The 144,179-nt window shown below is 36.1% G+C and overlaps 1 protein-coding gene across 4 annotated transcripts; it reads right to left on the bottom strand.

Moving 5' to 3' along the window:
* Positions 1-60,501: 60,501 nt before the first annotated feature.
* LOC105222018 (myb-like protein P) lies at positions 60,502-118,635 on the bottom strand. 4 transcript variants are annotated; one of them, XM_049456013.1, is made up of 8 exons: positions 118,510-118,635; positions 115,937-116,269; positions 85,615-85,745; positions 79,924-81,022; positions 79,486-79,606; positions 70,537-70,798; positions 61,194-61,317; positions 60,503-61,029 (listed from the first exon to the last, which is right to left on the bottom strand). In XM_049456013.1, exons 2-8 carry the CDS (start codon positions 116,225-116,227, stop codon positions 60,841-60,843), a joined length of 2,217 nt encoding a protein of 738 aa, XP_049311970.1. In that variant the 5' UTR covers positions 116,228-116,269; positions 118,510-118,635; the 3' UTR covers positions 60,503-60,840. The 4 variants fall into 4 exon arrangements, with proteins under 4 accessions (XP_049311971.1, XP_049311970.1, XP_049311969.1 ...); XM_049456012.1 differs by having other exon boundaries at positions 115,937-116,638; positions 118,369-118,626; XM_049456011.1 differs by having other exon boundaries at positions 118,369-118,626.
* Between the last annotated feature and the right edge of the window lie 25,544 nt (positions 118,636-144,179).

The raw sequence follows: 144,179 nt of genomic DNA, 5'->3' as shown, positions 1-144,179 counted from the left end.
TATCACGGTCATCGCCAGCACGCTTGTAAGCTCAAAATTGTACCAGCTCGCATTAAGTCAGCTCGAACTCATTTCGTCAATCAAAGAAAACTCTGAAGGATCGCCTTTTAAAACCTTCTCATTGGTATGGCGGTTATAGCTTTACTTCTGAAAAAAGGTAGGCAGCTCACGATGTTTCCCCGCCGTACCTTGCGGGGATCGCTAGGCCATAGACCTTACAAGTAGGTAATAATTCCTTGCAGTTAATTAACTTGTCGACACTCCTGAATTCTCTTTTTTGCCAAGCTATACTTGGCGACATACGGTGTGATTGGTTTCGGCTGATTTTTTGCCAGGTTGGTTTAACGTTTTGAAAGTTCGTTTAGGTTTTATCTTTCAGCAGAACCTTAAGATGTTTGAAGGATCTAATCCGCCCTTGCACCTAGACCAAGGTTCTCCTCATGTTATGTTTGATGATAAAATGAAGAAGATAAATCACCAAAGACTTTGGCATGCTTAGTCCGACAGTAATATTGATAAAGGTCCAATATTTTACTGGGTGCTAGCGGGAAGAGGGGGTTTGATGTAGATCGGTCACTATTTGGAAACATGGATCTTCAGGGCATTTTGATCTGCGTCTGCAGAACTGCAAGTCAAATTAGCAAGTGTTCTGGTATTTCAGTCTCCCTGTCGCGGACCGGGAATTTAAGTAAGAAGCTAGGTTATCCCATGTTGTGTAAGGTGTGCTTTTCAGCTTGCAGTGGTCAGTGTCCCCTCCAATAATTCGACTCAGTTATCTGAGTTTATCCCTAGGGAGATTGGTTGCATCTTTAAACCTTGCTGTGGTTATAGCCGCCGCTCTTTTCCAAAAGTAACTTGTTATGCCGCATTACCATATAGTTGTTGTGCCAATACCTCTCTCTCGGCCTACTTTCATTCTTCTTGCGTGCAGCAGCTCGTATATGGGCATGAGGACCCATCCGACTACATTTTAAGCGGGTTCTGAGGTAGGAGCCTGGGCGAGCTCATCCGCAGGGCAGTGTTCGTTTTCGGGCCGTATACCTTTGCACCGCGAAACCCAGATGAGAGCCACTTGGTCCAGTAGGACTATGTGTAGCCGTTCTCTACACCCTATTTGCATGTCATGTTTTGCGGCTGGGATTTTATCGACTTCTTGGTACTCTCTTGAAACAAACCGCCGGTTTTTGTTCAGGAGATTCCCGACGTAACTTCTTGTGTTGTTTTAATTGGTTGCTTCACATTTTAGGACGGGTCAGCTACTGTTTGGGAAAAATATAGGTCCTTGCGACATAGTTTTCGGGGGGGCACGGCACATCTAAAACAACTGCAGTAACGGCTGGTCGACTCATTATAGATGGACGCAGAGTACCAAGTTTGTTTCAGGCTCGGCTATTTAGACAGCCTCCTCAAGCCAAGTTCTTATCTTCTAGTCACGGGGTTGCAGGCATGTACTTGGTACCAGCCCTTTTTGTTTGCACCATTCTAGAAAGACTGTTTACGATTTACAAATCTGCTCGTAGTTGGCCCACTTAATATACCTCTTTAGGGTTATAGTAAAGCACGAAAATCTCGGGGGCATCGAAAGCTCCAATAAATAAAAAATAGCATCTTGGTCACATCGTCCTATATACCGTCGGGTATGTATATAAATAGTGTAAAGTGCACAGTTGCCTCGCTTGTGCGCAGAGACAAAGCTCGTTCGGATTACAACGCATTTATAAGTTTGGCATTTTCTCTCCCCCAGCTCCACGCCAAAGTCTGGAATGAGCACATGGGCCACTTGCAAGTAAATGTCACAAGGCATACTTTTTGTTGTCCCGTCCATTTGTATTTGTAGCACATGCTGCAATCACTTAATCCATTCGCATTTTTTTTCCCCCCCCCCCCCCCCCCGAAACAACACACTTGCCATATATATGGCACACGCCAGGTGCATGCCCTCACAGCATTCGCCGTGCCAACCATCCAACAACAAGTTCTCCAACCATTGTTTGCAACTATCTGCCGTGCTCATTGTTGTATTTGTTATTATTGCTGTTGCATTTGGTTTGCATTGCGTTGATTTTTCACTACACACGTTGCGCATTTGTCCCACCGACGGCCGAGCACTTGCACATAACGGTTCATTCATTCGGTTATCTATCACTCAGCGCGCTTGCTTGCTTTGGTGGCAATAATGGTTGCGGCGGTCGCCAGTGCGCTGCTAAATGGCTGGTCAGTTGGTTGGTTGGTCATTTGGTTCTTTGCTTCGTTTGTTGTATTCAAATTGTTTTAATTTAAACTGATGCCAACTGAATTACGCAACGAGAGTCCTTGCACGCACACCACAAACATTCAATTTTATGATGCGCAGGAAAAAACATACGCGTCGATCATTTTTGTCAGTCTAGCCCTGCATCGCCACATCGGACGTATCACTCACCCCGTTATATAGCATTGCTGTCATTCAGATGAGTTAGTACTGTGTGAAGATCGCTGGCTTTTTGTGGCTACTCGCCCACACTGCAACGAGTATATGAGTATATCAGTGCTCAATAAACATTTTTGTTGCCATGTTTGCTTGTCGCTATGTTGCATTTATTGTTGTTTTTGAGTAGCTGTTGTGTTGCTGGTTAGACATTCCATTGCATTTCGTTTGGTGTTCGCATATTTGAGCTGCAGCAGTGGCATGTTATCACAATAAAACACCGATTTGCAGCAAAACAATATTGCCACATTGCGTGTCCGTGCCAAACAAAACATAGACATTGATATACATATATGAATACATAAATTAGGGTGTCGTACCGGCAATTATGTCGCAAGTTAAGCTAGGCCCCACTATTTTTGTGCAGGACGGAGTTCTGAAAGCCATAATAAACATTATCCAAGGGAGGTTGTGTGACTATCTTCAAACCGCTTATTTGAGGCTTATGCGCCCAAGTAAGTCAACCAATTTTGCAATACAAGTGATATTTCGAATACATAACTTTCAGTTTTTCAAATAAAAGGTCTTGATATTTTCTCAATAAAACCCATTCCCTAGTGACGTTATACGCAGTCAAAGACTACATCAAATAATTGGAGCATTCCTACAAAAGTACCTCATAAAGCCTACGTTGCTTCGGAACAGACATGTTCGTGTACTGCATGCATATGAGCAGTACATTTGCATTTAGCTTTAACTGCGGTAATTTTGAGAAAGGAAATGTGATTACGGAAAACAATCAATCCGACGGTTAATTTACTTTGGAGATAAATAATTTAATTGGCTGTCTTGAGTGTCCAGAGAATTCATATTTATCTTCGTATTATCAGGCTGCCGGAAAAGTACCCCAAGCTATGGATTACGTTTTAAATCCGGCTGGACATCTTTATGCCAATTTTTTGTACACTCAGGGCAATCGAATATTAAAACATCAATGGGTCTGAAGAAAAGGGTATCAACATGGGAAATAACGCTCATTCTAATAATATATGCATATGTATACATATTAATTTACATACATATGTAGGAGAGCGCGTATAAGCATAAAATTATTTATTTACCTCCAGTTCAGTTGAGATAAAATATCGCGAATTACTAGGACTATAGATAGTTTCTATTTTTTTTTAAAGTCGAAAAAATCACATATTGAAACATGCATTGAAAAGGTTTATATTTTCAATATGCTGCAATACCTTAAAAACCAGAGCTATCATACAAGGTGCTTTGCCCAAGTATAGCTAGGACACGCATTACAAAAAAACACCTCTCAGAACAAATGGATTTCTTTCGGCAAAAAAAACAGATTTATTTGTTTATTCAAAAATGTCTCTTCTGCTTCAATACTAGCTGTTTGATTTTCACGGTACCAAAAGCATAATGAGCGAGTGTTTGTCGTTGGCGTGGTTGTGCCGCCGGTATGCCGGTGCAAGTTTTTTGATGGAATCTACGTCTGCATTAACATTTTAATTGCATGGGCAAATGCATTTTTGGTCGAAAAAGAAAGAAGTCGCACGGTGCAATCAGGTGGAATTACGGGTAAATGGCTTGTCAATGGTTTAAAATGTGATTTTGCTTCGTTCAAATAATCGTCCTTCGAATTTGTTCAGTCGTCAATTGGGCGAGAACACACACATTGTACATATTTTTTATTCTCGCAATCCGATAGAGTCGCATCAAAATGCGATTATAGCATTGATGTTTTCGGAGAGTTAAATTCATTTCAATGGTGGATGATTTCGGCTGATTTTTGATGAATTCACTGCACAGTTTTCGATGGAAATTTCCCGGTGATCAGGATTATTTTTGATTGGCCACATGCTTTTGTCGTCATTATGTCCTCACGGACCACTTTGAAAACGTTGAAAGACCACTCTGCATTTCGGGTTTAGGCAATTTGAGCTGCAGCCATAAACTTGTTTCATCAATTGAAAACGTTTCCGGGGGGGTTTAAAAGTTTTATTGGCCAATTGAAAACACATATGTACAATTTAGATGTTGGACTCGTTTGTTTGAAAAAGTTCAATATTGCATCCATAACGCACGGAGAATATAATGACACTTTAAAAAAGCAATAACTTCAATCCTTAATCAATGAAATGTCATGTTGAAAATTCTCACCGGACGCTATATTCAAAAAGTCTGTTTACTTTGGAAAGCACATGGTAAAAGATTTTCTGTTAATATACTATAATTCTAAAAAATAATAATACATTCAATTTAAAAGAAAATCGCTAAAAGTTTACAATCGATTATTGAATTCTAAATTTTGAAAAATATTCTATATTGTCATACGACATGTTTTGTACGTCCATGAATGCTCAGTTTTTTTTTGAATATAAAAAATTATATTTAAGCTAATTCCTTTAATCGTTCCGGAACCACATGACTTTTTATGTAGCGTTGCAGTTATCCGTGCTTTATTAGATTACAGTATTACAAGTATTCAAAATGAATGGTAAGGAAAAAGTATTAACATTTCATATGTAGTGGGTGAATATATCAAGAAGGCTTTTCGCGTATATGATTAGTGTATCGAAGAAAAGGGTCCTGAATAAAAATCGGACTTGGGCTAATATAATTTTCGCTCATCCTACAGCGACCATTTTGATCCCCATTCGAATTCATAGGAGGGCATACCATTTATACGTCTTAATTCCGGTTCCAGTTAACCCTAACCCTCATTTACTCTAATTAAAGCATAATCGATCAGCCCTTAACGTGTAAGATTTTTTTGTCTCATATTATAAATATACGAACTTCGTTTTTGTTTCGGGAATAAATAGCATTATCACTCCGGTTTTATGAATACAGGATTATGAGAAATTGGTTGCAGTGTAACAATTGAAGGACCACACACCAACCTTTTCATTAAGCTCATAGGATGTCTTTCCGGAGCTTTTTTCAAGCAGAGGTTTTTGCTATAAGTGGCTGTGCAGGAAATTAATCTCCGACGCACCAGCATGCCCATGCGTATCCTCATGCTGGTCAACAGATAGTACTCGTAGGAGGCTCTGAAAGTCATAATTTCTATAATATTCAAACCAACTTTAGTGAGCCGAGGAAGGCTGACAGGCTGAGCAGTCATCTACACCCTTGATCTCGGTGGAATTATCACTGTCTACCGGCAAAAAACAACTAACCACAGTTTCAATGGGCTGCCCAAGCCAACGAACTGCTGGCGAATTAGCAGCTCTGCTGAGGGGTTGGTTGAACATCCTATCCGTCATGTAGATGGTACCAGAACGCTGTATTGACTGGGGTTCCACATCAAAAGCTGCCCAACGTGCTTCGCAATCTGTATGACTTCTAGAAAATGGGTGGGCAGAGAAACCCAGTTACTGCCAGTGATAAGCGATAGGTATCTGCGCCATGTAAAGCATCTGTTAGGAGATTATAACTTAGCAAAAATTTTAACGGACATTACTAAGACCTCAGGGAGACAAATTCCGTCTACTAGTACGTACAGTGGCACTCTGTACTGGGCTTATAAAAACATCTGTCCAACGATCGGCTATATTGTGTACTTTGCAAACTGCCGTTTGAAACATGGAGCCGGAAATTCCAGAGCTTCCTGATGTCTAGACTGCACAGCGATTTGTAAATGCAGGGTCAAGGGCTTTGGATCCAGCGAGACTGATCATAGGGATCTCATCACTTCAATAAACGCTCTAGCTAAGTTCTGCGAATCATCAGCAGAATGAGTGCTGGGTCTTGTGAATGTAGGAGTATATCATTGAGTGTGGAGAGGGTACAATGCAGACCCTTAGGTTGCGGTGCAAACCTCAAATTAAATTCCTATTATATCCTACCGTATTCATGCTATGATACATCATTCATGACAAAACTTTTATTTGAAAAAAAAGTTGTGTTGCACCAGAAAATTTTTTAAAGTTTCACGGGACTAGTTGTCGGTTGAAAAACATTAGCAATTTGGCAAATTCCTATAAGGACATATGCTTCATAGAAAGTTAAGCTTTGCATATATGAAAAGTAAATGATAATTTTTATACCTGCCCCCTCTTAAACTACCGATTCTACATATAAAAATATATTTTCAGGTTGTTTTTTATATCATATTATCTCAATTATATAATTATATACTCAGATCTTAGTAAGGATCTAGTACTTTAAAAATAAAATAGCATGAAATTGTATAACAATCTTAACTTAATAATAAAAATAAAAATAAGAGTGCATTTAGTGTGCTTTAACTATAGGGTACCACTATTTCCCACAAACTGACATGGTGGATATACCATACAATACTATATTATGTACGTATACATACATATATCAAATATATGTATTGTAGTTTCATATCGACATTTTGTCACTTCCAACAAATTTGTATTGCACACTTCATTTCATTTGTGTCCTCCGCAAATTGAGCAATCAAACGTGACAATTTGCTTATCAAAGTGTGTACACATACACACACATAAATAAATAACGGCTTAACCATTTGAAATGAGCGCACAATCGAATAAACATATCGCCACACTACAGTGGCTCGAATAAATACCGACACAATGGCAGAGGATATATGAAAGAAACTGAGTACACTGACGCTTATGCCTGTACAAATATACATACATACATACATATATACGTACAGTGTTATAAATGTGTGCTAAAATAAATATGTGTACAACTTGACATTGTGACATGCGGCATTGTGTCATTTGTTGACTTGACAAATGTGTGTTTTGAGCTCGTTTTGCAGCCGCATTGTTTGATTTGTCGACGCCGTTATTGTTACTGTTGTTTGTGCATTATTTGCATGGCACAAATATACACATATATGAATATATAAGTGTGTTCACACAACAACAATTACCTTTCTGCATTTATAAGTGAAATTATGAAGTGAAATTTAGCGCCTTTGGGGCATTTATTTGAGCAATAAACCGAAAGTAACTTGACTTATTTGACAGACACATAATAAGTGTCAAAATATTTGTATGCATACCATACATAAATCAACTAATCACCGCTTGTGTATATAAATATTTGTGTTAAGTCAAGTAGTTGCTTGCTTACTTCTATCTCTCTTTGTTGGTCTATGCCATACACTCAATCACAACCGTTTCGGAAAGTGATTAGGCTATAAATTTCTTGGTGCTTATGTGAAATGGCCTATTAGACATAATGAGAGACATTAAGACATATATTTTCAATAGAACTAATAAACACGTGTTCATCATACTCTAAGATTTAGTGTGGGAAAGTTTGAATATCTTCGATTAAAACATATGGTTAACTTATATTGATCCTCACATATTGATTTAATTGAGTTGAAGAAGAAGAATATTCTTTGGCATTTATATTTTGAAGATTATCTCTTTCAAATGTTTGCCGTGGCGTTGTCTCAGATGGTCCATTCGTAAGGTTGACTTTCATTGAGCCTTTCGACTGATAAGTGGAGTATGATTGGGCTTGTACGCATAGACCGTAGAATTTACATACCCCACAGGAAAAAGTCAAACGGTGTGATATCTTGGTGGCTAATCGACCGGCCCAAAACGAGAAATTATCTGCTCATCGAAGTCTTCTCTCAATAAATTCATGCATTGATGCGATATGTAGGAAGTGGTGTCGTTTTGTTTAAAACAAATGTCATTGATCAAATAGTCGGTTGTGATGGCGCGATATTGGCATAATTTTTTAAAAAATAAATATGGAGCGATGATTCCACCGGCCCACAAATCCCACCAAACCGTATTTTTTCCTGAATGAAATGGCAGCTCTTGAATCTCTTTAGGTTGACCTTCGTCCCAAATGTGGCAATTTTGTTTGTTTACATACCCATTGACCCAGAAATGGGCCTCATCGCTGAACAAAGAGCGAATCGGGTTTATTTTGTACGCTTTCAATTTAAGATCTCGACGTAAAATGCGCCAAGTCGTTCCATACATCAGTCCAAGTTGCTGCGAAAGGCTTCGAATCGACTCTCCACTGTCTTCGTGTACACTCTTAGCTACGGCTGCTATATTTTCTTCACTGAACGTGTTCTTTTCTGTCGGCTATTATCCAATAATGAATGCTTAGTCTCAAGATGGGTGCTGGGTGCGAACAGTATGCTCATAAGCCGATTATGTTGACCAAAAGTTGAGCGAAGCACGCGAAATACATTCTTTACAGAACATGAATTTTCATAATAAACTTGAACGATTCGTAAGTCTTTCCATGATGAAATCCAAACAAAAATAACATGACAGTTCACGAATCACGTGTGATCTATCAAAATAAGCCTATTGAAAAAAAAGTACTTTTATTATATTTGTATCACACTTCAATCTTTAATTAGATTGTGTGGGATGTTTCATGAGTACGCAATAAATCTAAAAATAAATAGACTTACATATATTAGAGAATTTAGACACTTTGTAAATTCTTCAAAATAATTTTATCTTTATTTTCTTAAAAGGTCATATTTTAATATAATTTAATTCTGTCTGGTATTCATATACATATTTATAGCTAAACTAAATTAGCTTCTGTGGCTTTGATTCGATGAAAATGTCTATATTTTTCACAGTAAACCACATTTTAACCAGTAGTTCTCCCAATCGTGAAAAAAAAATATTATAAAACTTACTCGTTAACTATTGGCACTAACCTATTTAACACTTCCGCTGGACTAAACAAAAAGGGAGAAAACTTTACAACACACTAAAACTAAATTTTTTGACTTCATGGCATACAACACCCACACTTCTACCCGCCGTTCAAACAAGAACGGACCAAAAAGTCACAATAGGCTAAATTAATAAAATGAACTGCGACGGGGAATATTTCGGACACCCACGAAAACTAAATAAACTTTCAAGGGTTGTGGAAAAGCAAGAGGTGGGAGCCGCGTTCGGCAGTCAATGTCAAATTTGTACGTACAGTCAGGACAATGTTTGCGGGCGCACAGGCTCATAAGGCGCACTGCTGCCATAGCAGGCTTCATAAATTTCTTATAAACTTCGTAATCGATTTTGACTTATTGAAACATCATTGATTGAAAGACATTTATGAGTGCTTGGGCGAACACGCGTGTGCGAGTCCCGCGGGAAATTGGCTGCCAAAGGGCGGCGGCGCAACAGTGTGTGGGAAAAATGTGAAACACGAGCAATGAGCAGAGTTGGTTATTGCATGTCTGGCTTGCTTTCGTGCGGAGGTGGGCTGCATATGCGATGAGGCAAGTTGGCGAATATATGCAATGAACGTATCAATATTTTGGCGAAAAGCGCATTCAGCAGTTATTCACTTCAGTTGCTCAACGCTCTTAGCACTGGCTGATGAAGTGAAGCTGAAGAAAATGAGTGCCAGATACAATGTAGCGGTAAGACGTCATATCGAATTGTACATTACTCTCAATGTGGTATCAAGGTTGTAGTTGGAAGTGTGGCAAATGGGTTTTTAATATTTTAAGACTGCCAAAATTCGATTCCAGGCGTCGAAACGGCAAATAAATATGTATATAATATATTAAATATGTATATATGACTGACTGACTACATATTTCTACTCAAAAGGTACCGATATGTGGGTAGTTGAAAGCCAATATCGAAAAAGAAATCTTCAAAATATAAAAGCAAGTCGGTTACAACACCATAGAACAGCATAAGATGGAAGGTCAAGGAAATGTGCCAAGCAAAAGGATGTGGGCAAGGACTGTGCGTGTGTGGTTGTTTGAGTGGCAAACCCTCAATACGCACGCAAGAAATCATTTGGGGATCAAATTGTCGATGTAAACACGCAGATAATGTGTTCATACGTTTTTATTTGCCATGACTAAACAAACACCCAGCCACAGACACACAAACATCTCTATAGAGACATATTTCTTACCCGAATTGCTCCTTCTGGGTGCCTGGCTTGGCGCTTGAAGGACTTTCGCTGCTTAACCTTTTTATTTCCAATACAATTTTTTATCGTTTTGGGTTGTTATGTGTTTTAGATCGCATTTGCTGATTTGTTTTTGTGTGTGTGTGTTTGTTTGTTTGTGTTTATTGACAATGTCGGCGTGTCTACGCACATGTCGGTTATGTTTGCTGCGCCGTCAGTGCTTTTGTAATGTGGGTTGCTGAAGTGCGCTTTAAATATGATGAAGTTGTTATTATTGTGTCGATTTTGTTTTCTTTTCCTGTTTTTTTATTTATTTTTTTTTATTTATTGCTTTCGAAAATGTACGAAATTGACACTTTTATTGGCTGTCAATTGATTTGACATGTGACTTCGTGGTGCGAAAAGGGCGTTGAATGTGGTTGCAGTTGGGGACTTATGTTTAGGAAGATTAGAAAATTGGTTTACATGGTTTCTAATATTTATCAATAACAACTGTGTTGTTCAGACGAACATACAGATTGATGAAAATCTTGAGGTAGTATTTTTTAAACAGAGTTCCCTATAGCTTACGCAGTTATACCGAGGCTGTTGTTTACTTTTCATTGGAGGCGTTTTTTACGTGGCGGGTTCCAACCCTCGGCAGCGATGGTTCGTCTTCTCTCTTTAGCTCGCCTTCAAACGGACGTTGTTTGGCTACCCAGAGGATAATTGGCCCAAGACCACTTCCGAGTGAATGCCGCTCAGAGAACTTTTTCACTTGCGTGAACTTCTACTTATAACTCCATCCTCCATTTTCTTAAACTACGAGTAAATAAAAGAAAACTATTAGTTTCAGTGCCTTGAAACCGAAATGCTCCATTCTTCTAATATCAAATATAAAGAAAAATTGTGAAAATTATTTTTACTAATGGGTAGTTGGAGTTTTTATGAACTCACATATCTGCCAGCAGACGTACTTCGTTCTCTTCTGTATGTTCAAATTATTCATATTCGATTCCAATTGATTAAGTATTACTTAAAGAGCTTAGTTTTGGTAATCCAATGATTATCAAATGATATTTGCTTGGCCTATTTGCTTATGTTATCGTAAACAAGAGAGCACCTTGACCGCCAGAGTCATATTCAGATTTAATATTTAAACCATCTTTCTCGATTGCAAACAATTGTGTTTAGTAGATAAAAATGCTGTTCGAGCATTTGCAGTAATTTACCAACATTGGTATCACTTTCTGGTTAGGAGAAAATGATTAGCTGCGACCCCTTCTCAATATACATATGTATATATATTTCTAAATGATACGAGGTTTGACAAATAAGTAATGAGACTGATTTTATTGCCGCGTTTGTGATAAAGCCTTTCTCTTTTTCGGCATCCCTCCCCTCTCCATTGATATATTATATGTACCATCGATCTAGCTTATTTAGTGTTCTTAGTCGTGCCCAGGTGTTTCGATGGCACAAAGAGTTTAAGAAGGGGCGTGAAAGGGTGGAAGATGAGGCGCGGAGTGATACCAGTCGAGGTGCGGTTTGATAGCTGTGGCATCGTCTAAAGAATTCGTTCCACCGGGGAAAAGTGTGAATCAAGTCTACTATTGCCAAGTACTCGAAAGATTGCGAAAATGAGTCAACAGGGTGCGCCCGGACAGCGCTCGTAACTGGATCCTTCATCACGACAACGCGCCGTGCCACACCGCCCTCAGCGTGTCCCAGTATATGGCCCCTAAAGGGATCGCCGTGTTGCAACAGCCGCCTTATTCACCTTGTTTCCTAAAACAAAATCGGTGGTCAAAGGAACCCATTTTGAGTCGATTACGGACATCCAGGCGGCCGTGACGAGGGTACTCGCAGACATCCCAGTCGAAGGATTCCAGAAATGTTACGACACATGGAAACGCGCTGGAATCGCTGTATAGCTGCCCAAGCGACTACTTGTAAAGGGATGGCAAATATACGGTTTTTATGGAATCAGTCTCATTACTTAATTGTCATACCTCGTATTTCAGACTGTAAAGAGAACAATTTCAAGAGCAACAGGTATTTAGCAGATTTAGAATGATCCGACTTATGTCAAAAATGCATCTTTTAGTTCGAAAACTCTTCGAAATCCTCCTCTATATTTGCAAAACCTGGGGCAATGGATTCATACAAGTTCTCTTGGGGAGATTTTTTCACCATCAAAATAAAGTAATCGTCTGGTGTCAGATCCGGAGTATAAGGTGAATGTATAAGAACATTCCAAGCAACCATCCGAATATTCTAATGAGTCATTATCGATGTGTGCAGCCTAATGTAACACTATTCCATTTCCTTCGGTCAAATCTGGACGCTTCTGGGCATTTTCTTCCTCCGGACTTGATTGTGGTGCATCTGAAATACCTTCCTGATCTTGAATCCTGGCTTGGCCATCATTTGCGCCGGCTCACAGCGATTCAACTAGTACCATTTTCGTTTAAAGTTATCATAACTAAAATATTTTCCATCACCAGTAACTATTGGCTTCAAAAATTAATCGGTTAAGTACGATTCAACGACTAGCAGATCCGGCCAATAAGATTTTATTAAACTCATGAAGAATCCAACCATCGAGGTTTTGCATTGATCAAAATGGGTACAAACTTTTTTTGTGTACTGTTTAGCACCTGTAAAATTGAAACATGATGGCCGGATCCGACGTGTGTATTATTCTATCAATATTTTCGAAGTAACCCGATTCAACATGTGCAGGGCGAGGTAGAGATTACTAAGGATTGGACCTAATATCTATGATATTAATAATATCAGTTGCTGTAATTGAATGCATTTAAGACGGTAGCTGAAAATTGAAAGGAAGGTAAATATGAGTCTTAACATCACTTTTAGAGCTTTGAACTTATGGCACTTGACATACGGTTAGACTGGGACGACTTATGAAGACTTTTCAGCGTTGTTAGCGCAGCATCTTCCGTCACTAACATACTTGTATAGATGGCGCCACCAGGGACGCTGGATTCAAAAACGCACCCTGTAGTTTCTGATAAACAGCTTTAATATGTACCACTGTTAATTGAGGCGAAGAAAATTTTTTTTAGATCTTTCCCAGCTTTTCTTTTGAAATTCAAATTCATAATCGTTGATCTAAATGTGAAATAAATACAAGATCAAATTTTTCTCACAATAAGTTATCGCAAAAGACAACTTATTAAAGCTTACCAAATATAACGATGCCAGCTTTGCGGTTATGACATATTTAATTTTGGAATTTTTTTTCGGAGAATATCATCGTCTGAAGATATAGGTTGTGAAACTAAAATTAGACGACCGACGGATTTCCTAGACTTCTTAAGGATGGTTATGTATGAAAAAGCTTAGTAAAAAGGTTGATAAATATTTTTATTTCTGAAAGTGCTCTGTGCTCTTCAGTTGACATTTCAACTCGAAATTTTTGGTATTAATGTACAGATTATTTGGATCAATATTATCTTCATGGCTACTCAGATTTCAATCGCCCGCGATAGATCGACCCCAATACCCATTCTGTTACTACATGTGTGTATGTTAGGCTCTCCTATGTTATTTTATTATATTTGAACTGTAGCCGAGTTTACTCCACTCTCAAGAGTTGCTCTCAACACTTTTAACTTAAACTCGAATTTATATGCAGAAATTCGGTTCAAAATAAAAATATTTATTCATATGAGGGCTTAAAGCGCTTAACAGTGTGAACTTGAACAACACCGGCGGCACACTATGATAATTGAAAGTGACTTGGATTGTATGTACTATATGTATGAGAGTTCGTTAATATATGCTGACTAACTGACTTTTACATTTGGCGCTTAACATTTGATTAAAGCTCCCATTGCCATTTGTACTTGTTTCCTTTTTGCATGTGATTATTTTTACTCCGTTCTGCTATTGAGCTAAGGGCACATAGATATTTGTTAGCACCTGAAAGCAAACAACGCTTTCTTAATCAAAATCACACAGCGCAGCGAGTTTCACACGTGGTCGCTAATGCCAACTGTGGCGGCAGGTTTAAGCGCATATTTTACAGTGACGCGCGTAAGTGTGTGTATATAAATGTATTTGTATATGTAAATAGGTACACCTTAAAGCCACTGTAGCTGCTGGTGTTCTTCACGCTCAGGAAGTTCGTTCATTGCGTTGTTTATTCGCACATTCTTTGCCCGCTCACTCGGCGCTTTTTCACATTTCGCTGCTTTTCCGGTTGCGCTGTTGTCTTTCTCCTTTTAATTTTCATTTTCGCCATTGCCACTGCCGCAACGGAAAACAAATTAAGAATAAAGCAAATAAAATTGGGACACACAGCGGTGTTACGTTGAAGAAATGAATCTAAATGCTTCTAGCCAAGCGTCAAGGTAGTCGAAATATTTAGTACCTTCGCTATGTTGGCTCCTTTTCATTTCGTATTTTTGTTCGTACTTATTGTTGTAATTTGGGCAAAAGCCTTGCAACTGCTGCTGGTTCAAAAAAATATGAGTTGGAAACAAATAAGGTGGTGTTAAGTGCGGGTGGAAACTCTTAGTAGGTACGCTATCAAATTGGATAGTTAGTCCCATAAGCTTAACTTATCTGTCATGCATTATATTAGAATAATTCCAGTTGCAGTAACCAGAGAGTCGGTTATTTTGTATGGAAATTAAATAGGGACTGTGTCAGTAGAAATATTTTAAAGCGCCACTAGGAGGGCGTCATAATAATTTTATTTGAAAAAGCGCCATGAAACCATTTTTTATTGCCCTTCGGACTGCGTAAGCCTTATCTACAAATTTTGCGATCTCGGAGTCATTCTTTAGAGAGTTATCGTTCTTTTAGTGGTTAGGTTCAAAGGTCGATCAGGTAGCAGCGTCTAACAGCTTAGAATGCCAGTGCTTTGTAACATCTAAACCGTCTATATATTGATCAAAAAGATCCTCATAAATCGGATAATCGCTTTGAGGCTATCGTAACTTTGCTGAGGCGGTTAATATCATTTTCAGCGATACTTGTTGGTTCGCCCAAGGTTTGACAAGCTCAGTCTGGCCAAAGTTGGCGAACGGATGAGAAAGAGCCTCGATAACAAGATCGAAACGCACCTTTTTGATATGATTTTTAGCCTTGTCGCACGAATGCCATACTGTCTAATGTCCAGTAAAAACTCCTACGATTGCTGCAAATGAACTTTGCTAGAGTCGTGTAGTTCAATAGATTTTCTGTATTCTACTTTAGGTCAAAAGGATCTTGCCGTCGTCCATGAGATGGACCATTGCTCCAGTGATTGAATGTAAAGGGACAACGGAGATCCCACTTAATCCAATTCCAATGTGAGTGGAGCTAAGGTGCCTATTCTGGCAAGCTCATCGGCCTTGCAGTTACTAGTGATTCTACTATGAAAAGGCACCCAAACGTGTCTGATAATGAAGCCGCTTGATGCTATTGATAGTGTGGACAGATACTACTGGATTAACTTACATAATTAGTTAATGCATCGTCATATCCTATGTTGCCAATTTTCACCCGTTTAATGGTGAAGTGAACAAATTTGTGATTACTATCGTGGGTCGATTTCTCATTAGTTGCAAAAGGGCGAGCCCAATTAACTTTTCCAAAAACTTGCTTTCAAATAGCAATCTTTCCAGAATCTCAAGAAACATTTATACAAAGTCATATTAAATTATGTAAGTGCTTAACAAACAGACATCAATATAATTAACCCTTCTATTTCTTTCGATGAAAAAGTGGATTATACTCCCTGCAACATATTGCTGGTGTATCAAAATTATGAATAGTATAAGTAATTCACCGGTGCGCTTCTGAGCATCACCTGCTGTTTGTGTAAACGAAAGAGAAAGGGAGAGAGAAATTAAGCGCCTATTACTAAGTGCTTGGCGCTGCCAACGAAGTAGCATGCGTTGACACTGAACTGGCAGCAGGTGACGATATCAGCGGCATTACGGCCGCTGTTGTGCATTAATTTCACAGTCATCACCAACCCAAGTCACTTCACTCGCTACCAACCAGCAGTATGGGCCACGCCACCTACGATGCCTTAAGTCACAATCGCAACTGAAATGAATTGTCGTCGGCGCAATGCAACCGTCAGCAACTCCTTTGCGTTACTGCAGCGGCTGGGCCGAAAAGAGTGCACAAAGTCAACAAAAATAGCCATGGGATATTTTATAATGATATCCTGCGTGTTGTTGCGCCGCGCTTGCTGAGCGCTGCAGCCGCGCGCGTTTCGTTTTAAATAATAAACTTTTATTAGCAACGCGCGTATGGCGCCAGCGCGGCGAACAATGCTCTGACTGTTACCTTTTCGCGCGCACCTTTTCCATACAACACTACACTTTAGCCATGCAAATAAATATGCCCTTTAATATAAAGCCACATTATGGGCGCCACACATCCTTCAACAGCACACTCAGCGCCTTCAACGCCGCACTCCTTTGCGTTCCTTACATTTAATGCTTTGCGTTAATGAGCGTCGGATTTTGGTTTATTAATGAATGGCAAGCGCGAAAGCGTAAACAAAACGTACGCCGCACAACAAAATCTCTGAGTAATAATCATAAAAATAATAACTATAATGCCTTCTGCAGGCCCCTCAGTGGCAACAAATATTCGCAGTCAGCACAACAGTTGCTGTGAGCGCGCATAAAGGCGGCGAAGAATAATTGCAAAATCTGAGTGGCAATATGGATTAAGGATTGCAGATTGCGGGTGTAATAAGAAAGTTGTCGGTGTCCTTGAGAAATAAATTAGAAATATATTCATACTGACGCAGTCACAATACTTTTCGGTGTCCTCATTTCACGGCACAGCCGGTGGCGGGGTAATGAATTAATGATAAGCTTAAGGGATTCTCTCAAGGCTGCTCAGGTGTGTGAGTTGTTTGGAAATTGGGTTAATCATTCATTCTGTGGAAATTATATCAAATTTTGTTTATTAATAGAGATAATTAAGCAAATTTTGCTTTTAATTAATTGGGTTAAGTTTTGTCTATTTATTGATGTAATATTTTTGAAGAAAATCATGAAATACATATGTCTGTATTGGAGTTTTTTAAACTTCGAAAGGTGTTGAGATTGCACTTTGGTAGTGAATGGTTAATCTTCCGTGCAATGGATTGTAAGCTAAGCCTGTCATTAAAAGTCGCAAGTTAGGTTAGGTCGAAGTGGCTGTCCCGAAAGTGTGGTTATAACGAATTATATAATCAAAAATAATATAGATTTAGATATCAGTGGCTGATTGCTTAGAAAACTTCGGATATCCATAAAGATGTATGCATATGGTTCAGTTAAAAGAACCCCGCCATTTTTGCATTAAATTGATGGTTTTATTCAACATAGTCGGAATGATTTAAATCAGATTAAATATGTACTATTTTGTTCGATAAGCTGTTGTCGTTTTGAAGGCAATTTCACAATGCTCCTCTTATATAAACTCTTGACTTTATTGACAAACTCGGGCAGTCGATTTTCACAAGCTTCTCTTGAGGCAAATTTTTAACAGGCAAAAACATTTGCCATAGACAGGAATAGGTAGTAATTGCTCTATATCTAGATTATAAAATTGATTCGTAATAACTTCCTGACGAAGCAATATCGATATGTGCGGCCTGGCGTTGTCCTGATGAAACACAATTGCTCTCCTATTGTCGAAGGCTGGACGCTTTTGAATTTTTACCTCCTCCAGACGGCTCAGTTGTTGACCGTAAAGGTCCGAATAAAGATTTTGGCCACAGGGAAGAAACTCATAACAAATGATTCCTTCCCAATCCCACCAAACATCAGGCAAGACTCACAACAATTCACTCGATTTGGCCTCGAAACTTACCGGAACGTAGTCGACCAAACTGAAATAGCGCGTGATTTGACTTGAGTTTTCTCTCGTAATGAAAAAAAACGGTAAAATATGGCGATTTTCCTTTTTTCCAATGTCCATTCTTGATACAGGCTCAAACAATACTGTGTCCAGCAACCAGAAACCTATCTGTAAAGTTTTTTTAGTACGAAAGCTTATCTCTTTAACGCCATATAGCGTAGCTCACGGAATTTTGGAGGACCATTGTTTCATTTCCGGTGGGGTTCTTGCTTCCGTTGTCTTCCGATGTGTCTCGAACCGAAGAAGCTTTTCGCTCGTGTATCATATTTCATAGAACTCATACAATTCGTTTTTCAATCTTCTTCGATATTAATCGCTTACGCGGTTGGCTCCAAAAACCTTTAGATAATGGAATGATGATAGAGTTACAAGTATAGAACGTAATTTTTGAGAACCTGCTTTTCGTTTATCTGCCGATCCCAATGTACTTAGCACCAGTTGCCAAGAATCATTCGGCGCTTGATCCCTAGGCTTAGATTGTTGGTTGAATTTATGTTAGTTCAGAGATGAACAAAGTCCTTCTTTTTTTCGAATTTATTGCTGCCAACATTGACGTAGATCCCAAGATTCGAGAAGTCTTTATGTGACAGGTACTTTTCCTTGTCGTCGTTCACCACAAGACTAACCTCTTTCTCTTTTTTTTCTATACTAAAAAGGTTGCATTAGGCAAGGTTTGTACTTTTAGAGACAGTACCACTGTGGTTCAGATTAGGGACACATGTCACCTTTTCCAACATTATATTGAATAAGTCGCACGAGACAGACCTAAAACCAATCTGTTGTGAATGAAAACATTCCATCTATAAGATATTAGACGAAGTACCCGCCGAGGGAAACAGATGACCTCTAATCCGTGGAAACTTCAATTGGCGCCAAACAGCGAAAAGGAAGAACAACTTGTGCGCTGTGGTAAGCTCGGCTATTACCGTAAGCGGTGTCTACGCTAATAAGGAAGAAGTAATCGAGAGGTGGTTCCGATCTCTTGTGAAAATTTGGTCAATGATGGATTTTACAGGTCTAAAGCCACACTGATAAGGTCCAATCAGTTTATTTACAATGGGCTTAAGTTTTTCACACACTGTCGAAAGAACCGTATATGCAATAAGGCTGTGGATAGGGCAGATGACACCCATATATTCTTGATCTGCGATCTTATATGTTCTTAAAGTATTTTCGCCCACATTTATAATTTTTCTTACAAAAGATTAATACCTCTCTAAATGAACCTTGTTATTTTTCTGAAACCAAACCGACTTCACTGATACAATGTAAAAGCGGTAAATTTCGAGCGTAGAATAGTAATTAATTTGACGAAAATGTTGCGACACACCCAAAGACACTTCCGCAGCAAGCTTTTAACGCCTTCCCACATCGTTTCGCTGCAACTTGATTAAGTTAAGCGGCGATGACAATCAATGTGCGAGTGGCAAAACCATAACTCACCAAATAGAATTTAATTAAAAAAGCTTAAACAAACAAAGTAGAGCGAAGCGGAGCTAAATGGCAGCTAAATTACTTGGCGCAGTCAACGCCCCGCGCGCACACTTCAAATGCGACTAGTAGCAGATATTTAATAGCACTTGTAGTTGTTGGAGTTGTTGGCGCAGAAGTAGTGTTGGTGGGGAAATTGCTAAATATCAGTAGCAAAGTAATTAAAACCACGACAACGACTAGGACAACGCGCAGAGACACGCTTGATAATGGCAGCGCGGATTATGCTGCTGACGGAGGGATGGGAGGAGGGGCAATTGAAAAAGAACCACGAGCTGTTAGCGTTAAGCAAATGTCAGCTGTTATCTTGGGTAAGTAAGAAATCAGAAGCGGCGTGGGTGTGGATTGAAGCAGAGAGAAGGAGCATGCCAACTGCTACCGCTGCAAAGCACAACAACAAATAAGCGTGTCAAAAGTGCCGCCCACTTAACTCAAATTAAACGGCGCTTAGTGTGCTTGTAGGCGTTCAGCAGCTTACGACATACATAGTTGATGCTGAGAGTGTGTGTGTCTGTGTTTGTGAAGTGAGAGGAGTCAGCAGTTGTGACAGCGGCAGCCATCTCAGCTGTCAATGCAGTAATTTCAGCGTGTCATGTCAATTCTAATAACGCGAAATTATACGATTCATTAGTGCGAAGCAGCACCAACAAGCGAATCGCTAAAGTGAGGCAAGGCAGCGGGAAAATATGCAAAAAAAGGATTAGCACTACTATTGATGGCAAAAGCAAGAGTTGAGGATGAGAGTATCAGTACTTAAGCGGAAATTTATCTACTACCCGGAATTCCAATGGAAGTATGCAAACTCCTGCGCGCCACAACAACAACAAACACAGCGTAGTTGGAGTGTAGAAAAATCCTTTTCTTTTAATTTCCGCGCGAGTTTTTTCCCTTCCTTTCTGTTCTTTTTATACCCTCCCGCTTAATGAGCCTTTTAAAAATATTTTCTGCTTTGCATGCTTACGAAAATCGCTTAGAAGAAAGCAAACGTCTGCGCTCCAGTCGCGCTGTGTATTTGTGTGTATGTGCCGGCGCATATCACGCTTTTAATTAATCGTCCTGTGTCATTTAATCGACGCGTAATTAAAGTGCTATCAAGCAAAAACAAAAACAACTGATAATTGCAAGCAGCAAAAGTATGCCAAGTCAAAGGAAGTTAGCGGCATAACTTGATTTGACTCTTCTGCTTCATCTCTTCTCTTCACTTATGTAGTTCTATGTATACTTACGTCTGTTGTCTGTCCTATCACTTTCTCAATTCCATAAGCTGTAATGACAGCCAGCTCCAAATTGTTGACGTAGACACGAAGATGGACAGCTTAGACAGCTGTAGAATTTTTTAAAGTTTAAATGAACATTGAAGTGCGCAAATTGAGTGAGGTTTCAAATAAGAGCGCAATGTATTTACGCACTTATCCAAATGTCGAAATTTTGGAGCAATATTCAAATGGCATTAGAATTATGTGTTTGTTAGAAACCTCAAATTTAAATTGATACTTATATTGTTTTATTGGTTAGAGTAGCCATTTTAGACTTGGCTCAAACGTGAACTTTTTTCAATCAATTTGGGAAAATATAAATTTTAATCTCTTTTTGAATTCTTGTGTGAGCTGAGAATAATATAATTCTCTTTCTTATAAGAAATCTAAACAATGCTAAGAGCGAAGAATTGATAATAATAATTACTCCATAAATTTGTGCGAAGACGTCACAAGTCTGCTTAGGCGTTTTATTTCTATTCACACTCGCCCAACAAAATGTCTGAACGTGCGGCAAAATTTTCGTTTGATGCTTCTTTTGCTATGAAATATGCTGATATACAGATAAATACTACATATACATATGTATGTAAAAAATAGTTCATAATTAAAAAAAAATTTAATTTACGTACAACTGTTAGGTAAACAAAACTATTATATTCTGTAATAACATTTTGCAAGAGTATAAAAACAGAGCAGTCACTCTTTATTAGCATTGCTGTTAACAAACTATTTGTAAATGCTGTTATAATCACAAAACAATGTAATTTGTTCGTGATTCCCTGTAATTTTGTTACAGCATGCACAACAGTAACAGTAGGAAGGTTACGCAGTTGTTGTCGTCGTCACGAAGCATGGGAGCAGCACTGCAGAAAATTATAAGTGCAACTGAATGACCGAATGTTAATACAATTTCATTCATGTTTGTTAACATTCTCTGTTGATAGTCGTGTGTCGGTAAGTGCGCGTCAGTACGCGATCGCGTTTAAAGTCTGTGAAAAATAAATAAATTAATAATTTAGTGGAGTTTTTTTTAGTATTATTTAAAAATTATTTGAATTTGGGATTGTATAGTGATAAGTGTGTGTTAATTAATTGAAGTGAAAGTGTGCAAAAGTAATTTAACAAAGCAGTGCAAAACGTGTTGGTTCGGTAAACATGTTGCAGCATGCTCGTGCTTTTACTAGAAGTTTCCCAACTGCGCTTTATGAACGCACCAAAAATAGTAGTAAATCTACATAAGTATGTAAGTTTAGTGATGAAGTGATAGTGAAATATATCAATATTGGTGATATTAAATTGTTTTTTTCGTTCGATCGTAGCGTTTAAAATATCCGTTTAATCGAAAGAAATTAAATAAGTGCATGCAATAAAAAGTGAAAATGAGCATGTAGTATGTAAGTATGTACATCCATTTTATATTAAAACTATTTATAGTATATACATATGTTTACATAAATACATATTTATGTTTGTATAATTGTATGAACAAATGCATATAATTAACAATTAAAAAAGGGCTAAGTTCGGGTGCAACCGAACATTTTATACTCTTGCATCTTGCAGGAATTAAAGCCAGTGGAACACCTCAAGGTGTAAAATGTCAACCAGTGGATCAGAATACAGCAATTTATGTATACGTAAACTATACATATATAAACGTATATAGCTCATACACTAACCGTCATGTTCGGTGTTCGGGGTTTATTAGAAAAACGAAAATCTTTATAGAATAGCAAGTCCGTTCTTTTTGGATGTATCTTTATTAATTAACACCAATTTCCAAATCCTTACATCTAGGAAGTTAACATAATGTATACAAACTTAAAACTAATGAGTACAAATGCTTATTATTGTTGTTATTCTTATTTAAGAGGAAGAGAGAATTTAGTATAAGGAAAGATTAAAGGAAAGATCCATTAGCAAGTATGAAAATTATGAAACGAGAAAAAAAGATAAGAGAGGATAAGACAGATAAAGAAAGAATGAATATAGAAGTTTATGTTGTTGGTAGTGGGATTATTTATATATGAGCATACATATGAAGTATATGGAAGTTGGCGAAGTACCGACCCGATTCTATCTATTATGATGCCACATATAAAAAAAATGTTCTCTGGGTTTCATTAAAGTACCTTACATACGATCCCCAATGATATGCAGTAAAGTCAGCCGGATGTTCGAAAATCTTGATATTAGTTGTTTGAGGGATATGTATATTAGATACTTTGTTAAACTCTGTAATTTTCTTTGAGATATCAAAGACCGAACATCCGGCCCGAAATAAATACAGCGAGTTTACGTAAAATTGAGAAAGATAATCCAACAGTGTAAAATCGCACGATCTTAAAGCCCATGCCACAGGCCCAGGACGTGAGATCAGCAGTTTCTTTCAATAAACGTGGTACAAAAACCGATCCATGGTTACTCAAATTACGATTTACACGATTTCCAAACATTGTTGCAAAATAAGCATTTTTCATATCGAACGGCAAATGAAAAAAGCAAGGATTTTTCGCACTTTAATTATGGCAGCTTGGCTTAGGGGTCTAGAGCAGACAGGGTCTAAGTCAGCGATTTAACCTGGGCATACGAAGAAAACGACATGTATTTAGGTATAGAAAAAAATATTTATAGTGAAATTTGAATACAAAAAAATGATTCGTGGGAAGGTAGCTACTGGCGGCGTTAGTTTTAGGAATTCATGCCATCTGAAACGGAGTAGATTTTTAGAATTTTCAATATTAAAAAAAAAAGTTGAACAGAATAATTAATAGATAAAATTAACAGTAAATTGTTTATAAAATTAAAGCACTAATAATAACAATAAATCGTAAATACTTGTAGTTATGTTACTGTGAAGATACGGTTCAATTGCAAGTGTTCGTTCGGCAGTCTTCGACCGTTTTCGCCCCGCTTGAAAAATGCAGTTACTGAATCAAAACTATGTATGTACATGTAATATTAAATTTATAAACTTTTTCGTAAGCACTTTCTAACTTTCCAATTTTTTCCGTGAAAAATCCCATAATTCCCAAAGACCGAAGGCGAAGTTTTGACTTTACACCTCTTCAGCATTACTTAACACTCTCTAATATGCATAACTTGCCGCAAGCAATATTTCTTCAACCCTACATAAATACGTACTTATATGGAAGCAGAGCCAGCTGACCTGTGGGATTAAAACTTAGCAACTTGAGCAACAATAACAAGAGCGTTACAAGCCACACGAACAAAAAAAGAGTAGCATAACACAGAGAATAGTAGAAAAACAACAAACAAACTCATCGCCTCAACGTATTTGGGAAAAAGTGCTGACGCGCACAATTCGCATAGATCGACGAGGCGATAGACGATACGGTACTGCTGTTGCTGCTGCAAGCGGAAGTAATGCTGAATGCCACAAAAAAGGCCAACATGCACGCACGTAGTCCAACTTCCACCCTTGCAGAGTGAGGTACATGAACAGCGCTTCTGCCGCAAAGTGAAAAAAGGATAAATCGCCATCAACTTATAAATTGCCTCGCGGCTGACGAACGTATGAACTGACGTACGATAGTGACGCTTATTCACTTGCTGCGCAATAAATTTGCTCAACATGCATGTCCGGCGTATTTTATTACAACACCGTTGACTATGCAACGCGCCGTACTTGCAACAACATTCTAAACATGTTGCCTTTTCTAACCGACTGCAGCAGTGTATTTGTTTTTGCTTTAGCCACTGTTTTTAGATTATTTACGTATTTATGGCGCAAACATTGCTGCGTAGGCGAGTGTAGGGGGGCGCTTTGCTGTGGCAGCTCAAACGCGCCACTTCCGATTTCTTGTTATTGTCTATTTCCAGTTTTACGAAAAATTACCCGCCATTTTTTTACCGACATTCCCGGTAGCTAGTCGAAATGCGATCCTTGCCGCCGATAACAACCGACAATTGGACAGCTTTACACGCTGGTATGCAAATATGCTTTCGTGGGGAGTACGTACATATTTGCAGATGTTCCATTGTAAAAGGGGGGTTGCGGTGGTTTGAGATACCTATACAAGTTTTTTTTTTTCAATTTTAGTTTAATTTCAATTTTTGGTATTTATTTGGTCCAAAGTTTTTAAAAGAGACACAAATAACTTTTTATAATATATATTTCATGTCCCAGTTTTTTGATCTATGTACTTGTTAAAACACAAGAGGCCTCAATTATTCGAGCTAATGGGAAAAAGAGGAAACAAATTTCGAAAAATAGGAAAAATTTTGAAAAATAAAAATATTTTCGAACACTTAGCATACTTTTAATATGATTTCATGTAAATACCATCATGTAGTATGATTGAATGAGAAGATTTAATGCTATCAAACTACCGATTAAAAGCAGCGCTCTTTAAACTATCGAAATTCAATTAAATCTGTTTTATTTCCTACTCACGAAAACCCTCTTAAAAGAAATAATATCTACAACCATGCTCTTAACCCATACATGTATGTATGTGTACTTGAGTATTTGGAATTGTCGTTTCTATAAGCCTGTGAACTCCTGGGGTTGTTTTTCGTAATTATGGGCACGTTTAATGTTTAATAAGTTAATAAATCTAACACCAACAACAGGAAGTAGCGGTCAGTTTGAAGTAGCAGGTGAAATTTTCACAATTGTTTTTTATTCTTTATGTAAAGGGAGGTGAACAGCTACATATTAATAAGTAAAGGTATTTGCACATTTGATCACAGTAAAAAAAATATATTAAAACAAAATTGGAATATTTTGTAATTTTTAAAAAGTTTTGACTAAGACCCAAGACGAGTTCATATAAGTAGACAGAAGTAAAACGTCTTCTTTGTTCTTGTGTGAAATTTTGGTTAAATGCTGTGGTATTATTAAGGCCGCTTTCGGTATTTTTGATATTTTTGTTTTTAATGAATAATGTTTATATTTCAAAAAATGTGCAACACATTACCTTAATGAATATAATAATATTCAAAAAATTCTTCCGATTATCTGCAGTTTCTTATAACAATAATCTCTTGCGATATCAAAAAAACAAGAAAAACTTTTCTACCACTTAAGCCTTCTTTGCCTCGAGTATAATAAATTCTGCTGAGCTTTGTTTTCGATAAGAGAATTAAAATGCATAAACAAGTTTTTGATGTTGCAAATAAGTTAGTGCAACTTAACAGGTAAGTTGCACGTTTATCATTCTGATTTTACCACACTGCTGAAGTTTGTGAAAAAGTTAAAGTTATGCATTTCTAGCACTCTCAGCTGAACAAGCGTTAAACGCCCAAAACTCAAAACAAAAATATCACAAAGTTAAAAGCGCAATAAACACTGTGGTCTTTTCTTAACTGATTCACTGAAGTCACTCTTCTCTACAACACATAAGCGTGTGTATATAAAGGGTGGTTCATAAATAGTTTTTAAATTATAGGAATCTGTGATTATACCTTAATCTTGAGTTCTACTTCTGTATCATGGAAATCTTTATAAATAACTTGGCAAATGATGCATTATGGTTTCTAGGATCCAATATTTTTAACTATTGCTTATGGCTAACTATTTTCTTTTAAGTATATTAACTTTATAATACAACCTAGAGTCATTTAAATGATATGTTAAATAAAAATTATATTTTTGTATCTAATTCAATCGTGTCGAAATGCTCGGGCACCATTTTTCTAAAACAGTCTCTTCGTCGTAATCGTCATGTATATCTTCTTTATGTACCAAAGTATCTGGTTGTGGTTCTGAGGGCATTCTTGTGACTTCCGGTGGAAGATTTCACCTATAAGGTCGGTTGACTCTCATTTTTAAATTGATACTAGAAATTGCGTGATCTGAGGTGTCCATAGCTCTAAAAAACGTCTTACAGATTATTTTTTCGCCTGCTTTTCCTAGCGTGAAATTGTCAGCCATATTTATATAGTTTCGATCTTACTTTAGATCCTTCTTCCCTAAAATATCCCACGGGAAATATGGTATCTTCTATTATTTGACTGCCATGTACTGGAACTTTGTGAACAGTCGCTGGCAATGGATACTGGAAATATTTTAACATTTAAAGCACGGCGGTAGTATGGCAATACTTTTCAAAAAATTTTTTTTGCATCTAGACAAATTAGAATGATTTTTAATTTTTGAATTAGGCTTTTATCTACATTAGTTATTTTGGAGAAGAGTGCGGTAGAGCTTCTACGCACTAATTTCATCCAACTTCCATATAGTGCATAATTGCTTCTCCTTGTAAAAACACAATTCTTTTCGTAATGTGTTCAAGAAGATTCGCAAAAGGAACCGCTGCTGCAATATCAGTAATCTTTTCACCAAGGAGTCGACATTTAGATTTACATTTCCACACTTCGTTATAGTTTGAATACATATTAGGATTTTTTAAAAGACCCCATGTCGTATATTTAAATACTGCTGTTTACTGAACTTAGCTTCTTTAGGCGTATACTTTAATGTGGCTTCCTTCGGATGTAAAAGCAACTTTCTTACTATAGTTGGTTGAGTTGGACTTTTGCTTATTTCTTTCAACACGACTGCCAAAGCATGCTTTCCTTGTTGCCGTGCAGCCATGCTTGAAATATTAACGACGTTTCATGCTGTTTTTCGTGGGACCGTTGCGAAGCTTATTTTCTTTATGACCGAGTTGTTTTTTCATTAAAGGGAAAGAGTAATGTAGATGGCAAAGGTATATTAACCTCGATAACAAAAAATTTGTTCAAGCAATCGAAAGTTTTTTGGTATCAGTAGCATAATAGGTGATGTAAAGATGCATCACGATCTGGAAGATCAAATTTCGAAAATATTTATAAAATGAAGGAAGTCGCTGAATCTAACTATTATGTAAACATTCTTTTAATTGATTGCCCAGGAGTTAAGCACTGCACAAAATATCATTTGGAGCCGTTTAAATAAGACTGAATTCCCTACAAAATCGATCCATTTTTGAAGCAATAGTAACTGGTTGTGAAAAGTGGTTCACTTTTGGCAATGTTCAGCGAAAACGTTCCACCAAAAAGATTTTATTGTCTGTTTGGAGGGATTAGTCCACTATGAGTTATTCTCTCAATAATATAAAAATTTTATCGCATTGGGACAACGTCAGGCCATGTATATCAATAATGACTCGCCAGGTGCTCCGAGAGTTTGATTGGGAAATTCTTATGCGTTCTTCTTATAGTCCGGACGTCGCACAAACGATTAATACCTGTTCTTGTCTACAACGAATGAGTCTACTGGTAAAAAAAATCGATTCAAGAGGAACTTATGAAAATCAAGGGTTTCTATGCGACTTAGTATAATAAAAATTACTTTCTAGAAAAGAGTACTCTAAAAATATTCTTCCTACTTTGCTCATACCTTGAGTTCAGTAAAAAAATTCTTTTGAGATTTCAAGAAACAAATATCTTATTTTAAACATCTAAAAAACAACCACTCTACAGACCACCCTGTGTATCCCCCTAGAAGTACAACATCCCGTCATTGCTCACTTTTAAATGTTGCAATTGCTGTGCGCTGCCTTTTGACGCTTCCGGTGTGTGGCACCTTTTTGGTTATTTTTATTTTTTGCAGTCCTTAAATACTTTTTGCTGTTGTTGTTGCTAACTTTAGCTGAGCGCTGCATTGGTGGCGTGCGTGTTAACAAGCAATTAAATGCGAATTACACTTCTTACTTCCTATCTTCCTTAATTTGTGTGAATGCTAACTAAGTTCTGTGCTTTCAGCGCGAGTGTATGTGTGTCGTTTGCAATATGTTTGATTGTGTGTGTGTGTGGGGGTGTTCAGTGTGGCAAAGTTTTCAACGCTACTTGCTTTGGCTTGCTTTATGCCAGTTCCACCAAATTTTTGTTATCATTGAATTAAACTTTGTTACATTTTTTCTTGTAGTTGTTGCAATTGCAGGTGTACTTTATGGCTAATGCTTCCGCCCAGCTGCCCCCTCCTTCTTCACAAGCCGTCCTTACAGCGTTTAGTGTGCGTGGCAAATTATTTCAGTATTTAACTCATTCGAATTCGTGAAAAGGTTTCATCTCCCTTCAACTTTTTTTGTTTGCTTTCCTTCCCTCTTAGTATACTCTGGCAAGCCCCATTAGCACTTTGCGTCCGCGTCTAAAGTTGCTTGGCTAAGTGAATGCGCATGTGGTAATTAGCGATAATTTTTAATTGCTGCCGAATGAAGATTTATGCGCTTCCTTTACTGCCTTCGCTAGCGTAATGCCATAGATCGGTGCTAAGTGATAAGCACAGCAGTTGACGTGGGAAGGCAAGCCAAACGGGAATAAAGCTAAAATAGTTACATTTTGATGACCCCAAGTGAATTCAGTGAATTGAATGAAATTATTGCACGGCGGATTAAATGTTAAAGGCGAAGGGAGGGGTAAACGATTATTACCTGATTACTCAATGATTACACTGTTAATTGAATGAAATATGTTGACATTTCGTGCCGGAATTCGATGAAGCGATTTAGTTACTATCCTTGGAGACAATGTTGAGTGGATATTAGGAAGTTTGTCCTTTGACGAAAGGGAAGTAAGTAGGACTAAAATAATTTAAACGTTAATAGCCAATGCTTTCTTCTTGTTTACGGTCGAATTAAAAGTAGTGTCTAATACATTACTATCAAATATGGAAGGAGATCAACAAACGTAAAATTCGCTATATTAAAAAGGTGTGACATTGCATTGAATATGCCTATCTGGACGTATACATTATTGCCTTAGAAGTCTCCCGACGTACGTTTAGTTCAGAAGTCTCCTTGATGAAAACATCCGATAAAGTCAAAAGCGATAGATTTTTTATAATATGGTGTGCAGAAAGATACAATATATCCGGCATATGACTGGTTAGATCATATAAGGTCGTAGAGTTGATCTCTGCGCCAAAGATTGCGAAAAAGGCATTTGACAAAATATTATAATATAATGTAATAAAATTCCAGTCAGAAGACGCACAACTTCAGCGAGATTGACATTACCATGAGCAAGTAGGACAGCGAGGTTGTTTTTTTCTTTCACTGGGGGTGTTTTTTATGTGTTGAGTCCCAAACACCACACATAACTCTGGGAAGACATGTTTCGCCTTCTCACTTCAGCTGGTCTTCAAACTGTGGTTTTTTGGCTACCTAGAGAATGCTTCGTTCAATACTGGAACTTATAGCTGTTTGAGCTATATATAAAGGAATTGTTTCTAACCATTCCCAAATGAATGGTACTCATCACATGACCCCATCCTCCCATAAAGAAGAAGTGGGACTACGTACATTGCTTCCAATTGGATGAAATTGGGTTAAGGGTGCCCCCTCTAACACACTCATCGGCTTTACAATAAGTTTAATATGAAAGAAGCTTAATTCTATTGCTAACGAGTGCATCCATTGCCACCTTAACGGCACCTACATTTGCTTGAAAAACACTAAAGGTCTGATAGTCTGAAGCTAGAGTTACTTTCACCGACTTCCATCCCTCTTATTTTGTTATATCTGTAAAAATCTTAAAAACGATTAGCTTTTACTTCGACCGGAAAGATTTATGCGAAAGTAAGGAAACATTAGAAATTTTAGTCTATTTGTAAAAATCTCGAAATCTTTAAAATAAACTTCTTATATGTAGGTCACTTCATTTAAGCGATTCAAGTGTTATCAAGAGAGAGTTAGGCAACCATTCTGACTTTCCGATAGCCAACTGGGGTCGAGGAAATTATTGATTCGTCTAAAAAGCATATTAACATATTCAGTTAAATTTTGTGTCGTAACATTTAATAAGCCACTTCAAAGTATAACGGTTTGCATTTCAAATTGAAAGCTTACACGAGCCAAACAAAATATTTTTTTGTATAATATTAAGATTATTTGGCATAATGAAGTCTGCTTATAATCAACATTGGCTACATACTTAATGACTTTCCTTTCACAAACTCATTTCCACATCTCTAATTTCACATAAACTCTTAATTTGCCGCTGCTGTGGACAGAAAGTTAAGTCAGTACACAAACAACTAATGGGAAAAGGCAAATTGTATATTCGCTATATGAAATCCTTTGTGGTTTGCATTGACCATAGCGCACATCTGGACGTATATATTATTACCTTAGAAGTCTCCCGACGTACGTTTAGTTCAGAAGTCTCCTTGATGAAAACATCCGATAAAGTCAAAAGCGATAGATTTTTTATAATATGGTGTGCAGAAAGATACAATATATCCGGCATATGACTGGTTAGATCATATAAGGTCGTAGAGTTGATCTCTGCGCCAAAGATTGCGAAAAAGGCATTTGACAAAATATTATAATATAATGTAATAAAATTCCAGTCAGAAGACGCACAACTTCAGCGAGATTGACATTACCATGAGCAAGTAGGACAGCGAGGTTGTTTTTTTCTTTCACTGGGGGTGTTTTTTATGTGTTGAGTCCCAAACACCACACATAACTCTGGGAAGACATGTTTCGCCTTCTCACTTCAGCTGGTCTTCAAACTGTGGTTTTTTGGCTACCTAGAGAATGCTTCGTTCAATACTGGAACTTATAGCTGTTTGAGCTATATATAAAGGAATTGTTTCTAACCATTCCCAAATGAATGGTACTCATCACATGACCCCATCCTCCCATAAAGAAGAAGTGGGACTACGTACATTGCTTCCAATTGGATGAAATTGGGTTAAGGGTGCCCCCTCTAACACACTCATCGGCTTTACAATAAGTTTAATATGAAAGAAGCTTAATTCTATTGCTAACGAGTGCATCCATTGCCACCTTAACGGCACCTACATTTGCTTGAAAAACACTAAAGGTCTGATAGTCTGAAGCTAGAGTAAAAGTTAGAGATAGAATACTTTCACCGACTTCCATCCCTCTTATTTTGTTATATCTGTAAAAATCTTAAAAACGATTAGCTTTTACTTCGACCGGAAAGATTTATGCGAAAGTAAGGAAACATTAGAAATTTTAGTCTATTTGTAAAAATCTCGAAATCTTTAAAATAAACTTCTTATATGTAGGTCACTTCATTTAAGCTATTAAAGTGTTATCAAGAGAGAGTTAGGCAACCATTCTGACTTTCTGATGCCCAACTGGGGTCGAGGAAATTATTGATTCGTCTAAAAAAGCATATTAACATATTCAGTTAAATTTTGTGTCGTAACATTTAATGAGCCACTTCAAAGTATAACGGTTTGCATTTCAAATTGAAAGCTTACACGAGCCAAACAAAATATTTTTTTGTATAATATTAAGATTATTTGGCATAATGAAGTCTGCTTATAATCAACATTGGCTACATACTTAATGACTTTCCTTTCACAAACTCATTTCCACATCTCTAATTTCACATAAACTCTTAATTTGCCGCTGCTGTGACAGAAAGTTAAGTCAGTACACAAACAACTAATGGGAAAAGGCAAATTGCAGATTAACGCAAATGAAATCCTTTGTGGTTTCCACTTACCATAGCGCACAACTACTTCATATGTACGACGGCAGCCTTTTGTTTACTTTCAATAAACCGCAAAAAGTTGCAAACAATTGAATATTTGGTTAAAGCGGAAATGAACCTACAATGAGGGTACAAAAAACGAAACAACAACAATGGTTTAGCAGTGTTAATAGTTTGTGGAGTCAAAAAGGGTAAAGAAATATATGAGTAGGCATATGTAAAGTGCTATGACGGTTCACAATAACTTTTAACCAACAAGTCCCATTTGAAAGGCATCATCAGTCGTAAAATGAAAAACATTTTTCGGGTTCTTTCTTGCTCGTCAGAAGTATTTTCGGGTAAATGGGTAGCAACAACTTGAGCAATCAGTGCCCGGAAAAGTTTATAAGACATGGGATAAGGTACTTTTTTGACAAAAATGAAGATTTTTTAGATTTCTGCATATGGAAATATAAATAATTATATCGGATATTCATCATAGACCACATCATAGACTATAATTGGAGTTCCACATCCGAATAGGTGGTTTGTCAATTTGATTGAGTAGATTCGAGTTTTTTCTCTTCGTAAAATATATTCTAAATAAAATCTGCCACTTCAAGGGGTGCTAAAGACTTGATTGATTACTTGCCGAAAGTAAGAGTAAACCTTGTGTTATAGTCCTCATATGGGACCTTATTTAAATAAATATACAAATATAAATATTTGTACTTACAAAGGTGGCTCAACAAATATTTATTCTCGCCACTAGATGGCGGTTCTCTTAATTAAGTAGAATGTTGATGTAGTAGCGATCACAAAAAACCGCATGAGTTATATCCTACACGAAATATTGTGCAGAAGAAAGCTGTCGGGGCGATGGATGCCGAGTTTGATCAGTCCGGATAACAATTGTGGTCGTGAGTGAAGTGGTCTCAGCAGTGTTTGCTGCTGTTAAGGCGTAATATCGTAAGCGTTGTCAAGACCGGATCTGTTGGTGTATCGAAAGTATCGAAACAGTAGACTTTTCCGTCGGAAATGTTCCTAAGAAAGGGATGACCGTTTTGTTAGTCCCCTTTATTTGGGTGTGTCACAAGGTGTGATCTATATCGACTACCTCGAGAAAAAAAACAATCCAACCACGTGCCATTTCTTTTTGTTTTCAAATAAAGAAAAATAATTCGACCGATCCAATTTTTTTTTTTAATTTCTCCAGAAAATATATTTTATATATATTTATATAATAAAGTATATCGAGTTAAATGAATACATGTTGAAAAATAAATCATAATTTCCCCAAACTCTTCTTTTTTTATTGTTTAGGCAAAATGTTTATCGTACCGTCCTCGTATGAAATGAAGAGTAGAGGCTTAGTCAAAGTTATGCCTTTTGTTTGCAATACTTTTCGCTTTTCTGTTATATTTTTTCCGTCAGTTTTTCTGTGCAGTCTTTGAAAAGGCACAACTTTTACTGTAAGCCACATACTGACACTTACATGATGGTGCTAAGTGTGTAGGCGGTTATCGCTAGATGGAGTTTGGTAGCATGCAGCAGAATTTTTAACAATGCGCTGCTCTGCAAATAACCAAAAACATGTGGAAAAGAATGAAGGTGGTGGATCACACTGTATATTAATAAAAGTAAATAAATTAAATGAATCAATTACTATTTGATTTTTAACAGAAAGACATTTCATACATTTTTTTGACCGTTGTAGTATATAGACATATTATTGTTCCTTTTCTAATATTTCTGGATATTTTTTATTCAATTCCTATTTTTTAAGCTAATCGACGCGCTTTAGTTACATATTTTTAAAGAGCGTGATAATGCATAGATACAAAAATGTGATTTTCAAGGTACCATATTGAATGACTAATGTCACTTTCCAGTTAGACTACTCTCATTAATCTCAGTATTTTTTTAAATATGATTATTAATGATTCTTCTATACCTAATCTTAGCTTGTTCGTTTTCGCTTTGAAATTTGCAAATTTTTTTGACAAAAATATGCTTCATATACCGGCTTTATGGAAAAATCTACGCAGAATCTTTAAATAAGGTCATGCAGGCATTATTACAACCAAAGTTTCGGAGCTGCTGTCTAGTAACTAGCGATGTGTGTACTCGTATTCTGGCGTTCTCTTGATAGAACACAATTTCCTTACTATTGGCCAACGCTGGTCACTTCTGAACCTTCAGGCAGTTAAATTGTCACATCTGGACGATTGCTTGCTTTAAATGGTTCAATTGTTGATAGCGAAGGCTCGAATTAACAGTTTAGCCGCAGGCGAGCAGCGCTCAGTAGTTGATTTCTCATTAATGTCACAAAAATTTTCTGATCGTGAATGGTTGTTCGGCCACTGTTTGCTCCGGCTATTTCCGATTCTACACTGTGACAGGTTTCGTTGGATGTTGCGATAAGTGATCATCACCAATAACCATTTGTTTCAGAAATGCATCAAGTGTTTGGGCTTTTTAAACGATTCGCTGATGAGAATTTGTTTATTGAGGTATTATTTTTGTGTTATCTCGTAAGGCATGCAAAGATCGAGTAGCTTTTGTATCTAGCCTTATTTGAATGGTTTCAGATGGTATTTTTTGTAATGTTGTGTTTCTGAGAATTATAATGTTTCTGACGATTATAATGTCAATACTTGACAATCGGATTTTCAAAAAACTGTGCAACTTTGACATCAACTTTACCAGAACGGAATCGAATTCTCTTAACTGGATGTTACAGTATCAGAGCCATAAGAAGTGTTCACATGTTCAGCCACCTGACTTGCGTTTTCGCCTTTATCGTAGTAGTACTGTGAAATATGGCGTATTTTTTCTTTGGTACCATCTTTTTCGAGTCTTCGAAAGTCTTTTATTTATAACGTAATAAATTGTAATCCGATTGCATATAGATAACACGAACTACAGATTACTAAAACCTTCTTTTATTATGACTTTGTTACACTCAGAAGTAAACGTCGAATATCCTACAAAATTTATATATAAATGAACAGCATTATGAGCTACATCGATTTTGTCATGTCCGTCTGATGTATACAGTGCCTCAGTTTTTGAGATATCGATCTAATCTCCCTTTTTTCTCAAACAAGCTGCTCATTTGTTCCGCCGATGACGGAACACTATAACATATAGCTGCCATATAAACCGAACGATCGGAATAAAGTCCTTGTGAGGAATTTTTTGAGTGTGTTCGGAACAGCCGAAGTTAACTTTTTTACATGCTATAAGAAACTTACCTGTAAAGGGCATTATAGTTACGATGCATCTGAAGTTAAAATGTATATTTATTTGTTACGTATACGCCATGTTATTTATGTAGTACTAACCATACAGGATAGCTGTGCTTCAGCTAATCACGCATTTCTCCTTTAAAATATAATATTTTATTTACTATAATAAGTTATTTCACCACTTACGAAGCGCACAACATTATTTGTTGAAAAAAATATCAGCAATGTCATTTTCAAATTCTGTGGCCGAAGGATGGCTACATTGGTAATTGTGCCTAATTAGCGACATTTTACGAAACACATTTTTCCACCAAAAAAAAAAAACCTAAAAAGCAAACAAAACCAAACTAAGGCTAGTTTATAATAGTTAGTAACTTAGTGCCTACTTTGCTTGATGCTAATAAGCAAAAAAGATACCACACCGCAGAGTAAAGTTGGCCATGAGCTCGTTTTCGGTGTGAACTATCAAGGTATGTAAATTGTGTGCTAGTTTTTCCGCTCTAGTTTTAGCGCTTTCCAGGGGCACCGTGAAGCGTTCTCCTCATGTATAGTTCACAGCCTTTTCCGCTTCATTGGCGTTCTCCGGTTGCCTGCTTGTAATTTGATATGCTTTCGGTGGCATTAATTAAAATTTACGCGCTTGCAGCTCATTGCCGCGCCGCCACTGCATACGTATATGCGTGTGTGGCTCACTGCCATTGCGTATCAGTTAATTATTGGTAACATAAAGTTGTAAGTAAGCAACTAAGTGCTGTCACATACACGCTCACATACGATGCTTGTGTGGCAGGCAACATTTAATCAGCTTAAATGCAAAATAAACAATTTTGCTGCAATATTCAGCTGGGCGCGTTTATGCTCGAAATGGCTGCTAGACTCGCCGACAGCCAGGCAGCTGTAGTTCTCGTTTGTTTTGTGTCCTTTTCGCTATTATCATTTTAGTTTCAGTTAAGTTGAATTATTTTTGCTCGATGGCGCGCAAAAGTTGGTATTGTGGCATGCCACAAGCGTTGTCCGATGAAAATGGTATCGCAATACACACTCGCTGCTAGTTATATTTGAGGTTGGTGAAGCAAAATAAAACTTTCGTCCGTATTCTATGAACGCTTTGCTTCTCCTTCGCTTTCTTGCTGACCCAAAATGGTCACATTTATCAGTTCATATGAGCAATTTGCCAATGTGACTGGACATTGCTCAGTATGCGTTTCATTGAATTTATTTCAATAACACATTACACACACACCCACGTTTTCACTTACCCATTCGTAACATATTTTGTGGGCGATTGCTATCTTTCAATCTCATTACTGCCACCCGCTCACCGCAAACACACAAAAGCTCGTAATCAGCTAATAAAATTGGTGTTTTGCTTACGTCTAAAGACACTCCCCAATTGCTTCTTGAATGGACGTATAGACGAGACGTATCAATGTGCAACAGCGACAATTCTATTAAAATACTGTTGCCATAATGTTAACCATATTCGCCGTATGATTTTATCAAAGGCACATTGGAAGGGACCAAATTGCTTTTTAGTAACTGGCGGACTGGCTGGTGTTTGGGGTCACTCCAAGGTTCTTGCTTGCAATTTAGTTAAGACATAACAATGAATGGTCTACCGTTTATCGTTACAAGTGTGTTAACTAGGCTATACATACAAGTCCAAGTAAACATATTAACCTAAGACGTATATATGTATGAATAATATAGATATGTGTATATAAAAGTACTATATAATGAGATTTATCAACTTAATATAGGGTTTCATTGCACCATGAATATAATATTATTGTCAGTGATGTTTTAATTAGATTTTAAATGGTGGAAGAGTTATCCACACCATAGTTATTGTTTTATATATGTATATTTTGTACAGAATCGATTGTTTTGAGCATGATACAATAATTTTTATACTACAGTCAGGTTAGGTTAGGTAGATTAGAAGCCTGATCAAAGATCGCACCTGGACTATTATATGTAGTCCTTTGTGAGACTATAGAAAAGAAGAATTTCTGTGTTCGAAATAACAAATTAGCAGAACGCTTAGTAGCCAACACAAATTTTCATAGGCGTTTATGTCCATTCCCGCCAGTTTGGTGGGATGTCTTAAGGTGTGTGCTCACAAGTTCTTCAGTCTTGACCCCTCAACCGGGGTGCTGTTAAGAAGGTAGTCTTGAGTTGTTTCTACCATATCTTTTAAAATAAAGGTCTTACATTGCTGCTCTTCTAAATAAATTCTTTAATAGAATATGCTGTCCGTAAAATATGACCTAAGATCGTAAAATAAAAAAATTAAAGTAATGGCATCGTTTTGTTTTTTTTTAAAGTTGAGCTTTAGGCGAGGCGAGATAATTTTTATACCCTTAAAACCAGTTACTACAGAGTATTATAGTTTTGTTCACCTAACGGTTGTAAGTATCAACTAAAACAAAGCGAGATAGATATACGATTATATACATATGTATATATAAATGATCAGAGTGACGAAAAAAGTTAAAACCTGGTTGACTGTCTGTCTGTCCGCCCGTTGATAAAATATTTGGATGATGACTGAAAAATTTTCTTTTATTTATAAATTCCCGATACTTACTTGACAGGGTGTATATTAACTGAAATTAATAGGATAGTCTTTCTCTTGCTATGGTATGTCTGTATGTCAAAAACGTGCTGAATCGGACCAATGTTTCCCTGAGCACCCATATACCTAATATAAAGATTTTCGAACTTCCATGTGACTTTATACTGTATATATTATCCAATATATGAGTTATCTCAATCAAATGGGCTGGCGTGTTTAACACATAACTGTGTATCTTTGTGCCTAAAATAGATAAATTTGCGCGAAAACTTTGTCAAACTCCTTTATAACTATTATCAGGACTTACGAAAATACGGCTGGCTTTACTCCATATGATTGATTTTACACCTTACAGTATTTCCCCGGCTTTGGTTCTTGCAAGTTGCAATAGCATGAAATCTTCGGTTACACCCGAACTTAGCCCGTCCTTCCTAGTTTTATCTAGTATGGTCCAAAATTCTCCACCCTTACCATGTGTCCTTGACTTTTGTTTGGTTTGACATTTAGGCTTTAAAAATTATTAATTTTTTCCCTTGAGCCGAAATCCATATCGTAAAATTTACAAAGCTTCGATTTTATTCATTACCAAGCCAAATATGATTAGTTTTTTAAGCAATTTCGTTGAAGCTAATTTTAACTGATAATTTGCTTTCTATGCTTTCAAATTCCTTTTTATATGTAACTAGAAGATAACTTAATTTGACTTACCACTTCATATTATATATACTTCAATATTATTTATATTCAATTCCGTACACGACCGCTTCATAGGCAACTGGGTGTGTGAACCGCGCAGCACCTTAATTCATGACATTGATTCCCCACTCATGGCTCAATGACTCCGGGCGGGACGAAACTACTTTTTTTTTACTGTTTTCAAATCTTAAATTTTTAAATTCGAGATATCTCTCGATTACAATGACCGCATCGAATAATTCAAAAAGCTGCATATATTGTGACAAAAGGGTAACCGGAAATTGTAAATAAAACGAAAAATATTTAAATATTCTCAATATTTATTTCGGCGCCAACGATTTTCCCCTATTCATAAGCACTTTTTGGTATGGCCATCAGCTCATTTTTATTTTATTTCTGCGATCGAGTGAAAACGGGTCCCACAGATTGTTAATTCCAGCTCGGGGAACAAGAAAAAAACACACGGAGCCGAATCTGGTAAATACAGTGGCTCTTTTCAAAAAAAATTCAGCTTTATCGAGACGGGTCGAGAAAGAATGCGTTTCATACTCAAACTATCCACCAAATCATTCGAACAGACTAGCGAGGATGTCGAGCTCTTTTGCCATCTCTTTAGCACTTGTGTGACGATTTACAAGCACAATATTCTTCACTTTTTTAATACAATTTCCGGCTATTTTTTCCGAGTAAAAAAATAATTAATTTTGCTAAAGATTAATACTGAGGTGAAAATAAGGAGCTTTCGCAATAGTAACTAAACATTCAGACATACAAGTATGCTGCCGATAAATTTTTCTATAGATAATTAGTATGTTCTCTAAATTTGTAGGTCATTTTGTCTTATAATAAAATACGATTGAGCGCAGCCCACAAACATTTCCTAGAAAATTGCTTACATAGTTTTTGAGTAATTTTTTGAAAATATAATACAGCCTATCTTCACCGGAGATACTAAGTGTACCTTCCCTATGGTGAACGAATTTTTCAAATCCGTCAAGTCGTTCCAGAGCTTACTCAATTCAAACAAACAAACAATCATTTTTCTCCCCTTTATAATATTAAAGGGGAATTCAATTCGAGGTTTCCTACTTTTTTTTTTAAGAAAAAACACAGAAATTTCAAATTTAAGGGGGAATTTTTATTATCATTCGAAAGAAAATTTGTTCGCAATTATTTTTTGCAGATTATTTCTTTCAAATGTTCCATCCGTTGCTCTTGAATCTCTTCAGGTTGCTCTTCTTCCTAAATGCGGCAATTTTTCTTGTTTACACACCCATTGAGCCAGAAATGGGCCTTATCGCTCAACAAAATTTAGCTCGAAAACGTCTGATCTTCTTGGAAGTTTTTAAAACCTCATACAGCGAAGCGAAGTCACTTGGGAAGGTCGAGCGGCTTAAATTCTTACACACGCTGTATTTTGTATGGTGTCAAATTAATATCTCAAGGTAAAATGCACTAGTCGTTCCATACGTTTCTGTGAACGGCGCCGAATCGACTCTCCATGGTACGCTCTCAGCTATGGCTGCTATATTTTTTTTATATGTTAATTTTCGTATTAAAGTTGAACGATTTTAAGCGGAAGTCTTTCAAACAATCTGAACAAAAATAACATCACAGTTGGACACGACTCACTGGTGATCTGTCAAGAAAAGGCTATTGAAAAAGTACTTCTTCTTGAATCACCCGCATAACTTACGAACCAAATATACAATAGCTGAGAAAATTATAGATGTTCTTTTTGAAGAACATACAGCAATTTATTCCATATATTTAGTATCATAGTTGAGTATTTTTCCGTGCAACGATAACTATAACTAAAATTGGCATATAACGGGTGATTTTTTTGAGGTTAGGATTTTCATGCATTAGTATTTGACAGATCACGTGGGATTTCAGACATGGTGTCAAAGAGAAAGATGCTCAGTATGCTTTGACATTTCATCATGAATAGACTTACTAACGAGCAACGCTTGCAAATCATTGAATTTTATTACCAAAATCAGTGTTCGGTTTTTTTTTTTTTTTGGACAAATTTTGTTCAGCGATGAGGCTCATTTCTGGTTGAATGGCTACGTAAATAAGCAAAATTGCCGCATTTGGGGTGAAGAGCAACCAGAAGCCGTTCAAGAACTGCCCATGCATCCCGAAAAATGCACTGTTTGGTGTGGTTTGTACGCTGGTGGAATCATTGGACCGTATTTTTTCAAAGATGCTGTTGGACGCAACGTTACGGTGAATGGCGATCGCTATCGTTCGATGCTAACAAACTTTTTGTTGCCAAAAATGAAAGAACTGAACTTGGTTGACATGTGGTTTCACAAGATGGCGCTACATGCCACACAGCTCGCGATTCTATGGCCATTTTGAGGGAAAACTTCGGACAACAATTCATCTCAAGAAATGGACCCGTAAGTTGGCCACCAAGATCATGCGATTTAACGCCTTTAGGCTATTTTTTGTGGGGCTACGTCAAGTCTAAAGTCTACAGAAATAAGCCAGCAACTATTCCAGCTTTGGAAGACAACATTTCCGAAGAAATTCGGGCTATTCCGGCCGAAATGCTCGAAAAAGTTGCCCAAAATTGGACTTTCCGAATGGACCACCTAAGACGCAGCCGCGGTCAACATTTAAATGAAATTATCTTCAAAAAGTAAATGTCATGAACCAATCTAACGTTTCAAATAAAGAACCGATGAGATTTAATTTTAAAAATTTTATGCGTTTTTTTTTAAAAAAAAAGTTATCAAGCTCTTAAAAAATCACCTTTTATATTTTACATTCAGATAAGACTTGATTGTATATAGTAAACAAGTTTTTAAGTATTTCATTTTTGCATGATTCCTTTTGACTTTAGCGCATTAAAGAGTCAAATTTGCTTCATAAATGAATTCCCTGAATTAGCATAACACTAAATAAGTCAGTCAACTTTTGCTGGGGCTGTTGTCACTTTCATATATTTTATACTGCAAAATGGAACATTTCTAAATTGTGTTATATATGTATAAGCGTATAGAAGTGCATAATTCTTATTTAACAGTTTACATGGATCCAGCAGTTAAGGCGACATATGAATATTTACATACTCGCTGACATATGAATGTTAGTTGACGATAAACGACGTTTGTCGCGCACTTCACCTTCACCTTCTCGACATGCAGTTAGCAAGATGGCAGTATGTGACAGAAACCAAGCCGTCAACCGTTTTGCGGCAAGTGCCAGTGCCACACTTAGGACCTTCGTCGGCGTTCAAGGACTTGCAACACATACGTAAATTACCGATAGAGTGCAAAGTCCGGGGCGCCAAGTAGTCACCGAGTATCCTTGTACCTAACCGACTGTCTACGAGTGTGAAGCAACAGCAACTGCACGTGTGTGTAGTGACAGTTGTGCATAATTTTAAAGTGAGTTATTTAAGCCAACTTGACTTTTAAGTGGGCAATTAAGCATGCAGTATCATTCAGCGCAAGAATAGCAGCAACAATGTTGCTAAACAATATACATATGAATGTGTACCTAGGTATATGATTGTAGGTTTACCTAAGCACTTGCTTTGCGCGCAATCAGGCGTTGCAATTCAGTTAGTCACTGCGTCAGTGAGCTCCTGCGAGCGAAAGTGCAATATTTGGTTGAATGGGTGATGAGTTTTTGCTTCACGGTGAACGTGTGCAAATTCCAACAGTTGCAAGTAACACTTTACAAAAACAATTTATGCACTTATGCGGCAAAACGCCACGTGAAAAAATGTAGAAAGAGACATAGTTACATATGAACCTTTACATTTCACAGTTTAGTAGCAGAGTAGCATAGAAAAAATCACTGAAGGTCGAAAAGGCAAATACGAAAAGAAATTGTGGAGATCTTTTGCATGAACATCGGAATTGCCGGAAGTTACAAAGCCGCTTAGAGTCACTACAGGTCTCTTTGCATTGTTGCTAGATTGAGGAATGTTTGTTCAAGTGAAATGCCCTTGGTTGGTAGTTGGGATCTTTATTGGCTCTCCATAGCTCGTACCAGTATTAATTTGGTTTCTTCAAAATGAATTATGTTCAAAATGATCACAGCTGGTATTGACTTAAGTAGTTCATCCATCTCGTAGTTTTTTCAATAATTGTATCCTTATAATTGATCATTATTCATGCTACTGTGGAGCTTACATATTCAATTTATCTCTCATTGTATAAGGAGTAACATGGTTTACGGGTTATAAAATATCGTTTTTTATCTTTTAAATTCTGCAATACCTCTAGAATATTGGCTCGAATTTCAAGTTGATCCCATTTTTTGGTTAAATTTTCGCATTTATTTGTTAAAAAAAATAAGTTGTAATGAATAAAAAAAAAATTCATTTGTTCAATAACTTGATATTTGTGTTATTTTGAAATTTGTACACAATTCGAACTTAATCGGTTTATAACTTTTTTTCCACCGCCTTAAAAAAACATAGTTTCGAGAAAAACGTGTTTAAAGATGGCGCACTTAGCATAGCTAGCCTCGAACGCAGAAGTCTCAAAACTGCATCTCCGAGACTATTACTCGGATCAACTTGAAAATTTAGGACATAATTCAAGAGGTGTTGTCGAATTTTAAAAATGACAAACTAAGAAAAAATGATTTTTTGGAAGTTTCAAAATCCACCTTTGAGTTACAATTCTTAAAGCCTTGGACGCAGGATATTTTTTTTCGATTACAACTATTTGAAAAAAAATATCGCAAAATTTTCATTGAATTTTCATTTTGTTTTGTAAAAATGTCCAATTTTCATTTTTTTTCACTTTATTTGATCCTGTAAGGAGTTATTCTGCCAACGCGGGCGTGTTTTTTCCAAAATTTTTACAATGTCTTTGTTAATAGCGCATGTTAGTAACAATAAAAAAATTCGAATAAAATTTCATTTTTTGTGTGAGAAAAAAGTTGTAGAAAAAAGGCTGTTTTTTTACCCGAGGAAATACATGGACTTAAGGGGTGGTCGATTGTATTTTCTTCAATAGAGGGAACAAAAATGATCATCATACATGCCGCTGTGGGCTTTTTGAATTTATATTTCATCTCTCGTTGTATAAGTGCGATTAGATTTCGTTCCAAGAAGGCTTCTCAAAGACAATTTGTGATTGCTTAGCAAAGAGAAAATATGGTATATTTTAAAAATTTGTTTCGATAAAGCCGAAAACGCAAATCAGTTGCTGAAAAAGTGGTAGTGGTCTAGCTGTCATTTGTTACACTCAAATTTTGGGCTCCTCGTTTCCTTCTTGGTGGTTTTGATATCAAAGATACACCACGTTCTGGGAGGCACTCGTAGAAAACATCGATAAAATAATAGAAATCTCAGTGTAGGACTGTCATGTAAATACTGTTTCGATTGACAAGGAACCAAACAAACAAAAAAGCTTGCCACCTATACTTGCCACATTGGTTAACGTAAGCCAAAGCCGTACGCAACGAGTTTTCTTTTGTGAAGCCAGGTTCACAATCAGGGAGGTGGATTCTATACCTTTGGGGAGGAAATCTTAATTCGTGTGCCGTTGCCAAAATTGGATGGTCTGAAAGAAGCAATCCCACAGAAGCGACGTGCTTTGGACTAACAGAAGAGGGATTCTGACGACACATTAGGGCAAAGCCTAGAGGATTACTATCTGTTCCCAGATATGAAATTAATGAATTTGCTGGTGAAAAATATGCCTCGAGAATAGCTTGTTTAAATCGACCATCTCAGGTTTTTGCCAATAGCAAAGAGATTTTTTACGATTTTTTTTATGTAATTACCGTGAAAGTAACAAGTTATGGAGTAGAGCGATGCATATCTGACTAAAATAATATGATTCTAACTATGCTAAATATAATACATTCAGAATAATGCAAAATTTATGGATTTATTTTTTCTAGATCTTACCTAATGGGTGTGTAAATACAAAGATGTGGGAAGTTTCTTCATATTGGTGTCGTATATACTTTCTTATACTGCAATGTTATTAGAAGAAGTTTGGTTAAGAATTTTTTTTTTTGTTTTGATCTGCACCCCAAGGTCTGTAAAAAAGTTTGTAACATATGTATTTATGACTAAACATTTGTATATAAAGTTATCTGCTGATATTTTAACCGCGATGAAGTAACCACGAGCTCATTGCAGATATTTCTTGCAGGGACCCGGTCTACAGAATTTTTACGCACGGGTTATGCCTACCGTATCTTATTGCTTTTATACCTCAAAAGATGAACTAACGGGTGATTTTTTTGAGGTTAGGGATTTTCATGCATTAGTATTTGACAGATCACGTGGGATTTCAGACATGGTTGTGTCAAAGAGAAAGATGCTCAGTATGCCTTTGACATTTCATCATGAATAGACTTACTAACGAGCAACGCTTGCAAATCATTGAATTTTATTACCAAAATCAGGTTCGGTTCGAAATGTTTTTTATCGACAAATTTTGTTCAGCGATGAGGCTCATTTCTGGTTGAATGGCTACGTAAATAAGCAAAAATTGCCGCATTTGGGGTGAAGAGCAACCAGAAGGCCGTTCAAGAACTGCCCATGCATCCCCGAAAAATGCACTGTTTGGTGTGGTTTGTACGCTGGGTGCATCATTGGACCGATCGTTTTTCAAAGATGCTGTTGGACGCAACGTTACGGTGAATGGCGATCGCTATCGTTCGATGCTAACAAACTTTTGTTGCCAAAAATGGAAGAACTGAACTTGGTTGACATGTGGTTTCAACAAGATGGCGCTACATGCCACAACAGCTCGCGATTCTATGGCCATTTTGAGGGAAAACTTCGGACAACATTCATCTCAAGAAATGGACCCGTAAGTTGGCCCACCAAGATCATGCGATTTTAAACGCCTTTAGACTATTTTTTGTGGGGGCTACGTCAAGTCTAAAGTCTACAGAAATAAGCCAGCAACTATTCCAGCTTTGGAAGACAACATTTCGAAAGAAATTCGGGCTATTCCGGCCGAAATGCTCGAAAAAGTTGCCAAAAATTGGACTTTCGAAATGGACCACCTAAGACGCAGCCGCGGTCAACATTTAAATGAAATTATCTTCAAAAAGTAAATGTCATGAACCAATCTAACGTTGCAAATAAAGAACCGATGAGGATTTTGCAAATTTTTATGCGTTTTTTTTTTTAAAGTTATCAAGCTCTTAAAAAAATCACCCTTTATAATAAAAGGTAGTTCTGAATTTGACTTTTATGTATATAGTAGAAAAATTCTGCTCAATAAAAATACACAAAAATGTTACATTTCGTCACCTGAAATGTAAACATACGTATCATTAACAAAAAATCGGAAATTGAGTTTTTTATTGCATATGTTTTATTACATCATATTACATATAAATTTTAACCTCCTGCTGTCACACGATATAACCCATTTTATAACCAAAACTCAAATTTGGTTCCATTCGAGTAGTTTTCTATTATACCTGAGACAGACATGTAGTAACAATACCGTAAATGGTACAAATACCATATGTGTGTCACCAAATAGTAGCCAAATACCATATGAGCAATCTAGTATTTTGCTGGTATAATACTAAGATGTTTCTATGTGGTATTTGTATATAAACACAGCTAAAAAACAGGTAACAAAACTATGCGTAAAGCTTTCACACAAAAAGCTCTTCGGAAATATTCTGTCAAAATGACTTAAAAAATTAATTATTGAAATGCAAACAAAAATATTTTTCATATATTTTTCTTCTGGAAAAACAAGAAAATGCCTCATTTATGTGAGGATTGTAAAGAGACTTTAACCAATAACACATTGCAATAAAAATAGATTAACTTTACAGAATTTGAAATAATTGTCCTTATTTCTCCATAACACACATCTACATATTTATTGCTTACATTTTTGAGAAAATTTAATGCCTATGAAACAAAGGTAGTATTTGAGTTTACTACATTCCGTGTGTGTCAGCAACGTAGTAAACAGAATACCATGATACCTTACTATGGTATTGTTACTACATGTCTGTCTCAGGTATTATATCGTTTTTTCTGCGCCTATCAAAACTTATGAAAGTGATGTTACGTTATTTTGCATTTTATTTGACGATATAAATAAATTACTAAAAGTACCGATCATCTGATTAGTACTCATTCTTAAAACAGATATTTTAATCAAAATAGACTGTAAATGTTTAAAATAAACAATTTTAAATCGCAGTCATTTTGCTCTTACAAACTCTGAAATAATGTTTCCTACATCCTTTCAGTACGGATATATTGGTCTTGGTAACGTTTCTGTTGGACGCGTTCTCCTTGTGGTTGAATATGCTACCATATTCAATCTTTTAGTTTATCTTAATTGAAATGTTTAGAGACATTCTTACATCTCATGATGGAAAAAATTTACACCACTTCAGTGATTTTCCTATTATAAAAGTCAGCCATGGTTTTCTACGGAAACCCTTCACTACAGCTATACACAACTATTTCAGGTTTTTTTCTATAATCAAATTCAGGAAAATGTCGCCAATGTAGTTTTTTTTTTAGTTTAGGCTTACAAAGATTATAGTTCGATAATGTATAGGAAAAACTTTAGAAAAAAGTCTACAAATATTGAAAGCTTTGGACTCATATTAAGAGCCTTTACAAATTATTTAATCCCATTTTATATTTGTATTTTCCAACTCTGTAATCGGTACGTAACGGCCATTGTTGGGTTTGGGCAATGAGTAATATTATTCCTATTATCCCACAGGCAAATGTAAAAGGGTATATAGTATACCCACCTTGCATTCCAGACAAAAATATACTCTTAATTTTTCCAATAACTTCCCATTTGTTTTCACATTAAAATATGTGGCATTGATATCATTTTAATACTGTTCTTCTTTATTTTAGATATACGGAATTAAAAAATAAAGTAAATGTTACATTTTTGTAGTATAGTTGTGTAGTATAACAACTGTTAGACTTTTTGTTGAGCTATCAATGAAAAGACGCCATTCAGTTGTATGACAAGGAATACCAATTTTTTTTTAAATAAACTTTCACATCATGACAAAAACAGAGTCCATCTTTCTGACTAAAGAAACAAGAAAATTTTTGATGTCGTTTTCTTTGATGAAATAAGCACATCAGAATTCAGTAAATTACACTGTTTAACCGCGATGCCAATAATTTAGCTTTATTTTTCTGTAGATTTAAGTCTCTACTAAATCACTGAAATCTTCAGAGTTAATGAGACGTGGTATTTTGGGTTAAGATTCTAGAATCTGAAATTGTTGAATTGCTTAAAAGCAAATATTTTCATTTGAAATGTCCTTTTCATTTATAAATACGTTTATAATCAGAATATATTAAGTGAAACCGGTGTGCAAAAAAAGCTTTTTATCTGCACCTGTGTAATATTTGTACAGCCTTTAATACTATTTTCAATATTTATTTTCAGTTTATTTAGTAACTTGTCTTTAAGCTTCATCTCCTTTAAGATTTTAAATATTGTAGATTTTGTTTGAATTAACTAATTTGTAGAACAATTCTCAATAACAAAGTATCCATTAAAGATATTTCTCTAGGGTTTCCATGTCGCCTCGTTGTACCTTGTCACAAGCGCATTCTCTTCAGCTATTTCCATATGACACCTATGTGTGCGCTTCTATTGACGGTAGATTTAATTATTCAAATCTCAATTTCCAAGGATTATGCCACTTAATTTAATACAAACACACACAGACGTGCATACCAATACAGCTATGCATAAAACAGGAGGATATCTACATATTTATGTGGTGCATATGACATTCAACAAAGGGTTGCCCTAAGCCAAGCAAAGTACATGAACTGCCACTGTATTCCTACAGCTAGGATATTTTGCCTTTTCATTGTCTTTGCCTTAATTTCACTTCATTACCCGCAATTACTAAAAATTTATATGCATTAGCTCATAAAAAATAGTTGCGAGTAAAAGTGAAAACCTTCAATTTGCCAACTACAGCTCACATCAGTGTCTTGTTATTGTTGTTAGTTACATGTGTTGCTGTTGTTATTATTGTCAAATGCCTCGCAGGCACCTAGAACACTTTCACTCGATTTCACTTGATGGATAAACAGCCCTACCGCTCAAGCGCTCGAGCGCTGCTTTAGTAAAGTTGGGTAATTAGAAAATTTTATGACAACCTGAACATTTCCTTGTTAAACACACATAATGACAACAACAACAACAATAATAACAGATGTGGAAGTGCAGAAATGTGGAGGATATAGCTAGCTATATTTCTCGGCAAGCTCCAATATGTGCGCCTTCGTACACCTCCGCTGAGCGCACACACACATATGTTAGTCTATATGTATGTGAATCTATATGCCCCACAACAAAAGCTCCAATGATATGAAATAAAGCACAAAAGTGTCCTTTTAGAATATTAATAGAATGTTGCATATTTTAAGGCCACATAAGAAAAACAAAAGCAACGGTATGCTTAGCAAAGGAACGGAAAGGACCTCAACGCATATGGTTGACGCTGTTAACTGTAGTTATAAAGGGTTCACTATTAAAAAGCAAACGAGCAGTAAAGCACAAAAGGGAAACAGGAAAACACTTCACTCGTGTGTGAGGTTACACATACATATATAACATATGTGAATATGTAAATATGTGGGTATATGTTCCGTGAAGGGATGTATGCAGTGAAATGACAGACGACGTTTAAACACGCCCTGGTATGAATATGAATACCTTAACGGTATTAGTTATGTATTGGCCATATATGAGTAACTCGAAATTCACTCACACATTCATAGTTCTATGAAAAATACTTACACCCTTTATATGTATAAATATCCGGTGTATAATTGAGGGTGACGGACGCATCAAAGCGTTCCTTGAAAAGAGGAACTGCACACAAATTCGCGTAAGGGATTAATCGGTATATCCTACAGTTTTCAGACCAAGCGACTTTAAATAATGACTAATAGTAAAAAATATGTGATTTCATTCACTTATTTTGATTTAAATGAAAATTCGAGCACTATGTTCAATAACAACTGCTTATTACTCGTTATTTGTTGATAAGAATAAGTGTGGCTAGAAAAATTAGGTAAATCAATTAGTAAAAACTCTTAGAAAAGCTTCATCAATTGAAGTAGTGTGCTTAATGTAGAGATGTATATTAATTTAAGAGATCGTCTCAATGTGGTCTTCTGAAAAATCACTGATTTTTTACTGATTTTTCTTATGTTAAAATTAAATACTCAGTCGGAATACAAAATGATTTTTATAACCTAAACAGGGTATATTCTTCACAAAAGTTGGCACAGGTTATTTTCTAAGATAATAATATAATCTCCGAAAGAATTGTTCAGATCGGATTGCTATAGCATATAACTTCCATATACACTGAACACAGAGTTACTAAAAGAAAAAATGTTCTCTCCAAATCGGAACCAGCTATCTGGTTCCTTTCCTTTCCTTTCAGAATGGAAACCATTCTGAAAAAAAAAACGTGTTTAAAGATTAGAATCGCTATGTATCCCACTCTGTCGCCTTTCTACAAGAAATGCTTTAGTGACCGCAATAATTTGAATTTTGAAAAATAGGATTTTCGAAAATTTCACACCGAGACGATCTCTTATATGAAAGTTAGAGATATGGTAAAATTGTATTTTATTTTTAATTTTATATATTTAAATTAAAAAACAAATTTATATATGTATTAAGACTTCAAAAAAAAAGTATAAGTTTTAAAATTTAGGTATTATTGAATTTCTAAGGGACCACATTTTAACATAATTCCGACTACTTTTCCGTGGACATTTGGGTTTTTTAAGAGTTTCGCCCTTTGAAGCTAAATGGCGTAGGATTAAAACGTCAACAATATTCCTGACGAGTTTAAATTGATTCGCTTTCGTAGCAACATAAGGGAACTTCTTCAAACCTTTGTCTTACTGAGCCTATTTTATAATGACTTGGAATTAAAGATCTGATGTAAAAGCTCTACATATATGTATTCGAATCCCTACTTGATGAAATCCTTTCCTGATTGCGTAAATGTATTCATTTGTTTGTTTTTTTTTTCCTGATACTTTCAACCAAAACTCTCTTATCAATGAAGGTGATATTTCGGGTATGTTTTGAAAAATCTTCTGCAAGTTTATAGAACTGTGTTCATGTTTTGATAGCAGGCTCTAACTAAAGGCTGATCCATTTCGAGGCTCTCTAGGCAAGAAAAACCCAGAAAATTGAAACTTAATGAGGAATGTTTATAATCATTCGAAAGAACTTTCTTTGGCATTTATGTTTTGAGTTTTGATGTTGGCCTAAATCGGAACGGAATTGTCCGTATTTACTTTACATATCCCACAAGAAAAAGTTTATCGGCATGAAATTATACGATCTTGGTGGCTAATCGACTGGCCCAAAACGTGAAATTATCTGCTCACCGAAGTGTTCTCTCAATAAGTCTTTTGATTCATGCAATGTGTGGGAAGTGGCACCGTCTTGCTGAAACCAAACGTCGCCGAGATCACGAGGTTCAATTTGAGGTAATAAATAGTCGGATATCTGGCGCTGGCAATTAATGGTTATCTTCTCACCGGCATCATTTTGATGCTGTTGTTGTTTTTCTGGATTAAACGGCAGCTCTTGAATCGCTTCAGGTTTCTCTACGTTCCAAAAGCGGCAATTTTCCTTTTTTTTACTTACCCATTTATCCACAAATGGGCTTTAACGCTGAACAAAATTTGACTCGAAAGCTTCGGATTTTTTTTGGAACTTTTCAAGAGCCTATAGAGCGAAGCGATGTCGTTTGAGAAGGTCGAGCGGCTTCAGTTCTTACACAAACTTCATTTTGTACGCATTCAATTTAAGATCTCGACGAAAAATGCGCCAAGTCGTTCTATATGTTAATCCGATTTGCTGCGAACAGCGCCCAATCGACTCTCCACGGTCTTCATGTAAGCTGAGGCTCAAAATGGCCATCAGCCTTCAGCTTGCGAATTGTACGGTCAGTAAGCCAATTATGTTGACCATAAGTTGAGCCGGGGGCTTCGCTATTCCTTACAGAACAGAAGTTTCGTAATTAATTTGAACAACATGTAAACGTTCGAACTTTTCCAATTATCGATTGATAAAAGGCACAATCGGTCACCAGCTTTAGAACAGATATAATCGATTAAAAAGGGTTGTTGACCAATGTTAGCGGAAACCCTTCTATTTTCAATTATACGTTCATGAACTTAGTATGAAGTCTTTATTTGTGATTCCGAGTGATTACATCTAAAGTTGCTTCCATATTGGAACTAACATCACCAGGGAAAACTAGTAAAATCAAGCTGAAGAGTGAACGAGAGAGTAATCCCTGTTTGCATAAGCCTTTGAAAATAAGGAAGCATTGAGTGGATGGGTCGATAAAATGGATGAATAAATTTCGCATAGGATTCTGCTGTAATTATTTCTAATTAATTTTCCAATACATATGTACATAATTAAATATGTATGAGCCAATAATGCTGGAGATAGAACATTTTTGTGCTGGTATTTTTGTCTAAAACTAATCCGTGGTACAATTTTTGGTTATGATATTTAAGCAAACAATAACACAACCCAAAAAAGTAATAGTTTTTTAGTATTTAGAAAACTAACAGAAAAGCATTCAAACAATAGTCAGACAACAGCACAACCTCCTCGAAAACCGCATGCGGAGCAACTGGATTTCAACTAAATTGAATTTAAGCAGCATTGCAGACGTTGAATAATAGAAAGCTTTCTGCAATATTTCAATGCTTCCAACAACACCAACTAGGGCACACACCTAAGTCATGCTCTTCGTATACATTTCAACTGCTGCAAGTAGCGCCAACTGGCAGTCAGCAAGCGCTCAAAGTGGCATCAACTGGCTGGCTACTCAATTTATGGCTGAAATTTCACTCACTTCACCAAACGTTTGTCTGTCTGTGTGTCGAGACTTTGCCAAACACCATATACGCACAAAAAGTTAGGAATGGCTTTGCTTGAGTGTTGCGTGTTGGTTGTGGTGGTTTGCTGGTCTAGACGTCGACAACTCGGTTTAACCCCCTAACAGCTGGTATTGGTTGCTCTTTAAGTGCAAGCAAGTTGTCAGCGTATTGTTGTAATTGTTGCTTGTCTTCGGCAGACAGCCACTCAAAATCGTTTTCGTCAACACCCACCCAACGCTCCTATCAATAGTGGGTTGGCGCCCCAGCCCGCCTGGCAAGTGGTTATCTCTAGAATATTGAATGCTCGGGGCCAGCCACGCATACGCACACTAATACTGTTTTAGGTGCTTGGTTATATAAGCCATAAAGTGAGTTGGAGCAATTGGTTCTTGCTTGTGCATATTTACTAATCTTTGGCTGTGCTGCGTTCGAGTCTTCGAAGGCGTCAACTTTGTGTGAACTTATTTCATTGTTGTTTTCGTTTTTATACTTTGAACAGGTTATATTTAGTTTGCCACCTAAAAGGAGCTCCGGATACCTTATAAAGTATTTATATATATATCTAAAAAATATATATGTAAGAATCAACGTGATTAGCTCAGTCAATTAAGCCGTATGAGTGCCCTGTTTATCCGTTAGATTTCGAGATATCGATGTGAAATTTCGGACACGTTCTTTTATCACTATGAAGGTGCCCATTTGTCGGAATTGCCTATATCGGACCACCATAGCGTATAGCCCCATACAAACTGAACGATCCAAATCGACTTCTTATATGTAAACTTTTTTATTTGACGAAATATCTTCACGAAATTTGGTAAGGATTATGCTCCAAGACAACTCTGCAATCTCTGAATACGAGTATATTGTTCAGACCCAATCACTAATTCACACAGCTGCCATACAAACTTACCGATAAAAAGTTATGGTATGAACAACCTTTTAATTGTGAAGGCAATTGAAGTTCGGTGCAATCGAAGTTACCGTTTTAAATTGTTTCGTTGTTTTGCGCAAAAAAGTTTACGCCTCTCTCTCGTGCCGCAGTTTTCTAATAAGTAAATTACTTGCCGATCTTCCGGCACCCAAAACTAAAGTAAAACACTTGCCTTTGTTCAGATATTCCATATGTGTATATTGTATATATACTTTCCATTCTGTTTTACAATTTATTCTATTTTTAATCGTTTCTTATTTGTTCTTCGATATTATGTATATATATATATTTTTTTTTTTAATTTACGCATTAACACACAACTTTCGCTACACAATGTAATATTTTTTTTTCTCTTCAGCATAATTTTGGTCCGCTCTAATTAGTTATTTTGCTCTATGTATTCAATTATTTTTTTATAGTTCGGTATCAAACATTAATTTAAATGATTTTTTTTTCGATAACAGTATTTTTTATTTTTAGCACGTATGTACATACATATTTATTAATTTTGGTTGTGAAACTAAAATTAGGCTAACTTTTATCTTCTATTTCTATTTTTCTTAAGTATTCTATTTTCTTTGGTGGTTGTTTGAGTATTAACTTTAGATGTATTTTTATACTTTTTTATGTTGTGGCATATTTACAAGCATTGCTTTTAATTGAATGGGATAGCCATTAAATTTACATTTTTCAATATTATTTCTTATTTTTCTTAGAACTAAATTTCGATTATAATACAAGTATAAACAACATTAAATATTAAAAAATGAGTTAATAAGAGAATAATTAACAAAAATGAAAGGACACCAAAATATGTATAATGAGTTATTTGCAAAAACAAACATATTAAGTACGTGCCAGATTATCAGGTTTTTGTCAGAGTTAAAGTGATATTCTTATCTGGAAATATGCAGACATTAAATGTTATTATTATATTTTCTTAGTTTAGATATCAAACTATTTTATTCTAGAAGAGGTTCAAACTATTGACAAAGCCATAGCCAGTTAGGATAATGGCAACTCGACCAGTTTAATATACTGAATACTTTACACACGATATCTCAAGATCTAATCAGTCGATTTATTTCCAATTTGACATGAATATAGAAATAGTGCTACAACACTCAGCATGAACTGATATTATAGACTTTGAAAGAGCTTCCTTCTTGAAAAAATATTAGAAGTTCAAGCGACGAATGTCACCATTCATTGAATTTGATGGGTGCTCAAGTAGTAGTAGCAAAAGCTACAAAATCTGAGCGGAAACTTAAATCTGATACCGCGGGGAGCGCTCCAATCCGCTTACTGAGTTTGGCCCTTTGGGGAGATTCGTGGTAACTGTGGTTTAAACCAAAAGGCAGGTAGAATTGAAAATTCAGTTCAGTCGCACTGCGGTCCGACCCACAGCACGGCAGGAATTTTAGGTCAGCCTCGTACTCGACCAAGGTGGAAAAGCTGTTCCTTCGATCTGACCAATAGGAACTATATAATACTTTCTGGAAAAAAGCTAGTATTGTTTGGGGCGCTGATCAACGCATTCTTTTGTTCTATGTGCTTTTAAGCACTGTGGGGTAGGCCGTCGTCCACAGCTACTCACACGGGAAAACAGAACGAATGTTGTATTCAAGTATGTTCCCGTCAAATAATGTGGTTTTGTCTTAATTTTGCTCAACAGTACCAATAGCGCATTCTGATAATGTAAAATACAAAAATGAATTTCAAAATTAGTCGATTTGTTTTCAGTTTAATTAGCCTGGGGTATTATTTTAAGTATAATTGTAGTTATTTTCAATCATACCAGGTAGGTGGGTACGATTATTACCTGATTTGCTTAATCAGGTCATTTTTATCAATGATACTTATTATATTAGCTATGTTTGAAAAGCTATGTCTGAAAAATTTAGCACACATAAAGCAATAATAAAAATTTGTTATACACATTTTTTTTACACATTTTTCAAGTTTTCCTATTGTGAAGAGCTCAAATAAAAATACAATAATTTTTTCTTAAGTTTTAAAAACTTAAGAGTTAAAATGTATAGAAAATAAAACTAATGTTATTGTTACCAACACATATTTTCTCATGCGGCAGAGGAATTCTAGCTCAGAGTTGCACCACTATTTGTTTGAACCTATGTATGTACTACTCTGGGCAAAAAGTAGTAAGACTTCTTAGTTTAAACTTCACACCAACACCAAATCGTCGAAATATTTTTTGTAGGTTGGCATGACTGTCAGGGACATCTGTGCCAAATGTCACATTAAAATAATCATTTGTGTTTAGTACACGCTTTCATTTCTGAAGTACAAAAAGTGCATTCGGCGATTTTAAGCTGAGTGAAATTATTCAACAAAGAAGTGTCATTAAATTTTGTGTGCGGAATCAAATTTCTGGTGACGAAACGTGAAGAATGTTGGAAAAGACTTTCGGTGATAATTGTTTGTCGCGAGCAAGTATTTTTGATACAAATTATTAAAAGAGAATTGATAACGCGTTGACAACGACTCACTTGTAGGATGGCCATAATCACCAAAAAATGATCAATACGTAATTAAAAAGGGGAATTGTTACGTGTGAATCGACGTTTAACAGTGAGACATCTTATTGTCATCGGAGGAATTTTGAAAGATCATTTGTGCCTAAGAAAAGTTAAGAACATTCCGTAATCCTTCCGACCGGCCAAACTGCTTACAAAGAATACTATTTCAGTGCTATACGTAGTTTGCGCGTAGCTAGTTATTCGTAAAAAAGGCCGAAATTATGGGCCGACAACTCTTGGTTTTTGCACCATGATAAGTCATTGTCGCCAAATTTTCAACTAATATCGTGTCGCAAGAATAGAAAGAAACGTTGGGACTTTGGAAGGTCACCGACTATTCAGAAAATCGAAACTGAAATGGCTATGCTCTTAGAAGCTACCTGATTTGCGCTCTAATAGAAAAAAATTTGAAATCACAGATTAATACTTACGTTTCTCAATTTCGTTTTCATTTTTCGAGGGAAGTTCCGATTAATATTTTAAAATCCATATTTCTTATTCCTTATTTAGAGTGAGTTTGTTTCAGCTGTTTGATTTCAAACACTTCAACAAAAGTCACAGATCGTTTGTCAACCCAGTTGAATTAAAAAAAAAAATAGAAAATAAGGGCTATGAATTTGCAGACCTTTTATTATGCTAGCGAGTGTTCGTTTGTTACTCGCTTGCAAGAGAACGCTGATAACTATAAAATATATCCACTTTTTAACTTTTAATTTGGTTATTTTATTTAAATTTATTAATTGCTAATGAGTATATGCAGTACGTCTGTATTTTATCCTAAATAATTATGTACAGGATGCGCCCTCTTTCATATCAATATTCAATACTTTTGAAATTTACATCTATGACTGCTCGGATATGTTTGTAGATTCTAAATGAAGTTTTCAGCAATTTTTTTTTTTTGTAGTTTGACAAATTATATAATAATATCTGAAATTTAGAAGTCGACTGTTAATTAAATTTATTCCTTTCATATCGAAGGATGGCGCACCCTGTACTTTCGCCTAGTTGCGACACAACAGAGCACAAGCCAAAGTTAACAAGCTCTCGAATATGCGCTAACGCTTTAAAATCAAAAACTGAACAAAATAAGAAATAAAATAGTCTGCTATTTACATTTGTCTAATTAACAGATATTTATTACATAATGCTATGTATTACATACCCTTATATATACTATAAATAATGCACATACTTATTTACAGTAATGTTTCAACAAATTCTAATTTGCCAAGCTTCCTTATCAGACATACAGTCCTACATACAAACATTCACGCTACAATATATGATTATTTATATATTTATTTATGTATTTAATAGCTATACTCAGTATATTCTATGCACGCGTTAGTTCTCAGTAATTATTGTTTCGATTAATAATATAATTAACTCGGTGGTTTTTTCACCAATTATTCCACATGGATTTTTGCAAACAAATATTTGCCTTTTCTATAATTTTATACTCTTTGTTTGCATTTATATAATATTTTATTAAAGCCTATTTACTCATACATACAATGCTGCTTTCGTCTAACAATTTTTAGTTACCTGTATATTTATTATTACACATGTAAATGTATATATTTATTTTATATATCTATTTGATATTTAATATAGTCTTTGGTAGGGTGGGCAGTTGATTCAGATAACTACTTAGGATATTTCTTTTTTATAGTCGCCTTCACATGGCTCTTGGGTTTTTTGCGGAGCTTCTGTCGTGTTAATAATGAAATTAAACTAAACTCGAACCTAAATTCGAACTGCTATTGAACCTCATCCTCAACTGCGATTGATATATATATCAAACTGTGATTTTTTATAAAATTTATAAATCGCTTATAAAATAATTTAGTTATTAAATACGAAACTATTGGTAGTTTTGTTCTAGAGGCAGCAAATTTTTGATCCTTTGATATATGATCTTTATTTTTTTATCATGTTAAAGTATTATCTTTTCATAAAGTTGTATGCGCTCTAAGTGCCGAACGCATAGACAAACTCAGGTTTGAGATAAAATCTTTAAGGTACGACTAAACCAATCTAGTTCTCATTACAACAAAATATGTTTAAAAAAATTAAAAAATCGTTTGAATTTTAAAAAATCTGTCGATTTTGTCGAATTTCCAGACCACGATACCTACTTAATACATTTCTTTCCTCATTGCGTATACGCAGCGTCTTCATTTCAAAAAATTAAAAATGCCGCTCTATTTTTATCGTTTTTGCCAAGAAAGTTTTATTTTAGTGTAATCTGTGGAGAATCTTGAAAAATGTATATTAATTAATTCACATTTTTTACGAATCCTAAGAATGGCTTGAGGCAGCGGCTGCGCTGACTAGGCCGGATGGAAGAGACCACTCCAGCTTTGAAGGTTTTCGAATCAGTACACGCCGGCGTAAGCAAAGGAAGTGGAAGACTTCCTCTCTATTGGAGAGATCAAATGTAGAAGGACCTGTTTCCACTTGGTATCTCGAACTGGTGCCGAATATTACCGCGTAAGCGCTGTCTACGCCAGTAAAGAAGAAGAAGGAATGCCGTGACGTCATGTTGCGTGCGTTTCTAGCATTGCTCGCAAATAGAATTGTTCAGAACGAATTTAACAGAAATAAATCATTTGTAATTTTTAATCTTTTTGTGCACGTATTTTCATGTCAATCAGAAAAATAATTAACGTTTGACAATTTTTAATGAGCGATTGAAAATTTGTCTTATAAACATGTTTACATATAGAATAATGTGCGTTAGTGTGTGTTCTGTAGGGAGTTCCGATATTTTATAATGGACGTTAAAACCTAAGGATATATAGTACCTACTGAACAAAAAAAAAACAAGCATTCTCCTGATACCCCTCACATACACGGCATATAAAAGGAAGACGTGGCGTATGCGCAACAGAGAAATTAAATGGGTTAAAGAAATTATTTGTCCTGTAGTTTCTATCAGAGCGCCATTTCTTTAATTTTCTTTCGTTTCCAGTTGGAATCAATATTCAATTCGATAAAGAAATTTGTTTTTATTAAAATCTTTGCTCTAATCAGAGTGCATTGGACGCAATACATTTGAACGCTGGCGTTGTTGTCATGGCTTGGACTATATTGCGAAACTTTGGTATCTTTGGAATGACACCGGTCGACTAAAGAGTCTCTAGAGTATTGCAAAATAACTAAAGCTGCATCCACTCGATTCTTATATCTGTTTTGCAATTTAATCTGTATGATGCTCTAGAAATCTTTATGATGCTCTATTTCGAAATGCTGGAAAAGTTATTCCATCATTTCAGTTAACACCATAATTTATTTCAAAGGAACACAGCTTAATCAATTTCAAAAACATACTGTAAAATAATCTCATTATTTGTGAAGATAGGAAGAAACTGCTTTTCAACTTGCAGTTATAATGCAATGCAGGACTCGCGAAACATAACGACATGATATTCCTCTTCTGACTCGATTATACTTTCCATGTATAACGTGCAAGAATATATGTACATATGATCCTAACTGGATAAGCGTAGCTTCAGTAGATGTAAGGGGTGGGTAACACGAACTTTTGAATTGGCTATAGAAATCAAATTTCATACAAGTTTCCTTCCATACTTCGAAGTCTCTCTAGCTCGAAGTTTTTCTTATGTATTAAAGTGATTTGAGTTTGGAAAGTTGAACTGCATATGTAATTACTTGAATTTCGATCTTCTAGTTGACGGTTTGCATCTTAAGGTATTCCCCTGGCTTTGATTCTGTCCAGTTAATGTTCGGTTGTACCCGAAATTTTTTACTTCTTTTATTTTGCAATTTTTTTCAAGAATTCTTTGTTAAAAAATAAAGTTATTTGGAGAAATTGATTGGAAAGTTACGAGTATTTCTACATCTGTCTTACAACGTTATTCTTCGGACTTTATATTGTTTAAGGCGTTCTACCCTAAACTCTCGTTCTCATTTTTCCGTGACACACTCGATTAATTGCTGCCATTGCCGCAGCTGCCAATATTTCTTCATGAATCTTCTATAAACATGTCAACTTTTAAGTATCATTGGTTTTAATAGCGTCGTCACAAAGTATTCACAAAAACAAGGTTGTTTTGCACGAATTAGCCTTACATTCCCAAAAAAATATAAATTCACGTCATATCAATAATTATTAATGAAATTGTACTGAACATTTTCTACAAAATTTAGTCTAAAATATTCACATTTTATCCTCCTGTCTGTCATGGTGTATAAGGCAATCGAACTATTCAATAATTTTTAATACAATTAATCAATTTAAATTTTGCAGTGGAAATCATATCTAAGTAAGTTTAAGAAATGCTTAAAATAATAAAAAATAAATAAAAAATATTTCCTTTAACCAATAAAAATTTCATTTATTAAATTTCACCAATTCGCTGCCCACCACTGTACATGCCGCTAATAATTTACATATGTGATATTTAACAGTTACATTGATTGATATGAATACTACTTTAACCCTGCTTGTTGTTATAACTATTATTTATACTTACTTACAAATACAGTTATATGCTACATTTGAATATTTAACTACTTTTTTATGCTCTCTCCCCTTTTTCCTCCAGCACTCAGGGCTGCATCTACTTGCTTTATTGTCTCCGTTCGGGTAATCATCTACAAACAGTGCTGTCATCGCCGGCGCATATCGAATGCGGCGCGGCCAGGAATAGTTTGCCGTTCGAACAGGCGCACAGCTGGAAGACACGATGCAAATGGTCACGACTCTGCGGCGCCCCCAGTGGCGGTGGCTGCGCCGTACGCAGATTCGGCATAAGGATTTTCGCGGACTCCAGGCGCAACTGTGGAAGAGGTAAAGTAGTGGGCGGGAAAAATATAAAAAATTTATGTTATGATATTTTGTGGTGATAGAGAGCAGAGTAGGCTCTAAATTAATGCCTTAATAATGTATATAGCATATACTCGTTTATTTTAAAATACTTTAAATATCCAATTTACCACTTACACTTCCGTCCAACGCACTCAGCCGCACATCTTTCAGCGCAGCCACTTCTATTGCACCAGCGCGCGACTGCAAATTTATATCCTTGGCAGCGGTCAGCTCAAGCTGTCGTGTGGGGGACTCCAGTCTAGAAGAAAATAAAAGTAGAGAAACCGTTAAAAGAAGGGAAATATTTTTTGCTGAAATTATATAATAGCCAATATTCATAATTCATGAACGGACCGGGTCCTATGAGGCCTCAAAGGAGAGCACAAGGCTCTTTGCACCCTGTTGATTTGGATCTGAAGCCATTCCGAGATTATTAAAGAATAAATTTTCTTTACTTTATTCTATTTTTTTTTTTTTATTTCGAACTTTCTATTACAGTGGTGCAATATTTTAAATATTCTTATAATTAAAAATATTCTTATTGAAATTTTATCCACCATTTTTATACGAAATATTATAATACCCTTCACGGCTTCATTCTTTATAGCATAAAAATTTTTAATAATATATCTATTTTTATTTTGGTTTGTCATATTGTCTATAGGTTATATCCTATAGAGTTCCGATATCGGCGATTCTGACAAAAGAGCAACAGCTTGAGAAGGCAAAAAATACTCAAAATTCCAGATATTTCATAAACTGAAGAACTTATTCGCGTATATGTATGTATACTGACCGACAGACGGACATGGCAAAATCGACTCAGTTCGTCACGCCGATCATTTCATTATTTAAGTATATAACTCATCGCGCCGCCGATATTTGTCACTGGGTCTCACAAACTGCCTAGAAAACTTAATATAACCTGCTCAGAGTATAAAAATGCTGCGGCAAAAATGGCATGATTGCTTAACGAAATATAATATCAAAAGCGAGCCAAATATGATTATTTATATGTGTATTAAGATTACTTTACTGCAACAACTAAAATGATAAATCTAATTGCTTAAAAGTTACTTAAATAAATATTTAATAATTTAATTAGAACTAAATAAAAGTAGGTTTTTTAATTGCTGCAAGAAGAAAGGAAATAAGTGTAAGTATAATAAGTATACTTTTATATATATAAAATTTACCGAAATTACAAACAAATCACTATTTTCTTAATTTTCTCCAATTTTCCAAAACTCCTTTTCAACGCCCTCAATTTGACACCAATATCTTCAAAATCGGTTAAGATTTACCGAAATTACGAAAAAATCACTACTTTCGTAATTTCCACCAATTTTACAAAACTCCTCTTCAATCCTTTTAATTTGACACCAAAATCATTTAAATCGGTTAAGTTTTGCCGAAGTAACGAAAAAATCCTTATTTTTTTAATTTATTTCAATTTTCTAAAACTCCTCTCAATTCTATTTAATTTGACACCAAAATCATTAAAATTGGTTAAGTTTTGCCGAAATTACGAAAAAATCACTATTTTTCTAATTTCAACCAATTTTACAAAACTCCTCTTCAATCATTTTAATTTGACACCAAAATCATTAAAATCGGCTAAGATTTGCCAAATTTTCGACAAAAATCACTATTTTCTTAATTTTCTCCAATTTTCCAAAACTCTTCTTCAACCCCTTTAATTTGATACCAAAATCATCAAAATCCGATAAGAATTACCAAAATTAAAAAAAATATATATTTTTTTCTTAATTTCTTTCAATTTTCTAAAACTCCTCTCAATTCCCTTTAATTTGACACCAAAATCATTAAAATCGGCTAAGATTTGCCGAAAATACGAAAAAATGACAATCTGGTCACCCCAGCGGCGCAAACAAAAATTTGCATTTCCCAAATCGCCGATTTGCACCAGGCACCCAGAACCGCCCAGTAGGTAGCTGCCGCAAAAAATTTTGTTTTCTGTAGCCTACCTCAAAGGCGCAAAGTGAAACTGCGCTACCGGCCCATGCAGGACACCCGGATGTGATGCCAGCTATCATGTTTACCTGAATAACTTCTATAATTCGCAACCGATTTCGTGCATGCGGGTATCAATTTAAAGGGCATGCGTGCAGCTACACGATCACATATAAATAAATATTAGCAATGCATATTTGCTAGAAGTATTTTCAAAGAGAGGTAAGTAAGCAACTCTATGCAGAAAAACTAGAATATTTATATTTCTGAAACAGATGAAACGAGTTTGGTATTACTAATCGGTAGAGTAGCGCTCTGTTAATATATTCCGTAAATATGATCGCTTCATCTCCACCACATCAATTCCAGCGCATGTTTTTAGTATAACTTTCTTCTAGCTTAATTACATGGTTTGTGTATGAGATGAAAGTAAGTACACGCCGGTATCGTTTTCTCGAAGTAATTACCTTTATTTTGCCACCAAAATCATTAAAATCGGCCAAAGTTTACCAAAGTTATAGCGAATATGCGATCATTAATGCACAGTACTGCATTATCCACCATTTCCTGTAGTTGCATGCGCGATAAGCACTTAACGCAGTCGGGTAAGACCCAACCGATTTCAATGATTTTGGTGGCAAATGAAAGGTGATCACATCTAGAACATATAAGTGTAGGCACTTACTTTCATCTGTTACGTAAGCATGGCAATTCAGTTACAAAGAAGCTATTCAAAAACATGCAATAATTAAGAATGTGTTGAATTTGAAATGTTGTCGTTAACAGAATATACTTATAAAGTGTATTTCTAGTGATTTGTAACACGAAGATCCTTTCATCTTACTTTATTAATATGAAATTTTCGGTTTTTTATGATACAGTTGCTTCGAGGCATTTACTTCAAAAAATATCTTCTATTTGTAGTTTGTTATAATTCGTTAGTATTTGATCATGTAGCTGCATGCTTGCCCTTTCATTTGGTGCTTGAACGATCGAAATCGGTTGCGAATTATAGAAGTTATTCAGATAAACATGATAGCTGGCATCACATCCGGGTGTCCTGCATGGGCCGGTAGCGCAGTTTCACTTTGCGCCTTTGAGGTAGGCTACAGAAAACAAAATTTTTTGCGGCAGCTACCTACTGGGCGGTTCTGGGTGCCTGGTGCAAATCGGCGATTTGGGAAATGCAAATTTTTGTTTGCGCCGCTGGGGTGACCAGATTGTCATTTTTTCGTATTTTCGGCAAATCTTAGCCGATTTTAATGATTTTGGTGTCAAATTAAAGGGAATTGAGAGAAGTTTTAGAAAATTGAAAGAAATTAAGAAAAAAATATATATTTTTTTAATTTTGGTAAACCTTAACCGATTTTGAAGATATTGGTGTCAAATTGAAGGTATTGAAGAGGAGTTTTGGAAAATTGGTTGATATTAGGAAAATAGTGATTTTTTCGAAAAATTCGCCAAAACTTAACCGATTTTGATAAGTTTGGTGTCAAATTGAAGGAGTCGAATAGATGTTCTGGAAAATTGGTAGAAATGAAGAAAATTGCTATTTTTACGTAATTTCGGCAAATCTTAACCGATTTCAATGATTTTGATGTTAAAATGACGAGATTTAAGAGGAGTTTTGAAAAATTGATAGTAATTGATTAAATTGAAAAGAGGAAATAATTGAAATTGGAAAAGACGAAGAAAATAGTGAAACTATTTAAAATTGCATAATTAAATAAAAGAAATTATTGAATTTTTTTTACTTTCAAAACTTTTATTTTCATATAAATCCAAATATTGATTTTTACTAAAATAAATACATACATGATTTCTGTAATAAGCTGATGATTTTTGTAATTTTACATTTTTGGTTAGTAAGCTAAAGATATTTATTATATACATATATAGAAATATAACTGGATATATGTATGTATGTACAACTAAAATTTTTCATCTGAAACCAAAAATTAGATATTTCAACCAGATACCTAGAAGCGAGTAGTAGATGTGCTTTTAATAATTTTCATCGAATAACTCCCGTTTTTGTGAACTGATCGGGGTCGTCGAAGTCGCAAATGAAAGGCTGAAGATTTCAGTAATTGCTCACCATTTCGGATCCATGAGAAATTATTTGCTACCGCATTTAGCAAACATTTAACAAACTGTGTACTATGCAATGTATAGCTTTAAATAGGCGCTTAGAAGCGAATTGTAGGATACTGGCACTCACTTTTCGCGTATAGCGCTCGCATGCAATGCTAGACTCAAATGCTTGCAATTAAACCAAATTTGCAAACCATTTTTTGCGACTGAAATGAAATTGTTATAAGTATGAATTACAGAAATTTAATGTTCCATACGCCATTTAGCGTTCCATGAGTATACAGTAACTAATATACTCTCTAGTATACATAGTAACAGAAATTTTCTATTTGAGGACGAAAATTCGAGCTTGTACCAGGAGCTCAGACCCGAATAGTAGGGTATTGTTGATAGATTTTATCGAATAACTTCTGCGTTTGTGAACAAAGAAAGCAATGCTAACTCGTGTACCCTGTAATTGTTGATGAGGAACTTTCTTCCCAACTGAAGGTAAACAGTTAAATATTACCAGGAGCTGCTATACTGCCGATTGTTTTCTTTGAATAATTCAAGCACTTCTGCCCCGATTGTGGTCATTGAGGTCTCTAATTAATGTTCGGCGATTAGTGCACTACTTTTTTTAGCGGCTCATCCGGTTTGGTTGCTAAGGAAGTTAAAATTTTCGTTTCTTTCCTATTTTATTGTAGGTGAAGAAATGTATTGCGGTTGAATTTCAGGAAAAATCTGCATAATATACTGAAGATATTCCAGTCTATTGTAGAATATGAAATATATGGCTAATTAATTATAAAATTGATATTTAAATTCATTGATTATCGGTGCTTGGTCGTTCTTATCAAACTGAAAACAATGTTGCCTATTTCAGTTCTAATGTTATATAAAAAGGGATTTTTACTAAATATGACCCCTTTATTTCAAACAATTTACAATATTTAAAGTAATGCCTTGGCGTTTTGCCAACCAAATATTCGGCAAGTTTGGCATAAATAGCACCGAAGACACATATTGCACTTATGCAGCTGTTGCATACCGGCACTCCCTAGGTATAGGTCACAGCGTGCTATCTCATGCATGTGTCCACCTTTAAATCAATTCGACAAATACGAGAAGCTCCATATAAAATGCCAGCGAGTCAATATTTTCCATCACAGCAATTTGCAGCTGACCATTGCAGGCCCAGCCATTTATTCTTCGCATTCATACGGATGACAATTGCCTCGCTTAAGGCGAACACCTATGCACATGTGTGGCGTTTGTGTGTGTATATGTGGGTGTCGTGGGGCGCAGATTGAGCCTATTTGTCTGTCGTGCCTTTAGTGTTTTCAACAGCGTCAACATTTCTCGCGTTGACTTCGCTGCTATGTGCTGCTCCTGTGCATGGCTAGCTGCCGCACTGCTGCTGTTGTGTGGCGTATGTTGCACATCATAATTCAAGTCAAAATAAAATCGGCAGGCGCAATTTGCTACGGACTCAAAGTGTGCTGGTGATTCATATGCTTTACGGCCATCTGACGCTTTCATTTCATTGCTTTGGCTATTCTTCACGTTGTCAGTTTATCACTTTCTCCAATTTATAGGCATGAATCTATACTACTCTACAGCTTAAGGGTTCATTAAAGAATATATATTCGGATGATATTATAAAATATTGTGACATATTGTTATAAAGTGTAAAATATTTGTCTCTGAAAAAAGTTTTTTTCAATCAGGAGCAAATATCGTAGCATTTCTCGGAGAGGGCGCCACTAAAACTGATGTCAGGCAAAGAAAGGAGAAGGGCGTGATTGAACTTTTAAGAATTAAAAGTAAAAGCGGTAAAGCTAAAAACTGGATATCGAACTAAACCATTTTTTATTCTTAAAATTCAATCATACCCTTTCCATAAAAAAACCATATAGCAAATTTATAGATAACAAAAGGACCTACAATCGAGGTTTAATCGACAGGCTGTATGCGATGGTCCAATGCCTAATTTGAAGAAGATAAAAGCATTGCTTCAGCAAGGTACTGATATGGGGTCACAATTAAATAAAACTAGGACAAATAACGACAAAGAAAATGAAAAGACTGAGCTCACTTTTGAAGTAAAATATATACAGACTACAAAAATGGTATTCTAAATAAAATTTGGAAGATCGTTGGACAACCCTCGATGAAAGTTATGATAAATAAAAAATAAGATATATACTAAAATCGTTTTTTTTTATACAAATTAAACAGATCAAACCAAATGCAAAAGCGCTGATGTCATACCGGAATAGCAGGACATAAACAGAATTAATGTCTAACCAAGAATGATGCTCAAAAAGCCGTTAAACTACTCTCGTAGGTCGCCTTTTATATTTCGGGATTAGAGAAGACAAACAAATAGCCACTTCTCAAAGCATATTTTGCCACAGTGATTGAGGTATCTCCAAAACATGCGTTCTGACCGCGTCAACCTACTCTTCAGGCGTCGAAAAAACGTTGACCTTAGTTTATTTTTTACGAATAGGAATCAACAGAAGTCAGTCAGTGCCAAGTCAGGGTTCTACGGAGGATGATTCATCAAATCGAAGGTTTGAGTGCTCAAACATGAAGTTATTTCAGTCGATGTGAGAGAGCCCGTCCTGTGTGATTGGTTTTCGTGATTTCTTGAAAGTTAAATGGCAATAAATGGTTGCGTACCACTGAGAATTTACTGTTTTGCGTTGGTCTGGTGGTATAGTTGCGACATGTACAGCTTTGTCACAAAAAACAGGCAACCATTTTTCTTGGAAGTGCATCGCAGTTGAATAGCTTTTGTAGACTGCTGTTTACTTTGTGCTCATTCTTATAAATCTATGATTCATCAGCTGTAACGTTGTCTTAGACATGTTTCAGTCGTATTTGTTTAAATTTTGTCTCGATCAATTGACACAAATCTTTTTGGAGTGATCGTGTGGGATCCAACGAGAACAAAGTTTTTAGTCTTATGTTCATTATATGTACTATATGTTGATCCCACCAATGCTTATAGTTTTCTTAATCCCACGTTAGGTCCCATGTCGCTATATCAGGTTGATTTTGGACAACTTCCTCGAAATTCGACTTGGCGTGATCTACGACCTCGATCGGATTCATCTTACCATCGACAAACACTGATCCTTGATGGAGCTTCATTATCAAAAGTTCATCTCTGCACTCTTGATGAATGATTCCCGTCGAAAGTTGCAAAAAATAATCGCGCTACCATTTCTGGGCGAGAAGAATATTTTAAGATAGTGTAAACATACAAATAGCGCTGAGTATGCATACCATCAAAAATGTGGTTTGCCAGACTACAATGCTAGGGTTGCCTTCTACCGAATAATAAAAAGCAATCCGACGAGCTCATATAACGATATTATAAAAAAATCTCTGTAGACTATAGTAAACCAGAAGTTTCAGGATCTATATTTTGTTTCGTACTTTATCTAAAGTAAAACTTACCAAAAAAAATCTAGTTTTTTAAATGTTTTTCCGGAAGACATTATAAAAAAGGATGTATGCATTTTCTACTCCTTTTAGAGTAGAATAATCTCTTAATAACTTTGGAGTGAAATAATCCTTTAAGGGGTTACAGGGGTTTATGGGTTTTTTTATTGTCTAGAATATTGTCCTAAATTTTCAAGTTGATCCGAGTAATAGTTTCGGAGATACTGTTTTGAAAACTTGTGCACCCGAGGCTAGCTAGTCTAAGTGCGCCGGCTTTAAACGCGTTTTACTCGAAACTGTATTTTTGAAGTCGGTTGACAAGATTCCTCGAGAACTACTCAAGCGATCTTCGTGAAATTTTACACAGTCTTTGAGATACAATTCTTAAAGGTTTGGATGAAGAATTTGTTTTATAGTTGCGATTACAACTATTTGAGACACAAAAAAGTCGCAAAATTTTCGCTGAAATTTTAATTTTTTGTAAAAATGTCTGCCAAAAATCCAATTTTCAGTTTTTTTTCTCGGCCAAGTTCTGAGATAAGGTTTTAACTAAAATACCAATTTTCTTTTTTTTCACGTTAGATGACTCTGTGTAGAGTGATCCTGCCAAAACGGGCGCGCCTTTTTTCATTGCTTCGCAATGGCCGAGTTTAAAATATTTTTTTCCAAATAATTTAGAATTTCTTTGTTAATATAATGTAAATTTGTAACAATAAAAAATTCGAATAAAATATTTAATTTTTTATATAAGAAAAATGTGTTATAAAAGGCTGTTTCTTACTGAAGGAAACCCATGTAGCCCCTTGAATTTCAGTATAACAATTTTTTTAATATTTTATTGGAAAAAAATACTTGTACTTCCAAAAGTAATTTTAATCTTTTTTTTTAATTTTTTCCCGAAAAATATTAGAGAGAATGGATGTCTTTCCTACGCCTTTAAGATCAGAATAATCTCTTAAAAGCTTTAAAGTGGAGTAATCCTTTTAAACCTTGTATAGTATTTACTAAATTACTGTTTGGAGGCACTTTGATATTAAGGGGCACACCTAGTGTCAAATTTCGAAAATATCCAACTTTTTGGTCTTACATATAGCTTTGGTCTATAGTATAGATTCTCTATCTTAAAATTTTTAAATTAATATTAAACATATTTTTTAGTTACAGCATTTTAAAGTGTGTAGAATTTTTTTCTGAATGTTCCGCATATAGAGAGACTTACCATTGCTTGATCTGATTAAAAATAGAATTTTGGGAATTCATTATTGTGCGGACAAAATGTTCTGGTCGAAAATGTTAGGTTTTTCAGTTTTCATCCACGAAGAAAACCGGAATGAATGCGACAGTGAAGAACGTTTTTCTAAACCTTTGCTTAAGGCGTTATATACAGTTCAAAGTCGGTGACCAACATTACAGAACAGCTAAGCCGAGTAGTCTCAAATTTTAACACGCTTTATAAATATATTTTTTAGTAATTAAACTACCAATAATTTTTTTAATGAAAATTTAGGCCGGAATTTTGGTCGAAAATCGATTTTTTTTAGAAACCGCCATTTTGTTTTACATTACTCTAACGAAATTTGTTTTTTTTAATTTCAGTTCAGAGATATACTGGTTACCGCAAACTTCTTTTTGAGAGGAGCTGACGGAGAGCAGCTGTAGTTCCTTTCATAAATATATTCAAGTCTTAAAATACAGCTACGTATTATCTCCTAACTGTACGTAACCGCTTAACGCCTTTGAATATCACATGTAATTCGAAAAATGTTTAAATTTTTTCTTAAAAATATCTGATGCAATTATATTATAAATATTTAACTTTAAATTTAGTTTTATGATGTGACACTAGGTGTACCCCTTAAGGTCAAAATGTTCAGTTTTTTTATACTAGAACCCAAAATCACATAAATATATTTTACTGCATTTGTTTTTGCACGTTTCAATTTCTTATGACTACTTTGTGTCGTGCAGTACTCACCTCAACTCGCGTCCGGGTTCGGCGCGTACATGCGGCGTTTGTATGGACTCCCGAAATATGGCGCCACCTTCGCCGTCAATTCGCAACGCGTGTGCACCGATTGTGACTTCATTTTGATTTACAGAAAATAAATTTCGTCCGTTGGTGTCATTGATGCGAATTTCCTTCGCCAAGCATTCGAGCTTATCGTGCCCAAGGAATAAATGATTCTCCAGCATGCCATTCGCGTCACGTGTATTGATTGAAAAATTACGTGATGATTCTGTTGATGATATTCGGTTGCCGCCGTCGCCAGGTGAGTAGCGAGTGTGTAGGTAATCATCACAGCAGCGCGGTGAAGTGTAGTTTGTTGAGGTGTCGGTGTGGTGTCGATGTGGGGATGACCACAATTCCCATTTGGTTTATGGTGGATATGAATGTTTGATGTTTGACCGAGAGTGTTGTGTGGTTGTTGTTTTATCGGTTGAGTGTTTCGATTTGTTTATTTGTTTTTTATTTTTATTTTTTTTTTGTTTTTAGTTTTGTGGTTTTTGTGGCAGTCAATGTGAATTACGGCGTTGATGATGACATCCATCCGGTTGTACCGAAAAAAAATTGCAAGAAAATATTACAACATAAATATGAGTGCGATTTGTGGGCGCAGATAGTGAAATCAAATATACCAAATGTCAACTATGTAATATAAATAGTAATAAATAAGCGACGAGCATGTGCACGTGCGCCGAAAACAAGCCGCATAACAAATGTGCCGTAATAAGGCACACCCGTCCGCAGCACCCAACCAAAGCCCACAACATACGCTGCTAGGAAAGTAAAGTCAAAAAAGCGCATAGTGCGGACTCACATCTTTCTTCCTACAAATAAGCGTGCAAGCCGCAAGATTAGTGTGACATGATAGCGGAAACGGAAATAAAATTTGTGCCAGCACGATTCTGCAGCTCACGGCCAATGGACCAGCCAACCACTCAACCTTGGCGACGACACCAAAAAGTTAAAAGACACTCTGCGCGCAGGAAATTTGTTTCATCTACTGTTATAGGTATAACCCTCCGCCCCCGCACACAACTAAGTGTGTATTTCGAACGTGTAAGACATTGAAGAAATTTAAAGATTGCATCCGGGCCACTGAGGTGGAATTGGTGCCATCACCAAACATATGTACGACACCCTCTTCAGCTTCTTATCTCGGCTGCGGTCCACTGGCTGTGTGACTGCGTCTCTGCTCATACCTTAATGTTGTCATTAGGTGAAAATCCCATCTGTCTTTCTCTACTTTTATCTGTAATTGTGCAACGCCAGTCAACGCGCTCCGCACACCTAACTGCATACTCGCCAACACATAGAAACACGCATATTTGGTTGTGGTGAAATGTATTCGTGCGTGCCACACGTACTTTCAGCGCTCGCCACATTGTGTTGAGTGTGGCAAGATTTATTTATTCTCGGTAAGTTTTAATTTTTCTACAGCGATTTGCAGAATTCTAACTTTATGTGTTTCTCTAAGTTGCTAGTAATTTCTTAAGGTCGCTTATTTTTGTTGGCATGAAATATGCAGCATATACCAAGAGTTATATCTAAAATCAGGTTGCAATCTAAGTTGTGATTTTTGAATTTTTGTTTTATCTTTTTCTTCTAGTTGACTAATAGTTTTACATTTGACAGCATTCGGTAGGTTGTAGCATTAGAATGGAGATGGTATATTGAAAATGATAGCAGATTGTGTCGAAGTAGCTCGAATTTAAATTTTAGAATGTTAAAACTCTATCTATAAAATTCTGGCTCGATTAAATCAATGAAAAAAGTTAGTCTTCTTAAAGACACACTGAATTCATATGGGTCAGTATGCAGTTGGGAGGCTTAGTATCTTGCCGAACGCCAACTGCCCAAGTTATTTGAGGATAGCGACGTGACGCAACTAGATAACTTCCTCTCCTTGACCTTTTTGAAACATTACGGTGACCACACCTTCGTCGAAGCAGGTATTGGTATCTGCTACCTCAACAAATATGTGACAGGCTCGAGCCGCCGGCTTATAAGGATACTGGGAACCAACAGTAAGGAGTCAGTGGTATTAAACTAAAAAGGCATTATGAACGTGAAATTGTGACTCTTTTCACACGAGCTAGCCAGTTTACCAAACCTATTCTCACCTATGAAGTTCCCTCAGTAGTGAGACATTCGAAGAAAACCTCAAAAAAAAAAACCTTAAAGGCATAAAAAATCCATTTATAAAGCAAAAACAAGGGTATATTTTCAATATTACGACCACAGTTTTTTATTTGTTATTAAAAACAATGCGAAATCCCTTCAGTTTCCTACCATATCAAAAAGTACAGGGTTTGTCCGGAAAGTAATAAAACTGATTTTCTTTCGCCGCGACTGTACTTCGGAGCGTACGTGCACCAACTGGATTCGGTAAAGGACGTTCCTAGCCAACGAACGAGCATCTGGAAAGTCTGGACAAATATATTCGGGTGACGTTCGTTAGAGCAGAGGTACGCGATTAAATTCTGCGTGAAACTCGGTAAATTTGCGTCAGAGATGTTTGATATGATCAAGCAAGCTTACCAAGATGTTGTTTTAGTAAGAAGTGGCGTGTTTCGGTGGCACCAGGCATTTTTAGAGGGCCGGTGAGAGGTCGCTGATGAAGACCGTGCTGGGCGACCTGCGACTTTGACAAACACCGACAATGTGACTCGTGCGCGCAAAGTTTTGAACTCAGATCATCGGCTAAGTATTTGTTTAATTGCCCAGATGTTTTATCAAAATCTGTGTTTATGCATTGTGGCGGAACACAAGGTGTGTGCGAAGATGGTCCCAAAAGTGCTCATTGATGACCAGAAATTGCGGCGAGTTTTTTTAAATAAACTCAGTCCTATTATTTTCCGGACAAAGCATGTACATGTAGGGGGTTTAAGTCTGCTAAAATGTCTATCAACTCCTCCGTTGGAAATTCTCTTTTTTGACGTTCTGAGAAGGTTGGAAAATGTTGGCATTTTTTCTGACCACTTTTCGAGAAAAAAACAGATGTTCTTTGATAAAGGAGCAATCGAAGCCCAGGCGTCCCTGGTCCAATTAAGCGCCTGTTATTGCTTAATTTGGACCTGTACTGTCACCAATTTGACTTTCTGAAGGAATCGATCGTCTAAAAGCGGATTATTTTGGTCAATAGGAAAGGAATTTTGTAACATCTGAGCAACGCTAGGCCACACACATCGACAGTGCCTTAAGCGATAAGATAAGACTAAAAGCTACGGTAGTTTGGTTTCCAGGTGCACCATATAGCCCTAATTAAGGATTAAGTGCTATGTGTTTAAATCTATGACGAATAATTTTGCTGGTGAAACATTAACCTCAAGGGAAGCTTGCAAAACCCGCGTGGCCCAGTTATGTGTTTAAGGGAATGAGGGTTTTTTTTAAGGGTTGGCATTATGAAATAATCTTCAAAATAAGAACAAGTTATCAAACAAAACTGTACATATGGTATTGGACCTTGATTGGACCATTATATCATACGAGATTTGACAATTAAGTAATGAGACCGATTTTATTGCCGCGCTTGTGGTAAACCTGTGACCTTGAAATTCCCTTTCTCTTTTTCCGGCATCCCTCCCCTCTCCATTGATATATGTACCATGCTCTAGCTTGTTTAGTTCGCCTGCTGCGTCAAGTTGAGTAGTCGTGTGTTTGTAGTGCTCGTCACGAAAATGGAAAAACGAAATCAAGAGCAACGCGTCGCGATAAAATTTTGCGCCAGATTGGGCGAAACAGCTTCGGAAACGTACGCTAAAATTGTAAGAGTGTATGGTGATAGTGCTCTTAGTCCCGGAAACCAAACGCCAAAGCTCACAATGGTTGTCTCCGCGCGCCTCCCGCCCGAAAAAAGCTCGCATGAGCAAGTCGAAAGTGAAAACGATGATTATTGCCTTTTTTGATAGCCGTGGAATCGGCCACAAAGAATTCGTTTCACCGGGGAAAACTGTGAATCAAGTCTACTATTGCCAAGTACTCGAAAGATTGCGAAAACGAGTCAACAGTGTGCGCCCAGACATCGCTCGTAACTGGATCCTTCATCACGACAACGCGCCGTGCCACACCGCCCTCAGCGTGTCCCAGTATTTGGCCTCTAAAGGGATTGCCGTGTTGCAACAGCCGCCTTATTCGCCCGACATGTCACCCTGTGACTTTTTTGTTTCCTAAAACAAAATCGGTGGTCAAAGGAACCCATTTTGAGTCGATTACGGACATCTAGGCGGCCGTGACGAGGGTACTCGCGGACATCCTAGTCGAAGCGTTCCAGAAATGTTACGAAGCATGGAAAACGCGCTGGAATCGCTGTGTAGCTACTTTGAAGGAGATGGCAGAGTTGTAGAATAACTTTCAAATATACGGTTTTTATGGAATCAGTCTCATTACTTAATTGTCATACCTCGTGTTGCAAAATATTTTGAAATATATGCCAAGAGATGCTGTTTAAGCTACGCGGTAAGTAAACATAGAAAGTTTGTTCATTTTTGCTCCAAATGGGTAAACCATAAATTTTGTTGATCCAAAATTATTTTTTTAATCCTCTATGTAATTCTATATGTACGAATACTTTTATGTACAAAGACTGTCTGGTTTGTTAGCTTATTATATTTCCAAAGGAATTAATTTTTAAGGCAATTTTACCTCTATAAGATTGAGAAATTCCTGTGACTATGTTGTGCAAAGCGACATGCTGAGCGCTGACCAAGTAAATATTATATTACAGGTGGGAGTGGCTACACATGTATAAAAACAAACATATGCCAGCAAATAATAATATATTAAAATACCATAAATATAAGATGACAAACAACTAATATCGTGGAAGTGAAAGCTTGAATGCTGTATCTGAGCTTGTGTAAGATGAAATTTGTTGTTGGCCATAGGCTTTTAGGCGCCACATAATCTCAGCATTTGTAAATTTATGCAAACTGAATATTAATAGGGACATCACCATAATAAATTACGTGCGTAAATATCTTATCGCGCCGTGACGTTATCAGACAAACATTATCCGACTAAATGTTTACGCATTTGTAGATTTATTCATACGCTTATTAATGCATATTATATGCCCCAATGTGCATGTGCATGCGTGTGTGTGTTGGTAGCGGAGTGTCATGCTGGCGGCGTACAAATTGCCGCAAATCACAGACAAACAAATTTGCATGTCATTGGCAGCACACAAACACACTTACACCAGCTACACTTGTGGGTAACATATAGATATATATGTACAGTGTTCGAAAAAATAATAGGAACCGCGTCTACTTCGGTACTTAAAACCAATTTCTTACTTATATAGAAAACTATGTCGCGGAGTGCCCTGTAGACTCTACATAGCTGTAGAACGTAGTATTAAAAATATCCTAAAAATGAAAAAAAGGGAAATTCCTAAATTAATGTACTACGATTTGTTCTCGTTGGATCCCGCACAATTTGACAATCGCTCAAAAACAGGCTCGTGTGGATTGGTGTAAAGAAATGCTGTCACAGGTGATCTATGCATATGAGCCCGAAACAAAACAGCAATCGACCGTGTGGGTCTTCCAAGACGAGCCAAATCCGACTAAAAAAAAAAAAAAACATTTTCGTTGATAAATATGCCTATTTTCATTATAAGGCCAGAACTATATATAGCAGCCCTCGTACTCTTCTAAAAAAGTGTTCTCTGAAATTCACTTTAATGTTATCCCAAAAGTTCGATAGAACCTCAAGAATACCTTGCCGGCATTTGTTCAGTTGGAGTATAAGGAAAAAACTAATTGAAAACGATTTGACGACTAAAAGACACCCCCAACAAGCAAAGTTTTAATTCAAAAAAAATTGTAAAAGGCTGTGTTTTGCAAAGCGACTGTGGGCAAAAAAATAGTAAGACTTTTTAATTAAAATTTCGGCCAAATGTCGCATCAAAATAAGCATTAGTTTTTCTGAAGTACATACAGTGCATTCGGCGACTCTTACGATTGGTGAAATTATTCAAGAAGTTTGATTAAATCTTAAGTGCGGAATGAAATTTATGGTACCGAAATCTTTAGAATGTTGGAAAAGGCCTTCTGTGATACTTGCGAGTAGGAGATTTTGATTGGTACAAATTATTCAAAGAGGGTTGAGAACGAGTTGACGTTCAGAACGGCCATCAAGATCAACTGATGATCAGCACTTCAATAAAATAAAGCAATAGGTGCTTGAAAACCGACAGTCATAGATCTCACTGGCATCGTTGGAATATCTGAAGAACCAGTTAAATCCATTTTGAAAGATTATTTGGGTCTAAAAAAGTAAAATCACAATTGGTTCCAAAATCACTAAATTTTTTTCGAAAAACAGCGTCACCTTAACATCGGAGAAACTATGCTTTTCGGCTACCAGGATGTCATGAAACATAATATTTCTGGCGAAGTGTCTTTGATCTATACTTACGACGCAGAAATAGACGATCAATCGGCCGAAAATCGAGCAGAAGACCGAAAGGTGAGCAGAAACCGAAAAGACCACACAAAGCAGGTAAAAAATCAAGGTTACGTTGACAATTTTCTTTGATTATCGAGGTGTGGTGCACTCTTTATTCCCTTCAACCAGTCAAACTCTATCTCTATCAACAAGGAATACTATTTGAGACTTAAGCGTCGTCTGCGCGAAGCTATTCGTAAAAAATTAAAATTTTAAATTACGAACAAAGTCTAACATGCTAATAGTGGTATAAGTAGTTAAGTAATGGTTTCTGGATCAAAATATCAATGTGATGGAGTGGTCATTCCAATCCTCTGATCTAAAGCTGATGGAGTATTAGTGGGCGATATTAAAAAAGAGAGTTGGTGGTTTTAAACAAAAAAATAAGTAAACGCACCTAACTTCTTGTAAATCGGATAGTTGATTGATTTAAAGTTACAACTATCTCAACGGTTTCAACTTAGAAAAGAGGAAACATTAAGACTAGAAAAAAAGTCGCTGCGACATATGTAGTACGCATCAATTTAAAGTTTATAGTGCTGATTGTATGTCGTACTGAAGTTAATGATGCCCAAAGGTAAAGAAAAAATCCGTGAAATTATTGGTATTGAAGCAAATTTTGCTACTGGAATGTTGACTTAGAGGTTATATATGGGTAAACATACTATTTTGAGAATTTTAAATTTAAACTTGGGGAAAATGAAAGTAATTTAATTCGAGATTCTCAAGCAGCAATTAAAGCAATAACCAGAACAGGGAGGTAGTAGATACTCACATAGTGACTGCCGGAGAGCGATTCTATTTAGTTCACACGGATATTTCTGGAAATGAAATAGCTGATGACATTACCAAAAGTACCATCTGCCTAGCTACGGAACCAGTTCAGGAATCACGCAAGTTACTAAAAACGATACATGATGAAATTTTGGAAAGGGCAGAAAGATGAATCAGGTTGAGATGGAGAGAACATCGCTCAGATCATGTCCAAGTGCCGTGAAGAAAAACACGCATGCTTTTGTTCACGCAATCTCGAAAGGACTGCAGAATGGTTATTGGCCTAGCCACAGGTCACAGCTTACCAGCATTACATGCGAAAGAAACTTGAAGAAAGTGCTGGGAAGTAGTATATATGAGAGAGACGTTCGTCATACTCTGCTTCTGTTCGGCCTTATTTAGAACTCGGCTTATATTATATATAAGAGCTTCAAAGTTCAAGGGATTGGAGAAGCACCAGTATTAGATATCAATCCTCGGTTAAACTTTCGTAAAAAACATTGTCCTCCTCCACGACGTTAGCTCCATTTCGTATTAAGCTGAACCTCCATTTGTAGATTTATTTGTATAATGACACTAGACATTATAACACAACCAATGTTCTACATGAATGAAATGGATACCAAAAATTCAAAGAATTTTTAATGAAAAGCGTATTTGTTTCATCAACTATCCTCCGTATTCACCTGATCTATTGTATCACCATATAACTATTTTCTATTTCCAAAACTGAAAACCAACACGAATGCAATATTTTAAGATATTCCAGTCATTCAAGCAGACTTAACCGAGATCCTTCCCAGATACTAAAGATTTATTACAAGAACTTGTATTGTTCAGTCGCCTATATGGTATAGTGACTTGATTTGAAATATTTCTTCAGAGATTGTAGCATTGCCTCCGACAATAACCCATGCCAAATTTGGGGAAAAAAATCTCTTCAAATGAAAAAAGTTTACCATACAAAGCATTTGATGTTGATTGTTCAGCTTGTATGATAGCTATGTATGCATATGCTATAGTGGTCCGATTTCGGAGGTTCCAACAAATGAGCAGCTTCTGGTGAGAAAAATACGTGTGAAGTTTTTAGATAGATATCTCAAAAAGTGAGGAACTAGTTCGAGTATACACAGATAGGCCAGCATGGCTAAATCGACTTTCTTTATGTTGATAATTTTTATATACATATTTCATAGGTTCCTTCTGAGTGTTAAAAATTCGTGGCAAACTTACATAGTATACCCTGTTCAGGGGTATCTACATAAGTATATACTCGTCTCGTTCCAAACTTTGTATTGAACCTAATGGAACCTATTTTGCATAAATACTTAATAACTTTCAAAGATAATATTTTGTACATTGTAGATTCTGTATCCAAAGAGATCGGTATTTTTCAGAAGACACCTTGTACATATACAAGTTTGTTTAAAAAACAAAACTAAATGAATATTACATCAAGTGTACGAAATGAAGACAACCGAAGCAACCAACTGGATTCTATTATTTTGTCCAACACTGTATATATATACAGATATTAAAACTGATATAAATATGTATACGTGTAATTCATCGTTCGCTTATGCGTTTATGCCTACATTTATCACCCTCCAGCGAGTTGCACGTCTTTGCCGCACACTCACGCACACTCATAAGAATATATTAATGTATACTCGTATATGTGAGGGGCACACTTACCTATCGCTATCGGCTGGCCATGCCTGGAGCGTATTGTCGATGCACGCAGCATATCCATTATGAGCGCCTGACCGGTGAGCTGTATGCCGCCTGGCACTATCTTCAGCTGGCCCATGCCGTCCTGTAATGATGATAAGACAGAAACCATTGAAGGTCAATTAACAACAATTGTGCCGGTTAATGAGGCAAATATGCAAAGTGATTTATGCGCACACACACACACACACGCGTTTATACACCTGCATACCGCCGCATGCCTGATGTCAACTGGTCGATTCAATCCGAACGTAGTGGAATTCAAACGAACCGGTGTGTGGCAACAATCACCTTTGTGCCGAGGCATGTGGCATGAGTACATAAGCATAATTTGTTGCAAGCAACATTAGAGCGCATGTGTGTAAGTGTGTGTGTGGTGTGGCGTGTGTTTGGTTTACTCACCGTCGTGAATTCCATCACTTTCAGTATCCACAATGTCAACACCAGATTTGTGATGATGAGCAGCATTAGCAGCACCAGCAGGCCGTAGAGGCATTTCTTGCGCCAACCCACCAGCTCCAAATGTGCACCCAAACTGTCCATGAGCGCGCTGTTTTCTTTGTGTAGTGTATTGCTGTGATTGTTGTTATTGTTACTGTTGCTATTGCTGCTGTGATTGCTGCTATTGCCACTGCCACTCGCACTGCTACTGCCGCCAGCAGCGCCTGCGGTCATTCTCTTTGGCAGCGCGTGTTGTTGCAGTGTTGGCTGTCGTTGCTGCTGCTGCTGTTGTTGTTGCTGCTGCTGTGGCGGCTGTTTCACCTTGGCTGTGGCACGTTGCCGCCTGTTGTGACCGTTGAGCGGCGCTTTGCCTGTGTGGCTGCCCACTAGATCGAGATTGTCAGCTGCATATGCAGCCCGCGGTGTTGTTGTGGTTGTTGCGATGCGTGGCAAGGTGCGATTGCGCGGTGTACGTAAGCTTGTTGTTGGCTTTGTTGTCGTTATTGTATTGTTGTGCGCACCAGCAACACCACTGCCGCCGCCGCCAATTGCCAAAATATCGTCTACCGTTATTGCTTTAGTCGCTTTTGTTGCTTTTGTTGTTGCTGCCACACCTATACCATTCAATATAATCGACGTGCTAACTGTTGCTGCATGTTGCACATTGCCACTCTCCGCACTGTTGCGATTAGGTGATTTTGATTTCGGCTGCTTCGACGCTTCGGTTGCCAGTGAATTATTAATTACCGTTGCTGCCACTGTTTGATTGCCACCACAGTTATTGTTATTGTTGTGGAATTGGTGTTCGAATTGTTGTTGTTGTTGTTGCTGTTGTTGTTTCTGTGTTTGCTGTTGCTTTTTGCGCTTAAATGTTGCAGTCGGCGATGTGAATTGAAAAGTTGCCGCGCTTTCTAATTGCAATTCGGTTGCAGCTGCGTCGCTTTGTTGCTTTTGTATTAAATCTGTCGTTTGCTGTGAATGAATAGGATCGCATACTTTAGCACAATGGTTGGCTGTTGGTATAGTTGTTGTGCTTAGTGGCGCAAAGCCATTCTGTTTGCTGCGTTTTTGGTTTGGTTAGTAGATGGAAAATCATGAGTCAAAATGTTGGTGGTATGAGTGGCAGGTGGATGTTGCATGCCCGGGTTAAAAGTGATGTGGAATGCGTTGAAATTATTTTACATGATGTAAGGGTCATTATGGCAATGTTGCGGTATTTAGTTGGCAGAGAGCATCGATAAGTTGATTGAAAGTGATTTGTGACGCCAATCAAATGGAAAATATAAATAATGATATTCATATTGTTTTAGATACATAATGAGTAGAGGATAATGATTTAGTATACTATATATTACAATAAAGGGTTGTTGGATCATGCTATGATAGATTATAGACGAATAATGCATAATGCTATTTATTTATAACGCCACTAATGTGGAAGACTACTGATATCTTGTTAACTGTTTACTTGCTTTGGATATTATAACAGGATTTTGCTTTGAAGAAGGCTACAGAAGGCAGTCTACTTGAAAATGTAAGTGGTAAGGTTGATAACTTATGGGGGTGCCAGTTATAAAAGCTGCTGGGGGAAAACGAGGTAGAAATATCTCTACACTTCCAACTTGACTGCCCCGCCTTTGAGACACCAAGACAGAAATAACTTGGATCGCACACTTTTCGACATCCCAGTAAACCGATAGACTTATAAAATATAATTACAATAGTGCTATTTTCTCGCTTCATAAAGGACTGTATTTTGATCTTTGTTCATTAGGGACTACATCTTGTTCTTGAGGGTCAAGCCTGACTGAACCTGAAGGGTGAAACAATCATATACCACCAGGAAAGAAAGATTAGCCCGATTCCATACCCATTCAGAATTCTGGTTCAGAATGCGACTGAATTTTACAAAAGAAAATGTATTCAGGCATTCGGCGACGGTTGCGGAATTTGTTACTTCCATTAGTCGCCTCGACGACAACTTGGCTTATCCACTGTTTTGTGAATGCTTTACTCAGTATTGTTAATATCATCGATGGTCTAAGAGAAAATATTTTATATATTTTGCGATGTAAGTGAAGCGTCTGTATATATGAACAGGGCCTGTGGTGCTAATCTAAACATATGAGCCAACCCAAGAAAACCTCATTGGACGAACTTCCCTATGCAAAACGCTGCTGAAATCGATTAATTTCTGAAGTGAATGAAATTTCCATATCTAAGTTTAATGTAGTCTTTACCTTTACTAATAGAGGCATTTGACATCTATATTCTGTCCCATACTAAGAAAAAGTAAGAAGCAACGTCTATAAATTACTACGAGTACATGTGAATTTAAAATAGTTTAATATTTTATTTATTACGTACACTAATGTGGTGGAAGCACTTAAAAACTTTTATTACAGTTGTAATTGGGAAAAATGTGGCCAAAATGTGGCATTTTTACGACGCCTTTATATGTTTTGGCAATTCAGGTTGACGCTTAATTTGCCAGACAAAATATTAGGTTGTAAAATTTTTTCGTTGACTTATGAAATTACAAGTTGACAGATTACAAACAAACGTAAAAATTGCGAGTTTGTTTTGGAAGATTGCCTACTTGTGTCTTTATTAATTTTGTCAATGTTTTTAAAATACAGTGGGCCTTTATAATATTTGTTAGGATCTTAAAAAGTACTTGGAGTAATTTTATAGCTTTAAATACTATTTGGTATTCATTAACGCCGAGACGAGATACAAGACTTAAAACAGTCTAATTGAAAAACTCCAGAATATTTATTTCTAGACCATCAATGTATTAATATTCCATTTAGGAAGATGTCTAAAGATTTCCTTGCCGAATTCGTTGAGAGGCGAACAGTGATGATAGAAAATTCACTAAATAGTTTTTATGATGCTAAGGGAAGATTGTTTAAAGTAAAATGATTTTAGTGTTTCGAGGAAATATTTACGGTTCACATGTTAAATTTGTAAAGCGAACCGGCAGATGGCGATTAGCAAGATGAATTTGTTTGAAAACACATTTTGTTAATCAAATGTTTAAGAACAATGTACATTTACAGAATGTAGTGTAATTAAATAACCGGTGATTTATTTTTGGAAATTTTGGATTCTCTCGATCTCTCAGCCGATCTGATAAAAAAAAAACAAAGAAAGATGCCAGGCAATAAGGAAGCGTTTCTACTTTAAATTAACTTGAATCCAAAAAAAAACAAGTAAGGTAGAACTATGTTCGGTTGTAATTAAACGTTTCATGCTCCCGAAAATGTCAGGACCAAAGCCAGGGAAATACTCTTAAGTGCAAAACATCAACCAGAGGTTCGTAATCTAAGCAATTTTATTATATGTCATAAGGTTTGTTGGAAAAACGAAAATCATTATATGAAATATATGGGATTTGGGGTAGTATCTACCGATTTTATATATTTTTGGCCTATACTATACTACACGTAATTAAAAGCCACCCAAGTATTTATTAAAGCCTCAATACCATCACCAATCATAGGGAGCAAAGTGAGGCAGGTGTCCGAAAATCCTAAAATTAGTTACACGAGTATTGGGATTGGGTGAAGTTTTAGCACACCTACTGGCACTGTCCACGAGTGCTATATGTAAAATGGCTTTAAGTGGTATTGTCTGTCTAGCACCAGTGCACCGGAGATGCCGTTAAGAGTCGCTTTTATTATCATATCATATTCAAACTTTATAACGAGTGTAGCCTTTTCGAGCGCCCTCCACTAGCCGAATACAACATCGTTGTCTTGACGACGGTAACATAGAGACAACACACCACTTTTGATCAGAGTTTTCCTCTCATTTTCTCAGTAGCTCTTCTAAAGCAATATAAGGAAACCGATGATTTTTATACTCTCTCCTCAAAATTTGGTCTCCACGAAAGTTTTCTATGAAGGATAAGCACTAGGTATTTCTGGATAGGGGGTGGTTCAAAAATCGAAATCAATTCAGAGAACAAAATTTTTTATATAAATATTTGCAGAATAATTTTTTTTTATTCCAAAGTTGGTATAACCCATTAATATAGAGTGATCTTAAGGAGTTTCGTTTGTTCTTAACAGATGTTGGAAGAAGTTATAACTACACTATTGCTTTGGCTAGGAAATTGCATTAAAAATCACTAAATATTGGGTAATCGAAAAAGTATTTTCGTATTTTGTCAATAGATGTCGTTGCAGTCGTAACGGGTGATTTTTTTGAGGTTAGGATTTTCATGCATTAGTATTTGACAGATCACGTGGGATTTCAGACATGGTGTCAAAGAGAAAGATGCTCAGTATGCTTTGACATTTCATCATGAATAGACTTACTAACGAGCAACGCTTGCAAATCATTGAATTTTATTACCAAAATCAGTTGGCAGAAAATCCGCTTTTTTATCGACAAATTTTGTTCAGCGATGAGGCTCATTTCTGGTTGAATGGCTACGTAAATAAGCAAAATTGCCGCATTTGGGGTGAAGAGCAACCAGAAGCCGTTCAAGAACTGCCCATGCATCCCGAAAAATGCACTGTTTGGTGTGGTTTGTACGCTGGTGGAATCATTGGACCGTATTTTTTCAAAGATGCTGTTGGACGCAACGTTACGGTGAATGGCGATCGCTATCGTTCGATGCTAACAAACTTTTTGTTGCCAAAAATGGAAGAACTGAACTTGGTTGACATGTGGTTTCAACAAGATGGCGCTACATGCCACACAGCTCGCGATTCTATGGCCATTTTGAGGGAAAACTTCGGACAACAATTCATCTCAAGAAATGGACCCGTAAGTTGGCCACCAAGATCATGCGATTTAACGCCTTTAGACTATTTTTTGTGGGGCTACGTCAAGTCTAAAGTCTACAGAAATAAGCCAGCAACTATTCCAGCTTTGGAAGACAACATTTCCGAAGAAATTCGGGCTATTCCGGCCGAAATGCTCGAAAAAGTTGCCCAAAATTGGACTTTCCGAATGGACCACCTAAGACGCAGCCGCGGTCAACATTTAAATGAAATTATCTTCAAAAAGTAAATGTCATGAACCAATCTAACGTTTCAAATAAAGAACCGATGAGATTTTGCAAATTTTATGCGTTTTTTTTTTAAAAAAAAGTTATCAAGCTCTTAAAAAATCACCCTTTACATATATCTCCAGTGCTATCAATCACATTGTGTCATATCTTATAGTGTTGGAAAGGTCAGATTTTAAGCTTCATTTAACCAAAAAAAAAATCGGGGAAATTGAAAAAAAGTTACAGCTGTTCAAAAATGAGTAAAAGTAAGGAAAATATTCACTTTATTTTGAAATTTTTGTATAAAAAAGAGAAGAATGCCGCGCAAACTACGAAATTCCGATTTACATTGATGGAACAATGTCACTAGCGGAAAAATAGCACAGAGTGGTCGACTAAATGGGACACATTTGCATATTTGTTTATTAGTATAAATAGAAAAAATAAGTTGAAGTTTGATTAGAAATGTGAAAAGACTTTTTCGACTACCTAATATTAAATGGTAAGATAAGGTAATACTGAATAGATAGATAAGGTAGTCAAAATTGTTAACCGATGGAAATTTTTCGAAAGAGGTATACATTTTTATGAAAATAAAGATCTTAGATTATATAAATTAAACACTGTATGTATTTGTCACTACTCACCGTGAGATTGTCTCTTGCGTTGGTCCCGAGTGGCTTATCAACAGCCTTGCGTCAACGTCCTCGTGTATTGCATATGTTTGCGTGGGTGAGGTAGACATTAAGTGGCAACCATTTGTGGTTGTTGAGCTCAGCTGTAATTAAACAAATCAAAATAAATCAGTCAACATTGCAAAGATGTAGAAAAATGCATAAAAAAACTAAGAAAATTATGTATTAGAGGAACTGCTTAACCTGTTGAATACATCTTGTTATTAGGAGATGTAGATAGTATTTTTATATGAATGTTATTGCAGATAAACAATATAATATATTTTATTTGAAAACATTTTATATTTTTAGTTAATATGCTACACTTTATACATTTGTATTTTATTATTTAAAAATGAAATTAAAATTACTTGCGAACATAGCTCAGAGCAATTATTTTCCTTTCAATTCCTTTCAGTTGAAATATTTAGAACAGTTGGATTTAAAAAAATGTAAAAAGCAACATATTTTTAAATGAAACGCATGCCATCAATCAAATGATTCGTAAATGCTGAAAAAATTTAATTGGCTTTTTACCGTAATCTATTAACTATTTATATTATTACAGAGTAAATAAGCATTGTGATATTAATGGATATTCATAAAAATTAACTTTCGACCGCAAGATTTTTTAATTTTACATTTACTCTCCGTAAATCAACACATATGTACATATGTGTGCCTGTGTGCACTCATTAGCTTTGTAAAGAAATGATACGCAGGTATCACCTTTTTTGGCCTAGAAATTAGCGTATTTACGGTGAAAGCATATAAGCATGCTGCAATTCGCTAGCAAAAGCTTTTTAAAAAAATACTGAATTGAACAAATTTTAATTGAATGTAAATAGAATGGATATGTGTACACATACATGTACATACGGTGGCATTTATTGACTCTGAATTGAAAAAATTATAAGTCCATTTGTATTTGAGCGCGTCATAGGAAATATACCCTATGGATAAATGGAGATGCAAGCTCTCTAAGTGGACTGGTATACGTAGGCTAACACATAAATGGCACTACTAGAATTAGTCAGTCCTAACATTCAGAAGATAGGTGCATATGTATATTTGACAACTGTCGATATTAGTTTATGATTTACAGCATTTTGATTGAAGCAACTTATCTATGTTCAAAAAAAATGAAAAAAAGGCATTTCTTGTGTTATAAAGCAATGTTTTTTTTTTTTGAAAAAAAGTACTGTTGAAGCCAAGACTTGGGTTGATGAACATTATTCGGACTCTGCACGGGGAAAATCAATCGTTGAGAAGTGGTTTCCTAAGTTTAAACGAGACGAAATGAGCGACGATAATGCACGCACGGGACACCGTAAAGAGGCTGCTAATAACGAAAACGTCAAAAAAGTCCCCAAAACTATTTTCGGATGCCCGTAAAGTGAAGTTGTTCAAGAGAGCTGGGACCAAAAAGATATCAAAGGAATGTGTTGGATATATTGTAAATTAGTATATGGGTATACGAAAGATCTGTTTAAAGCAGGGGCGCCGCGAGCTCATAATAGATTAAAAACAAAAATGGATTGATGATTCTGAAGAGCTTTTGAAGCTGTTCAATCGTATAAAAACGAAACTAAGATCAATTCTCTATGCTATTCTACGCATAGTATCACACCTTACCAGAAATCTTACTTTTAGACTCAGAGAAGTCGGTTATCTAAATGAGCTTGAACCTGAACACGCCGGAATTCTCAGTTCACCTGATTTCATACGCATGGAGTCAAGGAATCAAGCTCTGTGGAAATTTTCTCTTCCATCATAATTGAGAAGAAGCTGTGAGTAAAAAAATGCCGTTAAAGAAAGAACCCGTTGCGAAAGATGCACAGTGAGTTTATTTGTGAATGGTTTAAGGCTTGGTGAAAAGTTGGTGGAAGAGTTTACTCTCGGCAACTATCCATCGTTTTTAAAGCCTAGGTTGCTACGGCATCGGGTTGCTTCTGGTTAAGACTAGTTCGGATATCAGGCTATAGAAGAATTGCTAAAGACTAGACATCTAGACATCTTAGCATCTCTGTTATTGAAATGAGAACGGGTCGGAGCTTCACTGTCTTTTTGGGGTTACTATTGGATAGCTGGAACTGGTGGAAACTTGGTGAGTACTGGGCAACTATTGGTACAAGTACGGTCGTAAAATCCCTCTGGCCCAAAAAATTGCAAAAGAACCTTTTAATGCCCAACAAGCTTAGGCTTTTCTTAATAGTGGTGTTCTAGCTGGTCATTGAAGTTGCTTGGATGAATACTACTACTGTATGTTAAAAAATCTAAACAATTTCTTATTGATTGACCCGTATGTTCCGAATTAAACTGGCGTTTTTTTCTCTTTTCAAAAAGAACTGCTCATAATCAGTTCAAGTGGGATCCTCTCTTGAGATCAGCCATATATCCTTACCTATAACAATTTGTTTATGAGTTGTTGACGTTTAAAGACTATCAGTTACCACTATAATCGGGTCAACGAAAGTGGAATGTTGTTGGTGTTTGAGTGATGTCTTATATTGTCATAAAAATACGTGAAGGCTACATTATCAGACTGCCAAATTCTGCAGGAAATCATTCCCAAGAAGTTGATATATCTTTTGATGTTCACCTTTGCCCAAACAGAGTTGGTCTTTCGACTATATTTTTTGATATTATATGTAAACCGCTATATTTTCAAAAAAGTATAAAACTCAAATAATTTTTCTCTGAAAAATTCATATTTCAAATATACCTTCTCAAAATTTCGAATTGAAATCTTTTAAATTACAAAAGTAATTGGCTTTTTGGTGAAGTGGTGTCAATCGCGCTAATCCGCCGCGGCCCTTCTTAAAAGCTGTTTTCAAAACCATGGTTTTCGAATTGATAAAAGTCCTATAGTACGCAAAATTGAGTAATGCCCAGTAAGCACGTGTTCGACAGAAGTTTGCGAAACCCTGGTACTAGAATTTACCAAAAATATTGAAATGAAATTGTTCAATTAAAAAAGTTATTAGTAACAAAAAAGAGCTAAAAATCGATATATTTTTCATTTTTAGCATTTTTCATGTATTCTTCTTCGTTTTAGTATCATGTATGAGGAAAAGTGTACAGAGTAAGAAAATATTTTTCATTCGTATAAGGTTGAGTCGCCTGCCACCATTGTTGGGTACCCCCCTTTACTTGGATTACAATCTGCAAAGCTTAAATAATCTTTTTCCGACAACTGTGCGAAAATTTCATTATTTTGCCTTTTCTGAATACTTCCCGAAAAATAATTCAAAAAACATCAGTAGGTTTTCGGTCCAAAAAGGTAGAAGCCCCCTTAAAAAGAAAAGAAATGAAGACTTTCTAATCAGCTGACCCTTTTGCTAAAAAAATTGCTGTGTGTGAACTCAGCCTTACGCAATGAAAAGGAATCACTAATAGCTCGAAATGCAACAGAAACGAAACAGTTTGGAACTAGTGCATTTCCTTCCGGGTTATCTACATATATAGTGTAAACAAGCATTTCAGTATTTAAACAGTTATTGCAGAAGCGCGAAAACATTATTATAAATAAATAAACACGGCATGCAACAGCTTGTAGCAATGGAAAATGAAATAAAATGCGCTGCTGCATTTTTGGCATATTTCCTTTTCAGTTTTTTCGTCAGCAACATAGTTCAGCGCTTTCAAATAGCCACATACATACATACATGCAGTATGCATATGATGTTGCAAGTAGTTTTTGCAACTTACATACATATTTATGTGTTTTTCCTCAACTACATACGCATATACATGCAAGCCGTGTTTTCAGGTGTGTAATTGAATTTGGTGTTGCAAGTTCAGAAAAATTTCGCGCTCGCTTTATTACACACCTGCAAGCTATTTGTGTTGCAAGTGTGAACTTTCTAGTTTTTTATGCAAATTGACAGCGTGTGTGCGCGTGTGGCATGTCAATGGCATGCATTTAATTGTAGTAATATATGCCAAATATGTGTATGTATGTATGAATTAATATACAGTAACACTGTTGCATGTAGCCAGTGGCATGCAACACCTCAACATGTTAGCCATGCAAATATATGCAACGTTGCACAGCGCCGTGTAGCCTTCGCCAGCATCATGTGCACACACACACACACACACACACACTGAACTTGCATGCACTTACGCGGATTGTTGCACGTCAAAAGTGCCAGCCACTGAGTGGGCGTGTCGACATTCACACTCAATTACTGTAAACAAGACGAAAAAGTTAAAGGCGAAGCAGGCGGAAATTTTTTCTGTTGAAATTTCGCTTGTGTTCAGACGGTGTTCAGACATGGCAATTTTTGTTAAAATTTTATGATCCATAATTATACCTTTGACAGGGTATATGAAGTTTAACAAGAAGTTATTATAACCAGAAGTTATCACTGGTAATCAAATAAGGTTATATATAAATGATGAGGATGTCAATCTGAGCCGATTTAGTCATGTCCGTTCATTAAGATCAGGCCACTATAGCTTGTAGCTGCCATACAAGCTAACCAATCCAAATCAAATCCACTTATAGAAGCCTTTTTTATTAGAAAAGATATCTTCAAAAAAATTGGCATAGATTATGCAGGATAGTTGTGAGGAAAGTTTGAGAACAAGAATAGTTGTTTGCGAAACGTTTCCGACAATAACATAAAGTTTCCGTGTCTGAACGCGGTCTTATGCACACTTCTACATATGCATGTATATATGAAACTATTGTATGCTTGACAGCGATCAGTCGGTTCGTATGCTGTACGTTCGATTCGTCGGCGACGTAGTGTGTGCGCTTTGAGAGGAAAATTAAAAATATATATTGCATATATGAATTGTTACATATTTTTGTGCCAAATTTGAGTGAACACAGCCGCCGAAAAGGCAATTCGAAGAATAAAACATCCGAAACAAAAGCAAATGAAATTGGAAAAAAAATTAATGATAACAACGTGGCGCAACAAAAAGTGTAAAAATGTTCTAAAAATAACGAAATATGTAAAATATTTATACAATGACGATATAACAACAAAAAATTTGACAAAGTGTGTGTGTATGAATAAGTAATGGATAGTATGTACATATGTTTGCCCAGAGGCTCAACCGCCTCTTCCTCTTTATATGCTCTATATTATAGCGATTGTTTCGCTATTTGTGGTGTTATTACTTTTTATTACTTTGTTGTTGTTTTTTATTATTATTTGGCAACTTTTGTATATTTTTCTTTTAATGTTATGACTAATAATGTGGCATGTGGTTAGGTGTGCTAACACATTGCATATTAGATAAGATTATTTGAGAAAACATGTTTTTATTACAAATAAGAAAATAATGTTTATATATTTATAAATAGAATTTTATGATATAATTTGAAAGATTGTTTTTGTGGATGGGGATTTTCATCGCATGAAGGTAAAACTTATGCAATTTTAGACTGAGATCGCGTAACTAAAATATTTAAAAATTTTACTGTGTATTATAAAAATATGTATAAATCTACTCTTGAGTGCAAGGTTAAAACGATTTTTTCCTGTCACACTAAATGTGCCCTTAGATATGACGTTGTCCTCTTTCTTATACCTCGGTTATAAGAGATTAGTCTTTTTTCAAATCGCAACAATCATAATTTTTTACTGTAAAATGAAAGGTTAAGGTATTATGAAAGCAAAAGTTCTCAAGAAAATTCAACAGCTTTAAATAGTACTTTGTATAGAGACCAAAATTCAATGGATTGATTATCCATATTGGAACCTTGATTTCCATTTGATGGACCTACTTTTTTACTAGTCATTTGATATTGCCTACTACTTTCTCTTGGTTGAGGGTTGATGACGTATAAGAAACAAACAAAAAATGTTTTTAGACTGAAATAAAGCCTTATCCATATTCAAAAAGAATAAAATGAAATGCATCCGTTCAATTAGGAAACTCAGAAAAACAAGCTACAAATATAATGTCTGTCGGTTAGGTTATACTGATTGGCTGTGACGCCATACACAGACCTTCATTCCCTTTCTAATGACAGATGGAGGTTCATTTTACTATGAGAGGAAGTTTACGTCGTGCAGGAACTGAAGGTTCTGAAGAAAAAGACGTGCTCCAGCGTCTATCTTACGTCTACTTCTCTGCACTTTCTGCATGTATCGTCGTTGTTTATGGCCACCCCGCTGGCATGTGATGCTGTAGGTTCTGACCTGAGACTATAGCAAAAACGGTTCTGCAGTCTTCTCGAGACAGTGGGAGTGAAAACCATGCGTACTTTTTCCGTCGCCTTTCACATGATCTTAGCGATCCTGCATATCCTTAAGGCATTTTATTTCCATTTTGATCCGTCTGTCAGATTTTTCGGAAATGTCATTGTATGTATATCGTTTTTAGTGACTTCCGTATTTCCTGCACTGGTTTGGTAGCCAGACGCATGGCACTTTTTTCAATCTACTCAGCTTTTTCGTTTCGTTAAGGATATTCTCTGACGTAATGCGATGCGAGATTATTGCTTTAATTGCCGCTATCCATATAAACATTGTTCTTCTTTACGTTGTTAGCTATCTCAGTCATTTTCCTGACCACAAGGACTTCCGCCTGAGATCCATCTCCGAGCACCAGATTCCAAAACAATTAGGCATTTTTGATCTGCATGTACAAATTTCCTAAGTTCCGCTGGTGAGTTGCATTCTTCGGCGCCATCCACCTTGTTTTAGTGTGACTTAAAAGCTTCTCTTCCAAATAAAGGGGATATATGTATGTATGTCCTATTTTATTCACTAAACCTCCGCTTATTGAGGTATGTTCGGTGGTCGTTCTAGAGCATTCACTTATGCCACCAGTTTTGCAGCTGATTTTGCCAGAGAGCTTTCTACAGCAATGTCGATGGTGGCACGTTGAGTAACCTTTTTAGTGCAGCTGTTGGAGTGGGTCTTAGCGCTCCCGTAAATTGAGTCGGTGTATCTGTTCCAACAGTCTTCTGTATGTATTTTGACTTAACTACCATTGTGTAAAACCAATGCATAAGGCCAGGTTATAGGTCTATGTAGACTCCATTAATTTGATACATGCATATAGAGCATCACTGGACTTTTCAATATTTCATCCCTATTGAGTTACCACATTTGGTTTCCAAAATTAATCCCAGGTACTTAGTATGCGCCTTAGTTGTTAATTCAACTCCTTTGAACTACGGGATTTCCAAGTCGGGATTTTGTACCTCATTGTAAAGAGTACCATATCCGTCTTATCGGTATTTACTACTAGGTTGGCCGATATCGTTCGATGGAGTGTCTTTCGTCTGGTAAGCTATTTAAACTGGTAATTGAAAATCCCTAAAAATTGAAATTATTGACCGATTTTTCAGTGAAAACACATAACTTTCGAAGATAACGGAAGCGGATCAACAAATATAATTTTGCATGTAAAACGATTTGTGTGTTTGCTGGAAAGTAATCATTAATTTGCTGCAAACTGGTTAAGAACCATATAAATCGTTAAAAATATATTCCCTCATCAAATATTTGATACATGCGGTCAGTATACACTTACACATTTGTAAATCAGTTGGAATTTTTGCATTTTTATCGCATGTCAATCGCAAGCCACTTTATCTGCAGTTGATTTGCCTTTATTTGTTATCTGGTCAATATAATGCTCGCATGCTTATGCACCGACGTGAGTGTATGGTATGCATGAGCGTATACTTTTTTTAGCCTTCATTCAGTGCGAGACGGCGTTGTATTTGTTGCAACACTAACAACAAGCTGTCTAAAATAATGGCTCTTGCCTCCGCCTCATACACTCTCACTCCCTCAAATGCATTTTTTAATAATTTTTTTTAATTTTGATTTTTTCTTTTTAGCTTAAGTTATACTCTAGCTCTCGTAGCAAATTCCAATTTTTCGCTTTTGACCGTTCACTTGTCTGTGTGAATGACCACAATGCGGCAAAAAAATAATCATTATTACTCCGTTCATTTATTGCCACTGCATTTCTGTGCATTTAGACACATTTTGGTATTAACTAGCAGAAAAGATACCAAATGAAATGGAGCATTTGCTTCTTTATTCGAAAGCTGACTGATATACGAATAATCAGTATTCAGTAGTCGTTTCGAATGTGTAGCAAAATCAGGGTATTTGGAAAAAGTTCCAAAAAGATTTAGTATTATATAGTCATTATAGTAACTTCAAACCTTACCATAATTAGTGATGTGTAGCGATTTCCTAGTGTTTTAAAGCGACTAAGGCGTTATATCCAGTTCTGGATTCAACGAAACCAAAAAATATATATTTATCAAATAAACATATCTTTGAGAATATTCTCCGAGAAATTGAAGATGATTCGGAAAGATTTCGAGGTGTGAACATATTTGTAAGAGCTTTTCAACTTAGAGTAATTGGAGTATTCTTTAAAGGCGTTTTTCTTGAAACACTGTATTCCATGGAAAATTTATCGGAAACGGCTTCACCGATTCACTTGAAACTTACACAACCACCTACCTAGTTATAAATATTAGTAAGGTAATGGTCGAAGGAATAAGATTATTGTTATAAATTTAAAATTTTAGGCTTCTCTGAAGTGTAAATTTTTTCCCAAAAATCGACTTTGAGGAGCCGAACCTTTTCAAAACCCAAAATATTGACTGTAATCAATTTTCGTAAAAATATTTTTTTTTGTCTTTGATTTAAGACAATTTTAGGCAGAAATATCTTCTACCGCCAGATACCTTTTTTTGGAGGTCCTCCCGGTAATCGGCTATGGGATCAAGATAATTCACATTTTTAAAGATAAACCAATTATTAAAGAAAATAAAATTCTGTAAATGTATAGTTTTCAAAACCAAAAAAACGCAATCATTTTCTGACTAGCACGTGGCTATATCCCCTTTATGGTGTTTACTTCCCTGAGTCATCTAAACGACTCCCACAAAATAAAAAATGATTTAATAGCGTAATAATTTTACTGTTTTCTTGTGTTTTAGTTAAGTTAATTTGTCTATTTTTTGTTTTTTTTTTTAATAATTTTTCGATTATAAAATAAATATATATATATTTCACCAATTTTATTTTTGACCATTTAAAAAATGATTTTCGATACCCCGAAGTACTCGCTATTCTCCAACACTAAAATGAATACATGTGCATATACTACAGATATACTTGTATTTACTCTACGGCTTAACTCTGGTTTTTGTGGTCGCTTTTTAACATTTGATATTTATAAATCAGTGCTTTTTGTTTTTTGCGTTAGCATTTTTTAATTATTCTTTGCTTTTGCGTTCGCTTTGCGCCAGCACACTGCATTGGCAATAAATATAAATATTAAAATTTTCATTAATTAAGCGAGTTAATTTAAAATTTTCGTCTGTAAGAATAACGAATAATTCATGAACCTGGGAGGCCAATGGTTTTCAGCACTTCTAAAAGTAATAATATAGTGGCATAGATTCCGTAGAGGTTCTATGGCAATGCAGTAAAATCAGGAAAAGTTGTAGAAAATTTTAAATAAATTTCAAATTTTGAGTCGTTGCTTTAGGAGGTATTCTTATTCTTTTTTTCAGGAGTGTGGTACTATTTTTGGCTTATTCTGCTTGCTAATTGTCTATAAAATATCAAGTTGTGGTAACTCAAGTGGTTAAATATATCCACTTTCAAGTCAGAAAACACGCGTGTTTTTTTTTAATTTATTTTTACAAAATTCATTTACCGAATTGAATTCACTTTAAAATCGAGCATTCATTCTGAAAGCTGTTGGACTCCTTTGACTCCACAACCTATTTACAAGAAAACCACCGAAAGTATCGCCATATTTACCAAGTAAAAACTTTTACCCTAAAGAAAAGTAGTGTAGAGTGTATAGAAAATATTAAAAAATTATATTTAAATTATGACAAAAAAGCACCCGAAATTTATTATTAAATTCTCTGGTTAAATGGGATTTCACAAAAATGTATTTTGCTAAATTCGTAGGATTGTCCTTAATTACTAAGCCAAACATGAGTGAGGTCTGTCAACCAGTTACTGAAGTCGCTACCCCTCAGCAGTGCGTTGCGATTTTTACAATGGACAAAATTATCGGACAAAAACTTGTCTCAAATTTGGTATTTCTAACCAAATTTCGTGTGAGGAATCATTACGAATGTTGGAAAGGGCTTACGGTGATTAGCTTTATCAGAAACACAAGTCTACGAGTGGTAGAAAACTTAAAAGACGGTCGAGAGAACGTTAAACATATGCTTTATTCTGAAGGACCTGCGACCTCTTTAAGTGATGAAAATATTAAAAAAGTGAAGTACTTAAAAATCGTCAGGTAAGTGTTAGAGAAATGGCAAGAAAGCGCGAGATCTCTAGTGAGTCCGTTTGAATGAGTTTCGTAGATATTTTAAGTATGAAACGCGTTCTTGCTGGACTCGTTCGATAAAGCTGAATTTTTTCAAAAATAGTACCGTAAACTGATCTCTTGGAAGAACCTTTTTCGTATGAATTCCGATCCCACATTCATGGAGAGCAATATACCTGCCGATAAGAGATCGGTTTTTGAGTTTGACATGCGAGCAAGTCAGCAATCATCAGGATGGATGGAAAAAATAGCTAAAACCAAAAAAACACACAAAAGCACTTCAAAAATCAAGTTGGTGATAATTGTTTATTTTCGATCTTCGTGGTTTGGTGGATCATGAATTTGTTCGAAAGGAATAGATGGTCAGTAAGGAATTATATTTAGCCGTATTGAGACTTTTGAGTGAGAACATCTATTGAAAGTGGCCAGAATTGTGGACGAACAATTCATGGATTTTACACGATGATAATATGCACGATCGCATCGAGCCACGATTGTGACCGAATTTAAAGCCAAAAACGCAATGAATACCATCGATCAACTACCGTATTCACTAGATTAGGCTACGTATCATTTTTCTTATTCACCAAATAGATATTGCGTGGAACATGAACTCCGTGGAACCCATATTCATTCGATCAAAAAGATGAAATATAATTCGCCGAAGGAGCTAAAGACCATCCCAAAAAGTTCTTATGAAATATGTTTCGAGGACTGGAAAAATCGTTGGCATAAGTGTATTACAACTGGTGTGTATTACTTTGAAAGCAGCGAAGCAAATATTGATGAATAATTAAATATTTTGCGTTATATAGTATATACAATTTACCGGGTACACAGTGTATGTCGGAAGTAGAATTTAAAGTCGAACATTGAGTTCAGGGTGCTTTTTTGTCAGAATATACATCAAGTCACTAACCCAAAAGATAGCTCACGCAAAGTGACTGACAGCTGACAATATTTGTATGTGTTTATAAGTTTTCAAGTTTGTCATTATTTGACTTAGTAGATTATCCGCCTATCTTTGCACTAAGAGCTTGTAGCAAATATATATACATAAACATGTACAGTAAAAATAGAAAAAAAAAATTTAGGAAATGTCATTAAATTTAATTTTCAAGTTTAAAAATGACAGCTGATTGCGCAAAGTACAAAATTAAAAAAAAATTGGGAGCCAAGAGAAAAGCGAGATGACGTCAGCAATATATTTATTTATTTTTTAAAGTTCCTTTCAATGATTACATAGTTCAAGGAAAAACACAGCAAAATGAAAAAATATTTGCTCATTTTCCGATTACTTAAAATAGCTAAACAAATACAGAATAAAATTGGCACTGTTTGTTTTCTCAGCTGATTGCTTACTAGACATTCCAATGTAGTTTCGAAACGGATTTCGCTCAACAGCTAATACGTAAAATTATTTGCGGATTTGAAGCACAAGCACCATAAATATTTCCTTCCATACAATATATAGACTAGCATTTCCTACAATATATAAACTGAATTGAAAACAAAGGTGCATGCTTTGTTTGTTTGTCTGTACATTTTCGATGTACTACATTTTAACAGGAACAGACATTTCCATTTGTTGTGTTTGTATGTTTACTTAAGTAAAATATTTCAACATTTCAAACACGTAACACACTTAAAATAAAAATATGTATTTTCAGTTAAAATATTCATTGATTTAAAGGGAAAATTAACGCTTTTAGTGGATTAAAAAGTATTCTTCAACTAAAAGTAAAAAAATACATATTTCAGTAGAAGATTTACCTACTCAGATTAAACTAATGGATAAATAAAAAAAAAACTAAACTCAAGACCTTAAGATGCTATGCCAGTATGAAACTTTCAAAAAATCAATTTTTTGCTTTTTCCATAGTCGTATATTGAATAGTTTTAAAATGGCAGCATTCTAAAGAGCGATTGCTTTTCTCGAAACGACCTTTATCAAAATTGATGATATGATTACTCGACGAGAAATTGACCGCTCGACTTGTGGAATATATTTACTTTAAAATGACTTAAGATCTTTTTGATTGGTTGAAAATTGTCAATTTGGCATTAAAAAAAAAGAACATTTTTTCAAAACTACGCCATTTTGTTAATTTTTGATATTTTTCAAAAATTGATCGTAGGTCATTCTATAAGAATCTCTTCTTCAGAAAGGATCGAGCGATCTGGAAAATGCATTAAATATGATAGATACGCTGCTTTAACGAACATTTTCGATCCATTTATTCAGACACGAAAAAAATGGCAGCAGAATTGAAAGTTGGCGAAGAAAAGCCAAGAATCTGCGGCTGACAAACAAAACGCGAACATTTTTGCGTGAGAACTTGCGAAGATATTACAGGGTCTCAGTGTACATTCCTCTGTTGGATACAATCCGCGAAGATTTGAAGACGCGTTTTTCCAGAGAAGTCTTGGATGGATTTCAAATGAGTTTGCTGCTTCTAGAAAAAGTATGTGCTTTCAAAACCAAAGAAATTGAGAACCTTATTGACTGCTTGGTAAATAAATTCAAAGGCCTTTTAGATAATGACTACGTCATGCGACGTTTACAGCTCAAAGGCGAACTTGATTACTGGCAGTGCCATTGGGGGAAGAAGCAAAAGTCAAAAGATAACAAGTTACCGACTACTGCATTGAAACGTTTAAGAACTGCGATGTAGACCTATACCCCATAATACATAATTTTCTTCGCATATTCTGCACACTTCCTGCGACGAATGCGAGCTCTGAACGTTCGAACGAACATTTATGAAGATAGATTGATCGGCAAGGTACTGCAGAAGAAGTTCTCGAAAGATTATCAAAACTTGGCCCAGTCAATAAATAAATATGACAGAGACATAATCATTGAACATCTGAGATGGTACGAAAAGGTTTTATAGAAGCCGGTGTGAAATTTTTTCGATGGGTATGGCAGCGCCCAATTTTTGGTGAAAATTTGTATCTCAGGATCTATGAAACTTATTTCAACCAAATTAGGTACGAAGTATTATCCTGAAATTTCTACATTACAGTGTACAAATGTTCGAAATCAGATAAAAACCACTCCTACTTTCCATATAAAAAAAATGTTAAATTCGTAAATGAGCACCTTTAGCTTTGACAGCTAAATGCACTCTTTTTTCGACATTTTCCATGACTTTGGCCAATGTTTCGGATGATATGGCGGCTGTTTCACGTCGAATGTTGGCTTTCAGTTGAGCTAAGGTCTTTGGCTTATTAGCGTATACCTTGGATTTCAAATAACCCCACAAATAAAAGTCTGGTGGCGTCAAATCTGGTGATCTCGGTGGCCAGTCAACATCACCATTTTTCGATATCAATCGCCCGCGGAAAAATGGCCCCGTCCTGTTGAAACCAGAAGTTATCCATGTCATTTTCGCGAATAATGGGTATCACAAAATCCGTTATCATGGCTCGATAACGCTCACCATTGACTGTTGTCGTGGCTCCATCATCGTCTTCGAAAAAATACGGTCCGATGATCATATTCGCGCAAACACCGCACCAAACTGTTACTTTTTGACCGTAAAGAGGCTGTTCTTCAATTAATTGAGGATTTTCGGTGGCATAAAATTGGCAATTTTGCTTGTTTACGCCTACAAACAAAGAGAAATCAGCCTCGTCTGACATGATGAGTTTTCGCCAAAAGTCAAGTTCGTTTTCAGCCATTTCGATGGCCCATTTGCCAAAATTAAGGCGTCGCGGATAATCAGCTGGGTTTAGTTTTTGTGCCATTTGAATTTTATATGGAAACATCTTCAAATCTTTATGAATTATGCGTCGGAGAGTGGTGCGAGAGATGTCTAATTCCTGAGAGCGGCGATAACTCGATGTCGATGGAGTCTCCTCAATACTGGCTCGTACAGCTTCGATATTTTCATCAGAACGTCTTGTGCGTTGTCTGGATGCATGACTGGCATTACTGAGATTACCGGTGTTCACAAATTTTGCGTATAAAGACTTAATTGTGTTCTTAACTGGAGCACTTTTCACTTTATTTTTTTTGCGAAACGCACGTTGAGTTAACACAATTGAAAAGTTATTTTGAATATAAAGCTGAACAATTTCAGCGCGTTCTTTTGGAGTGTACTGTTCCATGGTATAAATTGTCTTCGAATGACGCTTCTAACGCGGTATGACATTAGCCGATTTGTCAGCGCTGTTAAAAGTTACAGCGTTGGCAGATGGGTCAACTTTAAAAGGCCTACCCTGTATAAAGATTTTCGAACTTCTTTAGGCTTTATGCTATATACATATATCGGGCCTAGCTGGTTTAATACAAAGTTTTGCTAATACCTATTTATCTTGTATAAGTATTTCACCGACTAGGATTATTGCAAGTTGTAAGAGTATAATTTGCGGTTACAACCGAACTTAGCCTTTTCTTACTTGGTTTTAATTATACACTTGAAACTTTAATAAATTTTTGATAGTGAAGACAGCACTGTATAGTCATAATATTGAAGAACAAAAATTGAACCTTTTACGGAGGTGTGTTCAGAAAACGATCACGACTCGCATTCTTATAAAACCGTCTGTCAGCTTCTAATCCGAATTTCTAAAACTTTAACCATAACTTTTTGAAAGCGTTAACCACAAAAAATTGTAATTGTCGATTTATGTGGTTAAAATGATACTAAATTTTTTGGAAATTGTTCAGATAATTTGACCTATAAATTATATTATTATGTATCTTATACGTGTGGAATTTTGCAGTTTTGAGTAATTTTTTCCAATAATACACACTAATAAATATTAAATATTGAAGGATTTTTAATATTTCGCCGCCACTGCCAAATAGTAAATATTTTAATGATGATTTGTTTAATCGATTGCAAAACCTGAAGATCCAATATCTTATATTTTATTTCACTACTTGGAAAAACTACTTGTTTCAAGCGAAATGCATTGCGAAAATTAAGTAATAAAAAATAATTTATGTTTACGAAAATAAACGCCCACTTCTCGTCATGAAGCCTAATTAAGTATTTTTATTAGTTAACCGTGAGATAAAAATGAAAATTCGGTTCCCCTTCGCACTGCGTTTTGCTTCGGCCAGCATTCGGCATTGGTGAGTAATGGTATATAAGAGAGTGTGTATAATTTAATTTGAAAACGACTGATGGCGTGGCGACCAGTGGGCAGGTGGCCTTCGTACAGCAGCTGCTGCCGCCGCAGCACTAACTGAGAGTCATAAATCAAATTGCTGCCTAATGTTTGATGCTTGAAATTTCGAATATAATTTTCAATGGCTTTTCTTTTTGTACTTTTCCACATTTTGAATAAATTAATAAAAAAGACGAAAGACTGCGCAATATACTATAAATGATTTTTATGTTTAAGGTGAAAGATGCTTCTAGATTGAAATGGAAATTCAGTTTATGATGTGTGAGTGGATTTTGGAGGTATGTGTATGGATAGAGAGATTAATAGAATTCGAAAAATTTCCTGATAGTTTAGACTAAGAAATTATAATATTATTTGGATACTATACTTTCTCTTCAGATTTTAAGATTAAACAATTTTAATATCCAACACTTACTGCCTTAAAATCCAATCCCTAGCAATTTAAGGCTGATACTCTCTTAACGTGTTACCTTAATCTTAATGCACCCCACACATGTTCTTGATATGATTTTCAGCAAGAAGTTGACATTCATCTTCACTTTCACGCTGTGCCGCACGTAGCGTGTTACTTTCCTCTTTGCTTTACGCCACAACGTGCAACATTGCATTTGCATACGTGTCACACCTGCAAATTTGTCTGTCAGCGCGGCTAAAGTGTTGTTATTGCTGACGCAAGGGTTAAAAGGCGGTAAGTAGAAGGCAAATATGTACTTGTGTGTGTTATATAAATATATGTTTTGACATAACTTATGTCGAGCACTGCAAGCACTCTTAACTTGAAATGATTGAGCCAGCTTGCTTCTTACTCGTATTATATTAAAGATATCAAGATCTATAGAAAATTAAATAAAACTTTCCTTGCATTTTTTTAATCGTAAATTTGCGGAGTTATGGGCTGGCTCCAAAGCAGGCTGAGTGTTCTATATAAACTTGGAACTGAGCTCCATTCTTTGACTTAGCTGCTAATATTTTTTTTGGTTGTCTATGAAAGCCATATACTCATTTCGGAGCCAAAAATCTACTGTTTTCGAAACACAGTTTTAACATCGCCTTTTCAGGCACTTTCTTTCATGTAAATAGAAACCGTTACGGTATATAAAAATTCTCCTGACAAAACCGGACCAGATCGTTGAAGAGCCTTATAGTCAATCATTTTTGGATGCATGGAGAAGTTCTAAATATCGAATGAGAGATTTGTGGCAAAAGGTCGGAAATATTTCGGAAACTTTGTTGAATAATTTAGGGCATACAAACTTAGTTGTATGGGTGGACCATTATATATGGTTATTTTATATAATACTTTCTGCAATTTTCGAAAATAGCTTCAAGGCATAATTCATTCCATCCTTGTAGATAAACAGTTTTAAATTGACTGATATACATAACTTAAAATCTTTAAATTTTGGTATAATAACGCTGGTTTACAATCATTTCTTTTGTGATGTTAGAGGCTGTTTCTTGATAATTTTGGGTTGCTAAAATCGAAAAGTAAACGGTTTGAACTCAAATTCGTAATATAGATTCCTCAAATACCCCACAGAATATTTTCAAACTTTTCCATCAGTATTGTTTAGTGTAATAGTTAGTTGAGAGTATATAAGATTCTATATAGTAAAAAAACATTTTTGTGTAATTGTCAATAGCTAAGCGATAAATAATTCCCAGCTCGATATATAAAACCTATGAAAGACTAAAAATTATAATTAACGTGATCAAACGAAGAAAGCTTTGATACTTATGATACAAAGATTCTATGAAACACATCTCTTTAATGTTCTATACAAAATTTTAGCAAACTGTCTGTCTGTCAAAATTATACGATATTTTCGTGCTTTGGCGGTCGAAAAAGAGCGACGAAGAAAGAGGCAAGAGAAGAAAAACATTATTGAGTCAATATAATTGTTTGAGAGAATTTTATGATTTCAAATTTCAAGATATGTGTATATTTACTAATGTAGTTCAACTCGTTTATTGTAATCATAAGGTCATTCCATTTTTGGAGGAAACTAGATTTTTCGGATTAAATACAAAAATTGACTTAAGGGACTTAAATGTTCGACCGAACATTACTATTGGCTTTCAATAATGCCTCTTAGATAGAATTAAAATAAATGTAGACAACTAAAATTTCCCAATATTACTTCTGCAGCTCAGACATGCGATTTTTCCAATCCCCACAAAGGATTTAACGGGTGCCACAAAACAATTAAAATACAAAGAAGACAAGTCGCACAACCGATGGAAGGAGTGCTTGTTTTAAAAAATATGAAAATAAACAAGAAGCTTATGAGAGAGCAAATCCAATTTATTGCTTCATACATTCGAAAAGGTACACAGTAAGTTTTGTGTATTTTTGTTGAAAATTATTTCATATTTAAGGATTTTAACATTTCTCACAAAAAAACAGTGCACAGTTGCAGCTGAAGGGTGCAATATGATATGAATAAAAAGCAGATTGCAGGCTAAAATGGTAGAGACAAGTGAAAGAGTGTTGCATGCTTAAAATAAATAGAGGGCAGGCAATGAATACATCCAAGCAGTGAGATGACAGTGAAATGGAATGGAATGAATGGAAATGGAAAAGGATTTTGAGCATCAGACAGTGAGGAGTATAACCTCAAAAATGGTAGGTGGATGTGGAAAGCTCAAATACGTATATGGCTGTAACGCAAATTTATAAATCCGATAGTAAAAATATTGCATGCGAATATCTACATATGGATGTACAGAGGAGCTCAGATTTATTAAGAAAATTGCAACAAATCAGGAAGAATTGTTAAAAATAAAATAAAAAAAAACTGTTTTTGAATTACCTCACACTCTGTGAAAGTGGAAATTTCACTATAGGGTCAAATGGTCTCTGAAAATATATTAGTAGTTTTTATATTTCTACAGTGAGTATCGACATTCATTGTTAATTTTTAAGTGTTAGCCTATTTGGAATATAATTGGCGGTATGTAAATTTATAGAACAATCACTTATATTAGCAGGAATGGCCTTAGAATGCATCTTCGTTCCTTCTTTGAAATTTAAAATTCTTGTATAGATCTGTGGATGAGTAATGTTCCTCAACGTGATTAGCTATAATACTTAATCTATCTTATGAGCATTTGGATTTAGCATAATAAACAGTAGAGTGCCAGAAACATGATTTTTTCTCTAGGATATTTTAAAACTCTTTTTCTCATTTAGCTCGGAAAAGCATGAAATGTTTACCAATTTTGAATTTATGCGGCAAGTAAAAGTCAATTAGATGACATTTATCTTCAATTAGGGATTACTTAGTAAAGAACAAAGAAGTTTTATGCCGATTTTAATCGGTATACTTGTATGACAGCTATATGCTACAGTTCTGATCTGAACAAAACGACCATATTCGAAGCTTGTAAAGTTGTCTTTGACGAATTTCTGTGCCAAATTCCATGTCTTGTCAATCAAATAAGGAAGGTTTCCATAAAGGACTAAGTCCGATATCGACGACTCCGACAAATAAGTAGCTTTTTGGAGGAAAGAGCGTTTGGAAAATTTCTTATTGATGTCTAAAAAATTGAGAGACTAATTCATCTACGTTCAGACATATATTCAGAGAGCTCCTCATTTGTTGAACGGCCAATATCGGACCACTATATAACATAGCTCCCATACAAAATCAACGACGGAATCAAGCGCTTGCGTAGAAAACCATTTCATATTAAAATACATCTTCCCCAAATTTGGCTTAGGTTATAGTTTACGGCAACGGGATACTCTCCGAAAAAAATGTTCAAAAATAGTGGATATAGAATATATGTGTATGTAATTGTAATTCGTTGCAGCCAAAGGTTTTTTCTTGTTTTTATGGTATTTATCGAACAAAATAACGACACCGTTTACAATTTTTGATTTGGAACACTCATCTCATTATAGAAAATAAATAATAAAATGGGCAAAAAAGAGTAAAGAAATTATTTTACCAGGAACTCAATGATATCTGTGCGAAATGCAACATCAAAATAATATTTTCTTTCTGAAGTATAAAAACAAGTATTCGGCGATTTTTACGACGATCATTAGGCCGAATATCGTGATCCGAAGCCGAAAAGACCACGTCAAAGCAGGTCAAAAATCAATGATATGCTGACAGCTTCCTTCGATTATCGAGGACTGGGTGGTCTGAACTCGTTCCGACCATATAAATAATACTATTTGAGCATTACGGGTCGTTTGTGGGTCGACCACTCTTGGTTTTTGCACCACGATAATACTCTTTCGCATACTGCATTGATTCTTCGTGAGTTTTTCGCCAAATTTGCAATTTTGCAAACGACCGTTCCGGTGAAAATCATTTTGAATCAATTGAGACATTAAGCGTGAATCACTGCGCACATTGAAGGCTATTTAGGAAATTTCAAGGAATGGAAAACAACAAATGGCATTTTGAGGATGTCATTGGAATCGAACCTGCAAGGAAGCAGAAGTCACGACCGGCCACAAACAATATGAAGAAGAGGAAGGTGCAAAGCCACAGCTGCCAATCGTGTGAGAGTGCACAAACTTATAGAGTCCTTATGATCCAGAAAGGAATAACAATGAAAACATTTCAGTTCAAAAAATCAAAAATAACTAGTGTTTATGAAATATAGACAAACATCATCTGGGCTTCAAGGTACTCTACCTCCAACTGTTGGTATTATGTCTGCGTTGGCGGTGGAATCTCCCAAACTTGCAATACCGACTGAGAAGTTAACTTGTTACCGGCAAACATTTTCATTCATTTGCTATTACAATTGCGCGGTAAAATGCGCCGGCTGTCGGTGTAGCAATTTCGGTGGTCGCAATGAGACACCGACTGCGGCCATGAACTCACACACGTATGCATGTGTGTGTATCAGCTGGCCGTGGCATTACTTTTCCTCTTCAACGCAAATTTGTTTGTTTGCATGTAGGTATATGCTTGTAGGTGTAGTGTAGTTTGTATATGTATGTACCAGCGTGTGCTGTGTCGCAGTGAAATGAAAACAAGCCAAATTGTAAGCGCTCACAAGGATATCGCAGAAGGATATTTTGTACGGCGACTAAATGAAAACGCTTTTATTATTATGAATGTAACCCATAATCCGCTTGTTGAGAGTGAAAAGTACTCGTACGTGTGTATGTGCGCATGTGTGTTACGCTTGGCAGTTGGTGGCGCTTCTCTCTGCCTCGAAATGTGTTGCAAAAATACGGGTGCTGGGTATGTTTCACTTAAATTAGTGTACCCGACTGCCGGCAAGCAACATATGTTCGGCGAATATTATTCGCCAGCATCATGAACCCGTGCCTCCGCTGTCAGAAATAACAGTTCTTCCCTCTATCCATGGCTTACACCTTCTTCTCGCCTTTTGGGTTACTTGTTGGGGAGGAGGAAGGTTTTCAGCGTGTAATGAAATGAATGCAAATGCGATTGAGTTGATTTAGTATCTGCAGACAAGCGGTTATTACACGCATGCCGCCATAAGCTTATAGCCGCACACACACGCACACACCTGCACTCACATGTACATGTGCTACAATTGACTCTGCAGCCATTATACGCTAGAGACATGTACTCATAAAATGTCGTCTGGTGTCTTTACGCACGTAAGCACGCACACACCGCTACGTAACTGTTTGTTGGCGCACAAGCTTACGCTTATACTCATATATGTATGTCAGTTCTTATACTTTGTATAGTATGTGCAACATATGTAGCTTCATTCATTGAAGAGTCCACTCCAACGCTGGGGTTATGATCATTTTTGGGCAAATGTTAAGAAGGCAAACTTTATATTTGTATGTGAGTGCGAGGTTGCGAATTAAGCATATTTAAATTGAGACCTTACTGAAACAAAAGCCATATTTTATGCCTACTTTCTCCAATTTAAGTTACTGCATAAAACATGAAAGCCAAATTGCTATATATTATGAAATAAGCATGCAATAATCATAGGGCGAAAAACAAAAGTTGGGTTGTCGAATAAGAGACATAAAACATTCTGGTTTAGTTCTAATCTCTTCTTACAAAAGCAAAATTAGTCATAAATATACCATTCCACCAAATAAACACAAACACAAATACAAAAAATCCCTTACAAGAGCTTGATTTTGATCAGTCAGTTTGCAGCTATAATGATTCGGACTACATAAACAATTTCTTCGGATATTGCACAATTACATTAAGGAGGGGATACCTCTAGAATTTTGAAGAAATAAAAACACATTTTTTCGCTCTAATCAATTGAAAAACTATTCAAAACTATAGTTTCTGAGTTTTATTGGTTTACTCCGAACATTTTCGAAGAAATATGCCCCAGAACCACTGCACTTCAGGCAGCGGCTGTATAGGTACCAAAATTTTAAGGCTCGTTTCCTCAAAACTAACTTTTTTTATCCGGCCGTCAAAATTGCGAGCGAATTATTTCACCGATGTACTTGAAATAAAGCATATTTTATAGACAACTTTATACTCAAGTGCATGATGTACCGCTTTTCTGAAAAAATGGCATTTTGACATCTATTTAACTATTTGATTGTGCGATTGTTGATATTTTCGCCACTTTTTTTACATAAAATAATTTTTATTTTGTAGTTCAATAATACCTCTTAATATTGGGTTGTCAAAAAAGTCTTGCGGTATTTTCGCTAGTTGGGGCTAGTTTATTCGTCGAATCGGGTCATGCTATACCTTTTTGGACGCGCTAACACGTGTTTGATTGATTGCCGTTTATTTTAAGTCGTTCGTGAGTTATAGCGTCGCAAACATGGAGCAAAATAAAGAGAAAATACGGCATATTTTACAGCACTACTACGATAAAGGCAAAAATGCATCTCAAGCCGCCAATAAAATTTGTGCAGTTTATGGACCCGATACAGTTTCCATTTCCACCGCACAACGATGGTTTCAACGTTTTCGTTCTGGTGTAGAGGTGGTCGAAGATGCGCCACGCTCCGGAAGGCCTGTCGTCGAAAATTGCGATAAAATCGCTGAATTGGTCGAAAGAGACCGGCATAGTAGTCATCAAACCGTTATAAACCATTTGAAGAAGCTTGGAGTCACTAAGAAGCTCGATGTATGGGTGCCACACGAATTGATTTAATAAAAATACCGCAAGACTTTTTTGACAACCCAATGTATATGCAAAAAAATCGCATGCAATCTATTTTTATTCTCCCATAATAAAAGTGGAAAAAATTAATTTTGTAACGGTACTAGAGGTATTCTCCCCTTAAACCATAATGAGTGCCAAATTTCGTGAAGATATTTCGTTTTGAAACCGATCATTCGGTTTACATAATTATATACTAAAGTAGTCCGAAATTGATTTTTCCGTCAAAAGAGTGGCTTATATATATATATCTAAAAAACTGAGGGACTAGTTTCCGTGAATACAGATCGATCAACTCAGCTCGTCAAGCTGATAATTTATATTTTTTTCTTCTGGAAATTGCTGTTAAGCTTATAAAAATAAGGGAATATCCACTCCCAAGTACACACTGAGTATCAAAAAAACACTTGTTAAGAGGCGAGCTACAGTGAGAATGCAAGGCTTCGCGACTTTTGGGACTTATAAAACTTGTACCAAAGATAAGTCAAACAATTTTTACTATAGAAAAAGGTTATTGCTTGATTTCCTAAGTAAATTAATAATGCGGAATTGTTAAGGAAAATTTGTGAAAATAGCAAAAAGTATTGAGTCTCGACAATAGACAATTGAGTGTCGAACAGGTGTCATCCACAATGATCTTTGAATATCCGAAAAAACGACTAACGATGGAACATATTTACTAAAATGAAGAAAGTTCAATTCTCCACCTCTTTCAAAATAGAGAGAGGTAATTTTGCGGTAAAAATTGCAATATTTCTATTTTTCTGTGTGGAAGCAATTTCTTTTGTGTCTAAAAATAAATATCAAAGAAAATTTTCCAAGATTTTAGCTAATATTTATGATATACAATGAGTGTTTATAAAATAACGGGAATTTTAAAATTAAAATTTCGTGGATTGATAGAGTCCAGTTGTTACATTTTGTTATAAATATATTTTGTTATATTATTTTTATTATACAAAATACGATAAAATTTTCAGCAGTTTTCATTGCTTGCTTTATCTGTAACACCTATTAAGGTTAGTCGTGTGTTTATGAGCTTGGCGATTTTATTTTAAAATGGATTGAATAATTTGTTACTGAATTCTTGGCCCAACGCAATGCTGTAACAATGCCGTAGGCTCTACAATCACCAGACTTGGTTCCGTGTTATATTTCCTATTTCCAAAAATTACGAGAACCTTAATGAGCCGTCGTTTTATAATATATGTACATTAAAATTTTATTTGTAGTTTTTATTATTATTTTTACCAAAAATAGTGATCATTATTTCAGTGTCAGATTTACAATTATAACTCTGAAAGAATAGTTGAGTGATAGTAGGATATCTGTGCGGCACAAATGGGTTGGATGGGGTCAATACTTCTTTTAGTCCCCCATAAACCTAATATAAAAGTTTTCGAACTTCCAGGTGGCTTTATACCGCAATTATCGACCAATATGTGAGCTATCTTAATAAAATTGAGAGATCGTGTGTTTCTTATAAAGGTGTATATTTGTGCCTTAAATGAATAAAATCGGGTGAAAACTGGCCCTAGACCCTAACTAACAGGCCTGATGTACCTGGATGTACTTTCCGGGTTTTTATGAAATGTTCGGTCATGTCCGAACTTAGCCCTTCTTTACTTGTTTTTCATTAGATTACCCGAAAAACTTCCACAATCACAATAAAAAAGTACATAATTTTCCACTCTTTGGTACAACAAAAAATGTTTTATAGAAACCTGTCCTTGGCAGTGGTGAATTTCAAGGCAACTACCTCCATGCTCAGAGTGGCGTCTTAACTCCAAATCACAAGTGTGTAAATATTTTGCGCCTAGTGGTCTGATTGTGATGCCGTCTGCGGCCGTTGCCACAATCGCATTGGTGTTGCAACATTAGAAGTGACAGCAAAAATAAGCAACGAATGTATATGAAAAACTGTTGCTGAGCTGCATGCACTGCCATGTCATTAAGATATCAACAAGAACACGTACAACAGCGGGCAACAACTATATTAAAACCCTATGCTCGACAGAGTCATTCAATGCTTGGGTGTATGTGTGTTGGCATGTGGCGTGCCCATTGCATTCGTATGTCACACACATCTGGCGCAGCCAAAAAATTACAATTCACTTGTATTTGTGTGCATGCATGTGTTCTGCTTGTGTTTAGCATATCCTGACCGGATGTGTGTAATTTAATGTTGCCACTCTACTATTGTCGCTTATGTTGTGTCGACCACACTGTTAAGCATAAGCGGCCGCCCAACAGGCTCCCCGCTCCGCCACTCGCAGACTCTTTAATAATAACCCCAGCCGAAGTAACCTTTACATTTTAGTAGACTCTGCTGGCTGAGTGTTTTGTCTGTCTGTCGACACAGTTGCTGTCAACGCATTAGTTCCTATCTGCGGCACATTGTGCGTGCGGTTACAACAGCCACACATGTGTACACATTTAGCGCTTAAATAGTTGCACGTTCTTGCTCTACAAAACACATTTAACGGTACACATACATATATACGTGTAGTGGCGTGGCATCTTTAGGCCTTTCGAAATTCTCTCAACGAGTAGACCAAGTGTGCGCCTATTATAGTAGTACCAACGTGCAGTGTATGCAAAGGATTTAGCCTATACCTGTTATTCAGGTCTCAAATATATAAGTGTGTGCTTGTGTGATAGCAAAAACTGTAAACAACATGTGTACGCCTTTAAAAATTTATTATTGTTGTCATTCTAAAATTGATGTAATTGCGGTCGCCCTATAAAATGAATAACATTTTCATTTTCTTCCGGCTATTCGAAAGGTGCTCGTTGTTCATACTCATGGAAACAAGTGCATGTGTGTATATGTGTATACGAGTATGTATGTGATTTCATGGAAGCTGAAATTGTTTTAAATTATGCGTAAAGCTGATTTTATCAAGAAATGGCTACCTCTGGAGTCTTGTGCGCTTAATTTGTTGTGTTTGGTGAAGGTGTGTACAGGAATTGATAAAATTAGGCAATGGAACTTTATCTTTATGTAAATCGCCATAATGTAGATGAAGTTATCTTATAATAGCCAATGAAAATACCAATTAGTTTTTCACTAAAGTTTATAGAAAAGGGCTGTGATTCTGATTAATTTTATCTATACTTCTTCCAGCTATTTCACTTGGCTTGATCTGTTAGCTTTTAAAGATGCTCTGTACGAAAACAAAATTATTAAATATTAAATATTTTAAGAGGTACACCTAGTATGACGGCATACATATAGTGAATTTTTTTACAAAACCTGTACCTGAAGTAAAATTTTGATTATATTATTTACACATTTTATGTATGGGTATAATTAATTAAGATATGCCAAATATGAAAAAAACATATATTTTAAGCTAGTTATCCGCTATTCCAAATTACTAAATATAACCCTGCACTGCTGCAGTGATTGCGGTCTTGACGTTGGCTAAAATCATATAGCACGTAAGGAATGACTAAGTTGGGACGAAACGGAATATTTCTTACTCTTGCAACTTTCTAAGATTTTTGTTGGCAAAAATTTATTTTACGAATATTACGAATCTTTGTTCGGCGATTACAATCAAACTTGAATAAATATGTACATAACTCATTGACCGACAATTCGACATAGGGTTTGTTCCTAAATATAACGTTATATCTTGTAGGTTGGTTAATCGTGGACCAATTTCACTTATTTTCAGCATTCAACTATAGCATATCCATTAGTTAAAGCTCAGTTAATTTTCTTAAAATAATGGCAATATATATGGTATAAAGCCGACCGGAACTTTGAAAATCTTATATAAGGTATACATACATATATGAGATAAGGTTTAGATATGAACCAGATTTTATCTCTTTTTGGAAATTCTATATATTATTAACAGAAAAAGATGCCCTCTGAGTTTTATTAAAGTACCTCACACACCACCATCAATCGTCCTGATATTAATTATCTGGCGTCTAACTTTCTCAAGGGTTTATTCATTTTATGCAAAAAAATATATTATTATTAGAAATATAAGTTTATTAAGATAACTCATATATATGTATTTGCCGGTATATGTATGTGGTATAACTAGACCTCTTCAACCAATAAAAATATTTAAAGAAGTGGAGGATATGGTGCTTAAAAATCGTCACACAAGTGTAAGAGAGATGGAAAGGGAATTCAACATCTCTCGCGAGTCCGTTCGAAAGATTTTGGTGGATATTTTGGGTACGAAACGACTCGTGCCGATAAAGCTGAATTTTTTCTAAAATAATACTATAAACAGGTCTCTTTGGACATGCTTGATAGTGCGAATTCCGATCCCACATTCATGGATATCATTATAACTGCCGTTGAGACACGGATTTATGAGTTTGACATGTCAACAAGACAAAAATCATCGGAATGGGGTGAAAAAAAAATGAGACAAAACCAAAAAACACACCAAAGCCGCTCAAAAATCATGCTGATGCTCATTGTTTTTTTTTTCGATATTCGTCATGCATCATTATTTATAGAAGGTTAATAAAGAGTTCTATTTGTTGAATTAAGGTATTTACGTGAGAACATCCATCTAAAACGACCGGAATTGGTAAAAAACAATAAATGCATTGTACACGATAATACTGCACCATGCCATCGAGCCATGATTTTGATCGAATTTAAAGCCAAAAACGCAATGAATACCATTGATACCACAGTATTCACTAGATTTGGCTCCGTTTATTTTTTCTTATTCCCCAAATTGAAATTGACAAAATGTTGCGTATATGTCGACGCACTTCTCAAGCTCCATTTTGGGATAGCCTTTATAGGTCTTTTAGTAATTTTCATATAATTTGTAAAGCGACCGACCGCTCCCCAAGATTTTCTTTCATTTTTAAAATATGAAAAGGCCTCACGAGCCATGTCTGGGGAATATGGAGGCTGGGCCATCATTACAGTTTTTTTGGTATACCAAGAATTAAACAAGAAATCCCGTGATCGATTTCTTTTAACAAACGAAAGTCGTCAAGCTCATAAAAACACATCTAACCTTAGCGGGTGCTACATGCAAAGTAAGCAATGAATACAGCTGAAAATGGTACGTACTTCAAAGGCTTGGTATACACAGCGTATGAGCAATTTTGCAATTCGAAATACGGAGGCTGCTACATATATTTCTAGCCTAGGCAACACTAAGTGTTGCCAGGTGCAATCTGACATTTCCATTGGAAAGTTTGACATTTTTTAGCATAACATCACTCAGAACGTTATGTCATTTAATCGTGAATTGTTTTATTTACAGGGAATTAAAAAAATCATCTCGGCCAAAAAATGGAATTAACTCGTGAACATTTTCGTGCGATCATTTTTCACAACTTTCGACGTGGATTATCACGACAAGAGTGCATCGATGAACTAAAATCTTTATATGGCTATGAAGCACCATCCTATAGCACTGTGAAAAACTGGTACAACGAATTAAATCGTGGCCGACGCTCGCTCAAAGACGAATTCCGTGAAGGTCGTCCAAAAACAGCCGTTGTGCCAGAAAACATCGATGTCGTACGTGAACTGATAATGCAAGACCGTCATGTAACATACCTTCAGATAGAGGCATGCCTATGCATTTCTCGCATCAGCATACATTCGATATTGCATGAACACCTGGCCGTAAAAAAAGGTTTGTTCTCGTTGGATCCCGCACAATTTGACAATCGCTCAAAAAAAGGCTCGTGTGGATTGGTGTAAAGAAATGCTGAAAAAATATGATCGCGGTGCTTCAAAAGACGTTTATGAGATCGTCACAGGTGACGAATCATGGATCTATTCATATGAGCCCGAAACAGAACAGCAATCGACCGTGTGGGTCTTCCAAGATGAGCTAAATCCAACGAAAGTTGTTCGTGGAAGAAGCACTTCGAAGCAAATGGTCGCCTGTTTCTTCGGCAAAAATGGTTATGTGGCGACTGTTCCGCTTGAGCAACGTAGGACAGTCAATTCTGAGTGGTGCACCACCATTTTTTTGCCTGAAGTCTTCGGAGAAATTCGAAAAACGAACAAGAGAAGACGAATCATTGTGCACCATAACAATGCGAGCTCTCACACATCGGCTCAAACCAGCGCCTTTTTGACCGGCCAAAACGTCGAATTGATGGGTCATCCGCCGTACAGCCCTGACTTGGCACCCAATGACTTCTTTTTATTCACACACATCAAGAAAATAATGCGTGGTCAACGATTTTCGTCGCCAGAAGATGCTGTTGAAGCATTCAAAAACCATGTTTTGGAGGTGTCTCAATCGGAGTGGAAAAAGTTCTTCGAATATTGGTTTCAGCGCATGCAAAAGTGTATAAATCTTGATGGAGAATATTTTGAAAAACAATAAAACCATTTTCGTTGATAAATATTCCTATTTTCATTATTAGGCCAGCAATATATATAGCAGCCCTCGTATAATATATGTATAAGACTTGGCGCAACTGTGCTTAGCTCTATTGTTATTTATAAACAATGTTGCCGTTGATAAAAACACATTGGCAGATAAGAAAGTGTGATTTCTTGCCAATAGCTGTTCTTTCACTATACAAAAGCACCTTCATTATTGTGAAGAGATTTTAGTAAGGCCTTCAAAGGGCAATTAGGCCTCTGCAAGTGATTTTAATGTAATTAAAAAATAATAATTTTAAAACTCCATTTATATGCAGTTATAATAAAAATTTAGTTATAGTAATATTATTTTCAGAATAACCTAATTTTGTTATATACAACCATGAAATTTTGATTTAATTTCAAATGGAAAAGTAGCTTGTGTCCATTATAAAAGTTTCTACATTTCAATAATTTGATTTAAGTAGGTTTTATATAATCTAAGCTCTTTGAATTGTACTGGATACTATAATTGTATGGTGTATAATCTAGTTTCTGTGGTAAGTCAACTTAAGTGTATTTACTTCTCTACGACCTGAGATAATTGAAAATTTTAATTGAATTTAGAAAAGGAGAAAATTAGTGTGAAGAATAATATTTGGGTAGTCGAAAAAGTTTTTTCGTATTTCTAATCAAATTTCAAATTATCTTTTTTTTCATATTTACAATAATAATTAAATAAATAAATGTGTACCATTTTGGTCGACCAATTTTTTCCATTTTTTCGCTAGAGACATTATTCCATCAGTGTAAAACTTTCATCAGTGTGGCATTCTTCCCTTTTTTATACAAAAATATCAAAGGATAGCGAATTCTTCATTATTTTCACTCACTTTTGAACAGATGTAACTTTTTTTCACTTGCCCGAATTTAATTTCTCACCTTGCCAACACTACATGATATGAAACAATGTGATTGTTAGCACTGGAGATATACGGCCGCAACGACATCTATTGACAAAATACGAAAAGACTTTTTCGACTAGCCAATATAAGCCTATCTTTATTAATTAATATTCTAAAATCTTATTCGAATTGACCATGTTCTAGTATTTGTTGGATACATTTATTCATAAATCTAAAATTATTTTAAAGTTTGAGAAAATTTCAAAAATTCAATGATCCAACATCTCTAAAATGTTTTCCATAGATTTCTGGACAGAATTTTTCTAACATCGAATTTAGTTTTTGGAGTAATTAATGAAATTATTTTAAGTAAAATACAGAGAGAAATGAAGAAAACAACTCGCCCTAAGAAAGATCTGTAATTATATCTCAAAATTTCAAAGTTCTCTCTCTCGGGAATCGGACTTAAAAATACATATAACTTAGCAAAGCAAATATAAAAGAAGTCTGCACTCACCTCTTCATCGCCGCGCAATTGATTGTCCAATGTGGAAACATGTTCAAAGAAGGTCCAACTCAAATTCTCAGCGCTATTCGGCAATATATTCAAATTGCTTGTAATTTGTTGACCTTGCTGCTCTTGCTTGGCCAAATGATCGTGCACTTTCGTTTGTTTTTTCGCTACTCTCAGCGTACTATTACTAGAAGAATGCTGCAGGCTGTGATTTTGCGGCTGCGGCAGTGACGTCGAAGAGTCCAAATTAAAATCTAAAATATGTGCGGCAATGTCGACAGTATTATTCACCATGGCAAAGAAAGCCAAACACGGTGTCGAAAGATTGCTGACGCACTACAAACGAGAACAAGAGAAAACGAAAAATATATGGGCACTTTGATTTACGCTTAATTGTTGTAGATGGTTTTCGCTTTTAATTTATAGCATTCTATCAATTAATTGTATTGTTTCATTTTAATTGTTATTTTAGCGTGATTGTATGTGTGTGCGCGTATTTATGTGTTATCTTATTGTTGTTGTTTTGGCATTTTCCGTTATATGCAGACACACACGTGTGGCACATTTAATGTACACAATTTTATTGCCACATATTAAATGTACTCAACGATGCGTGCAACCATAAACACTGGTCATACACTGATGCCTGATGCGTCAGAAGTCAGCGCGTGACTGCAACTGCACTTGACTCAGCGTTGACTCGCGCTGAATTTTCCGCACAAATTATTAATTAATTAATTAATTAATTGATGAGTGAGTAAACAAACGCGCAACGAGAGTTGAATAAACAGGCGCACAAATAAAACAATAAACCGTTAAATGGTCTACGTCTGGTCTGCCTCCGGACTGGGTGTAAATATGGGAGTACAACAACACAAAAAATTAAAAATAAAAAAAACAAGAAAAACACTTAACTTCGACTGCAGTGAAGCTATAATACCCTTCACAAATAAAAATAATTAGTTGTTCATCGGTCAGTTTGTATGGCAGCTATATGCTATAGTGGTCTGATCGGAACAAAATGTTCGGAAATTATGCAGTTTTCTTGGAAAGTTATTTGTACCGAATTTCGTTGAGATATGTTGGCAAACAAAAAAGTTTTTCATAGAACCAATTGGTGTTGCTCGGTCAGTTTGTATAAGAGCTATTTGCTATAAAGATCCAATCTCAATAACTTTTTCGAAAATTACATTATTTTCTTAGATATGAATCCAAAAAAATCCGTGAAGATATCTCGTCAAATGAAGAAGTTTTCCATATAAGCACTTAATTCTGATCATTCTGTTTGCATAGCAGCTATATGCTATAGTGGCCAGATCTAAACCATTTCCTCAGAGACTACAGAATTGCTTTTGATAATGCTAGATACGAAATTTCGTGAAGATATGTGGTCAAATAAAAAAGTTTTCCATACCAGCACTTGATTTTGATCGTTCAGCTTGTAAGGCAGCTATATGCTATAGTGACCCGATCAAAAAAATTTCTTCGGAGACGACATTATTTCTTTAGTTATTAATCCATGTCAAATTTCGTAAAAATGTCTCGTCAAATGAAAAGTTTTCCATACAAGCGCTTAATTCTGATCGTTTAGTTTGTATGGCAACTATATGATATAGTGGTCCAATATCGACAATTCCAGAAAATGAGCAGATTCTTGGAGAAAAGTGGAGATGTGAAAAATTTCAGATCGGTATCTGAAAAAGTGAGGGTCGCGTAGATATAGACCAATAGGCTGCCGGACTTGTCAAAATTTACTTAGCCCGTTACGCTGATCATTTATATATGTATATATGTCTACGCATTTTAAGGAACTCCACCGTTTCCTACTGGATATTATAAACTTCGTGGCAAGCTTTTTTCACCCTGTTCAGGGTATAAAAATAGAGAAAATTAACCGTCAAGGCAGATAGCTAGTAGAATCCCACAAATTATTGCTTTGCATCAAAAGCAACAAATATCGCGCGATTTTATAGCCTCTTGTCAATATGTTGCAAGTGCAACGGTGCATGGCAAAAAATGTGTGATAAATGAGTGCGTGCAGCACAGCAGCTCGCTGCTGTTCAGCCAAATTATATGATTTTCCAATCAATTAAACGAGAAATGCCAACGCAACGCGCGTCGGCGGTCGCCGCCTGACTCCGGTTGTCCGGTGTTGGCAACACAAAAGCGAATGCGCTGACGGCAGCAATTGCAGTGATTTAATTGCGCGTGAAATGACGCTAAATTCCAACATGTAAAACAGTGACAAGCAGGCATTCGTGGCAATTGGAAAAAATTAAAAAAAAAAAAAAAATATTTTTATTTTTTGAAAGTTAAATTAACACGCGTTACACAGCGCGTATACGCAACTTTATTAGCCCAGCTCGCCGCGGTTGCAATTTACACCACTACTACTATTGACTACGTTTGCATTATTTGCAGCACTTTGCACTCACCAATTTCACAAAAATTATTTTTCACACACTAATAATAATAATCATCGCCCATCACACACGAAATTTTTAAAAATTCACTGAGCGTTTTCGTAAAATCAAAATTTCAGCGATTTATTTTATAGTAAGTCGTTTTGGTTTCACCGTTCAATTAAATATTTATATTGCACTTAGTGCTTTCACGATTTTCACGCGCCGTCGGGCACAATTTGCGAACTGTTCACGCGCACGCTTTGCCAAACACTGACTGGTCGACATCTTCGGCGGCAGTTTCATCACTTCGTGCGGCGCGGCGAATCGCTTTAGCGGAAAATTCGTTTGCCGGCAGCAACTGTGCAGCCACACAATATGCTTTGCAGTCGATTGAAAGCTTTCGCCAGTAAGTGCTCATTTTCAGTTTCGTGCTCTCTCTTCTGTGTGAGAGTAAATGTGAGCATTTGTCGAGCAATGTTTTGTTTTGTATTGCCGGTTTGTTTACATCGCACTTTTTGGTAGTGTTGTTATTGTTATTATTAGGTAGTGTGGGCAACACGTGGTTTGCAGCACAATGTGCAGTGTGGCTTCCACAACTCGGGGCTGTGCTCGTAAATTGCGATACTTTATTGTTGTTTATTTTTTTGCTGTGCTATGTGCTTTTTGTTTTGTTGTTCTGTATTTGTTGGTGTTTGGCTTGTAAGCTTGCTCAAGGGTTGAAACAGTTAAAGTGCACGTGTACAAGTGAGCAGAGTTGCCAAGGTTGGGAAAAAATTAAACATTTTATTAACTTATATAAAAGTGTTGCTTTAGAAATTTTTAAAAATCGTGAAAATAATATTTCAGGTAATTGTAAAGTATAGTGAAATGAGCAGAGACGGGACTTCCAATTGAATAAATTAATGGATTTATTTTTAGAATTGCATTAGAAGTATGGTAAACCAGAAGTCGCCGGAGGAGAGGGGCGGCGAGTTTTTTTTGAGGATGGATCAAAGCAGGAGGTTTGTGGAGGCGAACCTATATATAGCTTTAGGCTTCCGTTTTTAGGCTAGGCGTTTTCCAAGACAAGTTGGCCACCAAGAAGGTAGCTGTAGATCTATTGTTCCGGCCCTGGGTTTTTCATTTTGCTAATAGCTGATGAACAACTATAGAAGTTTTAGCTTGGCATCACAAAGGTCTGTATATAATAGTCTTAATGTGATTCCCCGCAAATCTGAGAGATCATCCATATAACCTAACCTTACCTGACCTATTAAAAACCAAACACCACTACTAAGTAAAAGTAGGTAAATTTATGGTCAATAAATCAGTCCGTCCATAATTTTTGTACCAGATTGTCATCCATATATCATTATTTTTATAAATAGAAAGAAATTCGATGTCGTTAAATTAAAAGTTTAAATTTAGGGTGTCACAAATAGGTCGATGTCATAATACAAGTATTTCCCAATTATGCCATTATTGTAGCATTAAAGAAATGTGCATAGATGAATAACTTAGTTTTGGCAAATTCATATATATTTCGATATATCCTTGTGGCTAGTGTATTGACAATGAACAAATTCCTAATTTTTTACAAAGCTCTTCAAGTATATGTCTTTAGAAGACAAGGAATTAACTTGGATATATCAGTGATAAAACTACTCTCATGGATTTGCGAAAGAGTCTTTCCCCCACTGGATTACAGTGGATTGTATGTCTGATCTGCAGGCTCACATTTAGATGCTGAAGCTCGGAGTCCATCTGTAATTAAATAATCTTTATTTCTTTTGCCGGTCTCCTGGATGGCCGAAAGTGTGGGAATCAAAGAGCTCTAGCCTTCATTTCCCGAAGATGCGTTAGTAAAGAAGGACGTGTTTATATATATTTATCTCGTCTTTTCCCAGCCAACTTCTACAGAAATGACGAATCCTCAGTGTAAATCTCTATCATAAGGATAAATAAAACCTTTCTGAGAGCGTAGATGTCGCCAGCTTCTTTACGATGTACTGTGAGCCAAACGGGTGTGTAACTACTTAAGTAATTGACTAGCTCGGGATGAATTATAATTTTTATTACATCTGATGGCGAAAATAATACTAAAACATATAAAAGCAACGATTGAGATGATGAGGTCATGTAACAAGAACAGGCACTAAGAAAGCGCAGAAGAAAGTTTTAGAGAACCAAAGGAATCTAAGGAATGAACGAAGCGAGTAGTGGGAGAAAATTTGTGAATGAGATGCCGAGAGATCATATGGACCAAAGTCACACAGAGCTGTAACACCAAAATATAATGACGGTTCGTTCTGATTTCTAACCACAGAATGAACAAAGTAAAGGATGGCGAAAAGGTTTGGTGTTAAATTACTTAAAACTTGAGAAGACAAAGACTGAATTGTATTAAAAAAAAAATTATTCAAAAATTACAAAATCGGACTATGGGCATGAGAAGTTTAACATTGCAGTAAATATTGCTATCAGTACTGGAATATTACAGTAAGTAACCCTTTGCTAAAACGTTAAAAGCAAACACACTACTTATATTATTCCAATCAACTTTTCGGACCCAGGTTCTACCACAAAAACAGTTTTTACCCTGAACAGGGTATATTACGTTTACCACGAAAATTTTAACACCCAGACGGAGACGACGGAGACCTTTAAAAATATATGTATTGTATTTACAAATTATCCATCTGGCTATATATATACAAACTAGTCCCTGATTTTCTGTATATCGATCGGAAATTTTGCACACATCTTTTTCTCCACAAAAAGCTGCTTAATTGTCGAAATCGATGATATCGGACCACTGTATGCTGCCTTATCTATCAAAATCCAGTTGTTATATGGAAAACTTTTGTATTTAATAAGATATCTTCTTGAAATTTTGTATCGATTATTGCTCAAGTTAAAGATATAATCTTCAAAGAAGTTATTCAGATCCGATATCTTAAAATATATGTATATAATGGTCATAATAACTATCTTTTGTATTTGTGAAGATTTTATAGCTTAAGTGCCACCGAAGTTAACATCTTTTCTTGTTCTTTAGTAGTTTCTTATAATTATATTCCGGTTTAACTCCTCAGATAGCTTTTGTAAGCTCCCAATGCTTATATCTCACTTGGTCCCAACTTGCCAGCTAAACTCGCCGTTTATTTTGCTAAATTAAGTAAAGCACACCGACTATAAAAAATAAACCAACAATAAACTTATTCCACACGAAATACTAATAAAACCAAACAAGAACTTACGCTAAACTCATTTAAACCTTTTAGCCTCGCAAATGTCCATAGAATTCTCGTAATCCATTCATTAAAATAACACCAGCAGCAGCAGCAGCATTCAGCTGACTAACCAGGCAACCAACTAACTTACTTACAGCAACAACAATATATTTAAAACAACTTTCGGTTGCCAGCAGCATTCGTACAACAATAATAGCAACAACAGCTGGGGGCAAACAAAAGCGCCGCGAAAACAATAAAATGCCTGATTCTGGAATGAAAAATATGCTGCCTGACCGACTTTGTGAACACGCGAGCTGCGAAGGCGTGCGCTAAGCGCCCCAAGTAGATGCAACAATGCTGCAGTTTTTGACACTTGAACTGCCACCACACCACTCGGCTGCCAGCAACAGCAAAAACACAACGCTAAATAAACTGGCAAACTGTGCTATTGTACCAACGGTCATAATCAGTAGGTGAATGCTTGCGCATGTGTGCGTTGCATTTGTTTTTAATTCATCTAAATATATGTGTATAATGTGTGAGAGCTTATGTGCGTGAGTGTGAATGCGTGTGTGCTTAGCTGCCAAACCATAAAACCATTCATTAGTGTGTAGAAATTATGCTGCAACTCAAAAGCATTTAATTTCAGCGCGAATGTGTTGTTGCCACACAATGGAAAGGAGTCAAATAAACATTGCTATTGTTATATTATATTTGTTTAACTCCATTAAAAGTGTACGTATCACAAGCAGCGCAAAATCATATAGAACTCTTGGAGAATATTGTGCTCGCATGCTCGATAAAACTTCTTGCATAATCATAGTACTAGTCACTAGTAAGGTTAGAGGTGTGCACCATCAGAATGCCGAACCAAGATTTGTTTTCTTACTTGACCAAGAATAAGAAGTTATTCTTATAGCCGTTTCCTTTGGAGAGTCAGAAACCTCTGACCTGCTTTCTCATTGAAAAAGATTCTACCAAAAAGGTTCTCCAAGATAACTGTTCGGAGTCAGCTTAATACTTTAAGATCTCTTCACTAATCGGAGAACACCCAGAACATATCGAAATGCTTGGAGAAGTTCATTGAAGTATCTAGTAGAGAAGCAAGCGGCAATTAAATTCTGTACAGCCTTTTACGGTCTGACAGATAATTCATGTATTTGAAATGCATCGCAAATACATTATATAATATTTGTTTTCTTTTAATAAAGTTCAGATTCATCTTCTTAATTAAAGGTGTTGTATCTTGATTTTAATTGGTCGAAGTAATTTTATTTTTTGCAAGAATATTTGCTCACTTGTCTACATTAGTGTTGTTGCCTTCAAAATATTATGTACTTATGCTGGGAAGGCAGGTAGAATTGAAGATCAGTTCACTGTGAAGTCACATTGTGGCCGGGTGATGGACTCACAGCACGTTTAGGATTTTTAGGTCGAACTCGAACTCGACCAAGTTGGAAAAAATGTCCCTTTAACCTGTCCCTTTAACCTGACCAATTGGAACCAAATAATACTTGCAAAGAGTTTGTGTTAATTGGGGCGCCAATCAACGCATTATTTTGAGTTATGTGCTTTTAAGCACCGTCGGCAGGTACTCACGTAAAAAACAGAACGAAAACTGTCAAAACTGTCATGTTATGCGCCAATGGATATGCCAAAATCATCCGCGACTTCTCTTATCGTTATTTGGTGATCATTCCTTACCATTGCTTTCACCTTTTCATCGGTTGTTGATGCCTTGCAGTGTCCGGGGCGCTTGTCCTCTTCAACAATCACGGTCATCTTAGCAACGTTTATAATAATAAATTTTGACAATTCGACTCTTCAACCCTGCGAAATTTAAAAGATTCCGTTGTTTTCTAAAGACACCTTCTAGTTCAAGGTATGAAAAGAGGTCATTGACCAAACACTTTTTTGAAAACGATTTGAAAACAACTATTAACTCAGGAGTAAGATTTTAGGAGAGACTTTTGTCCGGAAATCTGCATCAAATTTAGTTTTATGCTATTGATGGTTTTCCAGCAGGGTTAACTTCCATTAATCTGATGATGATTTACTGATCCGAAGTGTAGCCTTTTTTGGGGAAAAGAACATTCACTCCTATAGTTGGGCTAGTTAAAGAATGTTTGATCTCACCATCAATAGCATAAAACTTGTTCATAATTACATTTATTTGGGTGACTGGTCAAAGCAGAGTTACTGAGCCAGTAAAAAGCAAGAAGAAGTAAAAGCGTGCCAAGTCGAATATTATCAATTGGTTATTTTACCTTTGATATGATCAGTATGTATTTATGTTTTACGCTTCAAAAAGTAGGCAAGAATTTAAATTTGCTTTTAGTTTTGGAAAAAATTGAAAAATAAAAGTATTCTTCATGATAAAATTCTAAGTTATGGAACGATTAAATATCTCGATCTTTTCTTAATATAAAATATATATGGTATAGTAAGCTCTTAATAAAATAGGTTAGTTTCGGAAAATTTCGTGAAAGAAAATATATTTTTTAACATTTTAAATATTAAATATTTAAAAAAAAAACTCAAAATCTGGCTTATTTGAATTTTTCACATAAATTTTGAGGTTATTTGCACCTTTAATTATCCACAATATTGTCATATACTATTTTTCACAAGAGTAGTAGTTTCGTTGGAAATCGAAATAAGCCATTCTTAACCCTTAAAAATTTACCTACGTCCCTCCCCTTTCTTTTTCCGATCTCAAATCGCCGGTAAATAATTTTTTCTATAATGTTTGCTATTTTATCTTTCCTATCCTTAGGTTTTCAACCTCTATAGGAATATCTTTTCTTTTTTATCATTTTCAAGGGCTTTTGCATTAGTTCAAAAATGAAAACAGTTATGAAAGGAGAATGTTTAAAAATATAAACTATTATAAATATATTACATGTGTTTAAAATTCAAGAGTAAACATTTTCTATTCGCAGACGATTTCAAAATCCATTAAGATTATTTCCAACATTGAAAATTTAGTAACCTCCGAAGTTTTTATACTAACCGAAAGTTTTGGAATGCCTACCTCGAACTGCCACATTCACAGAACTCAAAAGTTCATAACAATCACAACACATTTATTTCCAAAATATATATATTTCTGTATGCATGTACATACATATATAACGGGTGATTTTTTTGAGGTTAGGATTTTCATGCATTAGTATTTGACAGATCACGTGGGATTTCAGACATGGTGTCAAAGAGAAAGATGCTCAGTATGCTTTGACATTTCATCATGAATAGACTTACTAACGAGCAACGCTTGCAAATCATTGAATTTTATTACCAAAATCAGTGTTCGACAATTTTTTTTTTTATCGACAAATTTTGTTCAGCGATGAGGCTCATTTCTGGTTGAATGGCTACGTAAATAAGCAAAATTGCCGCATTTGGGGTGAAGAGCAACCAGAAGCCGTTCAAGAACTGCCCATGCATCCCGAAAAATGCACTGTTTGGTGTGGTTTGTACGCTGGTGGAATCATTGGACCGTATTTTTTCAAAGATGCTGTTGGACGCAACGTTACGGTGAATGGCGATCGCTATCGTTCGATGCTAACAAACTTTTTGTTGCCAAAAATGGAAGAACTGAACTTGGTTGACATGTGGTTTCAACAAGATGGCGCTACATGCCACACAGCTCGCGATTCTATGGCCATTTTGAGGGAAAACTTCGGACAACAATTCATCTCAAGAAATGGACCCGTAAGTTGGCCACCAAGATCATGCGATTTAACGCCTTTAGACTATTTTTTGTGGGGCTACGTCAAGTCTAAAGTCTACAGAAATAAGCCAGCAACTATTCCAGCTTTGGAAGACAACATTTCCGAAGAAATTCGGGCTATTCCGGCCGAAATGCTCGAAAAAGTTGCCCAAAATTGGACTTTCCGAATGGACCACCTAAGACGCAGCCGCGGTCAACATTTAAATGAAATTATCTTCAAAAAGTAAATGTCATGAACCAATCTAACGTTTCAAATAAAGAACCGATGAGATTTTGCAAATTTTATGCGTTTTTTTTTAAAAAAAAGTTATCAAGCTCTTAAAAAATCACCCTTTAGTTGTGTGGGGAGCAACGAGCAAGGTGCAACTTTTGATGCCACCGCATGTAAAAACCTTTTTTTTTGGAGAATTCAACCACAAAACTTTTCATTGTCATTCGAGGAAAAAAGATTCATAAAATAAATACGACAAATACAGACACTAACAAAGACAACATGTGACTATTATGGCACTACTTCATTCACACCTACGAGCACGTGCATACACACACACATCCAGTCTCGCACACATTTATTTACCGTTATGTGCCTATACACCAGCACTTTTGAACAATATTTATGCACATGAGCATAAATAATAAAGAGATGGAGCTGCCGGTGGGGGTAAGAGTGAGAGTGTGTAAAACTTTGATGCTGTTTGCCGGTGCCAAATCCAGTTTGACTTCAGTTTTAAAATTACAAATTATAAATGCATAAAAGCGAGGCAAAACTCGCTGGGAAATGCGCAACGCGGGTGCAATTGCCAGTTGAGCGGCGACCGCATAAGGGATGACAATGAAGACACGACGCAAAATTGTGGCATGCAACGGCATTTAAAATCGCATAAAAGCCGGCAAATGTGGATTTGTGTGGGTTGGTTGCCTCCGCAATGAATGAACAGCTGCAACTGCCGGGTGGTTGTTGTGCATTTTGGTGGCTTTTGTGGTGAATTGCTAAACGGTACTTGTACTTGCACATATTACGAAGCGCTGCAGTCGCATATGTGTAGATTTGAATGTACCGTCGAATGACTTTGGCGCATCTTTGTTGGCGCCGCAATACAAATGCAATTTATGCGCTTAAAGTGCGGCAGCAGGAGAGAGCGGAGGTAGAGGGAAAGGTGTGTTGAGTTAGTGGCTTTGCGCTTAAGAAAATAGTGCAACAAAGCGGTGTTGGTTTTGGCAGTTGTACTGCATGTTGCATGTACAATAAACTCCAGTAAAAAGACAATGGCTGTGGCATAAAATATAGAACAATTGCATAAAAGGTTCCTTCTTCGCACGCGCCCACATACATAAAATATTTACTTGTGCTCTGCCGTTTCTGTAGTCTAATCTTATTATGACATTTATGAGCGCGTATATATGTGCTCTGTGTTCCACCTAGGCCATGTGAAAATGCGAGAGGAGAGTACATATGATCCTTTAGGGCTGTAAACTAGTCAGAGAGTATGGTCCTAAAAACCAAGCATGAAAATCAAATAGTCGGAAACATATTATATATAAACCATTTGAAAAAATAAAAATATTCCAAAGAATTATATCCTGGGATCAGCGATTTTCTTCGATAATTGAACTATAATTTTCACATAATGTGATTAAAATGGCATAAGTGGAATCTAATGACTGATATCTTTTAGCATAATCTGATAAACGCTTACTCCAAAAACAGCGGCTATGTTGGCTAGGTCATGTCATACGTATGGACGAGAACACTATAGCTCTAAAGGTATTCGACGCAGTACCAACCAAGGGAAGCAGAGGAAAAGGAAGACTTCTACTTAGCTGAAAAGACTAGGTGGAGAAGGACCTGACTTCGCTTGGAATCTACAATTGGCGCCATTTCGCGAAAAGAAGAAATGACTGGCCCACTGTTATTAACTCGTTTATAACCGCGTAAGCAGTTTCTACGCCAGTAAAGAAAAACCTGGAATATTAACACTAGCAACATATCAGTTTCTTTTGTAAAAAATGGCTTGCAGTCCTAACTACTTGAATAAGTAGTTGAATTGACTGTTGAGAAGTTCTATAAATCTATACGAAGGCACAACTATGTGGGAAGTATTGGTCATGAATGCCGTTTAAAAATATATATTTCAGTGAACAGAATTTTATCAAATGAGATATTTTAGGATATTATAGCATTTCGACCAAGTCGCTTTACAGTGATGAGTCAGTGAGATCTATAATCTGATCGGGATTTATATTGGATGCTGAAATTATTTTCACACAGAAATTTCACTAAACATTATATGCATGGTTTTTCTTAAGAAAATGGGATAATATTGCTAATTAGTTTATTTTGTAATATTTTTTATGTTGAAAGAAATGTATGAAGTTTAAACTAATCAAGATTTCAACCTATTGATGTTCGATTCTACTGCCCAAAATTATTAAATAAAAATATATGATTATGCTGAAGAATCTTTTTTTTCTCATCTCATATTATATTAATTCAAAAGAAATACTTAGGAATACTCGTTCTTGAAGATATCTTATTAAAAATAAGGTCATTAAAAACAAAGTTTTTTACACTCAACAGCTTTACTAATAAGCATTAAAACTGTAACGAAAATAATGCAAAAAACATTCTTATTAAATAATTGCCGAGTAACTTTTCTATAGGTTGGAAAATGCATATATTATTTCCACTTATAAACAACCATCATTCCCTTAAATATTTCCTGATAAATGTAGTGCTCATTCCATACCTTAAACTCCTTCCCAAGTCGCTTCTTCTTCTATTACTTCGCGTAAGCACTCATATAATGCCCTCATACGTACTCTCGATTATGTTTTCGTATAGTCAACTTAATTACATAATGAATAAATTATGCTTTTAACGAAACTTTAATCAACTTTCCGCGTTATTGTTAGGATGTCAAAGAAGCGAAACTCCAAAAAAGGCTGTTGTGTGGCTTAAAACAATATATGAATGTGGTTCTTTTCATTATATGTAGATGTGTACTTTGGGTTCAACAGCATTACTTTAATATAGGATGTACTTATTTACAGCATATATACTATATATATACAAGTATGTATATCACAGTTTATATAAATGAAATGATTTCTGAACTGATTATTCTTTGAAGGGTTTTATAAGTTGATCAATATCAACTCAAAAACATTGATTTAAGTTATTACCGTACCAACTGATAAGATTGAGGCTGATAATAATAAAAGTATATTTCCTATAAAAAAGCTGCGTTCCAAAGTAAACAGGTGCGTTATTTGTGCACGGTTTGTTCCGCACAATTTGACTGACGACCATAAATTGCTCAAAATCCAACATTCGAAGGACGATTATTTAACCTAAAATTACATTTTAACCATTAACCACTCCCCGTATTCACCTAATATGTCACCGTGCGACTTCTTCCTTTTCGGTAAAATGCATTTGCCCATGAAAAGAAAGCGTTATGCAGACGTAGAGGTCATTCAAAAGACGCGCACCGGCATACTGGCGGCCATACTGACCAACCAGCTAAAACACTCGGTTGACATGCTTTTGACTATGCGTAAAGCTATTTTGAAGCAGAAAGAGACTATTTTGAATAAAATAAATTGATGTTGCCAAAAAACCATTTTTTCTTTTTTTTTTAAGTTCTGTATACTTTGGAACGCACCTTGTAACTTATAACCCTTTTAGCTGGATTATAGAGACGGTTAAATTAAATTGAATCGCTTTCTGAGGCCCCGAAACTGCATTTTTATAATGCCCCGCCCTGGGTGATCTAGCCTAAACTAGTAGCCGTTTTGAAAAAGGTCCCTTTCTGGACTATGAATAGTTTGTTTGACTACACACTACAACAATATATTTTCTCTATGAAAGCCATAAAATCAAGCGCTTAATAAATTCTCAAGCCAAGCAGTCACCACTCAGTCACATTTGCTATAAACTCACTTATATTGAGCACTTTAATTTCAACAAATCTACTGTACTCAAGACATATGAAATACTTTGACCGACATAAATACTAATATAACTCAATTTATGACATGCCGTGCAACCGATGCCAGTAGCAGTCACCGTAATCGTTCACTAAATAAATTAGAAAATTCAAATCTCATGCGTACTCTTCAGCATGAACACCATGGACGTGCGCCTGACAGATGCGGTTGCCATTTGTGGCCATGTTGTGGCATAAACGTTGATGCCAACTGACTGTTGCTGACATTTAAGCAATCATAAAAGTGGTCATCACAGCTGCAGCGGCCAAAGCGGCAACAAGAGCGCTTAAAACAATGCGACAGCAAGAAGATAGAAAGCAAAATTGTTAGGAAAAAAGTTCTAAAAGAGAAAATGACCAACATGTGACCGCAAAAGCAAAAGGAACAAAATAGAAAATTGGAAAATTTCAAAGGCGAGCAGGAAGAAGAAGGATAGCTGCAGCGAGTTAGTGGAGATATCACGCAGAAGACCCACTATAAATATATATATTTGTATGTATGGTATATGTGTAGTTGAGAGACCACAAGCATTAGTATTTGATTATCCAGCTGGACGAGTGTGTACAAACGTGGGATCTGCCGGACCATGTGGAGCTAAGCGACCATCACAATCAACGCAATCAAGAAACTGTAAGGCACATCAGCGGCGGCAGCAACAACGTTGCCATATGCTGCTCCTTTGAGATCACGTAAAGAATTGCAATTTCTATGCTCTTCTACTTTTATTTTATGTTATTTTTTCGTGTTTTTTGCTTTGACGCCAAATGCACTCGCAACATTTGAGCTCTGCATAACGAGCATGCCACACGCGCTCAAGCCGGGCTTACCATAGTTGTTGTACAAAAAACAACAAAGTTTACTACAAACCAAATGCAAATTAATAAAGCACAAGTAAAGTAACAAAAACGGCGAACGAAATAAATGTGAAGGGGAGTGTACAGCGCGCAAATCACAACAAATGGAGACATGCCACTAAGTGTTGCACGTCGCTGCAGTATGGCCTGTTATTTGTTTTTCACATTTTTTCGCAGTAATTTTTTGCTCGCTTACAGTAGATATGGAGAGTCCATTAACCAGTCACTTCGTTGCCACGCTGAAATGCTAATATAAATGGAGGACAAGAAAAACTACTAACTTCGGCTGTAAGGCAGTTATAATACCCTACACAGATGAGCTTAAGAAGTTCGATTTGATTAATTTGTTTAGAGATTGTAGAGTTTTCTTGAACAATAATTATGTCAAATTTCCTCAAGTTTTCCATAGAAGGATTTTAAGTACAAAATTTTCGAAGAATATCTTAAAACCTTATAGACTAGTTTGACCTTGAAATCCAACGCAGAATCACTTGGACAGAGTAGGCTCATCTTTCAACGAGCAAAGACCAAACCCTATAAGTTCCTCATCATTTCCGTCTTGGTTTATGGTGGGGAGACATAGACAATGACTTCGTCTAATGAGTCGGCTTTAAGAGTGGTCGAGAAAAAGGTTTTGAGGGTGATTTATGGACTTTTGTACTACAAGTCGATACGACGACACTGACATAGTTCAGCGAATCAAGACAGGCTAGGTCATGTTGTGCGGATGGAAGAAAACACTCCAGCTATGAAGGTTTATGACTCAGTATCTGCCGATGGAAGCAGAGAAAGATGAAGACCTCTACTCCGTTGGAGAGTTGCGGTGGAGAAAGAGGGGGAGGAAAGGGCCGAAAGACGAGCAGAGAGATGAAGACAGCTAAATTGAGCCTGCTCATCACGCAGATCCGTCGTTTTCTGTTTGATATTTCAAATTCGTGACAAACCCTGTTCACGGTATAAAAATGTGTGTGTGTGTGTCAGCATCGTGGCGCCTGACAATTGCTGGCAATGAAGCTGCAACTATGCGGCGGTGCTCCTAGTCACAAGGACAATGCTCGGGTGTGATGTGCTCCGTCACAGTTTCACGAAGCTGCGTAGCAATTCCACTCGAGTGCGCACGCACACACATAAACAAACGGACAAACAATGGTGAGTATAAACAAACAACAAACAACTCTACAGTGTTCCTCCTTGTACTCTGCGGCACTTCAGTGGTGCTACACATTTTGATATGATCTCTTTTTTCTACTTTTACTTTTGCTAATTCCCACGTTCACTTGAAAGTACCTCCCCGCACAACTCCCTGCCTTCTTCATTCCCGCCAGGACTCACTTCCTGCTCTGCTGTATTTATGTATGTATGTCTGAATGTCCGTGACACTCTCTAGACATTTATGATGGTATTTATGTGTCGTAATGAAAATTAGATTAAAAATGCTAAAATGAAACAATTCATGCAGTTAGTTGTTGTCAGTGTTGCCAGAGTGTGCAGAGATCATATACATATACATATGTACGAATATAGTATCTGGCTCTGGCAGATATTCGCTATTGTGATGCGGGGTGTGTGTATGTGAGTGCAGGATTATATTAGTATTAGTGTGCAATTAGTTGCTTGTTTGTTTTGCATTTTTGCTTAGCGTTCGTGTTGCTCTGCCACAATTGAAGGCGACCTAATGAAGTATTAAGCTTGCAAAATAAGAAAATTGTATTAGAAGCGCATTCGAGCGCTTTTTTAGAGACTGTAACTGGCATTTCAATTTTACAGCGAGGAATTTTACTCTTAAGTTGGACAGAGGATTTTTTCAGTAGAAATTGGCAATTAAAGCGAACGCAGGCAAAGAGTGTTCGAGCGATCGACTCATTTAATAGCTTCCTTTCCATATAATTTCTTAAGCACATTTTTTTAAAGTAAATAAAACAAAAATTTGTTTGCTTATTTATAAGCTATTGATTACGAGACATTTGTTCTTATACGGCAACAAAAGAACATAATGTACGAGATAGTTAACCTGTGTAAATCTCATGATACGGCTGCTGGCAGACCATTACCTTCCGTAGGGACGCTCAACATTTTTTTAATTTGGTTGGAACTATAACTAGAGGTCGGAGCTGAGAAAGATACAGAGTGAGCTAAATGTGGTTTTGCAGAAAGCATTTGGGTCGCCACATGAATTCCAATAAAAATGTCGAAAATATAGCGAAAGTTCCCGAAAAAAACTTAAAGACAACCACTTTTCAATTATTACTTGGAACGTACCGAATACACGGTGGAAAGATATCACATCTACGATGAAACTGCTGACAATAGACTGCACCATATTGATATTTCTGAGATACGAAAATTAGAGGTTTCCATTCAAAATGCACAATAAGGCTTTGAACACAAACAGTTTTCAACGATGCTCCGAATTACGCTGAATGAGAAGGGGCATATGAAGACAGTATGAAAAACTCAAAAGAGGAATAGTGCAAAATAGATCAATATTTATACTCTCGCAACATGTTGGACAAATTCTATATCTCAGGAACTACTGAACTAATTTCAACCAAATTCAAACAGCAGGTTTTCTAAACATTCCATTTATATACTGTGAAAATCGTTACTTCCAGACCTACTTTCCATATATACAATAGAAAATGTTAAATTCCAATAGATTTTTTCACTTCACAGTGTACATTAAAACATTAATAAAGAATGCACAAATAATGCCCTTTAAGTATTTCACCTTACGTCCAAAAATTGTCCAAATCGGAGTATAACTTTTCAAGGACCCAGACACAAAGTATGTGGACCCTAGAGCATATGGGTGATTTTATAATGAACATATCGGTCAATCTGTGAGGTCTTGTATCAAAATTCAGGGAGAAGATATTTGTGATAACAACATGTCTTATAACAGAGGTGAAATAAAGTCAACACTTCCCTAACAACATAACATAAGCTAGAACAAACTTTTCCGAACTTCCGATTGACTTTATATTGCATCTATCAGTCCATATATAACGCATCTTAGAAATAATCTCTGCAGTGTAAACAGTGTATCCTCTTGCCTAAAATGCATGAAATCATGAGAACAATTTTCCTAGTCCCCATATGCCTAATATAAGGATTTCAAACATCCGCTTGATTTTATGGCTTGTCAATTGGTCAATCTGTGAGGTTTTTTAATTGAATTCAGAATGCCCATGTTTCAGGAAATGTCATGTCGTAATACTAAGTATTAAGTCAAAATACTTTCTATCCCTATATATCACATATAAGGAAATATATAAAAATTACAAAATAATTTCCATTAAGACCTGTATACTTTTGCAACAACTGCCGTTTCAGGTGTCGAAAAGCAGTGACCTACTAATTTATCTTTAACGTACGGGAATAAAAATATGTCATTCGGTGCCAAGTCAGTACCATATGGTACATGACTCATCAGAGTGATGGTTTCAGTGCTCAAAAATGCAAACTATACACACTATTCTCAAAGGTTCATGAAACAATTTTTTGAAAATCATTAAGAAAACATTGCCTTAGCACTATTTCCCCCTTCAAGATGCATACCGATAAGACGAACTTTGACAATTATTCAAGAAGTTATTACGAAGCACATAGGGTTTAAAGATCTAGATGATTTAGATTAAGAGCGATTTGCAATTAGAAAATTCTAAATAAAATGTTAAAAAAGAAAAGATTCAGATTATGTGCTAACTAACATTGAACGATAATTTTTTATGAGTCGGAATATTGTATGAAATAAGTACTGTTGAAACCTAATACAGCACCACTAATTGTAAGGAGTTAAACGGTTAAACACACCATAAAGGAAGTAAACAAAGTTGTGTCTTATTCTCACCTATGTCAATGACACCTAAGCGCTAGAGATGATGATTTGGCATAATATTTTTGGGAAGGCAAGCATTTAAGAATGAAAGCATTATATATTTTTCAGCTCTTACATGCATCATAGTAAGAACCAAAAATTGCAAAAATATGAAAAATATTGAAGATTTTTAACGTGTGATAAAATGTGGCACTTTTCCCTGCCATAAATTCTTTTTTGTTATATATTTTTTAGTTTTTATTTTGTCAACTATTATTAATCCAAAAATCTAAATTGGTTTTCACCCACAAAACTGGCATATCTATTAATTGCAAATAGCTGGCAAGCATAAGCTTTAACGCAAAGTAATCACAGCAACAAGCAAACATGCAACAACAAACAAGCAAACAAAGTTAAATGAAACCAAAGTGAATTTTTGCTAAAAATCTAATCCGATGCATTGTGAACACGTACGAGCAGCAATGATAAGCCGCAGCCAAGCGAGGTGGCAGAGGCAACAACAACAGGAAAAACACTAGCAGTAGTTGCAGTTGCAGTTACAAAACAAAGACCAAACGCATGCAGTAATGGCAACAAGCACTTGTTGTTGTCGTTGTTGGTATTTAATAGCGAAAATATGAGTTACAATGACAACAGCTGCTGCTGCAACAAAAGTTATGAGCAAGTGCATGGATTTATGTGTATGAGCGTAAGTATGCTAGTGCATATGTTGAAGAGTGTGCGTGTGTGTGCTTAATCATGAAATGACGCATGCCACAGCACGAGTATGTAGCAAGTGCGGCAGACTGTCAATAAGTTTTGCTGTTTTCGAAATAACAACCGAAATTAATGCAACAATAACAACAACCAATGACAGTGAAAATATTTACATCAAAATGCTAAAAGTTGCAAAATGCGGTGCGGCAAGTGCGACACTCACAACGCCGCACAACACCTCATCGCCGGGGCTTAACACATTTCGCATTTAATGCACGAAAATCCCTCCATAAAGCCCAATTTTTATTTAGAGCTTAAATATGAGCACAATAGGCACATGTGAGTGATAGATTCATGCGAGGACTTTCGTTGGGCTTTCCATTAAATGTAATAAAATTTATCGCATTCCAGCACTCGAAATGTATTTGCGTGTTGTAGATGCAGGATCATAAAGTTGGCGTGAGGAATTAGCGGTTGTTTGCAATAACATGAAATAATAGCGACAGGTGAGAGCTTTTACATTACACATACAACAGTTTTTACTTTGGAGCAGGATAATAATTTTACTTAACGCCATTTTGAACATAGTGCCGAACTATGGCAGCGAAAGTGGCTATTCAACTCAGAGAATCTGGGTTCTTAAAAGAACACGTATCTGAACACTCGGATATCCTCACACACTTTGACTTCATACCGGATCACTTAGATCATGGAGTCGCCAAACCGAACTCTGGCGGCTCCTTCTCTGCCCATATACCGACGAGGGAGCTATAGTTGAGAAGAAGCCGTTGGTGGAGAGGAGCAGTGGGTCGAAGCTTGGGGGGAAGGAATCGTAGAATTGGAACGGGTTGGTGTTCCCGTATTCTCTTGTGTTCTACTACTAGATAGCTGAGCTTCACGGTACTTGCGTTGAAGCAATAGCGTTTTGGCCCAAGATTGATCGCAGGAGATCTAGTGATCCCTTTGTTCTCAGTAAAGCTAGCCTCTCCCTAGTTGTGGGTTTTTAACAGGACATTACCCTATTGGCGTCCATGCTGTAAGATTGGAAATGTTGGGGCGCCATTTGCAGGAGTAAGTGGAAACAACTCAACACTTCCTTCTGGGCGGTTTAAAACTTGTCGAATAATAAAAAAAGCTGAAGATCATTTGTAGCGCGTTTTTCAATAGGGACGCTACAAAAATAGGCCGATGGGGACAGCAACGACGCCATATCTTTCCGCTCTTTTGACATTTCTCTTCAATAAGGTTTGCCATTTCATCATGGTTACATATATGAGCCAATAATGGCTCGAAATTATTAAAATTTAGTTATTAGTTACAAGCGTTGAACCTCTCTGTGAAGTCGTTGCGGCGAATTTTGCGAAAAAATTACGTTTTCGTGCGATTTTTGCGGTCAACAAAGGAACAAAGCGAACTGGGATCCCAATCCAAAACGGAACGAGGCTGCTACCAACGGCGGACACAACGATTTTATAAGCTGTGTCCCCAGCAACCACACCTCCATTGCAACGGTAGCAGGTTGCAAGGAGGAGTTGAGAGCAAAAGGCAAGTCCAGCTTGAAGGAAGAAGAGGTGAAATGGCTAGATCGGGCTAGAGAGGAGGTGAAGAATGACCGGCACACTACGCCCCGCGTAATTGGTGTAATGCCACGGATCCATCGTATGCTAATCGCATTGAGGAGCGAGAACGAACTGAAGGTGCCCTTGAAAAAGAGGAAGTGAAAAGATGTAGCCGGCAAGCTCGACGTCAAGCACGCGGACGGCAAACCGACAATGTCCAATTCAGCGGCAGCAGCCAATGAAATTGCGAACCGGCATTTGACCGTTGTGCTCACAGACCTCAGTAAATGTTACGGGTCAAATGTTACAGGAGCGGAGAAAATAGTGGGAATAAAGCTATTGGAAGCATTTTTCTCGAGACTGGACAGCGAATCAAGCACATCCATGCCGTAAATTGATGGATCAGGATGGCTTAGCGGACTCAAAATCTTGAAATATAACAAAGAGCCGATGTTAACATGGTTAAGAGAAGTGGTTAGAACGCTTCCAAACCTGTGGAAAAAAGCAAAACTGTAGGAAGTGGAAAGCAGCAATACTCCATCGGTGTCCAAAGCGAAGGTAATCATACCTCGCGTGATGGACCCGGAACGTGCTCCGCGGCTGCTACAACGACAGAATCCGGTCGTGCCGACTAGCGAGGGGGGGCTTTTAAGCGTGGTGAAATCAATCAACGAAGATGGAAACTTCGTAGCAAACTTAATATAGCCTGTACAGGGTATAAAAATGTGCACACAGAAGGTATTGTAAAGTGGAGATTAACAAGATGTAAGAAAATCCAAAAGCCTTTTTAAATAATTAATATATACCATAAGTATTGTTAAATTATTTGCTGCAGCAATCGTACCAGCTAAAACCATACGAAGCATTTTGCCTATCCAAACTGACCATTAAACCAATACAGTAAGATCGCATGATAACTTTTCTCACCATTCAACAAATCTCATCAAAGCTCGACCAAACTGTGTCCAATACCATTAAATCGGCTTTGAAACCATCAAAAAATATTAAGAAAATGAAGAAAGGATAATTGAGTGGCATTAGTGAAGCGAACGCACTTTGACAGATGTCAGTGACGCAGCTGTTGAAAGCATAATCACACTTGGTTGAAACTTTAACTGCTAAGTAACTTAAGCGCAGCGAAGCGGCTGTTTGCATGCCACGCATTTGGCACCCAAAAACACACACACACACATGCGCAGTGATGCCAGTATCATAAATCTGCATGCATAAGTATAAGTGTCTAGCTGTGCTAAAATCTTTAAACCGCTTTTTGTTTAGTAGAGATTCCCTGCTTTCTTGCCTCGCCTTTGCAGCTTAAGCCATTATGTGTCTTGCTCTGTTTTGCTTCGTTTCCTTCCGTCTTTCCTGTGTTGTGTCGTGATTACTTTTTGTCTGCCATTTGACTGCGCATTCGAGTGGATGCAAAGGGCAGAAAAAGCGAGCAAATCTTAGTGGCTTTTACTTTCTTAAATGCTTGCGTGTGACCTGCCACATACACACTCATAACAACTTGATGAAGCCACATTTTTGTTGCTGTCTTTTGTTGTAGAGCTCAAAAGCAATTCATCAGCGTTTGGTCTTTTCTTTGATTCTGGTTTCATTTACAAATTTTTTCTAACTTTTTGCACACACTTTCTATTTTTTTTTTTTGTCGTCATGCACCGCCTTTGAGTTTCGCTTTTCTTATTTCTTTATCGCCGCAGTTAATCGCATATAAGGAGCAAGTTTTTGTGTACTTAAGGAACCACTTAAGAAGTCGTTAAATAATCAATGAATAAAGATTTCCGCGCTAAGCTCTCACTTGAGCAGGTCGTTTTAGTTAACTTTTCTCGGTCTCGGCTACTTGGAGGATTTGCTGCGGGTTTGGCTTTCGCTTTTGTTACTTTACGCTGTTACCGTGTGATTTTTTGATGGTATATGCAAGCAACCTTTTCTCAAATATATATTTTTGTCAAAGAATGGTTTCACTTCTTAGATAATATTAATAATAAATTATTATAGAAAATTATTGCAATGTCTTTTTGACCTTTAAAAAAAATATAATAAATTCCTATAAAAACACTGGTCTACAATTTTTTCTTGTGTTGGTGCATCTCTGACCACATCTGTAGTCGGTAAAATAGGTAGTATAAACTTAATTGCTGCTACTAGATGTCAGCTGACAGCTCTGGTTTACCAAAAATACTTATTTAATTTGGGAACATAACACCATTTTTCAAAACTCTTGACAAAAATTGCCGATGTTTCAAGTTTCTGACTTAAAATCGAGACTAGGTATTAAGAAATTTGGAGGGATTAAGAAGGTAGACATTTTTGATGGGCCTCAGATACGCCGGTTGATTAAAAGTTCTATGGAATTTGAAGTTTCTATATTGAAATAGAAAAACTGGCGTGGAAATCTTTTATTATTGTTTGACAAAATTCTTAACTATGAAGCAACTAACAAACATTTAGTCGAGGAAATGATACTGACCTTCAAAAATCTTCTGTAATGAGAGCTTGAAAGTGCCCCACCTCCGTGATCATATTGATAATTTCGAGCATAATTCAGGAGATTTCAGCAAAGAATAACGTGAACGTTTCCAACAAGATATGGAAATAATTAAAAGCGGGTACCAAGGAAGACGGATGATCTTAAGATGGCTGATTAGTGCCGGGGCCTTACGCGTGGATGCCAAGGACAGTATCGATCAAGAAAATCGCTCAAAAAAATTCATATATTTTCGTATTAGCCCACAAAATATACCCAAAAACAGAAAAAAAATTTGAGGCACCAAAATAAGTGTAGGACAGTGAGATGGGTACTCAAATATCAATCAAAGAAGTCTGTATTGGCTATTGAGGCAAATTATTATTAAATTCATTAAAAAGTAGTTATTGTTAGTTGAATATTAGGTTTCGGTGTGCAACCTTCCATTTTGCTTGGTAATGTCCCTAAATGTAGACAATTTTTATACCCTGAACAGTCGGCGACCCTATACTATTTAACAATGTCCATCTATCTGCCCATCTGTACATACACGAACTAGTCCCTAAATTTTTGAGATATAAATCTGAAATTTTGCGCACGTCTTTTTCGCGTCAAAGAGCGGGTATAGCTGCCACATCAATTGATAGAAAAAAATCAAGTGCTTGTATGGAAGACTTTATAATTTGACGACATATCTTTAGGAAACTTAGCATGGATTATTGCCTAAGACAATAATGCATACACCTAAAAATTGTTCATATCGAACCATATAGCACAAAACTGTCATATAAACTCAGTGCTCAAAATCAAGGTAAATATCTTTCATACCCATTTACGCAATGAGAGCAGCGCCTGTGAAGGGTACAATAACTTTGGTGTAGGCGAAGTTTACATATTTTTGTTTTAAAAATCATTGACCAAAAATGTGATGAAAGCTAGACTAATATTTTGGTTCGGAAGAAGATAGACCACTGTAAACTTTGGCAGACAATATACATATTTGAAACTGAACAAATGCAGCTACCTTATGAGAACTAAATTAAAGCTTTCTATAACGTTGAGCTGCACCTTGCGAGTCTAGGCTTATTGAAGCATACCAGAATCTCCAATTTCTTGAATACAGGGATGGTATTAAGAATATTTTACTCAAACAGTTATAGATCGTTTGTAATATAGGAAAAATAAATGTTTTCAAAGGTCATTAGCTTCGCATAGGAAGGACAAACGAATAAACGATTACATGACAATCATATTAACTATCTATCATTTCCAGTGATTCAACGACACGACAACGACATTGAAATATTAACCACGGTTTATTACAAGTTTATGTTCGCTTTGAATATACATGTACTCCCAATTCAATTCTAAAACCTCCCATGAAATGTGAAAAAAATTACATGCAACCTATTATGTAAAAAAGCAAAGAGTATGTTTTTAGACGTAGACAAGTTCGTAGAATGATTGCCAGCTGTCAAAGAAGAGTAAACTGTGCTCAACAATTAGGTTAAACGCTTAAGCGATGAAATTTAAAAAAACATGAGCTTTGTGCAGAAAATTTGACATTTCATAAAAACTTCGATACGACAATCGGTCATCTGAGAATGTCATACACTATCGTATATTGACAATACTTGATCGTATAATGACATATTTGAACCCTTACTGAGAAACTTTCATTTCGAAGAAGTATATAAAGAAATTTTTGAGTAAGAATTTTAGCGGAAAGGTAATTTTTGAGAAAGGATCGTGACTAATACTAAATATGAGAAAGAAAGTAGAGTGAATTTGTTTGAAATAAGAACTATTTCGTATTAATAATGCAAATTTTCTCTAAAAAACTCTCTCTTGCATTCAGAAAAAGCTACAGTGTGATATGGTTTGTATGTTAAGTTCTTTATTGACCCAAACTCTTTTGAAAATGTGAAAATATTAAAATAATGATCACAACAAGTGGATGATGCGAAACTCTGTAGCTCTTCACATCTTGATGAACCCACTGCTGAAAATTGGAACCTCAGGTTATCTTTCTTCGCGGTGATATTATGTACCAAAATTTAAGTAATACTATACAGCGAAAAGTGGGGATATTATGTATTTTCCCTTCTTTTATTTGAAATTAAAATCTAAAACCGACACCCTTTATATTATTACAAACATATGCATATTGCATTTCGTTGGGATAATTTAGCAATCACTGACATTAACCTTTGCCACATCATTTGCGCGTACGCGAGTACACACCAACCAAAATAAAGCAATAAAATCAGTTCAACGATTCCATTGACCACACAATTATTTGCAATTATAATCATTCGTCGCGGTTTTTCGTGCTAATTTCTATTTTGATTTCATTGGTTTATTTTTAATGCGAGTTGATAGATTCGCTCGTACGTGCGTTCAGTGGTCGAAGTGATATTTACTGTTTGTGTTTATTTCGAAAGATAAACACGTGTTTAAAGGCAGTTATTGGTTGACATTACCAACTTCACTGATTGCTAAATGAAATATCAATTAATGGGGAGTTAGGTTAAGTGATTTTCAAATCGTGTATTTAGTAAATTGTTAATACACAATTAATATTTGAAATGGGATATTATTTATGCATTTTGTTATTTGTTAGTTTGCAGAGGATATTCGAAAAATATAAGAGTTAAAACCACTTATAATTAAGTCCGCTAATAGACCGACGGATGGGCTCAAACTAGATAGTCCAGTTGGAATTTGGCCAATTTCAGCAAAATGAAATAATAAAATCGCTTTTCGTCTACCATATCACTGCTGTGTCTTCCAAGTGGCAATTAAAGAAAGCTTTCATGTTCTGACAAAGAGAGCGGCATTGAAATCACTATGGACTCAGCGAAGACAGAGAAGAAATGTTTTGATCTCTTAGTGGATCTAAATTCTCATTTCACAATAAACCTACCATGGGTTCCCTGAAATAGTGATATTCCTGAAAGCTGTGAGGCAGATGAACCAGCCAGAGCAACCTTCCAATTTGACGCTGGACGAGAGACAGTTTATATGCTGCTGTCTCTTATGTCTACTTGTGGATATTTAATCAGCAAACACAATAGAATTTTTTTAGTATTGGTGGAAATAATCCCCGGCTTGTTCTGAGAGCACATCAAACTTGAAATGAATGGAATATGATTCATAAATGCCGACTATTAAACTTCAAAAGGATTGACAACTAATTGGCAGATATGCAAGTAGACTAGAAATACTATATAATGATTATTGTAGAAACTGTTGAATATAGAAGAAGAAGAGACTATAAAATATCTGTTAGTCGAAAGCAAAGCTTTGTATAGGAAAATAATTAAAACTGTCGGACGAGGGTTTCTTGACGATATTTGGATGTTGCACAGATACAACTTTTTGTATTGCTTGTTCGAAAGGAAGGTGATTTTAGTACAGGTAGTTTTATAATAGAACGTCGAAAAGCTTATATAGAAGATAAGAAATGCATGGCAAAAATGTGTAGAAACAGATACACTAATTCTTTTTATTTCTATTAAAAAAGAATCTCTTAAAAGCACTAAAGACATGACTGCAACGGATATCCGCCTACCTGTATTGTGAGCGATGAACCAAAGCAAGAGTAAGGCTATTCAAAGTGCTACTGACCTTTCAATGCAAATATCTCTTAAAGATGTGGTGGAGTATGTAAAAATTCATACAACAACACGAAATTCTTTAAACCGCCGGGGGTAAGTCACCACTTGGCTTTCTCTGCTGGTCAAACTGCCAGGGATGAGAAACGTTAAAAGACATAACTTCTAGAGGGGCTGGCTGCATATTTTTGTGTTACAAAAGACCCGAGACACATAAGCAAATAAGATGGGACGTTTACAGAGAAAAACAAAAAGCAACAACAAAAGCAAATACGATGTTTAAAAGGTAAGCAAGCAAAAACATGGCAGCATATTTAACCACAAACAACTTCAGCTAATATTGGCAGGTATTTAAAGTCTGCTGACAAATTTTATATACATTTTTGTTGTATGCTTTACGCTCCTCTTTTTGTTTACTGTTTATTGCATATCTCAGTTGAGGGCACTTTTGAGGTTAACCTGCAGCATTTGCCGTTTGTCTGCTTTGTGTGTGTGTGTTGAATGTGGCGGAAAAAGAGGAAAACATTTAAACAATTTGTGTGGAGAAATTAAAAACGTTTATTAGAATGTATAAAGGCGAACAAAGCCAGAAGAAGAGTAGCAAAATAAAAGCAACACAAAAAACCGATGAACTTCTTTCTATATTTGCTCGCCTCAGTGGCTGGGATATGGAAATACAGCCAACATATACCATACGTACATATATATATATATGGTGGCCAACAGACTGAGCAAGTGCGGGCTGTGACGACGGAGGATGGAAATTAAAGAAGAACAGCAATGGCTAACGTGGCGCGTTGCAATCAAGTTGAGTTGTGAATCGTAAAACCGGAAATAAAACAGGAAAATTAAAAACGCTACAAAAGCCGGCCGCAGCAAACATGCCGAGCGCAGTCAACCTCGTTGCACCTGTGCTGCAGCCTGCGAAAGCAAAAACAAAAAAAAAGAGATGGGGAAAAAGGAAGATAAAGCAGATAAACAAATACAAGTGCAACGCCATTGGCATGCGGTTGTATGTGTGTTTATATAAATATACTCGTACCTATATATTCATGTCTATGTATATGCAATCAACAGACAACAACTGACAAATGAGTTAAGGTGCGATTGCTGCTGCTGCTGCATGCCACAAATGTACGCAAACAAACACTGGCTGGTGGCACAACAAACGGAATATATGCCGCAAACAGCAAGCAACAAAAAAGTGAGAGGAAAAATTGAAAACGCACAACACCTCAGGCAGAATGCAAAATGAATATGCAACATGGCAAAGTGCAATGCAAAAAACTGCAAAAAAAAAACAAAAATAATTTTAAAGCCTATGAACATATTTAGTTTGCTGCCTCGTAGGCCCAACAACGCTGAACCAGGCGTAGATATATAGAGGGTGCTGAAGGTATTGAGGGTGCATTGCGATGTGTTGCCGTGAATGCCTATCGTTAAAGGGCATTGCCGTTGTAATTACAAGCGTTTGTATAAATAGATGTGGCATGCGTCAAATTTGCACAGTGGTGCGTTCTAAGAGAATTGTATAAATAATTAGAAAAGAACGTATGCGAAATTCCAGATCGATATCTTAAAACTGAGAGTGGAACCAAATAGGAACGCAAACAATAACAACAAAACAATAATAACTAGCAACTTGACGAATACTGCTACAACTGCACGACCAACATTAACCATATCCTTGCTTCCAGTTAGCAGATGATAAATAGCACTACCGGGCACTATAGAGGGTATAGAGGTAAAGTAAGAAAAGTACAAGAGTATACATTGCTGCCAAAGGAGTGGCATAGCGCAAAATAAAGAAGAAATCTCAAAATCAACCGTGAAATTCGATACCAGAGGACAGTCTTTGTACGGAAAAAA

This window comes from Bactrocera dorsalis, chromosome 4 (assembly GCF_023373825.1).
Source record: "Bactrocera dorsalis isolate Fly_Bdor chromosome 4, ASM2337382v1, whole genome shotgun sequence".
Taxonomy (NCBI): domain Eukaryota; kingdom Metazoa; phylum Arthropoda; class Insecta; order Diptera; family Tephritidae; genus Bactrocera; species Bactrocera dorsalis.
The sequence above is the reverse complement of the archived record's forward strand: the minus strand, read 5'-3'. Positions and strand labels throughout refer to the sequence as shown.

What these genes read in the sequence shown, in the direction of transcription:
- LOC105222018 (XM_049456013.1), bottom strand. Translation starts at nt 116,227, where the DNA reads ATGGTGAATAATACTGTCGACATTGCCGCACATATTTTAGATTTTAAT. An exon ending in TGGCCAGCCGATAGCGATAG is followed by an intron (nt 70,799 to 79,485) that starts GTAAGTGTGCCC and finishes TATCATCAACAG; the next exon opens with AATCATCACGTAATTTTTCA. An exon ending in GAACCCGGACGCGAGTTGAG is followed by an intron (nt 61,318 to 70,536) that starts GTGAGTACTGCA and finishes ATTTTCTTCTAG; the next exon opens with ACTGGAGTCCCCCACACGAC.